This window comes from Halichoerus grypus, chromosome 5, assembly GCF_964656455.1.
Source record: "Halichoerus grypus chromosome 5, mHalGry1.hap1.1, whole genome shotgun sequence".
NCBI lineage: Eukaryota > Metazoa > Chordata > Mammalia > Carnivora > Phocidae > Halichoerus > Halichoerus grypus.
The window spans coordinates 90,741,018-90,846,553 of NC_135716.1; the positions used below are offsets into that span (position 1 = coordinate 90,741,018).

The window sequence follows — 105,536 nt, forward strand, 5'->3', positions numbered from 1 at the left end:
AGACTGTCAGCTCCATGAAGGCAGGGACTTGACCACATTGTCCCCATGTTCCTGGAACGTAGTAGAGGCTTAATCAGTGTTTTGTTGAATAAAAAAAAGATATAATTTGGTACAAGTTTTAGTGTGGATCTCCTTGGTATCTGTTTCTATAAGCCAGACTTTCCTTCCCCCAAACGCCAACAGTTGTCATTTAACCAAATACCACTTGGAAAAAAAAAAAAATCTCAGCCTTCTGTCAAACCTGCTGGATAAATTGTACGCACTTTAGGGACCAGCCTTGAATTTTCCAATTACCTCAGACATCCAGGGAATTGCTTTGCCGTGAAGAAGCTTATTGTATTACATCATTTATCCCCATGTGTCTTTTAACGAATCAGACTTCAGAACTGAGGATTAAAAGCTTTTCCTTTATTTCAGTTGGAAAAGGGTTTTGGTAATTGCAGAACTCTACTGTAGATGAAGCCCGACTGCCACAGAAAAGTTCCGTGAGACATCCAGGTTCTGGCGCGTGTCCTAGCCTTGAAGCAGGACTCACAGCAGCCATGCCGTTAGAGACACTGAGATAGTTGGTGTGGGAGGAGGGCTAGGCTGTTCAGTGGCCTGCCATACGACGGAGTCTACATTCAGTGCGACTGTCCTGCCAGCTGACAGGCCCTGCGAAGTTAAGAGTGATCTGCAGGGCCCCAGACTCCCGAGGTGAGGGGAAAAAAAAGAGATCTGAGGGTTTAGGACTTGTCCCCGGTGTCGCAAATTGCTTCCGAAATCACCCTGGAGTCATGAGCACTGAAGCATCCACAAGGTGCAGCATTATGATGTAAGTTTTATCTCCCATGTTACAGGTAAGGCAAGAGGGCCACAAATTACTGCCTCTGTCCTCTGGGAGGTCGTCACAGGATAAACACCTTGGCTGTCTCGGATGACAAACACACACACACACCGGTCAGCCCGCCCACTCTAATCTCGGAGATGCAGTCCTCAGTCAGCTTCACTCCCGGGGATGCAGGCCTGCTAAGTCTGTCCCAGAGGGGGCTGGGTGAAGTGACCGCTAATGGAAGCGGGATATAGGAAGAGGCGTTTCACTCTGCCTTGTTAGCATCTGTGTACGGACTTCACTTTAGCTCCTTGTTCTAAGCCCTCCCAGCGACCACAGCACCTGACACCACTGTCCCTCCACAGCCATGCAGGATGGGATTAATGCCCATCTCCCTAGGAGACTGTAAGCCTCAGGGAGGACAGGGATGCTTTCGGGTTTTGCTTTTACCCAGCAGTGCCCGGCACATTTAATATAGATTTTTGAACTGATGTACAAATGATTTAGCAGTGGATGTATTCTCCCCATCCTACCTTGCATACATCAGCTCTACCTACCCTCAGATTAGCTAAGGATTCTGGGTAAAAGGACTCAAGCCCGGAGAGAGGTCGTGTAGCCGTGGGTCTGTCTGCCTGGTTCCCTCCCTAGGGGTGAGGCTCTTCCTCACTTCCATCTCCATCCGCACCTACTGACTCTTAGGGTACCTGGTGCTCTAACTGGCCCCAATTTCATTTTTATTTCTGAAAACATTTTCTTCTGGGTTACATGCTTAGGAATTCTAAGTTCCTATTATAATTCTTTGTGCTGGCAGCTACACTCTTTAGATCCTTTCTGCCCTTTCTTAGGACAAGATGCTAGACAGCAAATAGCAGTGTAATACCCCACTTTGTAAACCCAGTTCTCTCAAGGCATCACGGTCAGCATCAAGATTCCAGACGACCGCAGAGGTCACACCGAGCACTGGCGGCTCCACGACTATCCTACTAGTACGGGAGAGTCCGCTTCACCTTTGAGCCCTGCTGGAAGCCACTTCCTTGGGCAACAGAGACAACCAGAGAGTAAACAAGCCAGTGGTCATACACAGCCGTTCTAAGTCACACACACAGCTGCTAGAGAAAGGGTCATATTCCAGAGATGTCATCCTACCTGCTACTGTGCATGATGACTGCATGGCAACAGGAGTCTTTGGCGGGATTTTTAAAGGGTTCAGGATTCCGTCCAGCCATGGCATGCACCAAGTGCCCTTTTCTAATCAACACTGCGAAAGAGAAGTCAAACGGTAAAGCTGCCGCGAAGGCAAACCCGTCCCATGAGAAATCCCTGGTATGCGGGGCGCTCCACGGTGTTGCGCTTCGGTGACAGATGCTCGCTGTCTGGCTTTCAGCGGCACCCACGCTGCTCTCTTACTCCCTCTGCCCAGACCCGGTCCCACGGCAGTAACACTAGCACTTGTACGGCCCTTCACGGCTTATAAAGCCCCGATGACATCCTCTTGTCCTCGCCCGAGTCTGGTCAGGGAGGCAGGCAGCCGTACGACAATCCGGCACATCGGGAGGGCTGGTTGGCACTGGCAGAGTTCGAGCACTCATGTGGGATGCTGCCCGTTGCTCGCGGGGCCAAGGACTCACCATGTCCTGCCCCGGCCTTCAGAAATGGACTCCCAGTAACTAATGAATGCGAGCCTGAGAGACACCAGAGCGCCACTTAGAGTAAATTCATGAGAAATTTCCGCGCCAGGACTAGGATTTAAGAATGCCACGGTTTGGTACGTCCCGTCCCACTGAAACAATGGTTCCAACTTTTTCTGCATCCACCACACCTCACTCCACCGCATCTCACTGGTGTTGGAACACTTACCCAAGACATAATTAGGTGGCTCTGCTGGGTAAGAATCAAAACAAGGAACACGAGATATACTGTTTAAGGTGCCAAAAGGAATCCTAAGAGTAGATTACATGTCAGTGGGCTAGCAAAGGGCTTCACCTCCCACCCCTGACTCAAGGACACCCCTAATAGTTCCATCTAGGAGAACTACCATCCTTTCCCACAGAAATTAGCTAATGTGTTTTGGAAATGATTGCTAATGGGAAGAAGGAAATAGGAACAGTTTCCCAAAGTAACAGTCTCAAGAGTTTGTATTAGAGTACCAACTGCTATCTGAACAACCCCAAACTCAGTGGCTTAAAAAAATATTATGTGATACAGCCATGTGGGTGAGCAGGGGTGAGAAGGGAGGCACACATGCAGAAGGCTTTGTTCCAGTCATTCGGGAACTGAGGCTTACTAGTTTGCCTAAAGGGTCCGTGGCCCAAAGGTAGGTTAAGAATCCCTGATCTAGTGGCTTCTCTAGGGCCTCGTAGGCTTCCATCAGCTCCTTGGCATCTAGTGGGCCGATGAGGGAAGAAACAGTGTGACGAATCACTCATAAAGTTGGAGAGGAGGTTAAGAAATTACTTACATCACCTCTCTCCTCATTCCATTGACTAGAACTCAGTGATATGGACCCATGTAACTGCAGTGAACACTGGGAAATGTAGTCTTTCTGGGTGCCCGGGAAAAAAGGAAATGGAGGTTCGCAAACACATTATCTCTGCTACATTGTCAAGCACACATTTATTGGATTATACCAACCATAATACAGATACTAAATGATACAATACTAAATGAGAGAATGAAACATGCTACCAATACCGTAAATTTGTAAAAATGCAAATACAGGCATACCTTGGATATTGCAGGTTCAGTTCCAGACCACGATACAGTGAATATCACAGTAAAGCGAGTCAAATGAATCTCTTGATCTCCCAGTGCATATAAAAATCCTATTTACATTATACTGTTGTCTATTAAGTGTGCAACAGCAGTATGTCTAAAAAACAATATTATATCTTCATTAAAAAATCTTTTATTGCTGGGGCACCTGGGTGGCTCAGTCAGTTGGGCGTCCGACTCTTGGTTTTGGCTTGGGTCGTGATCACAGGGTTGTGGGATCAAGCCCCGCATTGGGCTCCATGCTCAGTGCGGAGTCTGCTTAAAAGTCTCTCCCTCTCCCTCTGCCCCTCACCCTGTTCATGAGTGTTCTCTCTCTAAACAAATAAACACATTTTTTGAAAAAAAAATCTTTCATTGCTAAAATTGCTAACCACCATCTGAGCTTTCAGCGAGTCGGTGGAGGGTCTTGCCTCAATGTCGATGGCTGCTGACTGGTCAGGGTGTTGGCTGCAGTAATTTCTTACACTAAGATGACAGTGAAGTTTGCCACATCGATGGACTCTTCCTTTCATGAATGATTTCTCCGTAGCATGGAATACACACTACGGAGCTTCTTTCAAAATTACAGTCAATCATCTCAAACCCTGCCGCTGCTGGATCAGTGAAGTTTATGTGGTATTCTAAATCCTGTGGCCATTTCAACAATCTTCACAGTGTCTTCACCAGGGGTAGCGTCCGTCGCAAGAATCCACGGTCTCAGCTCATCCCTCAGCTCCTCATCTGTTCAAGTGTTACCATAAGATCGCAGCAATTCAAATAGAACAATGCTGCAAACACTGCGAAAATTACCAAAATGGGACACGGCCACGAAGTGAGCAAATGCTGTCGCAAGAAATGCAGTACCTGCAAGGCGCAATGAAGGGAGGTCTGCCTCTACTGAAAAAACGCCCAGTAGTAAACTTTATTTCACAAGCAGCACATGACGCTCTAGCAACGGGAAGCGACGGAACCCCACGAAGTGAAACGATACCCAATACCGGATGGCACGAGGGCACCCATACCAGACGTCTGTTCTGGGACCAAGCAGCTCCTTGCTCCGACGCCGGTGCGGCAGAACAGTGTGGCCGGAGACAGCTGCAGAGGCTTGGCCTCGGGGTCCTCTCTCTGCCCTGCCCGGAGACACGTTAAAAGGAGCAGCCTCACTGGCAGGAGAGAGGGAGAGCCGGCGTTGGAAAGGGCAGGAACATTGGTCCCCCATGAGCTGAGAAGAACAAGGCAATGGAGGGCTTTCTGAGCTTTCACTGAAGCTCCCCTGGTGTCGTTTTCCAAAATTATCTAACTCTAAGGCATGTTCTTTTTTTCTGAAGTCATTCCTTGGTTTCTAAGTCACCCTTCAATAAGTCGACTGATTGACCTGACCGATGAACCAAGTGGTTAACATGATCACTGGCGCCGAATTCCAGGGATAAGATGGCGCCACCTTCCGCGGAGGGCCTAGGGCTTGCCAGTGAAATGAGAAGCCGAGGAGAGCTCAGAGGGCCACGTGCAGGTCACTGTTCCAGACCCTACTGCAAACCCTCAGCGGCACCACCCTGAGCCCTAGAAACAGGAAGTTAGATGCCAAAAAGGACTTTGAGGTCAGCCAAAGTCAGCTTCTTGACGGTTTTGCCAGATCCTGATAGGACCTGTTTGGCCAAAGTTTTCTTCTTCTCTTGGAGGTGTAAGATCTTCTCTTCCACTGTTCCCTCACAAATAAATCTAAAAAAAAAAAAAAACCAGATTAATCAAATAATCAGAAACCCAAAACAGCGTATTTAATAACATATTCAAACTTCTATTTATGCTTTAGTTTTTACATGAGATTTCTTCCTCTACTTAAGTTGTCTTAGGTTTGGTTAAAAACTCCATGTTTACGAGATCCAAACAACCTTGACTAAATATGTGCCCGTTTAAAATGACGCAACTCCAATTATTTTTCATTTCTTTCTGAAGCTAAGGTAATTGGAAACATGCCAAAATAGGCAAACGATATCTCTATCCAAAAAAGTGCAGAGATCCAGCTTTCACTCAAAAAGCTCAACCCTTGATCAAGTCAGAAGGCCTTAAAGTTTATCAAGTTCCTGCCAGGTGTCTATGTGCTGGTCTAAGTACAGTGTCTTATTTCTTGGCTCATTCACAGTGAAAACAGGTTTTACCACCTGAAGAAATGACACTGTTGTCACTGCCTCATTCAGCAAGCACTGACTAAGCATTTACAATATGCCATGTGCTGTGCTGGGTCTAAGGATGGAGAGATGCATACAGTCCAGTCTTGTGCTCTCAAAAGGAACACAGGAAGAGAGGCATGAAAATAAGCAACCATACAAGCTGGAAAAGTGCTACAGACATATGTCCAATGTGCACAAAGAGTAAAAGGAAACATCTGCGGTGTTCGGGGAAGGCTCTATTGAAGGGTGAACTCGTAATGTGTGGCTTGTGGGATGAGCAAGGGTTTGCCTGACGGAACAGAGGGAGGGCGTCCCAGGGAACGGGAATGTGGAAAAATCATGGCCGGGTTTAGAACACGGTTATGTCGGAGGAAGATCAGGTGGTCCAGTCTGGCCAGAACATAAGTCAAAAGGACTCCACCATGCTGCAGAGCAATGGCAGAAGCTCCAGAGGATGGTGGGGGCCAGACTGTGAGTGGCTTTGCATATCATGCTAAGAAATTTAGATTTGGAAGAGGAATGTGGCAGTGTGGATGGGAAGGAGGAGATGGTTTTAAGAGACATTTAGAAAATAAAATGAATGGACTTGGTATGTGAAAAGGGAGTAAAGGGGAGGAACCTAGTCTGTGGCTCTAGGATTGGATACAGGGATACTAAGCCTCGTGAGATAGGAGGCGGTATATCACTTCAGTATGTGACATTCTGAGTTCCTGGAACATGTCACAGTACTTGCTCCACAGTGAATGCTCAACAGGTGTTAGATTTAGAAGCTGAATGAGACGAATGCACGAGTGACTGAATAATGGTTATGTGCACTCTCGGAGTCAGAGAGTCAGCAGGGACTTGGGTATCTAGATCTGATGCTGGAGACCTTGGGGAGGAAGGTTCTTTGGACTTCCTGGAGTAGACAGGACTACTAAGGGAGGCGCATACAGGGTGAGGTGAGAGCTCATGACAGGGAAACCAGCATGATCTCTGCAACTGGCCAACTGGAATTCACGGATGGCCTGAAACAAGAGTGGTTTCAGTGGAGCCACAGGGGTGAAAGGCTGAGGAATGAATACGAGAGGTAATCAAGTCAAGACAGTCAGTGATTTCTAATTCTTCAGGAAACCTGGCCCTGAAAAGGAAGGAGAAAAAGAGGTCCATTGCTAGAGTGGACTGTAGCATTAGAAAGGGACATTCTACAAAATCGCTGGCTTGTGCTCTTCAAAAATGTCAATGTCATAAAACACAAAGAAAGACTGAGGTAGTGTGCCAAATTAAAGGAGACAGAAGAGTCATGACAACTCAAGACTACGCAGGCTCTAGGATTTTCCTTTGCTGTGAGGGACCTCAATGGGACAAGAGGCAAAATGGAATAAAGTCCAGAGCTCAGATAACAGCATTGTATCAGTGTTAACGTTCTGATTTTGAGCATTTTACTGTGGTTATGTAAGAGAATGTCCTTATTTTACGGAAATGCACCTTGAAGTATTTAAGGGTAAAGGAGCACCACGGCTGCAACTGACTCTCAAATGGTCCAGAAAAAAAAGTCTACACGCACACACACACGTGGTACAGCATACGAGCAGTTTTTGGTATTATTTTTACAAATAAGATTTTTTGGGGGACATTATTCTTTTGAGAATTCTTATATTCTTTTCTACATGTCTGAAATTACGTCAACCTAAAAGTTAAAAGCAAAAAATTAATAAATAAGGGGGGGGGGAGGGTACTTTCCCTAGCCCTAATACACAAGCCTTTTCTTCTCTCGCAGGCACCAACCCCAAGGTCACCCCCAAATTGCTTGTGTTCCCTTCTGGACTGTGAGCACCAACGAGGCAGGCCTCGGGAGCATCCACTAGTCAAGGGACCACCAAATACTTTACATTCTGTTAAACCACCACCCAAGAAAGACTTGCACAAAAGGAAAGCTTGTGAAGGGGCCTAAGTCCCAGAATGCCTTTACTTACTTGTGCACGACAACATCTTTCTGCTGCCCGACTCGGTAAATTCGGTCACAGGCCTGGTCTTCAAGTGATGGATTCCTGTGAGCAAAGAGGCAAGGCTCAAAGGTGCAGACACCCCGGACTGGGTGGGCAAGTCCCCTGGGCAGAGCTTTTACTCCCCTTTACTCCCTTTTCACATACCAAGTCCATTCATTTTACTTTCTAAATGTCTCTTAAAACCTGCAGCTGTTTCTGGATGGCTCTGCAGCTACAAACATGGTGGTCATGGTTTTAAAGGGTTGAAAAAAATCCAAATAAAAAACCCACAGTGAAGAATACGGGACAGGGACCTATGTGGCCTGCAAGGTCTAAAACAGTTACCATCTGGCCGAAAATATTTACAGAGAGAGTTTGCAAATCCCTGTCCTTGGCTATGTTGGCCCCAGAAAGGTTAGTGTCAGATACCTTCTTGCCCTTGACTGAGAAACTCAGCACCACCATCAGCTGACAACTTTTAAGTAACACAGGTGAACCAGTGCTCCAGTTTGGTCACTAATTGGTTGGATGAACTCAGGCAAGTCACCTCACCTCAATCCTCTGTACTTTAGATTCCTACTTGGAAATGTGAGGGCTGCCTAATGAGAGGGAACACCTTTCTCTTTCTTTCTTTTTTTTTGGTAAAGATTTATTTCTTTATTTGAGAGAGTGAGAGAGAGAGAGAGAGAGAACAAGCTGGGGGGTGCAGAGGGAGAGGGAGAAACAGACTCCCCACTGAGCAGGGAGCCCAACATGGGACCCGATCCCAGGACCCCGGGACCATGACCTGAGCCGAAGGCAGACACTTAACCAACTGAGCCACCCAGGCATCCCAGAACACCTTTTTCAACTTTAATATTCTGGGATTCAACTGAAGAAACTTAATTTCTCTCCTTCTTTATAGAGGCTATCAACTCCAAACTGGTTCCTCATCTTACCTCCTTAAAATCTTGGACAACATATCTCCATTTCAGAAAACAGCATTTCTTTATTTTTTTAAGATTTTAACATAATCTCCACACCCAACAGGGGGCTCGAACTCACAATCCTGAGAGTAAGAGTTGCACGCTCTACTGATTGAGCCAGCCAGGCGCCCCCAGAAATTAGCATTTAACTCGCACTCTGCTTTCCTCCCTCAAGCGTATCAGGGAGCCCTAAGACCTAAACACGTTCTCCCGGAAGATGACACCAGGTTGGCCCGTGTGTGTGTCAGTCTGGGCCGCCTGGAGAATCAGACAAATGTGCAGCAATCTCTGCTTGGCATGATTGGAAAACCCCAAACGGAGACTAATTATGACATTTTTCTCCTACCAACACACAAGCTCATTTATCTTATTTCCAGGAAATTTGCGGTTAGGCTCCCAATGTTGATACTATGTGCGTGGCCAAGGGCCTTGTGTTAAGTGTATTCCTAACATAACTAGAAAATTCCTTCTCCTTTTCCTTTTGGAATAAAGCTTCTCCGTCTTTTCCAGGGTTGAGATTTCCTTGGACGTCCACAAATGGCGTGAAATATGGTATTTTGAAGAGGTAAAACTGAGCGATGGAGCTCTTAGCCACAAGAAAAAGCCTTCTTCCCAGTTTCCATGGAAACAGATGTAAGATTAACAATAAGGTAAATGCTATTTTAAGCAGTCATTTGAAGCCTTGCTTGCTTAGGAATTCAGGGCCATCAACAGCCCCACACCCTATATACACCAGGACCTGTAAATATGTATGCAGGAGAGGCATCCGCATAATACAAAAACAGCATCCTCACCATAACAAGTCAGGTCCCATCACCCCTCTGGCCCCCACTCCTGACCCCCCCCCCGCCCCCTCCCTCCTACGCTAGGACAATGCAAGAAAAATCCAGAGTCATTACCAGTGCATATCCAGAAGAAAAAGGTGGTTTCCTCCAGTCAGGTTTAGACCCACACCTCCAGCCGAGAGAGAGATTAGCATAACCTTCAAAAGAAAGCACAGCATTCCCTTTATACAGATCTGATCTCATAATACATCTCTCCCTCTGTCTCAGGTTCAAGCCCAAGATCAATACAGATAAGTACCATGATCCCACCAAAGTTCCCTCTGCTGTCAAAAAAACTCTGAGATGCAATCTCCCGTGCCTCACCTTTAAGAAAACTCTCACTTCCTATTTTTCTGTGACTCAACCTGAAAACACGAATTGTCTGCCTGCTAAAATACACAAACGCTACAATTTAGAGCACTGGGGTGTGGGGGGGCGGCGGAGTGCCTGGCTCAATGCCCTTTCCATTAACCAGAGTCTGTCCACTCCCCGGTCTCTGCACCCCCAGCCCCTGCCGTTGCTGCTCTTCCTGGCCGCCCCCTCCCCAGGCCACCAGTGTTTTCCACCTTCTTGCTGTCCCTCCAAGTCTCCCCACACTGCCTCGTATCAAACTCCCACCTACCCTTCAAGGCTTGCCTCCCTCCACAAAGATCGCTTGAGCCAACCAGCTCTGCTCTTCCTCTGCTTTTAGCCCTCGTATTGCCTTCTCTTTAAAGTATCTGCACTCTTCAATACGCTCCCCAATAAATGTCTAATAAATTAAAAGCACGTGGAGGGATCAAGGCAACGAATGTGTTTAGACTGAGCTGCTACACGGCAGTTCTCGCTGTGTAACTGAGAACAAGGTGATCTCAATGACAGATGACAGAGCTCTGGCGTGCCCGGCTCATACCTGGGGGCCCCTGGAGCTGTTAAAGGCCTCCACCAAGTCCATTCTCTGTTTGGGGCTGACAGAGCCATCGATGGTGGCGTAAGTCAGGCCATGCTTCCTGAGGTGGCCTGCTACAACCTGCAGCATGCTGGTCCACTGGGAGACCACGACACTGGAAGGAAGGAGAACACAAAACGTCAACCCCCGGAACAGATGATGCGGACCAGGAAAGGCCTTCTGTCCCCTGCGGGGCAAAGGCACATGCTTAGGTCACATTTTAAGGTGAGGATGCTTCCAGTTGTTTTTCGTATCCAGGGTGTAATCCGTCTCATGCTAAATGAGGTCACAATAAAGTGGTGGCCGGCCTAAAATAAGGACCACAGCCTCTTACTATTTGGAGATCTGTGGTCCTGCAGGAAAGGGATATGTGGGCTGCCCTCCCTTTGGCAGCCACAACAAGCTGCTGGGACGTCTCTACCCCTACACCCCATGCTATGTTTTAATTAGGGTTGTTAAGTTTTTAAAATCAAAACATTCCACATCTACAAACGCAGATCCATAACATACACGTAAGGATAACAAATAATGAATGGATCCAGGCACCCAGCTCAAGAACATTCCCAGCACCACGGGGCTCCCTCTCCGATACCACACCTCGCCCTGCCTTTTGCACCTGTCACTCCCTTGCTTTTCTTTAGCTGCTTCTCTACTTTTAAACACTTTTCCAGATGCTTAGCTCACTCTGATCCTCTAGGGACTTCCTTCTCAATCAATGCCACAAATATGTTAACTAGAAATCAGAGAGAATGTGCGCTGTAACCTCAGTGCTTTCTGCTGAGGAGGATTCAAGGTCCTGGATTTCTAAAAAGCCGAGATTGAAACTAACAGCAATATCAAAGTTTCTTGAATCATCACAAACAATACTTGGATAACAAAATAACACATTTACCTCTTTTGGGACCCTGAATTTCCTCGGATTGCCTCCAATTCCACCAACAGAGATGAAACCTGGGAAATGTTATTTAGTATACGTTAAGTGGGTGCAAATTTGCTTTTCTCCATCATCCCTCACCTGCACTCCTGAGGTGGCCTCTGCCTCTGGTCTGACCCCACTCTAGGCCACTCTCCTCTCTGCAGCCCCAGGGCTACTTCTAAAAATGCCAGTCTGTCATTTCCCTCCCCTGGCTGGAGGGCCTTCCCGCTGAGGATCGAGCCCCAGCTCCTGACAATGACCTACCAGCTCCATGCTGCTCTGGCCTCAGCTGATGTCTCCAGCCTCCTAGCTCACTACCCCTCCTCAAATGATGCTCCAGTCATACTAAAGTTCCTCCTCCGCTAAGCCATGCTTTGTCTCATCTTCATCCACTCTGTCCCCTCTGCCTAGAACACCCTTCCATGTCAGATCGACATCACTCTTGGAGGTCTTCACTAACCCCAAAGTATGGGTTAGGTGCCCACTGCCTACCTGCTACTCGGGCTCCTTTTGTTCCTATCATCGTGGCCTTGTTCACACTACCCACTGGGTGTCAGTCATCTCTTGCTATCATGACTTGAGGGGCTCCAAGGAAGCAGAGCCAGCATATGACTGCTTCGTTTCTGGGTCGTGCCCCTAGCGTCCAGCACGTAGGCAGACCAGAGAAGGTACTATCCTAACATTTGCAGACAGAGAAAGTGAAAGAACTTTACCCAGTTTAGGGCCTGCTCCAAAGGCTGTTGAAGAAGAGGGCCCACCCAGTCTGAGCGACACTTGCTAAGGCTTCCCCCAAAAGCTCTCTGGGCATTTATCAAACCCCCTCAGAGCACATTTGAGTCCACAGGGAGCGGGTGGTAAGAACACATGAGCATGAGCTGGGAGAGCAGCTGGATTCATCCCTCCCAACTGCTAATGCAAATGACCTTTTGAAAGCCTCTACGGGCCCTGCAGTTCATCCCCAGGATGGTGGAGGAGGAAGAAAAGGACCAGGAATCAGGAGATGAAGAGAGCTCTTCTGTTGTACTCCTTCGGGACTCATGGTGAAGAGTGTGGACGCCTCATCGCTGAAACAGAGGGCTGCCCCAGATGAACTCTGAGGTGCCCTCCGCGCTTACGTCCCGCACTGCCCTGTTCGAGTGCTCACCTCCAGAGGCCCCCACCACCCGTGAGGCTGCCTTCTCAACAAATGTGCTGGACAGGAAGTGAGGGCGGACCATTCTGGACCATTCTGAATTCACAGGGAGAAAGAAAGCAGGTACATGAAGCACCTGGTGTCTTGGCGATGTGGGTTGTGGTAAGTGCTCGGACCGCCACACGAAAAAGCTGGCCATGGGGATTTTGAGAAAACTTTTAGTGAGAGAGCCGGACTCACAGTCCATGAGCTGGGGTCAAATTCCAGGAACATTCTGCATGAGTTTAGGTGTGGGCTGCCAAAACTCCCTTCCCTGCATGAAACAACCTTAAATGGTTTGAACCACTATTAACGGGCTTGCATTAAAAAGCCCTGTGAATAAATACCACCCAAGTATTAGATGAGGCACACAAATTATGAGGACTCTTTAAGTTTTAACCCAGTAGCTAACTCTAAAGGTGCTACAACAACATGAGGTTTGTCCACATATGGTGTTCTTCCTAGGTTTCTCTCCGTTACTAGTGGTAAAGACCTCGGTAATATTTTGAAAATTTAATTAAAAGTAATTCTTAAGTAACACCATTCCCTTGGCAGTGACCTCATTTCTAGTTACATTAAAAAAAAAAAAAAAACCTTTGAAGAGAGGTTGAGGCTGGGAATGGCAGCTTCAGACAGCAGCTGAGAGAGAGCCTGGCCCCACTCTCAGGGTACGCAGACTAACGGCGTATACTCCAAACCAGCCAACAGAAAGGCAGGACTCAAGTTACAGCACACCTCAGCCTTCCTCTACTACAACGCTTCAGCCTTGACAAGCTTTAATGAAAATAGAACAAAATGACTAACGAAGATAGAAGGCAATTTAGGAAATAATACTCACAGATGGATGCCTTTCAACAAGTCCAAGCAACTGGCACTCAGATGTATTACACAGTCTCTGGGGTCAAGCCTTTGCCGTTTTCCTTTAAAGCTTTCCCGCAACAAAGTCCTCACTCACTGAGGCCCTGTCGCTGGTGTAAACCTGATAAGCAACTTTCCCAGTGATCCATGACAGAAAATCTACCTTGCTGCCGGGGCTGGCCCAAATCACTCTCTGAAAGCCCACTATGTAATAAGACTCGTTTTATTCGTGAAATAACATGAGAATTTAAGGCTGGAAGGGGGAAGTGCACCAGCTCAAATCTCATAGTTCTAGCCCCGCCACGCACCGGCTGTACACGCTTGGACAAACGTGTCACTCTCACACATGCAAACTGTGTGAGGACAGCCAAGTTTTTCTACCAGAACAGAGGTGACGAAAGTACCTTGCTGCTCGCTCTTGTGTTCTCAAAAAGCTCTGCCTTGAACTGTTCACCGTTAAGGGAAATGAGGGGAGACGGCTCCGTGTCACAGAGTTCAGACAACGTCATAACACTGAGCTGCTCTTCCAGAGAAAGGGCGAGGCCCTCACTTTTCAGTTCTGCCGGGTCCAGGGCCTGAAGAGAATACAGGAAGGGGGTAGGGGGGCAGGTGGGCAGTTGAGGCAGCAAGCCACGTTATTTGCCAATGAAGTGCGGATTGTTTAACATTTCACACAGCAAAATGTCTTGTAATTCATCATTGGTATCTCCTCAGAGAAACTGATTAAAATGTAATCTTGCAAGTTTTTCACCAGATGAAAGATAAATCAAATGATGGAACTTCTGAGAGATTTGCCAGACAGATTACATGATCATTCTGTTTTCCCCAGCTAAAGCAGTATAGTTAATTAAGCTATTGATAATCAAAACACATTACCACAGCTCCTCAAGAAGAGTAACAGACTCATCTTAATTATGGATGTGCCTCTATCCAACGCAAAGGCAACTTTTCCAATTGCGTAAGTTCCAATTGAGTTTTCATGACTAGCCTTAAAAGCCCCAATACCGCCTGAAGGCAGAAAAAACTAGTAGCTAAACTGGCTTTATGACATCCTAAAATACCAAAGTATTCATGAACGGTTTAACAAAACGACATTTTCCATTCTAAAATAAAGTTTATTTACAAAAACAAAAACAATAAAAGCTGTTCTCAACCCTATGGGAATTATCTCAAGATCAATAAAAACTAATATAAAGTAAAATAAAGAAGCTTCCTCTTCTCTGCCCCAACCAGAACACAGAAACACCCCAAAATGCCATTCCCCTTGACCGGGCAGGCTGGACCCCAGTTACAGAGGACTGAAATGGACCTCTCTGGCAGCCACTGTGGGGGAGCACACGAAGGGCTCTTCTTACCGATTTCAGGAGAGACAGGTGACAGCAACACTGGCGAAGTCTCAGCAACTGGGTCAACAGTACATGGGGAGTGCTGGATCTCTGCGAGTCTGCCACCATCCGGGGCCCAGCAAACTCCTGGGCCACTTCCACGAAGGAACACAAACCACAGGAAACAGGACAGGGTTTAAAACCGAAATATGGGGAAGAATCACAAACTGAAAAGAGGCTGTTTTGAACTTCTCTGATCTGCGATTCAATAATATAGCTCTAACTGACCTCTCTATCAAGGAAGCCAAACGAAATACTGGTTTTCTTTACGGGCCTAGTTGCATTTTAATAACGCGGATTTCAAGAGTAACTTACAAGAAGTTTAGATCACCAGGTCTGGCGATGGCAGATCAGCTTATTTTACTTTGGTCTAAGGTTCCTAGCTAAGGTCAAGTCTCTGATACCAAGCATTCATAACGTCCCGTAGCCATAATTTTACCGGATCTAAATCCACATCTTCATTATTTGTATGTACCTATGAGTGTCCACCACTTACCTTTACTGAATGGATTATCAGGGCTTCTTCCAGATTGGTTGCCCCCACCTTCACACCCTTTTAGATAGGATCGTAGAGCTGACCTGCCTCAGATCAAAAGAGAAAATGCACATGTAATGTTTGCTAAGACCAAAGAGGTTTACCAGGGGTCACTGCTTAACTGTGCTTGCAGTACGATCTTGACTAAGACTTATTAAATAAAGTCAGGCTCATGGCAAGCACTGGCCAAAGGTAATGAAAATTAATTATTCTAAAAGCCAAATCATTTTTTAATTGTCAAGAAACATATTAATAGTATAAATACCATGTTTGATGACAACTTACTATTAATTTATAACACATTATTGTAATGTTAATTAATATTGGTTTATATTTATCAATAAATACGATAATATTACATTAGGTTTACAAAGAGAAAAAAAAACATTCACATTGGAAGTGAGAAGTACCAAGTGGGAGAGGGTAAATCTGGAATTTCAGGAAGGACAAGAGGTTTAGAGAAAGTACAAAGAACACGTGACAAGAAGGATTACAGAGCAGTTTGTTGTTTTAAGTTCCAATGAGATGCTGAGTAGCAAGTCAAAGGTCAAAGAGATGTTCTTTCCCAATATGGCCCCACAGGACCAGACACACCTGGTGTACAGCGACCACGCTGTTTGGCTTCTACGCCAGGAAGCCAATGAAGAACAGGTTCAGTGTGTATAAAGACAGAGATACGCCAGGGAGTGGGTGAGGAGAGAGAAAGGGGCATTTAAAAACCAAACCAAACAAACAGAAAAAGGAACGTGGACATCCAAGTCATCAATAACACTATAAATGTAGTCTGAAGAAACTTGACCCTTAACTCCCTCCCAAGCAAGGACAGGAATCACACAATAAATGTGAGGTGCTTCCTCACTGCACACACCTTGATCTTGCCAAAAGGACACTGTAAACCTTCTCTTCATCTTCAGAAAGCTTTAAATGGTGCACTTGAAATTTACGCTGGGGCAGCATCACCTGGAGGAGTAGAAGAAATCAGCTGGTGAAGTCAGACAAATGACCTGGGCATTACAGAGTACATTCTCCACAGCGGACACTGGAAACCTAGTCAAGCCCTGGACAGCTCTCCCACCTGCCCTCAAAACAGGATGGCTGTGACACATGGCCACCTAGAGCCCCCTCACATGGAGATGGGACACTCAGAGGCTCCCGAGCAAAGCAGATGCCTATTCAAGCCAAACTGAGGACATGTCAGCCTCCTTCCCTGGCCTCCCCCAGGGACAAGTATAAACGAGATTACCAAGGGCTGGCCTGTGGAGTCCAGCTGGTCTTTTGTTCTCCTCAGCAAAAGGCTCTTGGTTAAAATACTTAACCGTTCTCCTCCTTTCTTTGAACCATTGTCAACCTGGCTCTTCCACAGTCGGAAATCATCGAATGGAGAACAACGGAGAAATCTTTTTTTGTTGAGGAAGAAGACAGAGAGTAGGAAAGAAGAATTGGAGAATGGTTCAAGGAGTAAATAAGGGTCCAAGGAAACACAGGAGATGAGAAACAAATCCAATTTTTCTGTTACATCCGTCATTCATTTTTTAACAGTGAATTTCATAGCAAAGCTCTGCAAGACACATGAAAAGAATCTAAGTTGATAACAAAACCACATTACAAAATGTGAATTTTCCCATTAACAATATCTGTATCGTCACAACAGGACATATAACCAATAGCTGGAATTTATTCCTAAAGCTTCAAAGGCCGGCAAAGAAATTCCATATCCTCTTATGGGCTTACTTGAATAAAAGCAAGGGCTTTAAAATCAGCATTCTTTTCTGTTTGCTTCAAATAAATTGTAGGCCTGACCCTAGGCCATACGCTTTAAAATAGAAAAAGCCCAAAACATTCACAGACTGAAGAAAGAGGACTTTTGTTTCACTTTAATCCATCCTATATTTTTCCATATATAGGGGCTGGATGTAATCACAGTCCTGTAGCTGCCAGTCCATCAACTGATTATCTTCTCATAAATATGAATTCTTTTACCCTTTAAAGGTCGAGAAGCTTGCCATCCGCTACACGAGATAATCTGGCACACTCTGGAGCTCTGTCATGGTAAGGAATAATGATGAAGGGTTAACTGACTCGGTTCGCATTTACATAATGCTGAGGAGTTCTACTCACTTGAGCAGTGAATACATGTCCAACAAGGTGTTCTGAATGGGGGTTCCAGTGACAGCCCAGCGGGCCTGGGCTTGGAGCCTGCACACAGCCATGGAAGTCTGCACTCGCGGGTTCCTCACACAGTGAGCTTCATCCAATATGATTCGAGCCCAGACTATTCGAAGCAAAGGCGTTTTTGCACTATCCTGGAAGAAACCCAAGCGACATCATCAATAGTATGGGAAAATGTACATGTCTTCAAGAAGAGATGGGGAAATAATGAACAAGTATTGAGAATCCACGCTTTCTGTCCAGTTTGAGGGCTTAGATCAGGTATACTGAAATGAGAATGAAGCTGAAGAAACCAAAAGTGGAGACTCTCAGTGGGTAAAAAGAAACAAGTCAACTCGAGAGCCCCAATCTTTGAGTTTAAGATGCTTAAGAGTAGGGGCGTCTGGGTGGTGCAGTTGGTTAAGCCTCCGACTCTTGGTTTCGGCTCAGGCTGTGATCTCAGGGTTATGAGATCAAGCTCCACATCAGGAGTCTGTTTGAAATTCTCTCTCTCTCCCTCTGCCCCTCCTGCTCCTGCTCAAGCACTCTCTCCCTCTCTCTCAAATAAATAAATAAATCTTTAATTAAAAAAAAAAAGACACTTAGGGGCACCTGGGTGGCTCGGCCGTTAAGCGTCTGCCTTCGGCTCAGGTCATGATCCCGGGGCCCTGGGATTGAGCCCTGCATCAGGCTCCCTGCTCGGCAGGAAGCCTGCTTCTCTCTCTCCCACGCCCCCTGCTTGTGTTCCTGCTCTCGCTGTGTCTCTCTGTCAAATAAATAAAATCTTAAAAAATAAAAAAATTAGGGGCGCCTGGGTGGCTCAATCGTTAAGCGTCTGCCTTCGGCTCAGGTCATGATCCCAGAGTCCTGGGATTGAGCCCCACATCAGGCTCCCTGCTCCGCAGGAAGCCTGCTTCTCCCTTTCCCACTCCCCCTGCTTGTGTTCCCTCTTTGGCTGTCTTTCTCTCTGTCAAATAAATAAAATAAAACCTTTAAAAAAAAAAAAAAAAAAAAACTTTAAAAAAAATAAAAATAAAAATAAAATAAAATTTAAAAAAATTATAATAAAAAAAAAAGGCAGTTAAGAGCAAAATCTTTTAACTTGAGTTTTCAAGTTAAAACTCAAAAGTGAGCAACAGCCGTGGGTCAGGACTGCACTAGGTGTCGAGCCTAGAAATTCGCTCGTTTCAATAAAATATTTACTAAATTGACAAAAATTCACTAAAAGTTTACTGCAAGTCTACTTTTATAACGTAAGATACGAAATCAGACATAAAGGACAGCTCCTAGCCTTAAGGAGCTCACGACGTAGCGGGAAGAAAAACAAGCAGAAAGATTAATTACAGCGTGATGTTTACATACTATGTGCCACTGGATAACCCAATACATGCTGGAGGACCCTAGTCAGTGTGGTTCACTGCTGTATCCCTAATACCTGAAATAGCAGGTGGCACATAGGAGATGCTCAGTATTGGCTCAGTGTGTGGAGGGCTATGACATGAGTAAGCACAAGGTGCTAGGAGAGCATTTAACCAAAGGATTAAAGGATTCTTGAAGCAGATGAAAAAAAACACAACAAATTAACCTGGAAAAGGCACGGAGGCAAAGCCTTCCATTCGGAGAGAATGCAAAGGCACAGCAGCATGACAGAGCAGGGCAGGTACACGTCCCCTGGTACTGCCACGCACTGCCACAGGGAGGGCTGGGGCGTAGGGGACGAGACACGCGCAAGCAGGGCAAGGTCATAAAAAGCCTCAGACCTCATGGAAAGGAACTACGGTTTTATCCTGAAAGCAATGAGGAACCACTGAGGAATCTGAACAGTTCATTATCAACAAGAAGTCAGGTTGGTCTGACCGGAGAAGCATTCTAGAGATTTCCCCAAATACGGAGATCGGACGAAAAATGAGAACATGCAGAAGATCCGTTCTGGGAACGGCACTGTATTTTCAGGAGAAAAACGCCCCACAGTAACTAGGCAATAAAGCCTTACACTGAGTAACTGAGACGACCCCGGACGCCCTAGCAAACACCCAGTTTTCACCTGGTTAGCGTTTAGCCTCGAGTCCCTTTGTTGGCCTACTGTTTGCAACCTCTTTTCCCTGGGAGGCGGAAGAGAGGCAGGCAATCATAGGCTTAAATACAAAAATACTTGTACTAAAGCACTAGTCTTCTCATTAAATATGAAAAATATCCTAAGAGTACACCCGGAAGACTCTAAGGTAAACACTGCAACAGGTGGGGCTTCCCACAGTCCCGTGACGAGCACCACTACTACTGCACTGTCCCTAACATTCGTTCTACACAACAACTGAATACTGTGCCAAACCTCATCCTTTATTCCCGACGAAGTCTGTCTAGAATAAAAGGGAAGGAAGAGGGGAACGAACCTTCCGTTTCCACGGGTGGAACGTTTGGGCCATTCCTGACCTCACAGGAAGGCACCTCTGCTGTGTGTGATGCGGTAGAAAGACTCGGGTAGACTATGAGGTGCGGTTCGCAGACTCACCTTCCCCACACCGGGGTTTGCACTGGGGACCACCCCCTCTTCTTTCTGTGTGGGAATCTCCTTGGCCAGAAGGTTATAGGTAGTGATCACGACGTCATAGGTAGAGAGGCTGCACCGACAGGACACAAGGTAAACAGTAAACAATCCCTCCATGACTGACAGGAGAGCTGGAGGTGATCCCTTTATAAAAATGCCTGCGCTGGAGGGACAGTTGGCAGAATTCATTAATTCCTGTCCTTAATCCACACATACATGGTTTGGGAGAAGGAAATTTTACTCACTTGCCTTACATCTCATCATTTTTATAGTCTGCTTACTATAGCTAAACGGCCTCCCTGTTCCCATCCCATGAGTCAGAGAGAAAAATCTCTGGCTGGAGCCATATAAAGCTGGATAGGATCTGGCAACGACAGAAGTAGGGTAGGGCTGGGAGTTAACATTTAATGATGATTTGAGAGCTAGATTGATGCTGAAGTCTCAGAGAAGTAAGAAGCCCTCAAAGCATGTTCATCTAGATCTGATCTTTCGCCTTATCATTCTATAACGGATTTCTGAAAACCCATTAATCCAGCCTTGACATTTGGGTAAAAAAAATACACTCTCTACGCTTTGAGTTTACCTTGCCTATACCCCTTTACGTGTAAAGATTCTTAACAAAAAGCACAAATTTTTTTCCAACAAAACTTAATACTGTGCATCTGGGAGAATGTCCAGAAATACTTTTTTGATAAAAATTATATGCCTAATTCAGAAGGAGCACCGTCTACATGTTGACTTAGCATCATATAGAGAAGAAGGATTAAGAATGATTCCGATCAGTCAACTAGTTTATTCTGAATACCAAACCAGGTATGACTGAAGTGCCAATCAAGTAAGGTGCAATTTATTTCTAATAACTATCTAGAACAGGGGCATCCGGGTGGCTCAGTCGGTCAAGCGTCTGCCTTCGGCTCGGGTCATGATCTCAGGGGCCTGGGATCGAGCCCTGAGTTGGCTCCTGCTCAGCGGGGAGTCTGCCTCCCCCTCTCCTTTTGCCCCTCCCCCCGCTCGTTCTCGCTCTCTCAAATAAATAAATAAATAAAGTCTTTAAAAAAACTATCTAGAACAAAGGCCAGCCACTGACAGTACTCTGCTGGAGAAGGCACGCAGGCCTGTCCCTGATGCCCTGATACCTTCAGTCTGCTAAAGCGACCCTCACTCGTGAGAGTGGGTGTAAGACTGAGGGCCCCCAATTTCGAAACTCACCCCTGAAAGACTACTGCTCTGTTCTTTAGGAGATGAAATATCTAATATGACAGGTTGGGGGATTATTTAGAAGCAGAAACAACTGTCTTCTTGACTAGATCAGCAAGTATTCAACCCAGACCATCACATCACAATTAGGAACAAAAAACAATTCCTTTAGGGGCGCCCGGCTGGCTTGGTCAGTGGAGCATGTGACCCTCGATCTTGTGGTTGGAAGTTCGAGCCCTACGTTGGGTATAGAGATTACATAAAAATAAAATCTTAAAAACCAAAAAAATCCTTTAAAACCAAAAGGCAAAGACTAGGACTAAAATTACCATCTGGGGAAACATTTTCCTTCCACCTTCCTGATCCTACCCCTTCAGGAATTCAACTAGGTCTAATCCTAAACTCTTGAATCAAAAACTTCTTAGAGGGGCACCTGGGTGGCTCAGTCGTTAAGCATCCGCCTTTGGCTCAGGTCATGATCCCTGAGTCCTGGGATCGAGTCCCGCATCGGGCTCTCTGCTCAGCGGGAGGCCTGCTTCTCCCTCTCCCACTCCCCCTGCTTGTGTTCCCTCTCTCGCTGTGTCTCTGTCAAATAAATAAATAAAATCTTAAAAAAAAAAAAAAAAAAGAAAACTTCTTAGATGGTTCCTATATGAAAAACAGAGCCAGTCTATACCAACTAACCATTAATATTCTACCAAGATGCTCTGTAAGACTAGGCTGGTTGCATTCACACGAACGGAAAAAGAACATGAAATTGGAAACAGAAATTCAACAAGAATGAAATAACTGTGGCAGACCATCGCGTGCCAGGGCTCCCTGGCCGACAGCTCGGGCATCTGAGGCTACCTCACACAGCAGCTCTTGTTGAGGATGGTGACAAGGATACAACAAAAGAACACCATTGTCTTCAAAGATGCATCTCTTAGCACAGGTGAAGGATGCTGGGTGACGACAGTGCCTTCGGTCTTCACACGTTACCATTAGTCCTGACTACGCGAGAGCTCAGGGAGAACAGGGAAGGCCAATATGGCCACTCAAGCCAAGAGGCTGAGGGCTCTCACCAACTGCCGTATTTCTGCACTTACGCTTTTGCACGCTGATCCCGATTGGGCCCATGATAGAGATAGACTCTTAGCGTGTTGTGGCTCACATGTTTCATCACCTCGTTTTTCCAGTGATGAATCAGGGAGGCAGGACAGATGATCAGCGTTCCATGGGAAGTGAACTCACAGGAGTCTTGAGGGGAAAAAAATCAACACCTCATGGCTCTCATTAAGTAGTCTTTAACTCCTTAAAGGTACCTCCCCTTCTTCTTGACTTTTATTCCTTCAATCACATTTTTTAACAAACTGCCGCTCTTATTTCCACACACAGCATAGAATAGAATGGGAAATGAGAGGGGTGGTCTTTTAACTCAAAACACTTCTTTATTTTCCCCTGTACAAAGGTCAGACAGAGAGTGGCTAAAGAGGGAAAGGGCGCAGTATGGGGCCTCAGTCTAAAAAAAACCAATGTGCTTCCACAGTGGTCAAAAGGTAGAAGCGGGATCATTTCCTACCTCGTCCTGAGTTGATTTGTTACAGGGGAGTAGTATTACTTTTTTCTGAAAAGCATAACTTAATTACATCCACATTACAATATAAGTACAAAACCGCTAAGACAGGCAAAAACTACGTGGGAGCCGGTTAGTGACGGAGTATTTGTACCACTGCTCCCCCTCCCCCATCTCTTTGCTATGCACGCAGCATGTCACTACTGCACCCAGAGGCACAGGACCCAGCTGCCACCGGGCTCGGGAGAGGCCTGGAGGGCGGACAGCCAGATCTGCACCTGGCCTACCAACCGAGTCCTGTCCTTGCGTACCTGGCAACTCACGTGGGATGTGGGGTTGCCGACACGTTCCATGTAGGACCTTTAAAGCACTTGGACAGTTATTTTATCCTAACAACAGAGGTTGTGGTGAGACAGAAATTGTCTAGAATTGGGAAACTTACGGAATTTCAGAAAACTTGGAAACAGCTTCCGCTATGGTGGCTAAAATCAAGAGGTTGTGACAGACCTTCCTTAAAAAAATTATATATTAACTAATTTGGCCCAACCCTGTACCTGTGTCCTCAGTGTTAACAAAAATCTTCATTACAGCCATTCCAGAGCCTTGGCTTTCTCTATACACTTTTTTCTAATCACAGGTCAGGCCAAGTTTATAGCAAACGGGGAAACAATCACTGGTAATGAGCAGATTCAGCATCAGAAATGATGCCACAGGACAGAGTCTAACACTGGTTTTTTTTGTTTGTTTGTTTTTAATTTTTAATTTTTTAATTTTATTATCTAACACTGGTTTTCTCATAAATTAATGACATATGACCAGAAGTATTCTCTCATAGCTGAAACACATCCACTCTTTGCCGGCTCACACAATTCAGGAAATAAGAGGTTACAAAGGCATTTGTATACCATCTCTGGAAAGCCAAGTCAATGCCGTGTTTTTGTCCTCTTGTTTGTTCTTCTCTCGATTCTTCTGGGTCAGGATGAGCGCAATCATTGTCAGGGTTTTCCCTAATCCCATATCATCCGCTGGAAAAGGAAAACCAAAGTCAGAGAGTTTATCACTTAGGGCAAAGAATCACCTCCATTTCAAGAGAAGAAACCACTGGCAGACCTTGGCCCTTACTTACTGCTGCTGGTCTAGGCACTATTCTTTCTGACCCTAACAAATCCTCGACTCTGTGTACGAAGAGGAACCCTAGCCCCTGCTCCTCATTTTCTAGATCAAAGACATTTACTGTGACTTTTGCAAAACTTAAAGCTTATTATTTAGACCTTGCTCTAGTGTTCACGTTGTATTGTTACTTATCTAATGCATTCCCTGGTATCTGTCTCAGTTTGGTGATACTGCCCAGTTTTTTAACTTTTCACTCCCCCAAAGCAGAAAGATCCAGTAGATGGAGTTAATTCAAAACAGTCCCCCATTCCCTTAACTTATTCATCAAAGAGGGGCATAAACTAACATTTCTAAGGTACTGTCATTGTGCCAATCACTGAACTTCCCTCACTGAATTTCCTATTTGTACCCTATAAAATATTCTCATCCTCACTGTAACAGTTTAAATAATCATTCTGACATAAGCAGAAGTAAAATGTCACAGCATGGGTTCAGGTTCAAATTCTGGCCCCGCGACTGTGCAGGTAAGGAGTTATCACAGCAGTCCTCACCACCATCCTCGGAGAGGCCTGCTGACAGGGTTGGCCCTGGGCTGGCATCTGGGAACTCCAATTCAAGCAGGGTTCCCACCACTTTCAGAACTTCTAAGAGGGGCTCACTGTGCCTACACTGTGTGCACAAACACTATGGTTTATGCTGAACATCTGCTTTCCTTTTGGAAGCCTGGCACTTCAGGACCGACCAGGTCTGAAGCCACCAGTGTGACCAGCTCCCAGTAGACACCTGGGGCCCAAACTCCCCTGCTTGGCAACATCTTACATGTGTGACTTCACTGCAAAAGGCCTCTGGAAGCTTCCACCTGGTGTCCCCCGAACTTTGTCCCGTGGGCCTTTTCCCTTTGCAGATTTCAACTTACAACACATCAGAATAATTTTATTTTTTTATTTTGTAATAAATCCTAGCCATGAGTACAACTATATGCTGTGCATCCTCCTCGCAAATCATAGATCCTGGAGGTGGTCCTGGGGAGCCCCGTCACAGCCACTCACTAGCCCTTGTGGCCATCTGTCATGTTTTCTAGAAGCTGAGCACCTTGGAAAATTTTAGTTCGATGAGTCTCCAAAGCAGAACACAGAAAACTGGCTTTCTAGGGTCCCCTGCACCTAAGGCCCCGGCAGTGTGCCTTGGCTCTGGAGAACACACGTACTCACACAAGAGTTCAATTCAGATGCAAGCAACTTGAGAAAAGAGGCTCCCTGTGAAATCCTTTTTCAGGACTTCAGGAAGCAGGAAGGGGTGGAGACAGGAGTCTCTGACTTTGGGGTGGCAACACTTTCCTTTAGAGTCTGATGGAGCAAAGCAGCCATGACAGTTCCCACAAGACACTCAGGTTCTTACTTGACTTTGGCCATGCTCCTAGACGTCTGGCCTCCAGCCTGGCTCTCCACCCCTCCCAGAAACCCTCTGTGCCACCAGAGAATGAACTCTCCCTCTGCTTAATTAGCCATAGTCAGCTTCTACCACGTGCAGCCACGACCTGACCGATCCTACAGCTATATACTCTTGACTATGTTGCTTTACCATCCTGCACCTCCGTTTCTTCATCTGTAAAAGGGGGGCAGCAGAATGCCCATCCCAGAGCTGTTGACAGGATCAAATGAAACAACACGCATGTTGGCTCTTAACATAACACCAGACTCACCCAGAATTCCTCCGTGTGGCTTCTGACTTTCCCTCCATAGCAACCAGGCCAACGCCTGCTTCTGGTGCAGTAGCAAAGGGAGCTGACAAAGGGAAGAACCAAAAGCTGAGTATAAATTCCTCAGGAGGGGCTGGATCCTGACTACACGGACTCCACGCTCTCCTCTCCTCTTTTCTGTAAGCGATCCTCCCAATATTCCAGCTGTCATGGGGCTGCTCACTGCACCTCAGAGGTCCTTGACTCCACCTCTCACCCAGGGTGACCGCACGTCCTGCCCGGGACAGACCTGCCCCTACTGGCCAGCACGTCTATCAAGAGCGTCCCTCAAGTGAGAGTCTCGTTCTGTCTGCTTTAATCAGCCAGGCAGTTTCTACTGCTTGCAACCAAGACCTCCGACCGGCCCCCTTCCTTTCACTGATGAACCATTCCGATGGTTCTTCCTCATTCTCTCTTAAATTCGACTCTCCTCTCTGTAGGCAATGTCCCCATCTGCACCGTGAGTCATAAATTTGGCGGACACCCCCTTCCAGTCTTTTCTTACTCATCTTGTACCCCGTGACAAAAACAATCTTCAGAAAACACCTGGCTCACGATTCTATGGGATGTCATCCCATCTCCTGAGCGAGGCTATCTGAGCTGCTTCCCTGTGCCAGGTTGTACTGCAAGGGAGGGCCCCGCTCAGGGATGTCACCTGCTCCCCATCTTCACTGGCTAGTCCTGCTTGTGGCCTCTTCTCTCTGACCGCAGTGTTTGGCTTTACCCTCTCTACTCCTCGGGCTTGCAACTTCGTGAAGGCACAGGGTAGGCAGGCAACGAAGAATTCTTTACCTACGGTGACTCTTCCCTTATTTTGAATTCCTTTTGTACGTTGTATACCGTCTGTGGTCCGATACAGTGCACATTTTACCTTTGTTTTCGTGTCATTTTCTAGTTGTTTCATATATATTGTAGATGCACTTCCCCCCAACTAGTTAAGAGCAGTAAGTCCTTTGCATCCTTGTGGCACCTACCGAAGCTCAATAAATGGGTCTTCTATTGCTATCGACCCACAGAATTTTGTGGCTTTAAGAAAAAAAGTGGGTTTTGTACTTTCTTCTCAGAGCTAAACAGGAGGAGAAAATACTAGAAGGGAAGCCACGAAAGCATTATCTGTAGGAAAGATCCATCAGGAGGGCAGCCCCCCAGGGTCTCCCGGTCCGCGGTGCAGGGACACTCTTAGAGCACAGTCTGCACCACGAGCCTCCCCTGGCTCACCTTCAGCCCAGCTGGATCCTCTGCCACGGCTGTCTCACCGGGCCGAGACTCAAGGGACGCGTGCAGCTCATCAATGGCTTTACTTATGATTTCCCACATGGCATGGGGGCCGTCCTGTTTCGTAGGACCTGCGTACAGACAGGTGGTATCTAAAGGGTCACAAGTGCTACACCCTGGCTAACGCTGCAAACCAGCAATTCACGATTTGCCAGGTAACCGATCTGCGCGGACTACAAATTCCCACCCCTCGATTTTCCTTCCTCGCAAGCTCCTCTAGCCCCATTTCCTGTTTGTTTGTTTAACCACACACTTACCATAATAAAGGGCAAAGTAACAGAAAGTGTAATAAAAAGAGAACTTGTAGTATTTTTGGTAGGCCTTTTTTTTTTCTCCAGTTTCAAAGAGGAGGCAGAGGAAAAGGTAATGCCATCATTATTTTAGGAAGAAAAGATCCTTGGAGCTGGATGCAAAGAAGGGAAGCCAGCAACAGGGAAGGCTGGGCTAGGTTAAATCCGTGGATGTTTAGGTAGACAGGGAGACAGCCCCTGATGTGCACCTCACATGCTGACCGCACTGTGCCAGGATTTTGAGAGAGCGAGCATGCACGTATGTGCGAGTGTGCAAAGCGGGGGGGAGCAGAGGGAGAGGGACAAGCAGACTCCCCACTGAGCACAGAGCCCAACGCAGGTCTTGATCTCATGACCCTGAGATCATGACCTGAGCTGAAATCAAGAGTCGGATGCTTAACCAACTGAGCCACCCAGGCGCCCCGAAACGAGCGCATTTTCTGTTCCTTTTTAGGCTGGCCTCAGCTGCATCTGGCACCGAATCTATTTCTGACCCCCTGTTAACTATCACTCTTCCACTTTCTCCCTTTCCTTCCTTTTTCTGTTTCCTTGCTTCTTTCCTTTTCCCGTTCCAGTTCTCTGGTGCTCCTCAGCTGGGAGAAAACTGGCCTTAGTTTTTCCAGTCACTGCCAGCCAACCAGACCAGTGAGCTCGGGTCCCGTCTCCTGATCAGCAAACCAACCCATCCTAGGCCATATGATCTTTATTTGCAGTTACTTCTGAACCACAGTTTTCTGGAAAGTTCAGGACGGAAACTCATTTAAATAGGGTCTCACTGCTCTCGGTGGGTCTTTGGTCATCAGCTTGACTTCCGTCACTTCTCTGCTCTGCCTTAACACATGGGGTGCAAATGTGCCCGCTGGTCTGCCTACCTCATCGTGGTGTAAGTTTAAGTTTTCATTCACAAACATTTACGAGAGGATTCCCATGTGCCGGCCACTGGGTTGACTGATTACGGCCGGTGAACAAGGCAGGCACAGAAATCTAAACGCCGCGCAAAGCTCAGCTGAGCATCACAACCTGTATCATACAGGCAGCTGACAACTCCAGAAGGGCCTCTCCCTTCACACGGGCACAGAGACATCTCCTCGGCAGCCTTTAACTTGTAGGGGTAGCTATTCACCCCAGGGCCAGACCCCTGGATCTTACCTCCATAGCACCAACTGGATCCCCCAGCAGCTACCGGGCAGGCAGCCTTCAGTCCTTGAGAACCCAGAGGCTGGAGACCCTGGCCCTGCAGGGGCTGGGGAGGCACCAAGTGAGGGGGCTCAGTGGTACTTTTGGTGGAGTTTCTCTGTTGCGGTACTGGAGTGTTACTCTTCTCATTAGTGTCTGCTCAGAAAAAAGAAAAAAACAAGGAAAGAACAGGCTACAGTTCAGGAAAGCAAAGGAATTATATGTGTGAGAGGAGGTCAAAAGAGGGTGGGATCACTACCACTCCAACGAGCTGGGGAAGACCTCAAGAGCACAGCACTGAAAAGTTCTTAAATGATGGGAAAGAGTTGAGTCCACAGGAAATGAAGGAAGTTTTTATAAATCACAAGTGTAATTTTGAAAAGCTCAGAAGTAGAGAATCAGATGGAAAGGTGAATGGGTCAACATATTCTTTATTGAAAGGGCTTCTCGAATGTCTCTTTTAGAGTTCCTGCAAACCCCGAGTTCTGGGGCGTAACCCATTTTACCTGGCTCTGTGGTGAGGGCAAGAGCACCAAGGGCTTCCTCCAACTCTTGAATTTGCTGGAGCAACTTCTGACCCTTGTCTGGAAGAGCCTGGATGTTCACCGATCCCAGTGTGCTCTGAAAAACAGATCCTGTAAGATGACCTCCCGCCTCAAGTTGTTAGAAAGACAGTTTCAGATTAAAGTAGCCTAAAATGTGAAAACTCTGAAATCAGCGTCCTTTAAGTGTATGTGTGAAAACCAGTGTTTGGTTTGGTTTTGTTTTAAACCCGACAGATTGACTAACCCTGAAAATATAAACCCAGGAAAAGACAGAACCTAAATATTCACCCACAAAACCTTTCTCACGTTGACATGTCTGACTTGCTCGTGGACCCCAGCAAGCAATGCTCTGACCTTAAAAACAAAGCACATGGTAGGTCAGTAGTTACCTTCTTTTGCTTCAGTTGTGTTGTGAGGTACACACGTTGGGCTGCTGGGTCTGAAGGCTCCACCTTCCTGGAAACACCCGAGGCAGGAGATGGTTTTCTCTGCACACTCTGACCAGGGAACGGGAGGTTCTCCTCCTTGTGTGAGTCCGGAGTCGAGTCAAAGAGCAAGGCAGGCTCAGAGGAAGTGAAAACGGCATTATTCTCGTCACGGTCGCCACGGCTGGAGGCCACTTCCGGCCTCTGTCCCAGGGAGCGCCCTGTGGCCGGTGGCGCAGGCCCATCCCCAGGCTCTGACTGTCGGGTGGTCTGCGAGCCTGGCTCGTCCCTTGCCTTTGTTTCTCTAGCCTCCCGGCTCTTGGGGTGCTCTTTGCTGACGTGTTCCCCTTTCTCGGGCTTGCTTATTGGGTTCTGACTGTGAATAATTCCAGGCAAAGGCTTGGTTTCCTTTTCCCTCAGAGGCTCTGATTTTTTTTGGACAGGATGACTCTCAACGTGTGATTTCTCCTGAAGAGACCCAGATGGTTTCCTCAGCTCTTCACCATGGCACTGCTTGGATTTAACCTCAGAAAGGTTTCTTATGTGCATCCCTTCATTCTCCCTTGCTGCATGCTGAAACTCTGTCTTCTCCCCTCGCAGCTGCTCTTGAGATGCAGGTTGTTTTTTCTTTACCTCCAGGCCAGATGAGAGATCTTGCTTCGTCCAGCAGTTGGATTCAGGCTTCCATTCCTTCTTTTGATCCAAGAGCACATCTACCTTTTCCTTTTGCTTCTTATCATTCATCTTATCCCCAGCTTCGCCTTTGGTGAACTGTTTCCAGAGAGACGGTTCTTGATTCTTGTCCAGGACCTTGAATGGGTTTCTCTGCTGGGTGGAAAGATAATGAAGAGGCTCAGAGGCATGCTGAGACTTGTTGGTTACAGAATGTTCTTTGGAACGAGGCTCCTAAAAGACAAAGAAAATAAGCTCAATATAAAACATTAATGCGAACATCATATCTAGAATGCCCTTTTTTCAGAGGAAATGGAAACAGTAGTCCAGTATTTCTGAACATTCCTGGGACCATTTCTGCCTCTAGGAAAGACTAGGTACCTAACACAAAGTATTAGTTTCTGAACAGTACTTTCAATGCTTGGTTCCTTCTCTGTCCGTGACTACTGATTTCCCGGGCCTCAAGGACAAGTAGTAACCAAATCAAGTGCTTTTGCAGTTGTAACAGCCACAATGTATACCTTTCACAAAAAATTACTCTCTCGAGATGAATTTATCCCCAAACGTATACAGTGTCTTATGCTTGCTTTGAGTTTGGCTTTAGGGCAGTTTCACTGTAGGAATCCAGAGTCATAAGTCTGAGCTACACCTCAACCAATGGAAGTCTTGCCGCTTCCCTGGGCCGAGCCCCTCATGCGCTGGGCATCTATCAGTCTCTCACGGTCTAGGAGCTTACAAATGACACCCTGCTTATACCAACATCAAGGAGATAACCAGTCTATAAAAAGATGCTGAAGTCAGTCAAATAAATCCAAATTTTTTCCTAAACAGAACAGTGACCACATTTAAGACCTTGAAAAATATTTAAGTGACATAGGAGGCAAATAATTAAATCTCCACTGTAACCAAATAGTCCTTTGAATTAGAAGACCCGATAGGGTCCACGTTGCTTAAAGAAAAGAACTATCTTTCAGAGACAGTATGATGAAGACCAACCAGTTTATACTGGATTTCAAGGTCTTTTCGGGCAACACCACAGATTAAACAGTCTTAGCAGAGCAGGTTTGAAGACAGGAATAACTCCTACCTGCCATGGGATACTTCCACACCATTGCTTCCCCGCCGCCTTACTTCTAATGCACTGGAAGAACAATCTAATGAAGTATAAAACACAAACAATCAAGGCTGTGGAAATCCATTACAACGAGATAAATTTCTTTTTCAACCAAAAAACATCTTGCAATGTTTTGGAAGGTCACTTGAAACCAGTTACTCCTACATTTACATTTAAAAATTCTCTACTGCACGGGGTATGTATAAGGGCTAAGAAATGAAAGAAAAGAGGAGTCGTGGAAACCAAGATGTACACAGGTTTATTCTTTTTACTCTGTAAAGAATGACTAAAATAGAAACATGATCAGCAGTGGCTGCTAAAATCAGAAAAGGAGAGATAACCAGACATTAGGTATCCCTGATGGGAAACCACGAAACAACCTATATGGTAAAACAAAACAGAACTAAGCCAAACCAAAACAAACAAAAACTAACCCGGTTCAGGTCAAACCCCCAGATTAAATTGCCAATTTACGGAAAATACAAACAACAGGAACACACAGAGCTCGGCCACGGGGATGTGATCTGTAAATCTTGACAGTGAGAAATGCTCCATGACAAACAACTGCCTTCCTTCAAAAAATAAATTACAAGGGGGGAAGAAAATGGAGAGAGAACTCCAGAGACTTCAAAGACATTATCAGTCAATTGCAACTGTGAACCTTATTTATTGATTTAAACAAATAAACAGAAAATTATTAAAAATAAACTATTTATGACATCTATGAAGCTCCTGGAAATCTGCACTCCAACTGGTTCAAAAGACAGAGAATCCCTATCTCTTAGAGCCATACACTGAAACATTTACAGAAGAAATGATGTTATCTGGGATCTGTTCCAAAATATGGCAGGAGCTGGGGACTACAGTGGGTAGAGTATACACAGAACCAGATTGGCATGAGCTGGTAACTGTTGAAGTTCTATGCTGCATTATTCCATCTTGTCTACTTGTCTATATTTGCAATTTCCCATTTAAAAAAAAAAAGATTGTATCAGACATACATCCCAATACAAAACTGTCCCTGCACCAGTAAACACAGCCTACACACCCACTACACAGAAATGGCTATGCTGCTCCATTAGCAAACGAAACCTCGCATGCGCTCTGGCGTCCCAGCTTTTGCATGTGATTCTCCCTCCATCCAAAGGATGTCCTCTTTATCCCTGTTTGCCCACCACTTCCCCCATCACCAGTTGTCAAAAGTCCTACAGGTCCCTCAACGTCCAGTTCGAGCCATACCTCCTTTGCAAGGTCTTCCCCCCATTCCCTTCCCTGTTCATCCACTGTATTATTTCTCTATTTCTGTTGTATTTAGTTGTATTACACTCATATCTGCCTGTCTGCCCGACTACATTTTCAGCAACCGGAAGGCTATAACCATATGTGATCTCTTTATTCCCAAGTATGCCTTGCCTTTTGTGCATAATTGTTCAGTATCACAGAATTAAATAGAGTGAGCTGATTTTTTCCTTACCCAAAATGATTCCTCAAACACATTGAATAGTCAGTCAAAGAAGAGCTTTCAAATATCATTTTACTTAATTGTTTAACTAGGTAATAAACTCAACCAAAAAGTATAAAATGGCCATGAAAAGGACCCCCTCACGGTACCCTATATGCCCAGTTCCCATCCCTTCCAAGTAACCATTCCTATTAGCTTTCTGTTTACCTTCCCAGAGATTTTTAAATGTATATTCAGATCAATATAAATATATGAATCTTAATTTCCTTTTCCACACCAACAGATAGCATAGTATCCATACTACTAAATACCTTGCTTTTTTTTTTTAATGTCTTCAAAATTTTTCTAGAAGAACATATAAAGGGTTTACACACACACATTTTTCCCCCCTACAGCTGCACAGTTAGTTTCCCACTATTTAGAGTTCCATTATTTATTTATCCAGAACCCTCTTGATAGACAGTTTGGTTGTTTCCAATTTTGTGCTACTAAAAACAATGTCACAATGAATTTTAATATATCTCAAGAGTAACTGCTTATTTCTCATACTGTACACTAGGGCCTTCTCTGTTTTCTTGATCAATTACTTTCTGGATTTTATTTGTTGCTGTTATTGAACTCATTAAATTCCATTTTTACCTACATTAATCCTTTCTTTCTCCTTTCTCTCAGTTTAATTTCTTGCTCTTTTCTAACTTCTTAGGTTAGCCCCGTGATATACAACACGAATCAAGACAGTCTGAGTCCCAATTCAAAATCCCCGGATGTCATTACCTCACCTGGACATGTAAGCAAAGGTAAGCCTCAAATGAACAAGTGTTCCATAAAAGTCAAACTAAAAAGAAAATAGGTCCAGCCCCTCTCATACAAACTCACAATTTTCCCATTCAAGCTCACAATTTTCTGAAAAAAATTTTACTGGTCTCTTTAGTTTTTCTCACAGCAATAGGATATTATATTGAACATGTGTAATAAAATTTCTGAGATGCTTCGAATGCATAACAATTCAAAGTATTGGCAACTATTAGGCCATACCACTCCTGATCAAAGTGAATCAAGAATAAATTTCTGCTGTTATTTTAAGTGTATCAAGACAAGAATATCCCATAAATCGTATCTATTTGAAAGCCCAAGCCACTGCAGACTTTCAAAGGGGCAGGACTTGGAGACCAAGAAGGGAGAAAACAACACATGTATGATTGAACTACTAAGCATGTATATGTTCTAGGCACGGTGCTAAAAATGCTTGTACTTGTGTTTTTATTAAAACCAATATGGATGGGCTTCTCTGTTTTTAGGATAAAAAGTTTATGTTTATTAAATTGCAAATCAACAAAGAAAGCAATGGGAATGTATTCTCAGAGAAATCAAATATTGATTCTGCTATGAAGAAGAGTGTAATTTCTGCAGTATATTCATTATTTCCCAGGCCGTAAGCAATAAACAATAATGAGGAACACAGCCAGAGGAAGCCAGACCTCTTTATCCTCCCTTCTTCCTAAAGGCTGATCGTCCAACCCAGATTTACACCGTCAGGCACATTCACTTCAGCCAGGCCACGAGTCTCTCGGGCTCCAGAGTCGTCGTCCATTGGTTCGAATCCCAGCCTCACTACATAATTAGCTCTGAATCCTCAGATACCTCACTTGACTAGTCTCTGTGCCAGTTTCCTTTTCTCTAAGATGGCCAAAAAAAAAAAAAAACAAAAAAAACACACAAAACAAAAGAAGTACCTACTTCATAAGATCACTGTGAAGACCACACACATTAATACATGTAAAGATAAGATTCAGACCAATGCCTGACCCATATTAAGGACTTGCTAAGCAATAATAATCATTAGTTCACTCCCTCTGACCCTCTTGCTTATTCCTATATCCACACTTCCGTTTATAGCCCCCAAGTACTTATCTTTTACTGTATCCAAATTTTAAAGGTCATTCAAGGCCACTCTCAACTCCTACACTATCTCAGTAACTTGCACCAGCATTAACCCCTTACTGCAGGTCTTACTAGATCCCAGAAGCGCCTGCATTTGAACACATCCAATTTAATGCTACTACATGCAGATCGCGCTGGGCACCAGCCTTCCTGTGTCTGACTCTTACCCCAGTGGTGTCAGAGCCCCTTAGGAATACAGGTTCCCTTGTTTATATGCGCCAGCACTAGAAAAACATAAAGCTGGATTTCTACCTCATTCTCTTACATTAAAATTCAAGATGGAACGAAAATGCAAACGTAAAAAATGCAACTGTAAATGTTCTGGGTAAAAAAAGAGAGATGAATTTTTTTTTTAATCCTAACGTGAAGAAGGCTTTTCTAAGTGGGACCTGAAGCCCTGCAGCTGAGAGGTAAAGGATTTAGTAATTCTGGCCACACAAAAGTTTTAAACGTTCAGCTGCGGAAGCCACTGAGGGGCAGCAACATGGCTCTCCGCTACCCTATGGCCGTGAAAAAAAAAAGGTTTAAACTTCCATATGGCAAAAATACCATTAGCAAAATTATAAGACAAAAGGCAGAGTGGGAAAAGTAATTATGACACACAGAGCTAATAGGCTTCACATACAAGGATTCCTTCCATTACACAGCACAGTGCATGACACTCTACAATATAAATACTCTACAAGATGTACTAACTTTATTGAGGGGGGCTCTTCATGGGGTGGTAGGACTTGAGGTGCTTCTGCACGGGCCTGGCTTATACCCAAATTTCTATCATCTGTCCAGAAAATCATCACTGGGCTATATCATCTGCACCCCAATTTTACCCAATAACCAACCACACAAAGGAATCTGCTAGACATGCAAAGATTCAAATGTTATTAAAAATATATTTTTAAAGATTTTATTGATTTATTTGAGAGAGAGAGTAGAGCAAGAAAGAGAGCGCACGAGTGGGGGGGGGGCAGAGGGAGAGGGAGAAGCAGATTCCCCACTGGGCAGGAGCCCAACCAGCTGGATCCCAGGACCCTGGGATCATGACCCGAGCTGAAGGCAGCTGCTTAACCGACTGAGCCACCCAGGCGCCCCTAAAAATAAAATATTTTGAACATCCCACAACAACCAGTTTTTTAAAGAACTAAAACTTGTTTTACCTAGTTATAGATAAAAGAATACTTCCATCTGTTTTGATTCTCTAACCTTGAGAAGTTGAAAGACAAAGGAGAGGAGGGGGAAACGGGAGGGGAGCAAACAAGAACTCAGGAAGCTCAGTGACAACGACCACACTTGATTTGTAAATCAAGGTGTGTGTGCCACATCATTCAAGTCAGGGCACGAGTTCTTCCCTCTGGTTCTACTGAGTGACTGTTTCTTTATTGTCCCTAAACAGAGGGCCAAGGCTGAAGGGTCAGTCAAATGCTGGTGAGTGGCACCATCTGGTGTTTGTTAGAGAACTGCATGCCAAGGAATGAAAAATGGGCATCTTAGCCTCACCGGGGCTTACACCTCCTTCCCATTACTCTGCTGCACCTGTCTCCTAGTTGGGTTAAGCTTCAAACATACTGGAATTAAGTCAAAGATGTGAAGTACTTAAAGTTCAGTTTTCAGAAGAAAAGGTTCTACTCCCTGAGGTCATTCTCCAGAGTACAGGGGTTCTGGCTAAATGTCCTAACTGTCTGCTAAGGAAGTCGTCTACTGTCGTACCTAATCCTGTTACAATTTCCAGTCTGCACTACCAATCAGGGTACTTGTTTGTTTTTTGTTTTTTATTTATTGTGTGTTGTATGACTGTATTTTATTTGTCCTAAAACAACCTTTTAAAACCTCCAGTAAGTACCTCCTAGTAATGATGTTCTAGACTTGGGCTAAAAGAAAAACATTTGCATACTTTACTTTTCTATTTCATTTCTTTTTTTGGGGGGGGGGGAGGGAGACAGAGACTCTTAAGCAGGCCCCACACCTAGCGAGAAGCCCGACGCAGGGCTCAATCTCACAACTCTGACATCGTGACCTGAGCCAAAATCAAAAGTCGGATGCTTAACAGACTGAGCCACCCAGGCACCCCTTTACTTTTCTGTTTTATTATTTATTTATTTATTTTTAAAGGTTTTATTTATTTATTTGACAGAGAGAGACACAGTGAGAGAGGAAACACAAGCAGCGGGAGTGGGAGAGGGAGAAGCAGGCTTCCCGCTGAGCAGGGAGCCCGATGTGGGACTCGATCCCAGGACCCTGGGATCATGACCTGAGCCGAAGGCAGACGCCCAACGACTCAGCCACCCAGGCGCTCTTACTTTTCTATTTTAAAATAATGATCAACTCTCAGCCTCATCTCCCTAGTATGAAGAATGTTTGTGGTAAATTCTCAAAATTCCATCTTGAGCCTAGACCTTTCTTTGGAGCTGCACTCACTTCTCTAGCTGGTTTCATATATACCTAAGACATGATTAGTTCAAAGCTGTCTGTGTTGGCCACACATCTCAAACCTCCATCTGTGTTACCTTTCTTTCCTTGTCTTGCTTAATGGTAAACTCATCACCCATAAATCCCAACTTAACAACCATTTACTGAGCACTCACAGCGAGCCAAACGCCAGACCGCGTGCATCAGACCCATGACCTCACCGAATCCTCACAACCCAGGGAAGCCGGGACTGCCAGGGTCACTATTCCTGAGGGGAAAATGAGGGAGAAAGGTACATGCTTAAATGCCCCACCAGAAAGGTGTCTTACTGATTTTCTTTCAGCAAGTTTTCCACAACCTAAGTCCACCCCACTCCACTGCCAATGCCTCAATCCAAGCACACCTTTCACTTAGAGACTAAAGTGGATTCATCTAGAATCAGCTAGACTGTGGTCTGAATCCCAGCAATGCCACTCCACAACCCTGGGACCTGCTTCCTTTCCTAACCTCGCTAAATGTTAGTTGCCTCATCTTCCTGTCACAGAAGAGACTACGGCAGTAAGCAATACTGACCATGCCATTTCCTAGACATTTACTGGCACTTCTCTATCAGCAGTCTCCTGGCCTCCACCATCTTCCTTTCTAACCAACTGTCTTCAGAGCTCCTCTTTTACTAATGCAAACTGGACCAAACATTCTTCAGTGGCTTCCTACAACCTCGAACAGTCTTCCCATATGGTAGAGGGTCCCCCCACCCCCAGCAGCGCGTAAACGGTTTTAGGTGTCAGGACATCCTGACTTCATGCTCTAGAGGCTTACAAGCCTCACTGTACTAACAAAAAAAACCAGTCAAAAAGTGAAAATTTCAGAGTGCCTGCGTGGCTCAGTTGGCTGATCATCCGACTCTTGGTTTTGGCTCAGGTCAGGATCTCAGGGTCATGAGATTGAGCCCCGTGTGGGGCTCCGTGCTCAGCGGGGAGTCTGCTTGAAGAGTCTCTCTCTCTGCCCCTCCCCCTACTCTCTCTCTCTCAGATAAACAAATAAATCTTTTTAAAAAAGTGAACAATTTAAAAATACCATTTACAATAGCATCAAAAATCATAACACTCTCTGAGGACTAAATTTAACAAAAAGAGTAGAGTACTCACTCTACAGTGAAAACTATTCAACAATGCTGGGAAAAAAAAGCCATAAATACACTATGCTCATAGACTGGAAAATCAACATTAATGTCAGTTCTTCCCAAAAGGATCTATACAGATTCAGTGTAATACCAACAAGTTTTTCTAAGGAAATTTAGAATTCGATGCTACATTTTATACGCAAATGACCCAGAATAGCCAATCTTGAAAAAGAAGAATGTTGGAAGACTCATACTATCTTACCTGATTGTGTCAGGATAGGCAAAAGGACCAACAGAACAATTAGCAAGTTCAAAAAAACAGATCCATAACATGGTAATCACTGATTTTTTACGAAGTGCCAAGCATTTCCATGGCTAAAGGAAAGTCTTCCAAAACGGTGCTAAGACAACTGAATAATATTCATTCAGTAATATATGGAAAAATAAATGACCTACTCCTATCTCATAAGATACCAAAAATTAATTTGAAGTAGATCACAGACTAAACAGAAAAGCCATTAAGAAAACAAACTAACTATAAAACCTCTAGAAGAAACCCTTGGAGAAATTTGTGATCTTGGGGCAGGCAAAGATTTCTCAGAGAGAACATACAAAGCACAAAGGACAAAAAAAATGATAAACTGGACTTTATAAAAATGAGAAATTTCTACTTTTCAAAAGGGAGTTAAGAAAACAAAAACCAAAGACTTGGAGAAAATATTCATTATATATGTATTTGCCAAAGAACTTGTATAGGGAATATATAAAAAACTCTTCAAATTCAATAATAAAAAGACAACACAATTTTTAAAGTAGGCAAAAATCCCCCAAAGTTACACTTTATGATACCATTGATATAACATTTCTGAAATGGCAAACTTTAGAAACGGAGATGAGATTCCTGGTTGACAGAGATGACGTGGAGGGAGTGGGAGGCAGGGTAGAGGAATTCAGTGGTGAAGGAACTGTCCCATATCTTGACTGTGGTAGTGCATACAAAAAAACTACACATGATAACTGTATAGAACTAAATCTATACACACACACACACACACACATTAGTACAAGGAAAACTATCTTCATAAATAAGATCAGTGGACTGAATCAATATCCTAATTGTAATATTATATACTATTTACATACACTTTGCAAAATATTACCATTAGGTAAAGTCTACAGGGGGTCTTTTTGTACTATTTCTTATAAATGCATGAGAATCTACAATTAGCTCAATAAAATTTTCAATGAAAAAAATGGGCAAAAGATTTAAACAGATACTTCACCAGAAAAGATATATAGATGACAAATAAGCATGACAGACTGTGATATTCACAGAGTGGAATTCAACTCAGCAATAACGAAGAATTACGGATACACACAACCACATGGATCAATTTCACAGATATTGTTACATAAAAGAAGCCAGACATAAAAGAATGAATCAAAACAGTGGATGCCTATGGTAGAAGGGGGTCCAATGGCACTTAATGGGGTAAGAGAAATATTTCTGTATTTTGACTGAGGCTTGGTTATATCAATTTCTCAAACTCAACTACTGAACACTTAAAATCAATGCATCTTACTGTATCTACAACTCAATTAAGAAAAACAGCAGAATTGGTATTTAAGTGACATGTGAAGATGGTACTGAAATGCCAATATGGGGGGTGGGGGGGATTGATCTAGAATATATACATTCTGAACTGCACAAAATATCATATAATGACCATCATACCTGGCCCCTGCCTTCCTGGCCAGCCTTATCTTCTGAAATCTCTACTCAAACACATGCTAAATTATTACCAAACCAAATAGTTGCAATTCCTGGTTACTTCCTAACTCCATACCCTAATGCAGGGTATTGATCTGTTAAATATGACCCCTTTCTTGCCCCTACTGAATTCCTACTTACCTTTGAATACTCATGACAAATATCACCTGCCACCTATATAGATTTCCCTGCCTCACCTCCGAGTTTTCATAAAAAAGAAGGGAAACTAACATTTATTGAGTGCTTAAATACTTTAGACATTTTTAGACATTACTTCATTCTATTACTAGAATGGAAAAGTTGACAAGTCACTGCAAGTTAATGACTGTTGGTGGGCTGACATTACTGGCTACTGAAGAGCGGGAGAGGGAGGAAGGTAGAGCAGTTGATCCCGAAATTAACCAGATTCTCAAATTAACCAGTTGCTCTGCAGTGAGGGAGTAACATCTCAGAAGGCATTCAATACATACAGAAATCCTCTTTGTGAAAAATCATTTTTACAGAATAGTCAATTCTAGGAAAACACATCTGGCTGTAACTCTTCCAGGGAAAGACAGAAGCAAATACACATAGATGTTCCTTTTGGACACTTACCTATATTCTTCCTTGCCTGGCGGTAGAAGCAAACCCTGAAGCCCTACCACACAGTCCTCATGCAATAAACAATGAGAAACAGGAATACTAGAGGGGAGGGAAAAAAAAAGAAATTCTGTTTTAGGAGGCAACAGAAATTAACATTCTAAAATTAAATCCAAACTATGGATTTTATTTATTTATTTATTTTTGAGAGAATGTATGTGTGCGTGCCAGCGCACACACGCACACACAAGGGGGCAGGGCAGCGGGAGAGAGAGGGAGAACCTCAAGCAGGCCCGGGACTCGGTCACATGACCCTGAGAGCATGACCTGAGCCAAAAATCAACAGTCCAACATTTAACTAACGGAACCACCCACGTACCCCTGCACTATGGGTTTTAAACATAAGAATGCATGTATGACCTCTACTGGGTTTGTTAATCCCATACATTTGTACGTCTATGCACATTCCTCTGGGGAAAGGCTCTACAGCTTTCATTTTTTTCCCCACTCCCCCAAAGACAGGATGACAATAAATACGCCTTTCTCCTGATGACTCAAAAGCTCAAACTATACTGTTCTGTGACCTCTACATTGTGAGACACCCCCCCCCCCCGCTGCCACCCCCCCAGGAACAGCTGAAGTATCTAAGACTGGCTGTGAATTTTCCACAGGTTCTTCCATCATCCCTTTTCCTATAACAATCAGTTTAGGAGCAGGCTCTCCTAACCTGCTTCATGCCTGGCATAAGTTTTTTAACTCTTCTTTTCCAATTTATTATGAGAGAATGTATATATAACATTTGAGGCTACAGTTTTGAGTGAAGACCTAAAGTACTCTCATATGACATGTGGCACTTGTTTCTTCCTTTGTTTTGCTTATATCCTGGTTACCAGACATATCCCAAATTGGTCAAGTTTATCAAATAACTATTATATTGTACTAGTCTGACAGCAGTGCATTTGCATAAATGGTGTTCTATATAAGGATTTGCTTTTCTTTTTTTAATGATTTTATTTTCAAATAACCTCTATACCCAACATGGGGCTCGAACTCACAACCCCAAGATCACATGCTCCACCAACTAAGCCAGCCAGGCACCCCAAAGGTATGTTTCTTTTAACATAAAGCTGAGGGGCGCCTGGGTGGCTCGGTCGTTGAGCCTCTGCCTTCGGCTCGGGTCATGGTCCCGGGGTCCTGGGATCGAGCCCCGCGTCAGGCTCCCTGCTCTGCGGGAAGCCTGCTTCTCCCTCTCCTGCTCCCCCTGCTTGTGTTCCCTCTCTGGCTGTCTCTCTCTGTCAAATAAATAAAAATAAAATCTTTAAAAAAAATAAATAAATAACATAAAGCTGAGTCCCATGCTACCATTAATGCTTTGTTCCTACAAATCTGAACATGCTTCCATGTTTCATGAAACTTGAGCTAGGTACAGAACCTAAGAAACTCAGTATAGAAATTAGAAATAAATAGTAAATCCTGACTTGATGATATGTCGTTGATAGCTTTACTGGCTTGTCCCTTCTATCTTAAGATTTGACACTGCTTTTTTCAAAATTGTTTCGTATTTAACTTAACTGGATCCTGGTAATTTCTTTCCAATAAAAGGACAACTTATTAGAGGGCTAAGAAAGTATTTTCTCTAAAAATTTATTTGCCAAATCTGAAAACAGATACAAATTTCTTCACTTAGCTTCAAAGCACAACAAAGACAGAAATCATCTAAATCATGTAAGGGAAATGTAAGTTAATATATACATGTTAAAAAATACTTTATTTTCTAGTATTGATATCCACTTTGTGCCTTACATCAGATGGAGAAAATTTATGTTTCTCTACCAAATTCAGTAGAGAGCAGGAAAAATGTTTAATGTGATAAAGTTTAAAAATTCACATGGGCTGTGGACCTTATTAACATTTTATGACAACTGTATTAACTTTTCTCACTTGAAGAAGATGCTTAACATTTCTGGGTCCCAGCTTCCAATTTTGTAAAACCAGAATGTTGATCAGATATCTGATTTTCCATCAAAAATTGATGTAATGTATGGTGATTAACATAACATAATAATAATAAAAAAAGATATCTGATTTTCTTTCAGCATTAATCCTAAAGTAACCTGTTTTTTGGATTATCAATCTTACACCTTAAATGCAGAGTATCCTTTTCTTTTTTGAGACAGAGAGTGAGAGACAGTGGGCACAAGGGGGCGGGGGGCAGAGAGGGAGAGAGAATCTTAAGCAGGCTCTATACCCAGTGCGCAGCCCCAAGCGGGGCTCTATCTCAGGACCCTAAATCATGACCCCAGCGGAAATCAAGAGTCAGATGCTTAACCAGCTGAGCTACTCAGGTGCCACCAGAGAATCCTCTTTTTAAAAGGAGCTGATAATCTGACCACCAGCGAGTTTTAACCTCAAACATTTAAAAATAAGTTCGGCCTGAAACTAGTGCAAAACAGGGACCAATTATTTTCTACTATGTCTGCATGTCCTCACTTAGCAGGGAGAGGCAATGTCCTAGCAGAAGGGCTGGCAAGCAAGAAGAAACCCAGAGCTGGAAAGGACCAGAAGGTACCAATTGTAGTTGACCTTCCACTTTACAGGTGGGCGAAAAGGAGGCCCAGAGAGGGTGAGTAAGCTGCCCAAGGCCAAACAGCAAGCAGGAACCGAGCGCCTCCTGAACACGCCACGCTGGCCTGGGATCACCAACTACTTAAAGGCCCCGGCTGCACACACCGGGGTCCCCACCTCTCCTAGTGCCAGTGGCGCCGGGCGGAGGGGAGCTGGCGGTGGCAGCCAGTCATGCCCATCTCGAGACTTACTCGGCTGCCAGCACGAAGCTGCAGGTGTTAGCCGGGCACACGTAGAAGCTCTTTCCTTTATTCGGGCCATCGCGGACGCCGGTCTTGAGAAAGCACACGATCCCTGAAGACAGGAGGTTGGCAATGATTACGCCAAGCTACATTGACAGACCCCGGGAGCCCCTAAAACACCCGGACCCCTTACCGTGCTCGGAGCACCTAACCGCTTCCATGAGCGCTCCAGTCTGCAATTGCACGGAGCCACCCCCCAACGCCTGCTTCCGCCTTTTACTCCGCCCTCCTCGCTCAGGAGCCAATCAGCATCCACCTTCTGCAGGCTCACCCCCCCCCCCCCCATAATTCACCGCGCGGGGCCCTAACCAGCCACCTTCGCGGGCGCCCTGAGTTTAAATAATGGGGCGTGGCTGAAGCTGGCAGGGCCTTTTGGAAGGTGGCTGGGCGTTCCCGGCGAGGGGCTTTCCGGGGGAGGGGCTTTCCCCGCGAGGGGCTTTCCGGGGGAGGGGTTTCGCGTGGCTGGTGCGGGGGAGAGGGAGGGGCGAGGCTGAGGCCGGGGGTGACTCCAGTTTATAATTGAGACCCAGAGGCAGACCTAGAGGGAGCGCGCGTTACAACTGCAGAGGGGAGCTCTGCAAGGAAGGCTCCTTTCTCCCGGCGGCAGACGGCGCCCGAAGCCTCGCGGTCGTCTCCGAGCCGGGGCCTGGGTCTCGGTCCCTGAGGAGGCGAGGCCGGGAGAAGCTGCTGCCTGTGAACTTGCAGGGCTGGGGCGCGGTGGTGTGCGGGCTCCTGGGCGCGTCCCTTCAAGTTGCGCGGTGAAACGAAAAGTCTGGGGGAGAGCAGGCACGAAGAGGTGTGCAGGGAACCACCCCCCTTCCAGCGATCCTTTAAGTTTGCATTGCGCTTTAGACTTCACAGAGTGCGCATACACCCACGTCTCTCTTGTCTCGACAGCCCGGTGAGATGGGCAGCATTATAAGGAAGACTCCGAGGTTCATAGAAATTTGAGTGACTCAACCAAGGTCACAGAATGAGTGAGTGGGCGACCCACCGACAGGTGCCCGGGGGACTGCGCAGCTGCTTCCTGTGTGTACTGAATGTTCTCTAGGCCCTCTTAGTGCAGGAACCCTGAGTTGTACGAGTCAAAGTGGAAACAGCAGGGAAGAAATAGATAACCTTTGATGAGAGGTGCTCTGTATATTTTGTATTGTCAAACTTGTCCTATTAGTATTCTTTTGTAATGTTAAAAATCGAGGCTCAAGTTAAAGAAAAGAAAGGGAACTGTATTTGAAATGGTAATCAGAGCTATTAGCAAAGAGGAAGGAATAGAAATCAGAGACGTATTGCAACAGAGATGGATTCATATTACAGTTATTGAGGACCATATGACCAGACATACGGTGTGGCACATGCAACTGTTCTTATGGGACACAGTAAGACAGAAAATCTGTAATGTCTAGGAAATCTGGGTTATATGATAAATGTACGTGGAGGGGGGGACAGGAGGCAGGGGCTTCACAGGAGGGGAGACAAACCTGAGGTATCATTATTAATTAAACAAGTACTTATTAAATAGCTTTTTGTGTGCCCAATGTGAACAAGGTGCTCAGGAAATACAGAATTCGTTTATTCATGCACAAAGTTTGAAACAATTACTCTAACCACAAGGATCTTAGTATATGCAGGAGGCTGAGTTAGCACATATCGAACACTTAAATAACAAAGTAAAATAGTATTTAAATGTCAAGATGAGTGGAGTTAGTAAACTCTGTAAGGCTAGATAAAGGTGTGTTTGGAACCAAAGTAGAAGTAGTTTATACATAACTACCTCTCTGAAACACCTATAGACGAACTTAGAGATAAGGCAGGAACAAAAAGCAAATAAATAAATAGAGGCATTTTCATTATACCCAGATTATAATTCTTTCATTGAGAGATTTTTGTGTACATATTTACTAGATGCTGTATTGGGAGAAGTAGACTGTGAGTAGTGGATCTGCAGGATGAGGAGCATGGCAATTTAATTATTTCTTGAATAAATAAGCTTTTTGAAACAAGACAAAATCAAAAGGGCCTCTTAAATATCCCATTGAAGAAGAAGCTCTTCCTCTGCAGGATCTAAGGCAGTGTTTTAGTTCCAACCCCACCCACGTAAGTGTGCACAGCCAAATTACAGAAAGGGGGAATATTTCTTCCATTAACTTGGGATATGCCAGATCAAAATGTTCAGGCTCCAGGCAGCTTATCCCACCTAACCATATCTATAAGAGTGAGAAAACAAATAAGATGGTCCTTGGGTGAAAGGTGGCCATAATAATGGCATAAACTGTAATGAATTATATAATATACGCTTTTCAAAATATACATTAGTGCATGTGTCTTAACTTTTATTCTTAACTTATTTAATTTATATTCTAATTAGCCTGCAGACCCCTGGAGAGAATGTGTTTCATTGACCTCTATTTGGAGTAAAGTTGAGAGTTTTACTTTGTCTCCCTTTAAAGCTTGATTTATTCAAAAGGAATGCCTAGGCGAGGTTCTAGAGCTAGATGGTTTAAATCCACGGGTTAAAGATCCAGTAAATTCTTTCCCTATGGGGCTGGTCAAATGCAAAGTATATGATAGAATTGTTCTAAAACTGAATTGTGGTAATGGCTACATAACTGTATGCAGTTACCAAGACTCGGGCAACCGTGTATGTTAGGGAATTCTATGGTATCTAAATTATCCCTCAATAAAGCTGTTAAAAACAAACAAAAAACTTAATGTATGAGTCGTGCCAGAACATCTGCCTGGAAAATAAAAGCTAAGATCATCTCGATATTTTGACATCCTAAGGAAATAGAGTGGGTGAAGGAGTAAAATGGTAGACACTCATTAGTTTCAGGTAGTGTGGCTCCTTACGCAGCCTGGTTCTCTGACCTATGGAATAAAATCTCAAGTGATGCAAACACTCATTTGAATTCTTGGGGAAATGAAAGAATTCTGTCTCCTCTGGTCAGCATTGGGCTGGTTGGCTTATGTTGAGCCTGCCAGGCACCTGTAAGATACTGGTGGTGAGAGGATCGGCTACAACACGCACCCCTTGACGTCCTTGTCACTCTGTATCGTTTAGAAATAATCATTGAGGGGCGCCTGGGTGGCTTAGTCGGTTATGCATCTGCCTTTGGCTCAGTTCATGATCCCAGGCTCCCTGCCGGGTGGGGAGTCTACTTCTCCCTCTCCCTCTGCCCCTCCCCCTACTCATGCTCTGTCTCTGTCTCCCTCTCAAATAAATAAATAAAATCTTAAAAAAAAAAAATCAGTGATTCCAAGTTATTTGTAAAATTCCAGCTTCTGTGAAGCCTTTGGCTTTACTCAGTATTTATTTATTTATTTATTTATTTTTATTTTTATTATTTTTTAAAGATTTTATTTACTTATTTGACAGAGAGAGAGGTAGCGAGAGCAGGAACACAAGCAGGGGGAATGGGAGAGGGAGAAGCAGGCTTCCTGCTGAGCAGGGAGCCCGAGGCGGGGCTCGATCCCAGGACCCTGGGATCATGACCTGAGCCGAAGGCAGACGTTTAACGACTGAGCCACCCAGGCGCCCGGCTTTACTCAGTATTTAAATAAATTGTTCAAATGTGTTTTTCCAATCGGCTGATAATTCTAAGAAATATATTTTGTTTTCTGAACTTCTATCTTTCAGGGTTTTTGCTTAATTGTTTTGAGGGTGGGGTGGGAAGAAGTAACTACTTCGAAATGTCAGATTTTTGCCCAGGAGGCACCTGATTACTGGTGGGAACCATCGCAGCCTACTGTTTTCTGAAGTGTATTCTGAAATAAGTGTTTTTACGTACATTTTCACACTTGGTTCTCACACGGACCTTGGCAGTGGGTGTTCTTTTATAGAGTAGAAGACCAAAGTTCAGAGTAGTTAGGAACTTACTCCAATGCCGTGCTCCTAACCGCTAACTTACAGAGAGCCTCTGCTTGAACTCTGGGGCCAGTTAGGGCCCATAGATTAATCTTGTTCCGGCTCAAAGTCACAAAGCTGACACCAAGCAGATCAGGGGCTGGAAGCTATTTTTTGAGATTCCCAATCCAGTTCTTGCCACTACAGTATTTTTTGGAAGCATAAATTATTCAGCGATCCATTCAGATATTTAACCTACACACAGCCAAGCATTGAGATATGTGTGGCATACAGACAGGCTCAACAAATCCAAGGTAAAAAAAAAAAAGCAAGTCGAGTGGCGCCATTTTATAAATGATCACGAGGTGGCGGCATCGGAACATAAAAACCAAACACAAGGCCCTCCTCTTCTGCTGTTTCATTCTTTTTGTTTAAGGCTATGTAACAGTAACTCAATTTCCTTTCATATTGTGCCTTTCAAAGATACGACCATCCATCCTTTGACAGAGGCACCGTCAGGATGATATTATGTTAAGGATAAATCTGGTTATCATTTGAAAAGCCGAGAGACTTTACAAATTCGTTTGTTGCATATTTCTTATTACGTTCCAAATTTCACTCGTCTTAAAAGTGTCCCCAGAATGGTTCAAAGCGCCCCCTCCTTCATCTACTTTGTGTGTGTGTGTGTGTGTGTGTGTGTGTGTTTGGTAAGTGTACAATTCAATACTTTTTCAGTAAACCTACAAAGTTGTGCAGCCATCACCATAATCCAGTTTTAGAACGTTTCTATCACCCCCAACACGTCCCTCAAACCTGTGCATAGTAATCCTCACTAACACTCCAGTACCAAGCAACCACTGATCTGCTGTCTGTCTTTATAAATCTGCCTTTTCTGTACATTTCACATAAATGGAGCATACAGCATGTAATCTATAGCGTCTGTCTTCCTCCATGAAGCACAATGCTTTTGAGGTTCCTCCATGTTGCAGCATGTATCCATATTTTATTCTTTTTATTGCGGGAGAGTATTCTGTTGTATTCATTCATCAGCTGATAAACATTTGGGTTGTTTTCCTTTTGTGGTTATTAGGAATAACGTTGTTATGAACATTAACTAGTGTTTGTGTGGACATTTGTTTTCATTCCTCTCAGGTACGTACGGATGGGTGGAATTTCTGGTCGTGTGCTAAATTTAGGTTTCACTTTTTAAGAAATTGCCAAACTGTTTTCCAAAGTGGCTGAACCACTTTATTTTCTCCTGAGTAGGGTATAAATGTTCCAGCCTCGCACATCCTCACCAACACTTGTTATTGTCTGCCTTTTTTTTATGATAGTCATTTTCCTAGTTGTGAAGTGGTATCTCCTTTGGGTTTTAATTTGCATTTCCTAATGACTTTTGATGTTGAGCTCCTTTTCATGTGCTTATGAGCCATCATCTTCCTCTTTTTCAGTGGTTTTGAAAGGCTTTTTCCTTTAAAGTTTGTACGGAACTTAAACTAAAACTTAAGTAAAAATGATATCAATCATTATTAATCCAAGGAGATCAAAGAAAGAGTTAATAGTTTGTATAATGTTAAGTAACACAATTACATATACTATGATCACAGTCATGTGAAAAATGCTTAACTACAACAAGCTATTAACTTTTTTTTTTTTTGAGAGAGAACCTCTGAGCGTGCACAGGATGGGGGGAGGGGCGGAGGGAGAGGGAGCAACAGAATCTTAAGCAGGATCCACGGCCAGCACAGGATTGCACGAAGGGCTCCACGCAGGGCTCCACGCAGGGCTTGAAGGGGGATGAAGGTGGCGGGGGCGGGGTAAGGGTGCTGGATCTCAGGACCCTAAAATCAGGACCTGAGCCAAAACCAAGAATCAGATGCTTAACTGACTGAGCCACCCAGGTGCCCCACAACAAACTATTAACTTTTAAGACTATATATTGCACAGTTCCATTCCTATGGCTCTGAGAGGTTGGGTTGGGAGACGGGTACGATTTTTATTTTGTGCAACTCACATGTGTTACTCTTAGGATTGAAAAAAAAATCCAAATGTCTTTACATTAAAAGCAGATACATAGGAAAAAATAAGGAGGGAATGACCCAAGCAATAATCATGCTTATTTAAGATGGTAGGATTATCGGTGGCGCTTTTCTCTTTTTCCCATTTTTCTGTACAGCCTTTAATGCTGTTAGCCTGTCAGTGGAAAAGCAGTTGGAGTACCCACATCTCCACACCTCTACCACAGCGCCTCTTAAAAACTCCTTCACTTCTCAGTTCCTCTGGTTAGTCCTGACCGTCCTATAATCCTTCCTTTCCTTTATTTTCTTTTTTCCTCCCATCCACTTTTTGGTATCTCGCTTCAAACCTTATAGCAAGATTATCTTTTCCCCGATTCCCTTAATTCTATACTAGTTATTTTGCTTAATTCCAACCTTTATCCTCAACCCAGATTCCAAATATCATTAGAAAGCAAGGACACTTCTTACTCGTTCCCTAATACCCTTGCTGCTTCACAAGTTCTAGACACCCTAGTCTCAGGACCTCCGTGACTATGCCCTGGTGTCACCCTGAGTTGTGTTTCTTCACGAATAACGAATGGCACTAGGGTAGATTACAGGTTCTTAGGCGGAGAACGAAGAATCCACTCTGAAGACTTTTGCCATGAAGTTTTGAGCCTCCCCAGGTGCTGGGATCTTCAGGGCTAAGCAAACTCTGGCAGAGTTCTGGCTAGTTCCCCCTCCATTTCCTTGCTGAGTTAACCTAGGGGCTGGAGCAGAACAGCCTCTGTTTTCTGCTGCTATTCTTCTGTACTGGAATGGACTTACAGAACTCACCAACCTTTTAAAAACATGAATCGGATTCCATTACCCTTTGCTTAAAACGCTTCAGTGGCTCTCCACTGAACTTAGAAAAAAGTTTAAATCCTCATCCTGGCTCACGGGGGGGGGGGGGGGGGGGGGAATGTGACCTTGGCCCTGTCTGCTTCTCTCTCTCTCTCACCTTCTGCCATTCTCCTCCGCGCCCCCTGTGTTCCAGCCATCCTGACCAGCACTCCTTGCCTCACTGTGCCCGGCTTTGTCTTAGGTTAAGGCTGTTGTTCATGTTGTACTTTCTGCCTGGAATGTTTTCCTAGTTCTTTCAAAGTCTTGGCCCCCTAGGTCTTCAGGTCTCAGCTGAAGTATCACCTCAGCGAGAGTTTCCATGACTACTTAATCTAAGGAGATCCTCCCTCGCTCTTCTCTGCTTCAGCACCCTGTTTGCATTGTGCATAACATTTAGTTAGCTTGTTACTGTTTCCTGCTGTTGATGGTCTGTCTCTTCCTCATAGATTACATACGTAGGTGCCAAGAGAGCAGGGACTGGTTCCGTTGTGCTCACCACAGTACCTAGAAATTCAATACATATCTGGTAAGTTACATAAACGAAACCATAGAGCGGAAGGGACCTAGAGGCACCCAGCATGCCCACCCAATCCCCTCCTACATCATCCCTAATGGATTCGGCATAGGAACTTTGGGTCACAGCAAATTCTTTATTAGAGTATCTAAAAATGGCAGTTAATTCTAATGTGTATGGAGGAGGAAACTGTCTTTCCGTCTGAAGCTTCCACTTGTAATCTGGAGCTACGCATCATACACTTAATTCTTTTCAATGTCACTTTCAAATATCTGACTACGGCTCTCTCATCCTCCGCACGTCCTCAGAGAGTCTCCTCCGACTGCCACAATCATTTCTCTCCCCTCTGGACCCCCTCTCCAGCACTTTTCAATGAATGTTTACTTCAGTTGAGGCATCGCAAATAGAATTCAATATGAAGACTCCTGTGGGATAATTATCTCCTTTATTTTGGATATGATCACGATACACATGCAATATAAAGCGGCAAAAAAATTTCTCTCTCCTTCCTAACAAATGTCATGCTAGTAATTCGTATCAAGTGTGCAATCAACCAGAACCACTGCTTGCATTTATCACGCATGAACTTGCATCTCCTCTACCTGGAGCCTCTAATTGCCTGAACTTCACTCTGGGTTCTATCTTTCATCCTGTTAGTGTGGCTCCATCATTCTAACCTGTCCAGATCTCTTTGAGTCTTGCTCCCGTCAGCTGACCTGTTAGTGCTATCTCCTGACTCCGTGTCAACGAACACTTGACAAGCCCACTCCCCTGGACGCCCTCTGAGTCGCCAGGACAAGTGCTGAACCAGGCAGAGCACTTCACGACCTGCAGAGCTCTCCTCCCGGTAAACGCGGTGCCCGAAGCGTCAGGATTTGGGGGGTGGTCCTTCGGTCTGGCACCGAGCGCCACGTTGTTCCTTCCAGTGTGGGTGCCTTGCTGCAGCTCGCGCATGCTCCCTCCCTGTCCCTTGACTTAACCAGCCTGCAAAGCGGAGCGGAAGAGGAAGTGAGGTTAACGTGGGCGATTTTTTCTTGGTGCGCAGCGCAGGAAGCGGCCTGGAAGCTGCAGGGGGATGTGGTTCTTGGGGATGTAGGCCCTTGCCTGGCGCCAGGCTAGTGATTCATTGAGCCGCACCATCTCCCGTCTGGTCGACTTGCCTGACAACATCTGTCACTTCTCACTTCTTATCTAATCTGCCACCTCCCTCCTGGTTCTCTCTCCAGCTTTCCATGCATTTGGATGAGGGCCAGCCGGTTCTAGGTGAGGGATTTGTTCCCGTCCAACAATGAGAAGAAGGAGAGTTAATAACTCTTTTGATGAAGATCTGAGGCGGCCTTCCTGGGTAGCCCAGGGCATCCCCTTCAAAAGATGGAGCTCTTCCTAGCTCTTCACTTCTCCTTTAGAGCTTTCCCACTCTCCCTTTCCTGGACCGACTTCCACCTTACTCTAAGCAGAAGTCCCCCACACAGCAGACAGAGCTTCTCGTCCTCCCCGGTAGCCAGGAGACAGCGAGGCCTGGCCTCCGGGACGAGTGGCTTGCCGTCTCTCCTGGCATCTGGAAGTTTCTTCCTGTAAGCAGGCAGCCTCCTTCCTTCTCCCAGTCAGCGGGTTCCTTCAGACCCTGCTGGTGCCCGTGCTGGGGATGGGATCGACCCACCAGAGCCCCAGAGAAGAGCTTGGGTGGGGCCGGGGCTGTAAGGTTGTGCTTTCTGCGGTTTGTTAACTTTTATTTCTGCTTTCTCACTCTTATGCTAATTGTCAGATTCTTCTCTCCCATTCTTCTTTGTCTCCCACTTTCCCCACTACCCCGCCCGCCAACCCTCAACACTTGTCCTTCAGTCCAGGGGAGACAAACACTGCATTAAAGAGGGGCTGTGGAAGAGGACTCACCTAAGTTCTGTGTATGCCCGCCTGGAGCTCTGCATGCATGTTTAAGCAATCCCTTTCCATCCTCAGGCGTTTTTTTTGGCATGACACAAGTCCTGCCCCGTTCTTAATTGCCTACGTCTGACAGGACAGCTGGGGCATGGCTAAGTGGTAGGTGGGGAAATTCTGCCCACTTGAGCGGCTTTGCTGTTAAGTGTATACCCTACCCAAGTGTGTGCGTGTACAATAAAAAATACCAAATAACTTACTCCCTCTGAACCATGCTAACAGGCATGAAGACCACGGGTACAGAGCAAACCACAGTTCAACTCATTAATTACACTGTAAATTCTTCTGTGGACTAAATTGAATCTTCCCAAATTCATGTGATGAAGCTCTACTTCCCAGTGTGATGGTATTTGGAGGTGGGGCCACTGGGAGATAATTAGGTGAAATCGTGTCCCGAGGATGAGGCCCTCATGACAGGATTAGTGCCCTTATAAGAGATATCAGAGAAACTCTCTTCCTGTGTGTGTGTGTTTTTCTCTCTGTTTCTCTTTCTCTGTCATATGAGGACATAGCAAGAAGTTGGCAGTCTACAAGCTGGGAAGAGAGCACTTGCCAGTTGGCTGGCATCTTGATCTGGGACTTTTAGTCTCCAGAGGTGTGAGAAACTAAAGTTCTGTTGTTTAAGCCACCAAGTCTATGGTATTTTGTTATGGCAGACTGTGCTGACTAAAACAAATTCCCAAGCTAATTATTTGCTACTTACCATAACATTTGTTTTCCAAATGTGCCATTTGCACTCAAATCTACATGCAAATTGAATTAGCTAATTAATACAGGTATAAAGTACCAGGATAGGAGTCTCTGGTGACTCCATTCCCCATTAATTCCCATATATTTATATATCTTCACTTGGAACTCCTGGATTAAACTACCCTGGCTCTTCATTTAACTATAAAGCACTCAGACAATTTTATCCAAATGTTCCTCTGTCCGCATTGCCTTGATATGCTGACTCTTTCCTGCAGCTTCATACTTATCCTTCTCTAAATTAGGCTCTTGGGCTGTGGACCCAAACAATGATCCTGTTTTGTAGCAAAGCCCATGCTTGCATGTCAGGTCCATACCCTGTTTCTGTCCACTATCATGTTAAGACTTAGAATGTCAAATGCAGGTATCTGGTTTCCTTCTTAGGGGTAGAAAAGATTAGAATGTCCAGCTTGTCAATGATGATAACGGTGATACCTAACATTCATGAATTCTAACTCCTGTATGTGTATATCTCATTTAACCCTTCCAACAGAGTCCATGAAGTAATGGGCATCACCTCCTTGTATGCACGAGGGAAGTGGGGCAAAGGGAGATTAACTGGCAAAGATGACACAGCCAGTGATGGATGTCAGGATTTGCATGCAGGCAGTCTAAATCCGGAGCTCACCTTCCTGACTATTAAGAAACCAGATGTATTCATTGGGCATACTATCTAAAAGGAGCAAAGAGTCAAAGTGGAAAACCCTAAGAGGGAGTAGTTTAGCAGCCTCAATTTTATCTCGCTGCCTCTTACTTCCCACAAGGGCCCATGTGCTGATGATTTCTTTTGTGTGAAAGGATATCACAGTCCCCATTTAGCCTGCTGTTGCCAGGTGGGAAGTCTCTTGGTTTACTGGGTTTGAATGACCCATCGTTAATACTACACTGAATACCTTCCCTGGATCACGAAAAGTTTCAAGCGAGGAATTTGGACCTGAAATTTAGACTTTAGAATTTGGTATGTGTTTGTTAGGACCTGGCATTGAACAGAGCCAGCAAACCTTCTTCAATATCGAAGCTAAGGCCAGCCACTTCAGATTCCTGTACCACTGCTCCAGCTTTGCTTTAGTAGTGATGGTTTTTATGCAGCATCCCCATTTGCCAGTTCTAGGACTAGAAGGCCCACATAGAGTAATAAAGGCCATTCTGACGTCAGCGCCATCTTATTGGGCTGGTTCCATCTTGGGTTTGGGAACAGAAGATCTTCAAAGAATTTTCTGCCGCCAGCAGGGTGGTACAAACAATACAAAGATTCCCTAAAGACAGACTCAAGAACTTGTAGCATTTGCCTTCAGTCATGGGAGCCCATAACAAAAACGTGCACTGGGTTAAATGGACATCTGTGGGAACCAGGGCAGAGTGCAAAAGGATCTCCTGTTTTCTAGTCTAAATTCATTTCCCCTTTTTAGAGCAAATTGGCACTTAGCATGTGACAAAGCAAGCACCTATCTTTATTTTTTCTGTCCCAGTGGTCCTCCTGTTCTACCTTGTGTGTACAGATCTTTGCTCAAAACGAGATGGTAGAGTCTTTACAACTAGAGGAAGCATACTGTGATAGGGAAACTGTTGCTTTTGGAGTTAATGCACCTGAGTTTAAATACTAGCTCTGCCACTCATACTTAAGGCATGATACTTAACTGCTTTTTCCTGGTTTATGGTTTAATCTCAGCTTCACAAGTTCGTCATAAAGATCCAGTCCTCATGACTCGTGATGGCTGCTCAATATAGTGAACATCAACTCCTTTCTCGTTTCCTCTTAGAGAGAGTGGATGATGTCCATTGTTTCTGCATCCCTAGCTCCTAGTGTATGTCTTGGCATATGCAGAATATCAGAAAATGTTTGTGGAATAAATAAATCTTATGTCCCTCTATATTAAAATCCCTCACTCTGCATTGTTCATCTAGTTGGTTCTCAAATACTTTTTTTTTTAAAGATTTTATTTATTGGGGCGCCTGGGTGGCTCAGTCGTTAAGCGTCTGCCTTCAGCTCAGGTCATGATCCCGGGGTACTGGGATCGAGCCCCGCATCGGGCTTCCTGCTCAGCGGGAAGCCTGCTTCTCTCTCTCCCTCACCCACTCCCCCTGCTTGTGTTCCCTCTCTCGCTGTGTCTCTCTCTGTCAAATAAATAAATAAAATCTTTAAAAAAAAAAAGATTTTATTTATTTGTCGGAGAGAGAGAGAGGGAGCAGGGGAAGCAGCAGGCAGAGAGAGAAGCAGAGTCCCTGCTGAGCAGGGAGCCCAATGCGGGACTTGATCCCAGGACCCTGGGATCATGACCTGAGCCGAAGGCAGACACTTCACCGACTGAGCCACCCAGGTGTCCCACTTTTTGAAAGAGAGATGTTGTTTTAAAAAACATAGGTTTAAGTTATTTATACCCAGTAAGTTATTTAAGTTATATATTATTATATATATATAAGTTGTATGTTATTTACATAAATTGCTCAATCTTAAGAAAATAGCTTAGTAAATTTTTACATAGGTATACACCCGTGAAACCACTACCTAGATCGAGATAAAAAACATTTCAGTTGTCCCAGAAGGTTCTTCATGCTACTTCCTAGTCAATACTCCCTCTGCCAGGGGAAATGATTATTCTGACTTCTGTCACCATAGATTCATTTTGCTGGTTCTTGGACTTCAAATAAATGGAATCATACAGTGCATACCCTTCCGTGCCTGGCTTCTTTCACTAAAAAAATTGCTCTGCTATTCATCATGCTGTCACGTGTGTCCGTAGTTTGTTCATTTTTATTACTGTGTAGTATTCCACAGTATAAACAAGTTCTGTATCCATTCACCTATTGATGGACAATGGGGTTGTTTCCAGGTTTTAGCAATGATGGATAAAGCTGTAAGTATTCTTATATACGTCTCTTGGTCGATATAAGTATTCATTTCTCTTGGGAAATGCAAGGAGCAGAATTGCTAGGTCATAGGGCAGGTATATGTTTGACTTTATCAAAAACTACCAAACGATTTTACAAAATAGTTGAACAGATTTACACTGCCACCAGCAACATATTAAGTTCTGGTAACTCTAAATTTTTACCTGTGTTGGATATTTGATATTGTCTTTTACATTTTAATTATCTTGATGATAGGGGTATCTCATTGGTGTCTTAATCTGCAGTTTGCTGATGAACGATGATTTTGAGCATCTTTTCAGATGCTGTGGCCATGGAGGTGCACTACTCAAATCTCCCTTTAAGAGAACCTTCTGCAGGAAACATAGCTGACTGACAGCTTCCAGCAGCTAGATCTTCATATCCGTCACCACGCTCATGCTGATGCCACATTTTCCCAGGGCTGCTTCCAGTCAAAGACTAAGCATGGCAGGGATACTAGAGCTAGGCCATTTCTGCCCAGGGGGGCACTCCTCCAACAGCCAACCTTTGCTCAAGAGACTCCCATCAGCTTGGTCCAGATGATCTCAAAATTACACCGAGTCTAAAGTTCTTCCTCCATAATCCTTCTTCCTTCCCTGTTTCCTTTTATAGATGTCAAACCTGCACCCCAGTCCAGAGCTCTCCTTACCTTCTCCTGCCCCACCCCCTTTTCCTTCACAGGCATTTCCCTCAGTAGACCCCTTGCACGTCTCATCCCATCTTGGCATATGCTTCCTGAAGCCTGAACTATATATGATTACTGACTGTTCCAATAATTCTCTTTTGTAAAACCCCTGTTCAAGTCTTTTGCCTATTTTTAAATTGAGTTTCAGGCTCCTCCCCTTTTTGAAAAAAATGGATTTATAGGAGTTCTGTATATATTCTGGATGCAAGTCTTTGTTAGATATGTTTTGTGACTATCTACCCCCCATCCATGGCTCGTGTAATCACTTTATTAATGATGTCTTTGATGAACAAATGTTTTATTTTAGTGATGTCCAATTAATTTTTTTCTTTTGTAGTATAAAATGTGAGGTAGATGTCAAGGTTCATTTTTTTCATATAATTATCCAATTGTATTAGCACCATTTATTAGAAGAAGAATGATTTCCCCACTCCAATGGTACCTATAATGGAAATTAGGTAAATGTACATATGTAGGTGTATTTCTGGACTCTATTCTCTTCCATTGGTTTCCTTGTTTATACTTGTACCTATAACACACTGGGTTTTTTAAAAAATACCATCACATTTTATTTATTTATTTTTAAAGTAATCTCCCAACATGGGGCTCATACTCACCACCCTGAGATCAGGAGTCACATGCTCCACTGACTGAGCCAGCCAGGTGCCCCTATAACACACTATTTTAATTATTATGGCTTCATAGACGGTCCTGGAACTTGAGAGTGTAATTCCTCCAACTTTTTCTTTTTAAATATTTTCTAACCTAGATTATTTATATTTTTATTAGAATGAGCTAGCCAATTTCTAAAATTACCTGGGATTTTTTTTTATTATGTTATGTTAATCACCATACATTACATCATTAGTTTTTGATGTAGGGTTCCATGATTCATTGTTTGCATATAACACCCAGTGCTCCATGCAGAACGTGCCCTCTTTAATACCCATCACCAGGCTAACCATCCTCCCCCCCTGCCCCAGAACCCTCAGTTTGTTTTTCAGAGTCCATAGTCTCTCATGGTTTGTCTCCCCCTCTGATTTCCCCCCCTTCATTCTTACCCTCCTGCTATCTTCTTTTTTTTTTTTTTAACATATAATGTATTATTTGCTTCAGAGGTACAGATCTATGATTCAACAGTCTTGCACACTTCACAACGCTCACCACAGCACATACCCTCCCCAATGTCTATCACCCAGCCACCCCATTCCCCCCACCCCCCACCCCTCTAGCAACCCTCAGTTTGTTTCTTGAGATTAAAAATTCCTCATATCAGTGAGGTCATATGATACACGTCTTTCTCTGATTGATTGACTTATTTCGCTCAGCATAATACCCTCCAGTTCCATCCACGTCATTGCAAATGGCAAGATTTCATTCTTTTTGATGGCTGCATAATATTCCATTGTATATATATATATACCACACCTTCTTTATCCATTCATCTGTCGATGGACATCTTGGCTCTTTCCACAGTTTGGCTATTGTGGACATTGCTGCTATAAACATCAGGGTGCACGTACCCCTTCGGATCCCTACATTTGTATCTTTGGGGTAAATCCCAGTAATGCAATTGCTGGATCGTATGGTAGCTCTATTTTCAACTTTTTGAAGAACCTCCATACTGTTTTCCAGAGTGGCTGCACCAGCTTGCATTCCCACCAACAGTGTAGGAGGGTTCCCCTTTCTCCACAACTAAAATTACCTGAGATTTTGATTAGGATTCCATTAAATCAGGGTTTCTTATTCTCAACACTATTGAAATTTCAGGCCAGGCAATTCTTTGCTGTGGGGAAAGGTGTCTGTCCTGTGCACTGGAGGACGGGTAACAGCATCCCTGGGCTCTACCCACCAGGTGCCAGTAGCACCCCCCTACCTCAGGCTGTGCCACACAAAAACATGTGTCCATAAATTGCGCAGTGTCCTTTGGAGAGCACAAGTGCCATGCCCTCCCTCCCCCACTGATAACCACTGCATCAACTCTATAGACCAATTTGCAGAAAATGGACATCTTAACAGTATTGAGACTTTCAATCCACGAAAATGGATTCTCTCTCCATATAAAATTGAAGCACACATTTTCAACACCCTGTACCATTGTGACCTTAAAAGCTAATGAATTTGGATTTTCATTTACTGGTTAACTTATGACATATGAACTTATTCATACCTCCTATCCAAAGTGGTCTTCCATCTCAGCAAATGGTTTAATGTGATAATTATGCTTCTAGTCAAAATAGCTCTGTTTGAAAGTCAGAGCTGATCCAAAAGGAGCCTTGGATTTAAAGATGACATGGTAGAAACTCCAAATAACTAACAAGTAAATTAAACATAAAAGCAAGTATCAAAAAGATAAGGTAAGGGCGCCTGCCTGGGCAGTCAATGGAGCATGTGACTCTTGATCTTGGGGTTGTGAGTTCGAGCCCCACATTGGGTGTAGAGATACCTTAAAAATAAAATCTTGAAAAAAAAAAAAAAAAAAAAAGATAAGGCAGGGGCGCCTGGGTGGCTCAGTCAGTTAAGCACCTGCCTTAGGTTCAGGTCATGATCTCAGGGTCCTGGGATCGAGCCCTACGTAAGCCCCGCATGGGGCTCCCTGCTCAGCAGGGAGTCGGCTTCTCCCTCTCCTTCTACCCTTCCCCCTGCTTGTGCTCTCTCTCCCTCTCTCTTGCTCTCACACACTCTCTCTCAAATAAATAAATAAAATCTTTTTTTTAAAAAAAAAAGATAAGTCAAACGGAAAGCCAGCTAAGTGAAAAGATACAACTCTCTTACCTCTACAATTACCAATAGAAAATTAGGCTAACAAATATTTATTAAACAGAATAAGAATCTCATAACATGTTATCATTGTACTTAACAAATATACATTAGTTACGTCTATGAGCTTAATGTAATACTTGAAACTTTCTGATAATTCGGTTTAGTCCTCAAACCTCACAAAATTGGTTTTATCCTTGTTACACAACTTAGGAACATGGAGGTTATGTCCTGAGGCCGGCTGCCCTGCTTTGCCTTGAAACTGCCCCAGCCCTCACCCAACCCTACCCATCATCTATGCTGCTGGTTTTTCAATTCTCCTAAAGGAGAACTGCTCCTTCCCTGCTAAATAACATTCAATGGCTCCCCATTGTCCATCAAATAAAGTCGAAGTTTTTGTGCATGTTCAAGATCTGTTCTCTCGTCCCTCCTTACTCTAACCTTTCCATATTTAATATCTCTCATTGCTCCATAAATCTGACACTTAAATCAAACCAAAGCTATTCTACACACTTTTCATGGAGCTACCTCTCTCCGCAGATTACTGTTTATCCCAACTTCTGTCAAAATATTTCCTGACTTTAAAGCCTAGTTCAAATGACATCTCCTTTATGAAGCTGTCTCTGATTTCTTAATTGCCATAGCACTTTACGGCATTAGGGGTAAAAATTAATAGCCAATATAACAGAAGTCCCGGCTGAGCCTACAGGGAATGTAAACTTCCCTGGCCCTGTCTGATGAGTGGGCGGACTCCCCAGAAGTAAAATTTGCATGACTCAACTACAGGGGAGACAGGGGGCCTGAGATGAAGATGTACTAACAGGTTCCCAGGGGTTGAGCATGGGAAATGAAAAACAGCATGACGTCTCTCTCCCAGACTGGGCCCAGACTTGCTGGTGTCTGGACCCTGAGGAGCAAGGAGGTACTGGGCAAAAGTTAAAGGACCTGTTTTCACAATCTTTGGAGACATGGGGGCACAAGCAATTTTGGATTCGTTTGCAATCCGGAGTGTGACATGAGGACAGAATGAGAGGTGTTCTTCCTTGCTTACCAACGAACACCGTCCGGCGTTAATACGTCATATGCTCTGGCATCCTAGCTGCACTGGGAGCCCACAGAGCTGAACAGAGCAGCAGGAAACCATGTGGGAGGGGACCAGTTTGTGAGCTCATGTGAATTCCCAGAATCCTATAGAATCCCCAGAAATACTTGAAGAACGCTTTACAGATGGCCAAGACCCCGTGTAAGTAGCTTGGGGGGCGAAAGTCTATAGAATTTGATTATTGTTGATTTAATTTCGTTTATGTGCACAGACAGATGAGGCCTGAAAAAAACTTGGGTATGCCCACATTCACTTACGACTTCAAACCGTTTAAAACTTATCCCCATATAAGTATCTGATTCCATGCTCATAACAACCATGCGAGGTGGATATTATTATCACTAGATGTTCCCCATTGCTGTGACTTTGAGCACAGTGTCTACCATGGGAGGAGTCTAGGATTGGTTGCCAGCAGACCTCAATTGGAGCTCTTACTCTTCTACACGTGGCTGGGTGATCCTGGAGCAACCCAACCCCTCTAAGCGTCCCTGTCTTTCCTGCAGGACAGGAATAACAATCCCTTTTACATGGGGGTGCCCTGAAACTCTGAGATGATGAACAACTTCTGTGCAATCGTAAGAAAGAATTATGGCACTTGACTTTCTACTTTCTTGTTCTGCCGTATATCAGCTGTTTCCCATACATGTCTTCCTAGACTAAAAAGAACGAAAACAGCCTATTCATGCTTTACACACCTCCACGTCATCTCATCCTGCACAGAGCAGGAGCACCTCCAGGGTGCTGAATTTCCCATCTCTAGGAGGAGTGCGGCAGAGGATTCGAACTTCACAGTGGCTTGGACCACACCCCAATCTGGAGAGCCTCAGGTTATTCTTCAATTAATCAGGTATATAAGAGATACCAATACAGTAGGCCAAGGGTCCCAGGAACACAGTGCGTGGTTAAGACAGAACATTAGCCACTAAAGCAGGAGACCTTTTTCTGTAAAGGGCCAGACAGTAAACATTTTAGGCCCACATTCTCCATGGCAACTACTCACCTCTGCCGTTTCATGAAGACAGCAGCCTGAGGTAATATGCAGGCAAAAGGAATGGCTGTCTTCCAACAACTCATATTTTAAAAAACGGGTGGTGGTCTGCGCTTGGCCTGTGGGCCACAAGTAGCCAATTCCCGAGACAGGTTTGTTCGGCTGCCAAGGAGGACTGAAAACCCAAGACGCTGAAAGGGAAACCAGGTGCTGACACAGAATGGAAAAGTTTCAATCGGTGAATAAAAGTGAAGTTCTCCCCTAAGTGTTAGAGAGTAAAACGGGACAAGCACAGCATTGGAAAGAGAAGAGGTTTCACGGGAAATATCGACCGACTTGGGTGAACACAAATTTTATTCAGTTCAGAGAAGAGAAAAGACGACTTTGAGGTTTAGCTGCCTAAAAATTCACAACGGGCCAAATAGCACAACACGGCTTCTTAGGACACCTAGCGTGCTGAGAGCCCAGCAGCCAGAAGGAACAAGCTGATGACCCTAGGGGACTGGAGCTGCATCTGGCTGGGTCCCCGCTGGATCCCTCACACCGATCCCGGGGCTGGGCACGAGGTGTTCCCTGGGGAGTAATCGAATCATTCCCATGCTCGGCTCCGGGCGATGCACTTGGACATTTCAGTGTCTGCTCTGTGCCGTGTCTGGGCCGGATTCAAACAGGAAGAAGTGGCCGGTGAGCTCTGAGCCGAAAGGCCGGACCCAGGTGAGGAGAGAGGGACGGGGTCAGGGGAAAGAGGACCCCAGGCAGGGGGAAGCACCAGAATCTGCTCTGATTATCTGACGGGGCTCTATTCTGCTCCCTTTCCCTTTAAAATCCTAATTAAAATACAGGTTTTGGGGGGGGGGGGAAAGGCAGGGGACATCATACTTTCTAACAAGTCTTACCTTTAGCTTTGTTTTCTGAAAAATATGCCACCCCTACCTGAGAAGAGACTAATGTGTTGACACATTTAAGGAAACACTTGGGCTATTTTAAATGAGCCTATAAAGGGAGATGAGCGGAAGGGACCTATAGCTCTTCACTGGGAGTTCTCATAGCCACCAATGCTCCCCCTGCAAAGGAACTAATTATGTTTGGAGAGACGTGTGTGCTTGATAAAATAATTAAAAATAAATTGCTCTCCTTGGAAATGCAAATCAGCGAGTGTTAAAGCAACCCTGTTGGTCACACAGATAATAAATAGATGCATCTTCTCAAGTCTGTTAGGCGGTTCTGATTGATTTCCAATTCTGGCTACAATAGGGCCTGAGCAGCTTTTGAAACAAAGATGAGGAAGCCTCAGGCCCAGTGCGAACACTTGTTATATCCTGGGGGACAGTTGCTGAAAGCCTTAAGCCATGACACTCCCCAACCATCCCCCTCCCCCGACCGTTCCTGGCTGAGAATAGGGGACCCTGAGGAACCAGACTTGACCCACTGCTTCCCCTGAGCTCCTAGCCCCTGCTGGGGGAGGACGGGACTGGGGCACTGTTCCTCCTCCTCCCCCAGAAAACCACCACAATGCCCTGTGCTACTACCTAATGCTGTCAGGTCAAAGAAAATAAGGCACTGGCTCAGAGCCAGGACCCAGATGGATCTTCTGGCGTGGGGAGGAAGGGGGGGTATGAGGCCTTAGGGGCTGATTAGAGCACTGTTGTAAAAAAAAAAAAAAAAAAAAAGTTTTCCCTTAGCAATGACCTAAAGCTAATAGAGAAAAGAAAGAGAAAGGAAAAAAGGAAGGAAGGAAGGAAAAGGGAAAGGGAAAGAAAAAAAGAAAGAAACTCAGACTACAAAATGCTTTACAATTTCATCAAAGGGCCAATATGGATCAGGCACCCTCTATGCAGAGCTTGTTCTTGAGTAGCATTTATAGATGGGATGAGGGAAAGATGGGATTTCTACTTTGAAGGAAGTCACGCTCACGTTGGGAGGCAGATCAGATGTGAACGAAGAGCATATCCCCAACATCTTTTCGCCTTGCTGACATCAGGCCCCTTCCTACACCTCTTACCTGGGGGCAAAAGATGAACCTAGAGCCAGTGTGACTGGACCACTCGGAGTGCTCTCCCGGGAGTCAGTGACATAAGGGAGGAGAGAGTAGAGGGCATTCTCACCCTGGGCTTCGCCATACGATCTCACCGAATACCCAAGAGGCTGTGTGAGGGAGGTTCTCTCCTTACAGACAGGGACCCTGAACCTCTGTGAGGTAGGGCCAGTGAAAAACAGGGTAAATCATCTAGCTCCTGGGAAGATGCAAGGCGTAGATGAGGGTAATACAACGAAGAGACACTTAGCAGTGTGGGGGCCCACATAGACGCTCAATAAAAATTCCCTCTGATTCCTAGGTAACTTGCCTAAGGCCACAGACGCCAAGAAGGACCGGATCAGGATTCATTCACATTCACATGCCACTCAGTCTGATTCCAAAGCCCGCACTTTCCCCAGGGCTGCTGGAAGCTCTCCAGATTCAATGGTCTTCCTCTTCCTCTTCCTTCGGGTTTGTTGTCCAGTCACCAGCCCCTTTCAAGTTCACCCAGAGAGCCTTTTCATTCTGTGCTTTTCGACTCAGTGCTGACAACTTCCTGGCCTTGTGGTACCAGCAGAGGAGGGAAATGAGCAGAAGAATCAACAGAATGCAGGGGAAGACCAATAGGAAATAGAGTAAAGATGTTGATGAGCAGATCCTGGAAGGAAATGTGGGCTCTGCAATGAAAAGGAGAACAATAAAGATAATCAGTCTCCAACTTACCTGCACGAATCAACGATAAACCCGTGCGGGATTTACCGTTACAGGCAAATACAGGTAAAAACCGCGGGGCCAAAGAGCAGTGGGCCCTTTAAATCACATGTGGGCAGGAAAAGGGGGAAGCGGTGGGGGAAAGTCAAGTCCAGGATGGTGTTTTCCAGCCTCGCTGCCTTCACCCAGCAAGTTCCAACCACTGGGGTTCCAATGACCTACTTAAAACCAACAGCCGCGAAGAAAAACAAAACAAAAAAGAAAACCTCTCCTTTAATCTTCTATCCTCAGAAAAGAGATCTATAACTCAGCCCTCGTTCTCAACTCTGTGGCCAGTCCTGAATTTTTAATGGAGTTATTCCCACTGCTGCTTCTTACGTGTGCGTGCGCACACTCCCACAGCGCGCTGTCCTTACACGACAGCACACACGGTGAGCAGCTCCAGCCCTTCCTGACTCTCCAGATGGGTCTCCCCCGGGTCCCCTCCTTTGAGTCCCTTTCCTGTGTTGCTCTATTGCCTCCATCCGGCACACTCTCTGCACCCTAATCCTCCGGGTCCTTCTGATGCAGCTCAGATGACCCATTTCTTCCCCAGGGTCATCCTACCTGCCTCCAGGCACAGTCCTCCCGGATCCTCTTCTCACACACCCCTTGGTGTAGACCTCTTTTGTTCCCCCTTAACCATCTCCTTGGTTTCCTCACAGTTACTTGAGTATACCTCATAGTGTCATTTGTTTCCATGTCCCCTGCAGTGCCCCGCACACGTGCGTGACAACTGTGGCTGATTTGAATGGAATCGGACTGACTGCAACCACATGGGCAGAGGATACTATATAAAGGCAGGCTGAAGCACATGACTGCCGGGCAGCTGCAGCCCATGGGGAAGCACCATCAGCCACGCAGACATGCAGAGCACGCACACGCCACCCCAAAGTGGTTCCCGGCCACGTGCACAGGGAGGCAAAGGGACAGGGCTGCAAACACCCCAGATTCCAGGAAGCAGCGCCCAGAGTTACTAGTCAAAGGACTGGCTTTACAGACTCTCCATGCAGAAAGACACGCTCAGAGAGATACCAACCACTAAATGTAGTCTTCCAACTACATGTATTTATGACAGGATATTTGAAACCAGGGCTCTTCCGAAAAATCGGATGCTAATAGTAGCTGTGCTTTTATTAGAAAATTGTAATGACATAAGCGATTTCTTCTTCAAAGGTGAAGTTATAGGACTCATGGGATTATAGACTCTTAGAGATGTAAACAGCTTTAAAGGTCATTTCTACCAACCTCTGCTGCAAGAATTCTGTTTTTGGCATTGCCGATGCATCTTGCACCTTGAAGAACGTCTCTTTGTTGGAAGTCAAGAAAGAATTTAAACATTTGTCCAGCTCCTGCATTGTGAACTCCTGAAGGACAGGGCCTATATCTTACACATCTTTTTATCTTGTCCAGCACTTGGTCCATGGGTCATCAATGGAAACTGATGAATGAATTAATTGCATGAGTAAATTGCACCCACAGGAACCCAGGGGTGGCTGCCATCATGTTGCACAGAGTAAAGATCATCACTGAACATTAGGCTGGCAGCTCTCAGAACTCACAAATTGCTACAGGGGTTTGTGGCCTGGATTTTCTCTGGTCTCATTTATATTCTCCAGCCTAGATTTGGTTTTTGTTTTTGAAAGGGTGGGCAATGATAAAGCTAGACTTTTAATTCTTTATCACTGCCTCTCTCCATATCCTACCTGACCCCTTTCTCCAAGGCCCTGCTTGACTACGATAATTCTCCCAGCTCTTATCTGAATATATTTGAAGGCATGTGGATAAGGAGAAGGTATAGATGGAGATGCTGAAAGAGAATGGAGCCGTAGGGAACAGTGGGTAGAAGTCCTGGCTTTGACACTTCACACTACTCAGACATAGGGTAGTGATTGACTACCATCTCCAAGACAGCTGGGTTCACATTCTGGCTCTTTAACTTACTGTTATTGACATTAGACAAGTTACTTATCCTCAATAATGATTAGTTTCCTCATTGATCAAATGGGGATAATTTCTAGAGTTGTGATGAGATAATGCACAATAAAGTATTTAACAGAGTGCCCAGTGCATTTGTTGAGTCAGCAAGAAATAAATATTAGTTGGAATGCTAGTGAGAACATTAGGAAAAATCATAGGCAACCTTCTCTCAAGAGATGGGACAGAAAACAGGGCTGGACCAACTGATTCTCCACACAGGGGCTACATGCTTGACCATTTTCTTCCACAGGCCAAGACTCTCCCTTAAATCTCTGGTCCCTCTGTCTCCACCACTGGGTGACAATCCATTGAGAGTCTAATGGCTACTTATTAGGAGACTCTGACTTCCCTTCCCAGTCATGGGTGGCAGAGAATTGGAAGGTGAGAGTCCACCTCGGTCTCACCATTGTTAGATGATGGTGTGATCATGAGGAGATGGGGCTGGCACATAGAAGGGGGAAAGAAGTCTGGTACTTGGTTTTTTTGCCACTGAGACTCTAACCTTCAGCACGAAGGGACTGCCAGAGGGCTTGACTATCTTAATGGGGAGAAGGCTGTTCTGTTTGGAGCAATCTGCCATCAAAGGATTCACAGTGCCGAATTGGCCAACAGCTAGCAACTCTCAGCTCCAGTGCTTCTAAATTACCTCTCCTGGGAGGTCAGTGTTTGCTCTAGATCCCACGATCACCATTTCCCACCATCTGCCTCTCACCCATATCTGGATTAGAATTAGTGACATTCAAAACCATTAAGGTTTGGCATTTTGAATCAATCCGAGTAAGTGCCCGATGCTCAAAGTACAAGGTCTGCAAGACAGAGCCAAAAATGTAATGAGAACACTTCATCACAAGGTTTAGTTTATAATGCGCTTCCACCCACAGCCAAACACGCCACGAGGAGCATTCCTTTTTGAATTCACCTCAGAAATACTGACTTCAGCGGAAGAAAGATACAGGATAACAAGGGGGGCTACCAACTCCTCCCCCCCTCCACCAAAACTTTGGCAACTGACTGTGCCAAGTGTGGCCACGTGAGAGAGTTGGCTCCTGCCAAGCAATAAAAGTAGGGTTAAGGAACCTGATACGAGTGCATCCCAGAATGAGTGATGCCTGATAGCATCCTGTTTCATTTTAAGACTCAAGCTTGCTCATTCTGTCATCAAGCATTTGTTGAGTACTCTGTGCTGGAGACTTTGTTGGAGGTACTGGGGTAGCACAGATAAAGTCTATGGTCTCTCCAGAAACTTCAGTGTGGTAGGGGCACATGTCTCCTTTGAAGGCTCGCTCTCTAAGTATATCCTTACCCAAACAGAAGTTGGGGAGTAGTAATAAACACCATACAATTACAACTAATCCAGTCCCCAGGAAGCTGTATAGTCTTGTCTATTAATTAATCACAGCGAATTCTCTAGAATAAGGCATTTATGTCTGGGCTCTGAGGGTGAGGTAAAAAGATGAAGGTATCTCTAGCCCCTACCTTGGCATAGTCATAGATAAGGAAGTAAGATGGAGAAGAAGATGCAAGGTCCATTCCCTCAGGGAAGTTCCTCTTAATTTTTCTGCCTTCATTTGAACCACAGGCTCCACAGTTTTATTAGGTCGTCCTAAACTAACCCAGCCTGAAATTGCCACATAGGGGTGGTGGGAAACCACTGGAGAAGTGAGAATTGCTAGCATGTTATATCTGATCTGGACTTTATTAATACATAGAGCAGGTCCTTACGAGGAGTGTGATTATGCTGTGACTCAGTAAGTCCTTGAGCATCTCTATGTGCCAGGTACTGTGCTGTGCTGGGAATGAGACACTCAGTCTTCGCCTGCTCAGAAGGTACAGTCTGACAGTGCTTATGGATGTTAGACAAGTGTAATGACTAAGAGAATAAGGTAAGTCACTGAGAAGGTGGCGGTTAAGTTGGGAGGTGAAGGATTCATAGATGTTGATCAGAGAAAGATGACATGGAGGAGCATTCCAGACAGGAGGTGGTCTATGTTGATGCAAGGTGTTGGACTGTTGGTCTACCTTCTTCTAATCTTCCCCTTCGTCCTCGCCACTGCCTCTTTCCACTCCAGAATGTAAACATGCTCAAGTCCCTACCACCTCCAAACCAAAACAGAACAAAGTAAAACTTGACTGACACCTCTCGCCACTTGTTATTTTCTCTCTTGCCTTGACCTCAAAGCTCTTGAAAGCGTAATCTGTATTTGCTGTGTCTACTTCCTCACTGTGGTCTGACTTTTTTCATTACTTGTCTGCAATTGCTCAACATTGTGAAATCCAATGGATATTTTCCGATTCTTATCTTAATTGACCTCTTTGCAGTAGTTGAGTCTGTTGGCTTTCCCTTCCTTCTTGATACCTTCTCTGCTTTTGGTTTCTATGATACCACCAAACCCTGGTTTTCTTCCTACCTCTTGGCTACTCCTTTCATTATCCTTCACAGGCTCCTCTTCTGCACTCCCCTGATCAACAGTGATATATCTCAGGAGTCCATCGTTGGGCACCATTATTGGCTGTAAGTTGATGCCTTCTAATCTACAAATCTGGCAAAGATCTCACTTGGAAGTCCCCATGTCTATTGGGTAGATCTCTTTGGATAATTCACACATACTTCAAACTCAATTCCAGCCCAGCTTATTCAAAATTGAACTAAATTCCCCATTCAGACCTTTCTCCTATATCTACCCATGCTAGAAATTTGATACTCATCTTTGATTCTCCACTTGTGCTCATGCACCCTCCACATATATCTAATCAGTGTCTAAATCCTGAAGATGACACCTCCTAGCACTGAATTCCCGCCCTTCTCTCAGCCCTCATGTGCACTGCCTTAATTCAGGCCTTCATCTTGTCTTACCTGGGTTCCTACTATCAATTTCAGATAGTTCTCCCTACTCTGTGTCTGCCTCCCCTCCAGTTCATCTTTAACACAGCTCCCAATGGGGGCTTTCTAAAATGCAAATCTCATGATGTCCCTCCCCTGCCTGAACTTGTTTGCTGATACTCCATAATGTTCATGAATAAGTTCACCACCCCCTTTGAGATCCGTACCCTCCCCATCTCACTAACTTCATCTCTTGCCCTTGCGCCACAGCTTTTATGATCATCTTGCATAGTCATCCCTTTTCCTAAAATATGTTCTCTTCCTTTTCATAGGCTGCATACCCTGGGGAACTTCCCAGATCTCCTTCCCACCCAGCCCTGCCTCTGTTCCTTCATCCTGAGGCTACTTCTTTGATGACCCCTATCATTTTGGACTTCATGTCCCCCATCAGAATCTGAGCTCTTTGGGAAAAGACTCTGTAATGCATGTTTTTGTGTCCTCAGATCCTCACATAGTTACTTACTGAACAACTTAAAATATTTTGTCACATATATGGATATATCCATACGTGTGTGTGTGCGCCCGTGTAACATGTTTGGAGGCATAATGGAAAAGAGAGTTAACATTTCTTGTGCACTTACAATATTCCAGGGACTATGTTAGATACTTTATACACATTTGTATAATGATCCTCACTTTTATGAGTAAGCTGAGGTTCACAGAGGTTAAATAACAGGGTATGATTTCAGAGCTCGTAGGTAGGTGACAGGGCTGTGATTTGAGCCTAGGCTTGTCTGATTCCAAACCCTGGAATTTTTCATCCCCCCCACTGCCTCCGCAACTCTGCAACTACCAGAAAGGAACCGCCAGGTAGAGGAAGCGAGATGCTATAATTGAGGATTTACTTGGGAACCCTTAACTGTGTTTATAATGAAAACCCTCAGCTTATCATGGCACAGGCTTTCAAGCTTCTTTGACTGTAAAGAATACAAAGATCACCCAATTTTTAATGTTTTCTTTCCAGAGTTCATCTTTTTTAAAACCTTTCACCTGATTTATAAGGATTCCACAAAGATTAACAGTACATATACGCTGTGAAGGATCTCATCTTTCTCAGAGGAAATGTGCTTTTTAGTAACAGAATAGATACTTTTTACACTTGTTATCTATTTATTCTGCTACAAAAAAACTGCTGATGCTACAGGGCCTGGGAATTCCAGTGAGAAAACATGTATGGAATGTGCTCAGGGTTGTGGGACTTCCCATAATGATTGGAATAGAAGAAAAGCTGATAGGAAGAAAAATTCTCTCTGGACACTTGGGAGAAAACTCCTGAAGAAAAATGGTCAGGGGAAGAGGATGATGGAGCCCCAGGGAACACATCAGATAACTCTGGCTTCCATTCTAGAAGCCTGGCCAGGGCTGGGATACAACTAACCCTACTTCAGAGAAGTTGCCACCATTCTGGGCAGCACCCTTTCTCCCCTGCTAAGGAGTGTCACCAAAGCTAGCTGGTGTTTTAGGAATGTTATCTTTCATTGATCCATCTTACCCTTCCTGGTGTGGGGCACCGAGACCACATCTCTGCGTCTTCAGAGTCCCTTTCCCAGTTCAGTTTATAGCTCACCTCTCACCCTCACCTTAAACCTTACCAGAAAGGAGGGGCTCAGCGATGAGCTGGCTACATCAGCCAGTGCATTGATCACCAGGGAAGATTTACGGGTCTGGCTGGAGAAATTGCTGCTTTTGTTAACAAATGCTTCATGAATGCCTATTACATGCTTAGCACTGGATTGACTGGAAGGATGCGCCTCTCCTTCACAACCACCTGTTCCGTATCCCTCCTCAAGCTGTGCACTCAGCTGAGTAGGATGGCCTTCCCACACAGAGAATGGCCATGCATTGGCCAAGGTCTTTCAGTAGCTACCCTCCTTGCTGGACCCCGTAAACAGGTTCTATAGGGCACACTTCCTCCTTCAATGCCTTGCAAGCTGCCATGAGGAGAGGCAACCAAATGACTATCATTATCAAAATCCTGCTCATTTGTTGAACATATAGAGTGAGAAGAAGCTTGGCACTTATGTTTTGAGAAAGATTTCATTTTGTTTTTGAGGTGGGGAGCATTTAGATGTAGTTGACTTTGGTTCAACCAACTGAAGCCTAAAGTCACCGTGCTCCTATCCCTCATTCCGACTCCCACTGCAGATCTGAGCTTTCTGAGACTGGAGAATCAGCCAAGGCGTAAGGATGTCTGCTGCGAACATTATTTTGTTCTTTAAAGGGATATGATTTTGATGGGTTTTTTTGTTTGTTTGGGAGGGGAAGGGGGGAAGGAGGTCAGATGCCCCTGACATTTAAATGTCTATGCCAAAACCTCACGTAGACCTTGTCTGTCCCAATGAGAAATGGAAATTACGATTGAGAGAAATGACAGAGTCACTTTCTTTAGGGAATCCGTAAATGCTTTCAGCAAAGCACAAGAGGGGAGACCAAGGTTCTCCTGACCACGAGCCAGGACAGATTAGCCCCTCGTTACCTGAAGGCAGCACCATGAGCACCATATGCTGTGACTCATCTGATGCTTGGTTGACCCACTTGCTTGGACTGCCATGCAGCTGCCACTCTGTCACCCTGCACCAGTAGAGCCCAGCATCCTCCATCTCTACCCGATGAAGCTTCAGGACAAAGTCTGTAGGGGATGAACGGTAACAGTGCAGATGCCTCCTGAGCCCCTCTTCACCATACTCCAACAAGCCATCATGCTGCAAGTGCGCCAGCATCTTCCTTCCAGAATTTTCCCTGTTCCGGTACCACATCACAGAGAACAGGGAAGCTGAGCTGCCAGAACTCTCCAGGCTGCAGTGGATGGCCACCTCTCCATGCTCAGTAGCATTTTCTGTCCTGTACCCTTTGGAGACACGTACCTTACTTCCTAGGAAATAAAATGGCAATAAATTAAAGAAGAATCTAGATTTTTAGACTGGACACCTCCTCTGAAAAATCTAGTTCTCACTGAGGAGATGCCATCTTAAAATCCTAAGACATCAGGTCTTTCATCTGTAACATTTTTTCCTTGACCCCTGTCCTTCTTCCATATTTGCTAGAACATTCTGCACTACGAATCAAACCAACCATTTTTCTTCTTCAGCCCTACCTCTTGTCTGCTGAAAACCTGCCCCTGAAACCACCCAGGTTCAGTGGGCGCTCTGCCCTGCTGCTTTTACCCCTCCCTGGTCATCTTTTTCTTCTACTTCCCAGAGGGATCATTCAAAACTTCCAGCCATCCCCTCAAGCTGGGTATTGCACCAATGCCCCTCATTCCTAGCAAATTACCCTCCTCCCATATGCCCAGATATCATCTCAGTTCTAGATGAAAGGAAAGAGGAGGCTATCTGAGAGACTGAACATTTTTATACAAGTGTTAGAATACCACTGGAGGAGAGACTTTAAATTATTGGATTAGACTAAACTGGTTTTTTTATTATGTTCCATTAGCCAACTTATCATTAGTTTTTGATGTAGTGTTCAACGATTCACCAGTTGACTAAGTTTTAAACAGATTTTGACATTTACTTTTTTAAAAAGTTCCCCTCCTAACTAGCAGGTGAGAACTTTGAATGAAGGCCAGAGTAGTTACAAACAAAATAAAGAAATTATAGTATACACTGAATTTTCAACTCTACTACAAACACATTTATTAATCTATCTTTAAAAGAATAACGTTGAGGTGCCTGGATGGCTCAGTTGGTTAAGCATCTGCCTTCGGCTCAGGTCATGATCCCAGGGTCTCCCTGCGCAGCAGGGAGTCTGCTTCTCTCTATCCCTCTGCCCTTCCCCCCGCTCGTGCTCTCTCTCTCTCAAATAAATAAATAAATAAATAAATATCTTTTAAAAAATTAAAAATAAATAAAAGAATAACTTTGTCTGATCCTGGATTTGTTGTTGTTGTTACTCTCTCCTTCTCCTCATGGCAAAGTATGTGAAATATTAGTTTATATGATACCGTCTCTGCTTCCTCAGCTCAAATTCCTCCCTACTTGACTGCAATCAGCCTTCCAATTCCATCGCCATGCTCTGGCCAAGATCCTCAGTATGGGCCCAATTTCCCAGCTCAAGACACTCCATTTTGTTGTCCTCTCTGTGGGTTTTATCACTGAAGTCTATTTTTTCTTGAAGTCCTCTCCTCTTTTGATTTCAGAGAAAATGTCTCTCCTACAATTCTGACCACTCCTTCTCAGTATCTGTCCCTGAGGCCTCTTCCTTAACTCACACCCTACACCAGGGTGCACAGCTGGCCACCCCCAGCCAGCCACACCCCACCCACAGATATGTTTTGTTTGACACCCTCAGAATCTGAAAAGAATTTGGATTAGTTGTGTACATTCTCAAATCGAGCAATGTCACACAAAAAAGATTTTAGGCACTTCTTGATAGACTAAAAGATCAGACAACACTGAGCCCACATTTCTGGATGGGAAGTGTTTGCTAGCTTGAGCTAAGGAGTAGCTGCCTCCTTAAAGGGATGTGCATACACTGTCGAGATTTGGCTTGGGCAACTGGGAGAAAGGGCTGCTAGCCACATAGATGGAGAGTGCAGAAGTATGCATGAGTCTTGTGGGATGGCAAGGATGATAATGCAATTTGGGACATGCTGAGTGTAAGGGTCTCAGGGGCTTCCAAGTAGAAATGTACAACAGGCAGTTGGGTTGAAAGACCTGGAGCTAAGCATAAAGACTGAGAGCAATTTCATCAGAGGTGGTAGTTGAAACCAAGGCAGAATTTAAGAAGTTCTGAAGAGGGCAGAGAAAATAAGACAAAGGGGTCCAGGATCTGTCCCTGAGGAACACCCACATTTAGCAGGGAGAAGAAGTGCCTGAAGAATGTGAAGAAGGGGAACCAGAGCAGCAGGAAGAGATCCTTATGCTAAGCTACTGTTTTGCTCTGCTGCCCCCAACAGATTGTAAGCTCCTTAAAGCAAGAGCTGTGCCTTATTTCTCTTTGTATCTCTAATTGTCTAATACACGGCGATGTTCATTATAATCTTATTTTTGGATGTTACATAGAAAATAAAATTTTAAGCACCAAACTAGATTAACTTATTTGCATTGTGCTGTTGGATCTCAGCCAGTTCCCGAACCTTAGCTGTGACATTCATTTAATTTTAATCAACATTGGAGGTGACCTAACTAATACCCAGAGATCTAATCAACCCTGCCCACATTTACACCGCAGCACTCCTAGACCAGTGCAAATGGATGGAACTTCTATTACACTTTTAAAGATCTCCCAAGGAAGAGGAGACTCCCTCAGTAAGCCATTCCAACAGTTAACTACTCTTATTTGCCTTATGTTTAGGCAGCCAAATGTTGAAAAGCAATTTCTCCACACATCCCTATAGAGTTGTACAGTTTCTGTTCACAGTGGGAGAAATATGCTTCGTATTACTCTTTCTTTGCCAAATTACAGTAGAGCCCCACTGGAATGACACAGCTTGTTATTACAGAGATCTAGAGATACAACACCCTGGGCAGCTCCATAGACCAGGCTGCCAGGCTGATAAGCAAACCAATCAATGGGATCTTGTTCCCATCCAAGCTCCTCAAAGCCTCAGACTGATTCACCTTAAGTGACACCCACCTCTTCTGCTGGGCTACTAGGTCCTGCATTCGTTGTGTAGGTGGACACTATTCCTATGACCCTGGGTCATATTTCTACCTTCACATATCCACTCCAAAGAAGAGCTGCCCAAGAGAAGATGGCAATCCTACAGAAAGACACGTGAGGATACACTTGCCAGGTTTACCTGTGGGCCTGAGTTTCAATTCTGTCAGACCTGACTTCTTTTCTCCAAGCTTGAGCCAAGTGCCATTTGTAGACAAGAGCCATTCCTCCACAGTGCAGTGGTATTTGCCTTGATCACTGTCTTCCATGTTCAAAACGTGTAGCTGAAACAAGTCTTGGGAAACTTTCTCGGGGTAGAATTTTTGTTTTCTCCGTAGGGTGTGAAATTCATCCCCATATTTTACAACATTGTTTTTGTCCATTTGCAGGATCTTCAGCCAGGTTGCTTTAGTGGAACTGGGAGAGAAGTACCAAATGACAGCTAACTGAAGGTCTCCAGTGGACCGGGACAAGATGTTACATTCTATGTTGGTGTTAGAGTTGATGAGGATCTCTTGGACTTGACTGCTTGAGTTCACTTGTAGCTTGCTCTCTAAATTAAAAGAATGGTGACAGTGACTTTTTTTATTTCGCTAGAAAATAGAATTTTAAGGTAGAAGGGACATTAGAGGTCAACTAGGCATGAGGCAATGTCTCCTACATCCATTAGATGTGGGAATTCCTTCCCCCGCAGCCCTACTAACTGCCCACTGAGCCTCTGAACAGTTCACCAACTGACAAAGCAGCCCATTCCATCTTTGGACATCTCTGCCACTAGAGAATTCTTTCTGATGTCAAGTTGGATTTTACCACTCCCTACCTTCCAGTCACTGGTCCTGGTTCTACCCTCATCCGGCAGAGTGGGATAGGGAACATGGGGAGGGATGGAGTGTCATACAGAAAACCAGTCTCTTCCACATGATAATGCCTCACTGTCAAAGCATAGACATCTTCTCTTCTGTCACATTTCATAAATCAAAGTGAGTGAAAGTGGCCCTATTAATGCTTTGTCTGTGTGCTCACTCTCCGGAATACTCCTGGATTCACAATTCGCTGACGTGTCCTTGTTTGTATCTGCCTTCAAACATGGCTAAGCAAAAGGAAGTTGTACGTGGGCTACTAAAATTGTATGTCTCTTTGCAGCCAGTCAACTGTGGGAATCTTATACAGATATGGAGTCAACTCTCCTTTTACTCCAGCAGCTTTTCTGCTCTGTCAGGAAGATGAATGCTACAACCTGCCTCCCAAAACTTATTCTAACTTCTTGCTGATATCATTAATTCTACTTTTGTAACTGCTTCTTAAAATTTGCTGGTAGGTCCCCTTCCTCTTCCGTCAACAAATATGTATCAAGCACACATTGTGTTATGCGCCAGACCATTCCTGGCTCTGTGGATACCTCCAATCAGTGGGTTCACAGTCTAGAGGGAGAAACCAGTGCAGGCACAGAGGCTTACCAATTATAAGACTGTGTCACCCAAGTGTAACAGAGGTATGCAGAAGCGGCTGTCAGAGCACAGGGCAGGACCATCTAACTCAAATATGGGAGTAGGGGGAGGCTTCCTGGAGCAGAGATCTTGAAGCTAAGTCTTAGGAGTGAATAGGAATTTGTCTGGTGGAGAAGAGGTTAAAGAGTTCCACACAAAATGCATGACTTGAACAAAGACTGGAAGTGAGAGAGAACACAGAGTATTTGAGGGCTTGCAAGTAGTTCAGTGTGGCCAGAGCTCAAATTCAAGATGGAAAGTAGAAGATGACACTGGAAAGACATAAATGTACCATGTTATAAAGGATCTTGCAGGCCGTGCTATGAGAGTTTGGATGAGGTGGATATGGAGGTGTTGTGGTTTCTCACCTGGGCCACTGGTGGATCATGAGGACATGGAGAACAGTGTAGGAAGAGTAGATTTGGAAGAATAAGAATAGTGCATTTATGTTTGGACTTACTGAGTGTAGATATGCCTTGGAGGTAATTGTATAATGAGTCTGGAGATCAAAAGAGAAGTCTTTCAGGATAATGGATTTGAGAGTTTTCAGTATATAGGTTGAACCAGGGGGAGGAATAAGCCCACTTCAGGAGACTGTATGGAATGAGAAGAGAGCAAGCTAAGGCTGAAACGCAAAGGAATGGATCTGTGAAGGAGGAGAATATGCAAAAGAGAATGAGAAGAAACGGAGTGTTAGGAAAGAAACCAAGAAAATCTTGCGTCATGAGGCCAAGGAAAAAGGAAGTTTCAAGAAGAAAGGATTGGGTCAACAATTTTAAATACCATGGGAAGGACAAGGCAATTAAGACATGAGTTAATCAACAAGGAGATTGTTACTATTACCAAAAATGTCACTCAGCAGCAGAGAGAATAATGGGGGCTACCATGTCTGAGCATCTGCTTGATGCACCAGGCACTGTCCTAGGCACATTACATATGTCACCACAGTGCAGAACAGCAATTTAGGGATGACATCCCCAGACTTGGACAGATTGAGTGATTTGCCCAAAGCTAAGCTGCTCGTCGGTGCCTGTCAGGTAGAAATGACTTCAAAGGCTCTTAAACACAATGTCTTTAGAGAATGGAAGTCATAGAAGAAGATGCATGACTAGCAGGACTTTGCCCAGGTTGTGTCTCTGCTCTTAACACCAACTGATGAGGTAAATTATATTTGATTATAATCAGATATTCTCTCTTATACATTAACATGTTAAACCAAGAGGATAAATGTATTCTAATGGAATTGACATTATCCTTAGCAGTAGGGGAGACATTTCAAACATTTAATGACTAGTAAGGCATGGGCAATGACCAATCCAAAGAATGCCTCCCTCCCGACCGGAGCTCGTCCGAGAAGCCCCCTCTTGTGCCATGTGGTAATTTTCAGTTGCTGGGTGGTGGGGACTTTTGGGAAGAGGGGGAAGGAGCATGGAGCAACAGTTATTAGTAGTCAGTGTGGAAGTATGTCAATGTTTTAACAACCAGTATGGCTGTCCCATGCATACGAACTTCACGTTAGCCTGGATATCGGTTTTACAATGTGCTAACGTATACAGTCAAAACATGGGGGAAGGTATGTTATATTTTAATTCTATAATTTACCCAAAATAGGAGAAATGTGTTCATTTGTTTTTAAAGCAGGGATTACTTTCCAGTGGTGTTTACCTGGTAAAGTGATGGCTATCATCAGTGAGTGAGAGACGGCAGAAGCCCTCACAGGGCCGCTTGTGCATAGGGAATTTCTGACGTAAACTTCTACTTTACACTGATAAACTCCTGCTTCTTCCTCGGTGGCATCATGGATTAGGAGTTGAGAATGAAATGAGGACTGTAAAACTTTTGTCTTCTTTTGGAACTGAGATAGGAAACCCCCCCACTCAATAGTGCCATTATGGGTGATTCGAACAAGTGGATGAAAGACTTGAGATCTTGCTGGTTGGAACTGCCACGTCACGGTGAGTGGCACCCTGAGGTTGGCGTAGTCAGCCTCCACTATGCAGGACAGGCCAAAGGTCTTGGCTAATTCCACTTTGGGTTGACGGCTCATCAGCTTAACCCACAAGCTCGACTCTGTGGGCAGAAATAAATGGGAAACACCATTGCCAATATGTTTGTCAAATCAAAGTTTTCCTACTGACCACCTCTTTACATGGAGCCATGCATTCAAACATTGGGAGCATCAACTATTTGGGGCTCAGAGTTGACTCACAGGACAGTCTGTCCTGAATTCTGTCCTCAAATTTTCCAAAGTTGATCCTCTTCTAAGAGCGTTCCCAGCAGTGATAACAAACAGGAAGTGTTTCTCCAGCCTTCTGCTTAGACAGCTGCTACTGAGTGGGTGGAGTGCTCCCCCCCCCCCCCCCCCCCCCCGCCCAGTGGCTGGCCTTCCCTTATTTCCACTCATGGGCTCAGCGTCACTCTTTTGCACAGGCTTGAATAGACTCTGCAAGCCCAGGGCTATAGCTCTAGAAGCCTGGATGTACGAGGCTCAGCTCCACCAGGCACAGGTCCTCTATACATCTACTCCAGCTCATAGGCGTTTAGTTTTGACTAACAACCGACAAGTGGCACCCTATGGATGATCCTTATAAAGATGAGTAAATTTTAGAGATTGATTGACAGACCTGGCAGCCAGAGACTACACTCTGTGTCCTGGGGTGTACGTGCCACGAGGGGGTTCGGCTTGACACACAATCAAATTCCACCACGTCCCACTGCCCAGGAAGGTACCGCTGATACATGTAAGTTTAGAACAGGATTTCTTTGACCCTTACCCAGAGATTTGACAGTGACAGCCAACTTCTGAGTCCAGCTCCGCCCTCTGGCCTGGTTCCGGGTGCCCTCAGACACTCTGCACTCATACACGCCACTGTCTGTGGTGTTGGTGGAGCTGATCTCCAGCTGGAAGGTGGCCCAGTCCATTTTCTCCAGCCTTGTGGAGCCCTGGTTATTGAGTTCCTTGTAGGAGGCCCCCAGCTGCACGGTGCCATCCTGCTGCATGCCAGCCACCAACTCTGGCTGCTTCTGGCCTTGTGGGAGGTGCCACCATTCCACAGACAAGGGACTCTCAGCCCCATCTGCCTTGCAGAGAAGGGTTAATGCCTCTCCTTCCCACACGGCTTGCTGCTGGTTCTTGGTAGATAAGACCACATTTCTTGCTGTGGATTACAGATTTGAGAGGAAAAAAAAGAAAGGATTTCAAGTCAATGAAAACTTTTCTAAAACATGGTGAGATCTCTTTAATTAGGCCTTGACTAGTTTGTGACAAATCAGATCGGGCTGTTGACTGCTCTTACCACCCCCGGAAAAGAGATTTGCTAAACACTTACATAGTGGGAACAAGACAGCAGAAAGAATATCAGGTGAACTTATTTACACTTAAACAATTTATAATTTGCCCTTATTTTTAGTGATTTGTTAAATCAGCCCTTCATTAAGAACATCTAGTTGGGAAAACATCTGGTAATATTTTGTTAGATTAATTAGGGTGGGTGTATGAGCCTGAAAATAATGAAGCTGTGTTTATTTAAATTTTTAGTTTTTTGGAATTTTATCTTTCACAGATCAAAATGATATTCCTCTGCCTACTTATCTTTCCCTAATTAGTATGTGTTTTGAACAGGGAAGGAGTATTGGTAATTAGATTTCTGTTCAAAAACTACCATTGGGGCACCCGGCTGGCTCAGTCCATAGAGCATGCGACTCTTGATCTCAGGGTCATGAGTTCGAGGCCCATGTTGGTTGTAGAGTTTATTTAAACAACAACAACAACAACAAACAAAATACCACCATTAAAAACAATTACTTGGGGGAAGATACACATATAGATATATTTCTCTTTTTCAAATCACATATTCATATATATATATATATATATATATATACTATTGGTTGAAGGGAGATCCTTCTTATATCTGAACTATAATGTTAAACTACAAAATATAAATCTGGCTCCCAGATGGGAAATTCAAGATATGTAGAAACGCAGACATTCATTCAATAGATACTTCCTGTGCGAGGCTTTGTCCTGGGTGCTTTGTGGGTAAAGCAAAGACACCTCCGTAGCTCATGCATCTCAGGTTTAAGGCCAAGGTCCTGGGAGTCAGAATTTATCTTGGGCAACACAGTTGTCCTCCCTGACCCTTGATTTTCTTTCCTGTATATACGAACATAATAATAGCACCAACCTTACTGCATTGTTGGGATGAGTAAAAGTGGTGCATGCCAAAGGGCTTAGCCTGGCTGGCAAGGGAAAGTACCCAGTACATGGGAGTTATTAGCATTGGTTGTAATGATAGGCACTTAGTGAAAGTGAGGTAGTTCAAAGCCAAAAGAGAGAAAACAAAATGGAATTGGGATGAGAAATCTAAATAAGATCTAAATGAATTCGCAAATTGTTCTTCCCTGCTGAGGAAGGAGCTGAGCTTTCTCCTGCTCTATGTATATATGTATGTAAGTTACAAAGGCAGAATGAAGCTTGATGTCCACAAGTAACTTTAATACATGTATTTAACATTTTAATTATCTAATAATACTATTAAATAATTCAATAATTCTTATTTAATAATTAAATAATTATTAGTTAAATAACATTTAATATTAAATATCTATATCTGTATCCGCATCTACATATGTAAACCTGCTTCCAGATTTTGGGTAGTGGAGGCAGGATTATACTTAAAGTTATTTTCAAGTTAAAAATAGACTCATAACTGAAGTTTAGAAAATAAAGAGGAAATTATTGCTCATAATCTCACTACTTGAATATAACCATTATGGTTAGTCTCAACTAACATCAGTTTGTTTTTTTTTTAAAGAGAAAAATGAGGTTTCCTTAGTTCATTACAGTCATTGTTGCCTCTTGTTAAGAAGTAATAATCTTACCAAGTGTGTGTAAGTTACACATTCACAGTGGTAGTGAGTAACCCCTTCTGTTTAAAATATTCATAAAATATGAATTTCATGATAAAACTCTGCTCATACTATGGTTTGACTTTCAAAACTGAATGCTCAACAGGATCCTTAATAAATTTGCTAATAGCTTTTTCTGTTTCCACATATCAGGCCCAGTTTGGACTCCAGCCTACACAATGAACTATTTTTAGCTTTAGAAGACCACCCTGCTGATAGGCTTATGATCTGTGAGCCACAAAGCACACCTTCAGTTCCCTTTGGCACAGATTCCCATATGCTGAATTTAAGAAAGGTTTACAGATATATTTCAGCAGAGATTGAGATGAATGAAGCAGAGATTTAGCTCTGTGTAAATATGTAAACCCGCCTACACAGTTCTTCCTGAATCCTAGAAAGTTAGACCAAATGTTTAGTGTGAAAACTAACACCAACACACTTCCTGGCGTGCCACTCTAGGCCAAAGTGTGTGTGTCTTCATTGCTAGCAAATGGGGTGACAGAGAAGAGCATGAAAGGGAAATCTATCTATCTTTGGAGATGCTGCCAGTGAGCAAGTGAAACAAGGGTATTTTTATTTTTAGTCGGGTTTTGTTTTGTGCTCTTGGACAGTTAATCTTTCTAGACTTTGAATATAATACCCGGCCCAGAGCATCCTAATATTAGTTGTAGATTTGTCTGTTCTCTCTTCAAACAAAAAGCGCTGAGTGTTCAAACATGTTTAAGGTCATCCAACCTTCATAAACTTGAAACGAGAGCTGAGTGGCCTTCCACTTTGATGCCCATAGATACTCAGACCCGTTTGAACAGGCACATCACATTACAGCAAAATGCAGGGAATAGAGTCTGCCTGCTATCATTTACCTCTTCATTCCTTATTCTGAGTCATGCTTTGATGCAGAATTAAGACGTACTATCATTCCCTGTATCAGGTTAAGATAATAGAGGATGGACAAAGGCATCTGAAAGATGTTTGGGGGGCAGGGGCCATAATGTAGGTGTTTGATCCCCAGGAAGGAGGCAAAGTGTCATTCTTTCCTCTTACCATACTCACACCACACAGACAACAAAGAGGAGATAGAGGGTTTCATTAACGCACTTGTTTTCTGCTCGGAGAAAAACCCAACATACAAAAATGAGGACTGATCGCAAAAAGAATCAAAGGATCTAAGACAGCAAGAAGGGACTTCAGGACAATCTCATCGTATGTCATTATTTTATATTTGAGGAAGCTGAGATTTAAAGAAGTTAAATGTTGTGTCTGTGGTCACAGCCCATTTAACGGCCCCGGAATAAGACTTAAGTCTTCAGCTAGTTTGGTTGCTTTTCTTTACTCCACCTCAGAGTGATCCGACTGACACCCGACTCTTCAGGGGAAGTCCACTGTGTCCAGGGAGGCAGCCTGTACTCACAAAGGAGGGAAGCGGAGGGCAGCCCAGGCATGTCTGGTTCTGACTTCACGTACCTGCTGGCTTCCTCAGATGCACGTGGCTGTCTGGTGACCGCTTGCTCTGAAGCACCTGCCAGGAGCCCATCTGAGCTCTTGCCATCTCTGCCACAGCACATCTGTAGACGCCTTCATCCTCGGGACCCACAGAGAAGATCTTGAGAGAGAAAGCCTTGGGGCTTAACTTTGAAACCTGGAGCTGTCCTTGACTTGCTCTCTGTCTGTAGTCTCCCTTCAGGCCCAGAACACCGCCAGCATCCATGCGGGCCATCTCATTACCATTGAAGAACCAAACGCCCTGAAGCAGTGGGTCCCGGCCACTGCCTACGACCAGGCAGACCAGTTCTAAGGATTTCCCTGCAGTAAACGTGCTCTCAGCTGAAATGTTGACTTGAAAATCTCTCACTAGGAAACAAAAGCAACGCAGGTATTTAGAGAAGCCACAGCAACTGTCCTTTCGGGACCACAGAGAGATAATAGCCCCTGTAAGGATAGTACGGGGATTGAATTTCATGTGGGAGTTGAGCTCTGAGGAGTAGGTCAGCCAAAGAAATGCCTAGAATCACAAATGTCCTTGACTATTCCTTCAATCATTCAGAAAGAACAGCCTACATAGCTTTCTGAATGCAATCCTATTAAGCAAGACATATGCATAGAAGTATAAAGTATACAGTAGTGTATCTTTTTTGAATAAAAAAATATAAAATATTTTATAATATGTTGAACTGCTGTAAGCTGTGATGCTTTGTTCTCTTTTTTTGGCTAAGAATGTCCAGTGGAATTTTCCTAAGTTAAAGCACATGTGATGTGATGTAGAACTAGTCCACAGCTAACATAACACCTAACAATGAAAAGCTGAAAGTTTTTCCTCTAAGGTCAGTAAAAGACAAAGAAGTCCACTCTCACCACTTCTATCTGACATAGTATTGGAAGCCCTAGCCAGAGCACTTAGTCAGGAAAAAATAAATAAAGGGCATTCAAGTCAGAAAAATGAAGTAAAATAATCTGTTTGCAGATGACATGATCTTATATATAGAAACCCCAAAAGACTCCACCAAAAACCTGTTAAAACTAATGATTTCAGTAAAGTTGCAGGATACAAAATCAACATGCAAAAAACAATCAGTTCCATTTCTATACACTAGCAACACAGTATTGGAAAAAGACATTAAGAAAATTTCTACAGATGGTCAATAAATACAATGAAAAGATGCTCAACATCACTCACCATCAGGGAAATGCAAATTAAAACCATAATGAGCTATCACCTCACACCTGTCAGAATGGCTATTCTCAAAAAGACAAGAAATAACAAGTGTTGGAGAGGATGTGGCAACAAGGGAACACTTTTACACTGCCAATAAGAATGTAAATTGGGGAGCCAATATTGAAAAGAGTATAGAGATTTCTCAGAAAATTAAAAATAGGGTGCCTGAGTGGCTCAGTAGGTTAATGGCCAGCTTTTGGTTTCGATTCAGGTCTGATCTCAGGGTCGCCCGCATCAGACTCGGTGCTCAGCACAGAGTCTACTTGTCCCTCTCCCTCCCCCTCTGCTCCTCTCCATGAGCTCTCTCTCCTTGTCTCTCTCCTAAATAAATAAATAAAATCTTCTTTAAAACATTAAAAATACAATTACCATATGATCCAGCTATTCCACTTCTGGGTATTTATTCAAAGAACACAAAAACACCAAGAAGATATATGCACCCCCATGTTCATTGCAGCATTATTTATAATAGTCAACATGTGGAAACAACTTAAGTGTCTATCAATGGATGAATGGATAAAGAAAATGTGGTACACACACACACACACACACACACACACACACACACAGGAATACTACTTAGCCATAAAAAAGAAAGAAATCTTGCCATTTGCAACAACGTGGATGAACCCTGAGGGTATTATTCTAAGTGAAATAAATCAGACAGAGAAAGACAAATATCACATGATTTCACTTATTTGTGGACTCTAAAAACCAAAACAAATGAACAAACAAAACAAAAATAACCTCATAGAGACAGAGAACAGATTTGTGGTTCCCAAAGGGGAAGGGGGTTGGGGAGTGGGCGAAATGGGTGAAGGGGCTCAACTGTATGGTGATGGATTGTAACTAGACTTATAGTGGTGATCACTTGTAGTATATACAAGTATTGAATTATAGTGTTGCACACCTGAAATTTACATAATGTCATACACTAATTTTATCTCAATTAAAAATAATCTCATTTGCAATAATGTCAAAAAGAAGAAAATACTTAGGAATAAATTTAACCAAGGAGGTGAAAGACATGTGCACTGAAAACTGTAAAATATTGATGAAAGAAATTAAAGATACAAATAAATGGAAAGATAGCCTGTGTTCATGGGTTGGGAGAATTGATAACACATGTTGGTGAGGATGTGGAGAAATGGATGTGGAGGACATGCACTGTTAGGGGGAAGGTAACATTACAGAAATGGTGTGGACAACCTAAGTGTCCACTGATGGATAGACAAATGAAGAAAATATAGTATATATATATATATATATATATATATATATATATATACACTGAAATATTATTCAGCCATGAGAGAAAAGGAAATCCTGCCATTTTCAACAACATGGATCACCCTGGAGGACATCTGGCTAAGTGAAATAAGCCAGACATAGAAAGACAGATACTGCAGGGGCTCACTTATATGTGGCGTCTAAGACTGCTGAAATCATAAAAGCAGAGAGTAGAATGGTGGTTGTCAGGATCTGGTGGGGGGTAGATATTGATCAAAGGGTACAGAGTTTCCATATGCAAGGTAAGTTTTATAGATCTAATGTATAGCGTGGGGACTGCAGTTAATAATACTGTGTTGCATACTTGAAATTTGCTGAGAATAGAGATCTTAAATGTTCTCACCATACACACATGCACACCCCCGCTACACACAAAAAGTAACAATGTGAGATGATGAATATGTTAATTAGTTTGATTGTGGTAATCTTTTCAAAATGCATATGTGTATCAAAACATGTACACCTTAAATATATACAATTTTTGTCAAATAAATAAGTAAAAATAATGATTGTTTTACATAAAAAATTGGCCTCAAAGAGAGAAAAAAGCACATGTGATGTGCCCTCACAGAACTCACTGAGTGTAACTTGGACACTTAAGACAAATAGGACAGTTTCTTAAAGAAATAAAATAATACTCCTCCTAAAGAAGGAAGGATGGAAGGAAGGAAAGAAGGAAAGAAGGAAGGAAGGAAGGAAGGATGGAAAGACGGAAGGAAGGAAGGAAGGAAAGGAAAGAAAGAGAGGAAGGAAGGAAAGGAAAGAAAGAGAGGAAGGAAAGAAGGAAGGAAGGGAAAGGAAGAAAGGAAGGAAGGAAGGAAGGAAGGAAGGAAGGAAACCTTCAATGAGCCACCATTGGATCACTGCTTTTAGCATGGATATATACGTTTTTCGAAACCTCTTCCTATTGGACCATAGCCTACATAGAGAAACCAGGAATGACAGCTGAGGCTTCCTGTTTGCTTTGATGAAAATGCCAATGGATCATGAAGAGTAACAGCACCCCAAGCAGGAAATGGGGTCAGGTGGAAGGAAATCCTGGCAGTGACTAAGATAAGGCTCCACATTGGAAACTGGAGCTACTCTGAGGCCCCGGGGGTCTGTGGTGTGGGGGCTTTGGAGAGACACACCTGCTTCGAACACTAGCTCCACCTCTACCAGCATTTTGCATGTCTGAGGCTCAGGTTCCTTGTTTTAAAAATGGGGAGTCGACCACTTGCCCCACAGGGTGAGGACTAAATTAGATAATATAGATAAAGTAGATGATATAGATAAAAATGCTTACATAGGGCTTGGCAAGGATGGTAACAAAACCATTTTCATGCATGACTTGTGGAATCTATCTAACCATTCAACAGATCTTATCCCATAGAAAACATGCTGTGGACAGACCCAACACCAAATGTCCCTCTTCTTATTTACACTTCCCAGATGCCAAAACCAAAATGTATTCAAACTTTCTAAATGTTTTTTCTTTTTAGACACAACAAAAGATTAGAAAAAAACCAAAAAGATATCCCATAAATACCCACTATCAACATACTAATGAATTTCTTGAGAAGATCATTACCTGTTGGTTGGATCCTCAGAGCTGTTTGAGCTGTCCGCTTTCTTGTGATTAAAGTCCAGGTTTCATCTGGATCCTGAATCCATTCAGTTGCCTCACAGAACAGCTGGCCTTGATCTGAGGGCTGGAGCCTCCCTATGGACAGCCTGAAGGTGGCGACCCCAAGCTTGCTGAGCTGGACGTCACCAGCCGCAAACCTCTCTGTATATGAGGACCCAGGGATCAACACGAAATCTTTGGAGAGGGAAATAATCTTGGTAGTTTGGTTTCTTTCTCCATCCTGCATCAGGTACCAGGTGACAGAGAGGTGGGTATGTTGAGCTGTGGCTTTGGATGCTTCACAGGTAAGTTCTAATGATTCACCTTCCTCCTTACGGAGAGTCTGGGGACTCATGGTGGCAGAGAGGGTATCTGGAATAACTGGAAGCAAAGGAATGATGATAACTGACTGGCCCAAGAACCTGTCGGACAAGCCTGCTTGGATGAAGATGGCGCCCTGACCCACCATCTGTAAAGCACATACTTTCCGTTGTTTTTCCACCAGCCATATGCTTTCCCTATTGCCAAGGGGAACATTGGCATCTGTATACATAGTCTGTGGAACTTGGCAAAACTAATGGCTCAGTGATGTATTGACCCCAACTTTACATTTTTAGCATAGGCTGTGACCAATTTAGCTATTCAGACACAGAGTATTTAAAAGGGAAGAGCACTGGGAGCTAGAAGACCTAGATTCTGATCCTAAATCTGTCCCTATTTGACTACAGGAATTGGAGCGAGTCACTTCACCTCCTTACACCTTAACCTGCTTCTTTGTAAAGTTCTGAAATAATCTCTTATAATCATTCAGAGCCAAAATGCAACCCTTACCAAAGTTTTGATAACCATCCTACTACCCTATCACTGTATTCTTCCTCAAAGGAAATCACACAGCCTAAGCTTATGGGAAAGCAACACTTAGATTCAATCAATGAAGATTTATTGAGCAGATACTTGGTGCTAGCCACCGGGCTAGGGGCTGAGATAACTATTCTCCTGGAGCTCAAGGTGAGGAAGGAATCATATAAGTAGCCAAATACCACATACACTGGGTGAGTGCTAATAATAGTGATGTGAATAGAGCATCAAGAGGAAACAAAGATGGGAATACTGCCTGAGACAGTCAGGACGGATTTCACAGAAGAGGTAAGACCTAAATTGCATCTACAAGTATATGTGGGAGTTGGCTAGACTGAAAAAGGGGTGCTAAGATATTCTAGGCAAAAGGGGCAAAATGGTAATTGCAAAGACTATGAACCTTTCTGTCCATGAAAAAGATTAGTAGTTCGGGAATATCCATTTCCAAGTGAATGACTTACCACTTGATCATATTAACTCTAGCTCTCTTACCAAGTTAACGTCCTGCCTCCAAGAAGAGACATGACATGGGAAGAACTCTGAGTTTTGTCTGATGCTGTTACTACGATCACCCTGTGGCTAGCTGTGGACAAGGCCTTCGGAAGACCTGCTATCTAAAGCTTGGCGGCAAAGTTGGCGGCAAAGATGATCTGAGAGTTTTAGAGAAGGGGAGATACCGATGTGTGACCCAACTGCAAAATATCCAGAGGGCTCTCAGGGCTCTCTTGCCAAAGCAAGGACATGATGCAAAGCCATGTCACATGGCACAAGGCATTGTCATGGTGGCGCTCTGGCTTCTGAGGGGCTGGCAGGCACAGCTTACCAATTAGCCTAGTCTTCGCGCTGTAATTGCCGTAGTATCTTTCATCCGTGTTGGGCGTGTGACACTCATACTCGCCAGAATCCTTCAGCTGGAGCTCTGAGATGTGCAGGAAGACTGAGTTGCCCCGGATCCTCTCCACATAGATCCCCCTGCTTTGCACCCGCTGCGCATACACCGCGTAAGAGAAGGTGGCATCCTTGGTGCTCACGATCTGGACTTCTTGGGTCGGGGCTTTGGGCAGGTAAACAGACCACTGGAAATGCTGCTCAGCAGGTCCCTGGTGGCCAGTGACATTGCAGCCAATGTTGATGGGGTAGCCTGCAGCCCGAAACAGCGGTCCTTTCTGGATGGTTACTTCTCTCTGGCCAAAGCTGAGCTTAGCTTGCAAGGAGGAGAAAGAAAGAAAGGGGAATAAAAATAGATTAGCGCTCCAGTCCCCACTGTGCCACCTTATTGCAGCGCCCCGTATTAGAGTTCTAGTAAATGAGATCACAGGGTATTAGCTATAATCAACTCAAATGTTCATACACCTCCTTCAGGCTGAGGAGCGGTGGAATGGCTTGATGAGTTCACTGGTCTTTCATAACTTCAACTTCCATAGTAATTCTTAGTCGCTTAAAAAAAAAAAAGGTTAGCTTCAACAGTATGATGACTATTATAACTGATAACATTAGTGCCTGGTGTTATCTAAGGGCACTTATTTTAAAGTCAATACGATGCATGATAATTCACCTTTTACATTATTTTGTGGGAAAAGTCAGCAAATTCTTCCTTCCGACTCTCACTCCTGGCTCCCTGTCAGGCTGTTCTCTCCGAGATTGCTGGAGAAGGAAAATCTACCCACCGCCCGTGGTGCCACACTTTCTCTGTCTTGCTAGCTGGTTGGAACTATTTGTAGCTCCTGGCCAGGTCTGATGCAGGACTAGCTAAAATTAGCAGCTGAAGAGGCAGCAGCACTTCCTTTCTATACTGTGGAGGGTTTTTTGTTTTGTCATTTTTTAAAGTGCCACTACAGCTTTATTGAAAAGGCTTCGTAAAAGACGGCCTGTCAAGTCCGCCAGGATCTGGGCTCAGAGTCACTTCAGCTCTTCTCTGACCAAAAGCGTCCAGTTGGGACGACTATGGAGTGTTTCCTGTTGAGACAGATCTCAAGTATTCAGTTTGCAGGAGAAAACATTCTCAAATGGTAACATTTTCTTTTGACGTGCGTTTGTTCAAAATCAGACATTTTGCAGAAATGAAAAATGCATGTGTTTATGGATTAGGCTAATATTCAAGGCTAGTTTGTGTTACATAAAGAGCAAAGAGCAAATGACAGAGATGCCCAAGGGTGAGCCCAATCTTTCACTAGGGGCCTGGGGCTCAGTGGAAGGGGAAGAGGAGGGGAAAGACATCAGAAGAGTCCCATGGGGAGCAATTGCTGGTATTGTGGAATGACCAGAACAGAGCTCAGAAGAAGGTATGGAAGAGGGCCGCTGGGTGGTTCAGTCGGTTAAATGTCTGCCTTGGATTCAGGTCATGATCCCGGGGTCCTAGGATCAAGTCCCAAGTCGGGCTCCCTGCTCAGCGGAGAGTCTGCTTCTCCCTCGCCCTCTGCCCCTCCCCCCGCTTGTGCTCTCTCTCTTTCTCTCAAATAAATGAATAAAAATCTTAAAAAAAAAAAAGAAGGAATGGAAGAAGCAGAGTATCTGCTGAATCTTGCAAATCCACAAGAACAGCAAGTAAAGGAGACTAGAGTGGAAAAAAAGTGAGAGAAAGTCTCTCTTTCTCATGATAAGGCTAAGGAGAGGAATTTTGGAATGGAAACAATTCCAATAGAAGGGGGACTACAAAAAAAAGGGGAGAAAGGGCGAGTGGTCATTCGAGGCAGTCCACTAAAAATTGCCTATTGAATGCTTCATGCAAAACTGGAAAACAAACAAACATCCCACCAACCACACACATTTCCAGTAATAATTAAAATATACCAATTTATTCGTAAATCCCAGTTAATGTGATATATTGATATTATGCTCTTCTAATAAATACTGAGGAATATATAGGAAAAATGTATAGGAACTATATAGGAAAAATGTAACTTATTACTTACCAAACAATTATTCAACAGAGACAACTTAAAACACTTTCAGCAATGCCAGTTAGACTTAGACATATATCTTAGAGAAATGTGTGCACTGGGCACCAGGCTACGTATGGAAGAATACCCACGACAGCACTGTTCATCCTAGCCCCATCTTGAGACCACCCGTATGTCAATCAGCAAGAACAGACATACTGTGGCACATCCATAAAATGAAATATTACACAGAAATGAAAGTGAAAGAATTGCTACTGGTTGTAATGTGGATGATTGTGTTTAATGAAAGATGCAGTATGTGGAGAATCTTTTCGACGCTCTACAGAATGATACCCATCTTTATCAAATTCCAAAACAGGCAAAACCACACTGTATTGTCTAGTAAATGCAAACAGAAAACCACTTAAAAAAAAAAAGAAAAGCTAGGAAGTGGTTATCATGGGAGTCAGGACAGTGATTGTCGGGGGGAGGGTTGTAATTGGGAGGGGGCTCACGGCACAGTGGGTGGGTACTTCTAGGGTCCTAGCAATCTTCTGTTTCTTGACCTGGATAGTGACAACATAGTTTTTAGTTTTTTACTTATTTGCTAAACTCCATGTTTATGTTTTATTAACTTTTCTTATGTGTTATATTCCACAACAAAAATGTTTTTAGAAATAGGGTTTCTGAGGTACCACTAACCTGTTTCTAACAGGATATGTTACCACAATGTTATTTTGGTGACTAGGCAACACTTTTCAACATCTTCCATTACTTTAAGAGATGGGTACCATATCTGAAACATTTTATTGTGAAAATTAGCACTCTATTTTCTACTGCTTTATTTGCCAATTCAATAAATATTTATTCAACAACCTATAGTATTTCTGATGCTTCAGGAACTAAGACACCGAAGATGAGTTTGGGATAGCCTTTGACTTCGTGATTTTATCATTTAGTCAGGTAGGATGGTAGTCCTCTGATAAAAGTATTTAAGGAATTTGAAGGAAGGAGAGATTGCATTTTGAGGGGAGGGAAACAGGAAAGGTTTATGGAAGAGACAGTATGAGAAGTGGAATTTCAAGAATCGGAAAGATTACGATAATTTAAGTGGGGAAGACTTCATGACAAGATTGTATGAGTAGGAATCAAAAGACTTGTTTAGGAATTAGGGAGTGATAAACTGGATTAGGGGAAAGGTTACATGAAGATTAATAGAAGGAGGTAAGGCTGGACAGGAGTTTGGGGCCCAAAGCATGAAGGTCTTGACCATCATGTCTAAAAGTTTGGACTTGACTAATTAGGCAATGGGGAATCCACTGGAAGTGTTGGAAAGGTCTTAGGAAAATTAATCTGACAGCTGTGTGGGATGACAGAAGTTAGAAATAAACATTAGGAAATCATGGTAGCCCAGGAGAGAAGTGATGACTGCAATAGGAATGCAAAGAAAGGGACTATAAGAGTCACTGAGGAGATAAAATCTAGAGAGTTTTTCAGTGTCTTGGATGCCTGGAGGTAGAAGGGGTGGATGGAGGGATGGGAGGCAGTTAGAAATAAAAAATGATGGCAGGTTTTGTGAGGTTGACTGAGAGAATAATGATTCTGTTAATAGAAATAAGGGTATCATGGGGCACCTGGGTGGCTCAGTCAATTAAGCATCTGACTCTTGCTTTCAGCTCATGTCATGATCTCAGGGTCATGAGATCAAGCCCTGCGTCAGGCTCCATGCTCAGCCCAGAGTCTGCTTGGGATTCTCTCTCTCCCTCTCCTTCTGCACCTCCCCCCTGCTCTCTCTCTCTAAATAAATAAATAAAATCTTTAAAAAAAATAGAAATAAGGGTATCAGGAAGAGACTGTTGTGTTCCAGGGTAAGGGAGGAGATATTGCATTTGATTTTGAGAATACTAAATTTGAATACCATAAATTAAACAGGAAGGATATCCAGCAAACACTGGGAAATAATATTTAAATATACATATATTTGTACTTTGAAGTCTACTCAACCCTTTGAAAATCTTTGTAATCTAATCCTTTTGAGAAGTCTGTGATATTCCCACATTTAGCAATGTCAAACTTGTAAATGGTTGAGCCTGACTGGAACCTAGATTTGCAAATGTGAAATCCCTGGCTGTCTCCATTGCTTCTCACTGCTTCCTGTGAATGCCCGTTTATAACCATAGAAGGTTCTGGGTCATGGGTGCAGATTAGGTTGGTTACAGTGCTGGGCAGTGTTAGGGAATACAAGGAGGAGACCTACAGAGAGATTACTGGAGGCTCTCTGTATTTAGGGGATAGGATGAGGAACACACCTACGGAAGGAAGAGTGAGGGAGATAGGAGAGCTGCCAGGACGTAGTACCTTAGAAACCAAAGGAGGAAAAATGTTCCACAAAAGGGCTTGTCTGGGGGCGCCTGGGTGGCTCAGTCGGTTAAGCATCTGCCTTCAGCTCGGGTCCCGATCCCAGGGTCCTGGGATCGAGGCCCACATTGGGCTCTTGCTCAGCGGGGAGCCTGCTTCTCCTTGTCCGTGCCCCGCTTGTGCTCTCTCTCTCTCTCTGTCAAATAAATAAATAAATAATCTTTTTTTTTTTTTTTTTTTAAAGGACTTGTCTGTTTGCTGAAAGCTGCTGTGAGGGTAAGGATCCTAAAGTCAGGGGACAGTCCTTTTAGTTTGATGAGGAGATCTTTGCCAAAGAGATTTCAATAGAGCAAAGGCCGCGGATTTCAAGGGTAAGAAAGGTAAGGAGCGACTGCAGGAGACGGAGACTACTTCAGGAAGCTTTGTGGAGCTGGGAAACAAAAGACGAGGGTGGTAGCTGGCAAGTGGAGCTCACAAGGGAGAAGCAGGGGGCGCCGGCTGGACATGCTTAAGGGCAGAGGAGCTGCAGAGGGGAGAGGTGGATGACGCCAGAGAGGGTCATGAACGGAGGAAGGTCCTAGTAGAGGCATGAGGTCACGAACGTGAGTGGGAAGGTACTGCTTTCTCAGAAAAGTGAAGCAACGGCGTGGAAGTTTCATAGGTATTTTTGATGTGGAAAGGAATGGTTGACAGAGGTCAACTCAAATGGCTATGCATTGGGACCAGACGCTGAAGCATCTTTTATAAAGATATTCTCTGTGGGAGATGTTGTACCTATCTCTCCTCCTCCTCAGGAGTAAAATACTTCAGAGGACTGTTCTGTTGCTTTCTCTTCTAACAGACAGAGGGTTAGAACCCTTTGCACAGCAGCTCAAATTCTCACTGACTGATGGACACACAGCTGGACCCTAACACACCGTACTGGGGCTACTACTTTTGAAACCCAAACAATTCTCTGATGATACTGGCTTTTTTTCAAAAAGATCACTGGGACTGCCGAATTTACCACTACAATATTATTTAAATGGAAGCTGTTAGGTTGGATCATATAAAATGGCCCATAATTGACCATTTTTAAAAAAGATTTATTTATTTTGACAGAGAGAGAGAGAGAGAGAGAGAGAGAGAGAGCACAAGCAGGGGGAGGGGCAGAGGGAGAAGAAGACTCCCCGCTGAGCAGGGAGCCCAACGTGGGACTTGATCCCAGGACCCTGGGATCATGACCTGAGCCGAAGGCAGATGCTTACTGAGCCACCCAGGCACCCCAACAATTGACCATTTTTGATACACAAAAACAGCAACTTCAAATGATTCCACATTATACAAAACCTCTCTGCTGGAGAATATCAAACACAACAAGCAACATCTCTTTCCTTACATGTACAAAAACCCTAGGCCCTTGAAGGCGGAGAGAGCTTCCAACCAAAAACATTTTCTTCTATGAATACAGTCTCAGTAAGATAAAAAAAAAATGGGTCCCTCCCTAGCACCCTCCCACCTTAATGGTTTTTATATGTAGGGCAGCTAGTCAGGGTGAGGGGTGACGGATCTAGATCAGGGAGACAAAGCTGAGTGCTAAGTCCAAGAGCTCATTCACCAATAACATTAACTCATCGAGTGCCATGTTCTAACAGAAGTAATCAGTCTTTATGTTTATTAAAAAAATTAATTCGGACAAAGTATACCTTTGCTAAACAATGCAACCAATCAATTGATCGGCATTTAATTTCCTCCCTTATTTATAATTTTCCCTCCATAGTTGTCAGGACAAATAGCAGGCTTCCAAAGTTCTTTCGAGTTGCTTCCTGATTTATATGCCCTTCACATAAAAACCATGGTTCTATACAAAATGAGTGCTTTAGAGTGAGTCAGAACTTAGAAGCAATAAATACATGCCCCAGTTTGGATAATTGTTTATGTGGGTTAAGGAAAAGCTTCCAGCTTCTCTTTTTTGAACCCGGTTACTACTTGCCTTCACCCCAGGCTTCCAGCCTGCTCACCAGAATTTAAAAGGAAAAGCGTGTGAAGGAGAGAATTTGCAATGTCTGACTTGCTGCACAATGTACGCCCTGTATTCCCCTCTACACAAGCCAAACACACAGCCCAAATACACAAAGCATGTCTACTTAAGAATCACACTCAAATAAATAAATAAATAAATAAAATTTAAAAATAAATAAACACATAATCACACTCAACAACTGAACAGGACAAATAGGAATGTGCCAGCACCAATATGCCCAGCCATTAATACTTGCCAAGCCAGTCTGGTGGCCACCCATCACCCAGCAGCTAACCGATCCTCGTAACTAGCCCTGCAGGCCACCTCTCACCCCATCAGGCCCCAGATCTGATCCCTACGTCACACAATCTAACGTCTGCTGAGACATGAACCCGGTTCAGTTCAAGCCAATGTTTATGAAGCACACCATTGTGCTGAAGGCTGTCACCTCTTCATGTGTTAGCCACAGGTCTGGCCACACTGCTCATTAAGTTCACTTAGTTCCCCTACCATCCCAGTCACTCAAGTCCCCACACGAGCTCAACCTAGTCTCTACAGCAGTTCTTAACCAGGGTCCACACACAGGATTAAAGGGTCCATACACTCACGTGAAAAAAACCCCTACATGTTTATTTTCACTAGTCTTAATGAAAATTTAGCACTTCTTCCAGTCATGAAGGTAGACAACAAACCTAGATATGTTCACATCACATTACAGTTGTTGCAGCTATCTTGAAATATGATTCATACTCATTACTCCTTCAAAGTTTGGTGGTTAACAGACCACCTCTAGATCTTGTGATGGAATCCATAAAGAAGCCAATAAATGACTATATCACCATTTAAAACGATGCTGATAATTGCATTTCAGTATGATGGATTTCCCCTATAATCCTATGCATTTTATTTTAGGCATTTAAAAAATTATTTGAAGGTGAGATCTATAGGCCTCATCGGATGCTAAAGGAACCCAAGGCACAAAAACGTACCTGCTACCTGCTCTGGAATGATTCCATTTCCAGCCAAGGTCACCTGTTCTCCTGTCTACTTCCAAATCTCCCCTTCCTCCACCCTGTTATAATATGTTTAAGTGCTCCTGGGCCAGCTAAGACCCTCCGTGTGCCCTTCAGCAGAGCCCTGTGAATCTTTTGGCCCTTTCTCAGTCCCTCAGATCGATTCCCACTTCAGCTCCCAGGGACGTCCAGCACCTTCTTTCAGCTTCGCCTCAAACTACTAAGTGCTCTCATCACTTTCCCTTCCATCCAGCCACATCGTCAAGGCAAACACAACAGACAAGACGTAAGGTCACCTCTCAGTCTGGCGAGCTGAGCCCTCACTCGCTCCAGGGATGGGTTAGCCCAGGAGGATAAGGTCAAGTCGGGGCAGCACAGACAAATGTGAACATTGGTGGGCCCAGGCTCACAGACTCAGCCAAGTACTGCACCTCCCTGGAACTCAAGGACGCCGTGGTAAACCAGGAAACCGTTATCGGCCAGTCAAAAATTAGTGCCTACATCTCAGATGTGTGGCACAATTTTTGCCTGTAAATACCAAACTGTCCTCCTCCGCCGCCCAGCAGCCTCCTGTTGACTAGCTCCTGGGACAAAAGAGACATGCAGAATTATGACACTTACTCAGAAAGAGAAAGAAAGATGCCACATGTAGGATGTGTGCCATTTGGCCCAGTACAGACCTTTCCTCGTGGTGTCACTGAAGTTGCTCAGACACAGAGTGACAAACGCTGTGCTCTCGCTACAAAGGTAAAGAGGAAGCAATGGTGTGGTTTGCAGAGCACTGGGAAACACAGATGGCTTGCAAAGAGCAAAACCGTTTGCATCATACAGTTCTTTGCTAATCACTTGAATCTGGGTGAGAAAAGTGAGTGATATTCATGGGTAAGTAAGTGTATACAGATAAAAATGAGAAAAGGTGAGCCTCATCCTGGCTAAATGTGCATCATTAGGTCATCACGGGGGAATGCAGGTAAACCAAATAAATACAAAAATCAAGCAGAAATGTTCTCTCCTTAGCCCTTCCCTCTCCCAAGAGGGCAGGACTAAGAAAGGCAAAAAGGGCCCCTGGAAAACACGAACATGGGGAGACACAAGGTGGTGGTAATGGCGACAGTCTCTTAAGCCAGGCTGCCTGGATTTGCATGCAGATTCTATTTTCAATAGCTGTGTGATCTTACAAAAGTTACTGACCCTCCTCTGTATAATGGAGATGCTAATAATATGTACCCCACCAGATTGCTGTGTGGGTTGAATGAACTCATTCACGTCAAGCACTTAGAATGATATCTGGTACATGGTAAGTGCTCAGTGAATATCAAAAGCCATCATGTGACATTTAAGTGAGTCTTCATCTGCCCAAGATGGGCCTGGCACCAAGGATGGCAAGTAAATACCTAAATCTAACAGGTGGCACTGAACCCAGGCCAACTTAATCCTGCCTAATCCAGGAAGACAAGATCATACAAGGAGGGGCTCCCCAAGATATTAGTTCCCTAGGTCAAGGCTACATCTAGATAGGCCAGTAATAAACACGTGTGCTTCGGGCCAGAGTTGCAGGCAGATTCCTGCTCCATCCATCCACCTAACCATTTTTTAGTACTTCTATGTTCTGGGTGCTTTGGTAAATTCTGCATGTACGAAGATGTTAACAACCCAGTTTTTGTTCTCAGGAAACTTCCACTTAGTCAGATAACCACAATGCAATGTTGCAAGCACAACCATCAGTGCAGCCCCTAAATGGAGTGAGAAAGGTTGGTGGGCAGGAGGGAAGGTCAGGATGGGCTGGGCCAGGCCAAATGAGACAACTAGGGGGGAAGGGGGGCAGGTACAGCTGGGGGAGAAGCAGCCTAGTGCGAATAATGGTGCACCAGCCACGCCTTCCTGTTTGAGTAAAGTTTGAGGCTGGTATGAAGGGAGCAGGGTCTATAGGGGTAGGCTGGGGCAGATGTTACTGGGCCATGCATGCCAGGCCTAGGACTTTGGCCTTTATCCCACAGACAAGGGGAGCTTTTGAGGTCTTCTTCTTCTTCTTCTCCTTCTTTTTCTTCTTTAGGAGGAGAATGGCCTGACTGGATTTTCCTTTTGACTTGAATTCCATGTTGTGTATTGCTAACTGGTTGAAAGATGAAGGAGGGAAGCAAGGCTAGAAGCTGGAAGGCCAGTTACAGGATTTTTGCAGTTTTCCCTATAAGCAATGATGAGGTCCTGAATTAGAGCATTTAAAATATTGCAAAGGAATAGCTAGAGATGCATTTGGAATTAGAGGGTAGCCTCTGATCTTAGGATCTTCTGTCTGGGATGGTAGAGCATGGTGGAGGTGAGCAGGAGCACGACTGGCTCTCACACAAGGTAAGTTAGGTGAGGTCGCCTAGGACAAATACAAATAAAGAGGTATGGACATTTGAAGGAGGGAGAGAGCACAGCTGATTCGAGGAGAATGGGAAATCAGGCCAATCTTCAGGGGAAAGGTAACATTTTAAGACAGGACTTACTTTCCCAGTGGCCATATAGTAGGGTAACATTCAACAAATTCAGGTCTGGAAGCCTCTAACTTCTACCCCTTTTTAAGTTTTCACTTTCTCCCCCTCTGGATTTATTTAGTAGTAGTGATGATATCTAAAAATTAACACTCCAAGGTCAGTCAAACTATAAATATTAATGTCTTTAGTGAAAAGCTCTGTACTTCCCTTTTCAAGGTACTATGCAAGGGTTAGTGGAAGATGAGTCATTCCCTCCAGAAACTTGAAATTTAGCTTAATAAACAACCGTAGATAAGAAACAGTAGCCAGTTGGCATGAGCTCCTAACCACGTGGGCCTCTCCACAACACTTGAGTGCCCTCACAACATGGCGGCTGGCTTCTCCCAGATTGAATGATCCAAGAGAGACAGACCAAGGAGAAGATGCAGTGCCTTTTATGGACTAGTCTCAAAGTGACACATTATCACTTCCACCCTATTCTATTCGTTAAAAGCGAATCACTAAGTCCAGCCCACACTCAAGGGGAGGGAAATTAGGCTGTGCCTTTTGAAAGGAGGAGTGTCAAGAATTCGTGGATATATTTTAAAGCCACCACAAACCTACACCTACATTTAAACAATTTTTAACATTTTTTCATATGTGTGTGTGAATATGCATTTGTTAGAGAGAAAGGAAGGAAGGGAGAGAGAGAGAGAAGAGAGGGAGGAAGGGAGGGAGGGGGAGGGGAGAGGAAGGAAGAAAGGAAGAGTAACCAAATAAGGGAGCATGTGTTGAGTATCTCATTTATGGCTCAAACAAGAAATGTCCTAAGAGTTAATAGGCTGCAGGGGCTACTGCAGGCAGGAAGCAACTATAGGTCATTCAGAAAAGTCTGGTTTTAAGTTAAGTCCTTGGGGATCTGGTATGATTCAAATAGGCAGAGGAGGGAGGGAAGGAAATTCCAGTAGGGAGAAATGAAATGTACAAAGATACGGAGGCACGGATGTGCAGGTTATATTCAGGGAACAATTAAAGGGTAGTTTACCTTGAATGGGCATTTCAAACTACCTCCCCAGGCTGTTGACTATAGAATCAGTGGGGCTTGAAGTACAGTAATTTGTCCATCATTCCAGTTGGAGAAATCATGGGTCATCCCCGGGCACCGAAATTTTAGGCAAATATACCCTATCAGTTAGTTATTGCTGTTAACAGTAAACATTCATTTTTGTTCACAAGTCTGTGGGTCACCTGTCCTGGACCAGCCTTGGCTTGTATCCCTCTCCCATCCCTCCAACAGGCTAGCCTGAGCAGGTTTTCACCATGATGTCAGGGGTCCAAAAGAACTCGTGGAAACACAACAGCACTTTTTAAAGCTTCTCCTTTTATCATGGCTGCTAACACCTCATAGATCAAAGCAGGTCACACGGCGAAGTCCAAATGCAAGAGATGGATTAACAGGCTCCATCTTTTTAGTGAGGGGAACTGCAAAGTGACAGGGCAAAAGGAGAAGTAAAGAACTAGAACCACCGATGCAGTCAATCTGCAGGCAATCATGCACTTTTGAAAAGAGAATTCTTTGAGAGGTGAGCATTGACCACAGAGACGATCATTGCCAATTATACATAGTATCGGTATTCCCGAAACACATTCAACCAAATAAATGCTATACAACTTCTCATTTCTAGCTGTTGCCAAAAAAAAATTTTTTTTCTCTCTTTCCATTTTAAGTGGCTCCATTTCTGCCAGAATTAACATTGACAGAGTGATGTCGTTTCTTTTCTGGAGCAAAAAAGAAAAAAAAAGCAGTTTTCTGTTGTCAAGGGGGAAAAAAGAAGAAAGAAAAAATAGAGCCAGAGAGGTGTTATTCTATTACCTTGGGAATCACTGCATTGTAATTGTATCAGCTGAAAAGAATGTAAAAACACACTTCCTGAGTCGGATGGAGGGAGAGAGCCAGGAATGGACAAAGCGACACAGGAATGTACTAAGGAAAAAATTCTGTTCCAGTTCCTGGAAGATTAATAAAAAAGAAATTTTTTTTTTTTCCAGATTTGACATGCACAAATATTCCACAGAAATCCCAGGTATTGTGGCCTCCTCTCTGAAGCATGCGGGCCCAAAACTATTTCGACAGGGACATTTTCACGTAGGCAATTTTATAGGAGAGCTCACATCACCATGTGACAGGTATTAGAAATCCCATTTTACAGATGAAGAACCTGAGGCTCAGAGGAATCACCTGGCCCAGATTGTATGGCTAAGAAATGGCTGTCCTCTTGCTCTTGGCTTGGTGCTTTTATTTTATTTTTTAAAATTTTAATTCCAGTATAGTTAACATACAGTGTTATATTAGTTTCAGGTGTACAATATAGCGATTCAACAATTCCCCACATCACCCAGTGCTTACCATGACAGGTGCACTTCTTAATCCTCATCCTCCCACCCACTTCCCCTCTGGTAACCATAAGTGTGTTCTCTATAGTTCAGAGTCTGCTTCTTGGTTTGTCTCTTTTTTCCCTTTATTTTGCTGCTTAAATTCCCCATGAGTGAAATCTTACGGTATTTGTCTTTCTCTGACTTATTTCGCTTAGCATTATGCCCTCTAGAGCCATCCATCCTGTTGCAAATGGCAAGATTTCTTTCTTTTTTATGGCTGAGTGATATTCCGTGGTATATACACACCACATCTTCTTTATCCTTTCATCTGTCGATGGACACTTGGGCTGCTTCCGTAATTCAGCTATTGTAAATAATCCTGCAGTAAACATAGGAATGCACATACCTTTCTGAATTCGTGTTTTGGTATTCTTTGGGTAAACACCCAGCAGTGGAATTACTAGATCACAGGGCAATTCTATTTTTAACTTTTGAGGAACCTCCAGTTTTCCACAGTGGCCGCACCAGTTTGCGTTCCCACCAGCAGTGCACGAGGGTTCCCCTTTCTCCACATCCTCACCAACACTTGTTTCTTGTGTTGTTGATTTTAGCCATTCTGACAAGTGTGAGGTGATAGTGCTCTTGCCATTCTACCTTCTAGCTTGCCATTCATGATTTCAGAAGACAGAATGTGTGCGGGATACAGTGTGACTGGAGGATGGTAAAGAAAACCCCCAAGGGGTCAGCAGGAAGCTGGGCATGATTCCCCCTGCTTGAGCTCTTACAATTCAGTTTAAATTGAGGGTCACTCCGCAAGTGCTGAACTTGCCAACACACAGGAAGCCTGGGGACTGAGCCTACATTCATGGAACATCAAGCAGTGACCCCACAGGAAGGGATCGCGGTGACCTCAGTCAACACCCTTGTGGAACAGATGAAGAAACAGGCCTTGAGCGGGCCCAGCTGCGAGCTGGCCCTGGGCTGTGACCTTGCCCCTGAGCTGTGACCTTGCCCCCATAATGGAGAATGATATCTAGATCTCTTCCCACTTGCCCGGCTCCACCAAGAGCTGGCAACTAGTTAACCTAGGCTGAAGAGCTTTTCAGGGCAACCCCTCCTATCTGTGGGGAAAAGCCTGAACTGAACTTCTGTGGGCAGAGGCAAAAGCCAGGGCGTTGGGTGGGGATGGGTTGGGGGTAGAAGATGGGGGGAATAGGGGGCGCTAGCAGAAGAGAAAGAGCAACAGAAGGGATTCCTAGGCCATCTGCTGTTTCCAAATACTCCCTTGGTAAGGGCTATTCCATAAATTTCCTACCAGGGATTAAGTGACAGCCAGCCCTGATTTTTAAAAAAGCGAGTGGAGGGGGGCACCTGGCCATCTCAGTCGGTAGAGCATGCGACTCTTGATCTCGGGGTTGTGAGTTCCAGCCCCAAGTTAGGGGTAGAGTTAACTTTTAGAAAAGCACAGAGTGGGGCTCAGAATAGGTCCCAAAGAGAGGAAAAAAGGAGGAGGGGAGACAGGAAGCTGGCCTTGCCTCGGCTCTGGGTCCCTCCTCCTCCCTTAGATACAGGGGCCCATAAAGAAGCTCAGGTGCTTTTGACCCTACTAAATAGCCCCATTTTTACCCTAGTTTCATACTACCTTGTCTTTCCTCCCCTCTTCAAACTTCTGTGTCCTGTGTTCTGTTTGATTTCCTAAACTCACCCCTTCGGCCCACTGCAGTCTGGGGTGGTTGCGCCCAAACACCCGCAGTCACACAGTGGACACGGCTCGGTTCTCCCTTTCATGGCGCCAGGTGTCTGCACCCGCCAGCAGACGTGCTTGGAGTTCTTTCCATCCTCCTCTGATTGCACTCTCTCCAGGATCCTTCCTCAGCCCCGTGGGCCCCTTCTCACTGGATCCTCCTCCCAACCACCCCCAACACCATGGTCTTCTCCGGGGCTCTCAGCAGCCCTTTGCTGCTCCCGCTGCTCTCATCCCCCATCTGTATGCTGACAACCACAGATACACTTCCAACCCCACCTTCTCCCTTCGGTGCCAGACCAGCCACCTAGCTGGTGTAGAACATCTCCATTTGAAGGTCCCTTGGGAAACTCAAACTGGAGTCTGACACTGAAATCCTTGTCTTCTCTCTCATTGGTGGTGTCCATCATGGTTGGATGCACCCATATCCACCCAGACCCACGCTTGGCCTCCACACTCCACATTCACTTCTTCCTCAAATCTTTTATGAACTCATCCTACCTGTTGCTGTCACAACCAAGGGCCTCGATTTTTCGAGGTTCATCTTCTGGCTTTGCCTGCACACCTTACTCCCCACTACCAGAATGATCTAACATGTCAACATCGCTACGCATTCTCCTGATTAAAGTGTTTCAGTGGCTCCCCAGATATTTCTAGAAGATCGAGTCCAAACTCTTTGACGATCTTTACAAACTGGCCCTTGCAAACTCTCCCACCACCTCACCCATCAGACACAGAACCATTTGTTCTTTTGCTGTGTCCTACCAGCATTTCCCTCCCTACCTGTGCAAAAGCTATCCCCGCTGCTTCGAACCTTGCCCCCTCCCTAGCTGGTAAATGCCTGTTCATTCAGGAAACTTAAAATCTATGTTTGTAGATTGTATAATTTTTATATGATAATAACATGAATTCTTTACCTGCTTCCCTCTCCTACAAGACCATAAATTTCATAATGACAGGGTCCAGTGCTTACTCATCTTTCTATCTGTTCAAACAAATACTTGCTGAATGCTTAAAATATCCAGGCACTGTAGCTGGTGTGTACTGATTTAGAACATACACAGTTGTCTCCCCGCCTTGTCCACAGCTTCACTTTGTGCAGTCAACCCGGCCTTTTGGAAGCAGATGATCCTCTTTCTGTCATGTCATCATGAGGTCAAGAGTAGCCTAACGCTACGTCGCCATGTTTACGTCATTCAGCTCACTTCACCTCATCACGTAGGCATGGTACCATCCAACGCCATCACAAGAAGGGTGAGTACAGGACAATGAGATATTTTGAGAGAGAGAAAAACCACATTTGCTAGTTTTATTATTGCATATTGTTATAATTGTTCTACTTTATTAGTAATTATTGTTAACCTCTTACCGTGCCTAATTTATAAGTTGAACTGCGTATAGGTACTTATAGGGAAAAAAAAATAGTAAATACAGGATTTGGTCCTATCTGGGTTTCACACATCCACTGGGGGTCCTGGAACGTGTCCTCTGCAGGTAAGGGGAGGGCCTAGTGTGCAGACTTTGAAGTGAGAAAGGTCTGGGTTCAAATCTTCCTTCATTTGAGCAAATTAATGTCTGTCTTAAATCTCCTTATCTCTGAGAATGGGAACTATAACTGTAGGAACGCCATTATCTGAGATAATTAGAGCTGTTAATCAATTAACAGAAAATGTCAGGTGAAGCTGAGAACTGTAGAAAGATTCCTGTGTATCTTACACAGGGTAGTCTCACCCCAACCAACACACTCATTCGCTCATCTCTGGACATAAGCCCAGGTCCTTCCTTTGGGTATGGGTCTGCTGTCCCGAGGCTCGTGTCCCGTCCCTGCATAAACCAAACCTACCATGTCTTGTCTAAAACTTTCAGCTTTGATTGCTTTCACATGAAGTAAGAATTTAGGATTTCTTTCAAATGAAGTGAGAATTTAACAAACATCTGTGAAGCCAACAAAGTATAGAATCTTTCCATATTTTTGTGGTTTGTCCCCCATCAGTTGTTAATAGTTTTGCCTGGACCTATTGACAACGATTTTTTTTTTTTTTAAAGCAATCTGCGGGGGCGCCTGGGTGGCTCAGTCGGTTAGGCTCCTGCCTTCGGCTCAGGTCATGCTCCCAGGGTCCTGGGATGGAGAACCTGCTCAGCGGGGAGCCTGCTTAACCCTCTCCCTCTCCCTCTGCTGCCCCCTCTACTTGTGATCTCTCTCTCTGTCAAATAAATAAAATCTTAAAAAATAAATAAATAAATAAAGCAATTTGCCTCTGTTGAGTCTTTCCAGAGACTTCATCTTACATTTACCAACACTTGGTTGAGAAGCAGAGCTGGTGTACTCAATTACGAATTTGCAGGTTATGACCTGCTGCATGAGGGGACACAAGCCACCCACACGGGCCAGCAGGTAGCTTCCTCTGCAGCCATGCTCCCCAGGGTCGTTCTGATGGAAGGTGTCAAGTGCACTCACACAAAGGAAGTCAAGTCACAAGATTTATTACTTACACCTCCCAGCAACAGGGGCGGGGGGCGGGCAACGAGCTGGGGTAAGGGTAGCCCTCCACACTAGGTCACGAGGGAGCAGGAGACAGACAGCAGGGTAGCAAGCACCTATTACTTTGAAGGAGCTTGGGGTGGAGGTCACTAACTTCTCTAGGGCTTGACCCTAAGTGGTTATTTTAAAAGGTACCCAGGGAAAAGCAAAGCAGGAACTTATGGCAGGACTCCTCAACTTCGGTCCCTGGCTAAGCGTCCAAATTCTGGGCGGGAGTAGCGTTGTCACCTGTAAAATGCCTCGGCACCTGCTCACAACACCTCTTTGGCACTCACATTTCACTGGTGTACAGACTACGGAACGAATTCAGACGATCACAGGGACAGCGCTGGCGGCGACTGCCCAGAACAGAGAGGACTCAGGCGAATACCAGCTCCGCGGGTGGAGCTCAGGTGTGCCCGACCAGCCGACGAGCCTCAGGTGGCGAGCGCATTAATCATGTCATTCTATATTGTTTTCTGAGGCTTTGCTATCCAGGGCCTCGTTGATCCCGGGGGCTGCCCCT

General features: G+C 44.3%; 2 protein-coding genes across 13 annotated transcripts; both read right to left on the bottom strand.

The window, feature by feature from the left end:
• Positions 1–387: 387 nt before the first annotated feature.
• On the bottom strand, positions 388–43,420 carry TTF2 (transcription termination factor 2). 9 transcript variants are annotated; one of them, XR_013447954.1, is made up of 25 exons: positions 43,352–43,420; positions 43,168–43,270; positions 40,367–40,453; positions 31,046–31,112; positions 29,251–30,192; positions 28,823–28,937; positions 28,290–28,472; positions 26,794–26,921; positions 25,540–25,621; positions 23,630–23,749; positions 22,258–22,408; positions 19,937–20,045; positions 17,398–17,582; positions 16,523–16,676; positions 16,148–16,239; positions 15,241–15,323; positions 14,715–14,839; positions 13,764–13,934; positions 11,307–11,365; positions 10,379–10,529; positions 9,562–9,644; positions 7,686–7,760; positions 3,536–5,281; positions 1,958–2,069; positions 388–654 (listed from the first exon to the last, which is right to left on the bottom strand). XR_013447954.1 is itself a non-coding variant. In XM_036071026.2 (23 exons), exons 1-23 carry the CDS (start codon positions 43,377–43,379, stop codon positions 5,137–5,139), a joined length of 3,438 nt encoding a protein of 1,145 aa, XP_035926919.2. In that variant the 5' UTR covers positions 43,380–43,420; the 3' UTR covers positions 3,406–5,136. The 9 variants fall into 9 exon arrangements, 1 of the variants encoding a protein (XP_035926919.2); XR_013447953.1 differs by having other exon boundaries at positions 388–907; XR_013447952.1 differs by having other exon boundaries at positions 388–1,844.
• An 18,480-nt stretch (positions 43,421–61,900) lies between these two features.
• On the bottom strand, positions 61,901–96,648 carry CD101 (CD101 molecule). Of its 4 annotated transcripts, none has more exons than XR_013447959.1 (10): positions 96,532–96,648; positions 88,482–88,862; positions 86,765–87,181; positions 82,656–83,042; positions 79,055–79,438; positions 77,946–78,350; positions 74,936–75,346; positions 71,669–72,064; positions 63,910–64,258; positions 61,901–62,216 (listed from the first exon to the last, which is right to left on the bottom strand). XR_013447959.1 is itself a non-coding variant. In XM_036071025.2 (9 exons), exons 1-9 carry the CDS (start codon positions 96,572–96,574, stop codon positions 64,023–64,025), a joined length of 3,060 nt encoding a protein of 1,019 aa, XP_035926918.2. In that variant the 5' UTR covers positions 96,575–96,648; the 3' UTR covers positions 61,901–64,022. The 4 variants fall into 4 exon arrangements, 2 of the variants coding, with proteins under 2 accessions (XP_035926918.2, XP_077928688.1); XR_004910503.2 differs by lacking the exon at positions 61,901–62,216 and adding an exon at positions 65,580–65,772 and having other exon boundaries at positions 64,157–64,258; XM_036071025.2 differs by having other exon boundaries at positions 61,901–64,258.
• Positions 96,649–105,536: the final 8,888 nt, after the last annotated feature.

What these genes read in the sequence shown, in the direction of transcription:
- TTF2 (XM_036071026.2), bottom strand. Translation starts at nt 43,379, where the DNA reads ATGGAAGCGGTTAGGTGCTCCGAGCACG. An exon ending in AGGATCCAGCTGGGCTGAAG is followed by an intron (nt 25,622 to 26,793) that starts GTGAGCCAGGGG and finishes TCCCTTTGTCAG; the next exon opens with CTCCCTTTGCTACTGCACCA. An exon ending in ACTCCACAGGCCAGCCCTTG is followed by an intron (nt 16,240 to 16,522) that starts GTAATCTCGTTT and finishes CTACTCCTCCAG; the next exon opens with GTGATGCTGCCCCAGCGTAA.
- CD101 (XM_036071025.2), bottom strand. Translation starts at nt 96,574, where the DNA reads ATGGCACACATCCTACATGTGGCATCTTTCTTTCTCTTTCTGA. An exon ending in GATAGCCATCACTTTACCAG is followed by an intron (nt 75,347 to 77,945) that starts GTAAACACCACT and finishes CTTTTAATTTAG; the next exon opens with AGAGCAAGCTACAAGTGAAC. An exon ending in GCTCATGGTGCTGCCTTCAG is followed by an intron (nt 64,259 to 71,668) that starts GTAACGAGGGGC and finishes TTTTCATTGCAG; the next exon opens with AGCCCACATTTCCTTCCAGG.